Raw genomic sequence first — 129,187 nt, 5'->3', positions numbered from 1 at the left:
TAGTACAACCAAGGTATGTAGATGAATGCACAACACATTAAACTTTGAAGTAGATGGGCTCCAGCAAAACACTACGCAAGAACAGGAAACACTTACATGGTTCCACCAAAACTGGTGAAATAAAATATTGGAAAGAAGTTTTTCCAGCAACATTTAGAAGGTGGTGTCAGAATTTCAGATAGAGAAGAAGAAGGTATGGATCCATCGTGCCTTGCATCAACGTTTCAGCCTGCAGGCGCCTTACTGCCACCAGAGCATCGTTCAAATGCTGCAGCATACCTGAGAGTTGCTTTCGACCATCCCTTTATAACCACAGTTTAACAGTCTTCTGATGGCTTCTGATAATGGACAATGTCACAAAACTGTCTGTCTTTTCTCAAATCATCTCAAATAATTAGTGCAATACTTATTTACTTGGTATCAGTTTGATACCAAGTAAATACAGTGATGCTGATACCATTACTTTTACAGATAGTTTTAACTTATAAAAGCAGCATATGTAGGGAAGAGCACTGTGTTGTGATTTATGAGTTGAATCATCATCAATTGGCAACTTCCTTACACATTTTAATGACCTCTACATCACTGTGATTTTTACTTTCCACAATATTAGGTGAATCCAAGTGGAGAAAAGAGCAGAATAAAGACAGTATTCATCTTCTGAGGTAAGTCATTAGGATATCCTCAATCTTTCAGCTTTTCATGTACTTTGAAACTGAGTTTTATGGAGACCTGAAATGGAAATGTTCCTGCCTCTAAAGCACTTTAGAGGCAGCCTTAATGTGACAAAGACTAGAAATAAAATTGACTTCACAGTCAACATAAAGAGGTTCAGGCATTTTTGTCATTTCCAAAATAATTTATTATCTCAACTGAGTGGGCTACATACTGAACTTAGAGGACAGAAACAAAGTATCAATCGTATTGTTCTAGCATTGAACCAATACCAGCTTTAATACCGAACACCACAGATGTGGTGGAAAGGGAGAGTTGCATTACTGATGTGCAGCTAACAAATCTGCAGCAATAGAGTGATGCTATCATGTCAAAATCTGAGGCATGCTTCCAGCACCTTCTTGAATCTATGCTACAAAGAATTAAGGTTCTGAAGTCAAAAGGAGGCTAGCAAGGCTAAAAACGTGTCCGGTGAGTGCATACTGTTATAGAGACAGACGTTTTTGTCTTACCTCTATACCTTTATGTCATAGTAAGACATTTCAAAACACTGAAAAGCATTTTAAGAAAATACTAAAATGACTTGTTATTTTAAAAAAGAAGACGCTTAACATGCTTTAATCAAAACAATGACAACACGTGCATTTGGACCAATTATGTTGGACAAAGCCATTGTTTCACTCCTTAATAAACATGATTCCTGAGATCAACATAATGTTGTGATGGTAGCTGCACACCGTGGAGAGCCATCTGGTTGAGTGCAGTCTTTTTCCAACCCTTGGTGGATTCCTGTGAAATGAATACAGTAACTGCCACAATGAGAAATTGACCTTCCCTTTAATCTAGACAGAGGCCCCCTTAACAAGTTGAAATAGTGCAAACCCAATTAGGGAATTGATTGCTTGCTTTCATTTCCCTCATTTGCATCAGGGTCATATAGGGAAGATAAATTAATGCCTGGTCTTTTGTCCACACTGTCGTTGCTGCTTGAGAACTATTTATTGCTAAGAAATGAGCAGGGGGGAAAGTCTTTTGTCTCCCCTTGACAAACTCATCGGTGATAATCTTCAGTTAAACACCAAAAGAAGGAAAGACCTGCTGAAGCCTGAAGGTCCTCACAAGTTTTAATGTTGGGACAATTTGATGGATCATTTAAAGGACAATATGAGCCTTTGTGATTGTTTTAAAAGCTTATCCACAACCATTAATCACAAGACTATTCAAAAGAGGTTTATAAGTAGCAGAGGCTTAAAGAGAACCCTTTCTTTCTGCCACAAAAACAACACATTCGTCCATTTTTTCCACTCTCTTCTACTTCTTTTGTCTGTCTTTTGCACTCGGCTTCTAGCCCATTAGCTCCCATAAATTATGTAAACCTTTGGACAAGGCTTTAATTTAAAAAAGGCAGCTATTTCCTAAAGCAGCAGGGCCACTGTAGATTTTACACTTGCACACACAAAAGGAAAGAATGCATTTGTTTGTTTTGCTGTGGCTCAATGCACATTGAGTACCCTGTTAGTATTAATAGCTACAGCAGGTAAGTCTATGTTGGACTGAATCAAAATAAACTATAGAGCTTTGCCCTGTGGTAGGTTACTGTTGTAGTAAAGGTGGCTGACTCTTTAGGTTTTGGACACCAGTGGAGCTGAATGTTATAGAGACAACTGTTGCTTTTTGGCTTTTTCATGGGAACTCTTCACCATAAGAGAAATTTAAACCTTATCTGACATCATGTGCATATTATCTGTAGGCTTGTTTGTGGTTCCCAGAGGTTCAAAAAGTTGAATAGGAGACAGACCCTTTAGCACCTTTTTTACTTTTAAAGTGAGACTTCAAACCTTTTTGATACAGTTAGAGATGAATCGGGGAATTGTAACAATCCCTCAGTTATGCTATGACACGCTCAGGATCCTGGGAGTCTCCCCATGATACACTGACGACTTCCCCTCTTCCTCTTTTCACTCTCAATGTGTTTATATCTTACTAACCTTTGTCTTCTCTCCCTCCCATACTTTGTTTTGTCCATCTTTGGTTTCCTTTTTTCTCTTCTTTTTCCCCTCACCACCCCACCCAAGTCTGGTGCTACCGGAGGGCTCTTGATAGAGGGGTGCCAAGCGCTCACTTATGGGGGGGAACATGTGATTCTGGAGGTTTTCTCTCTAATACTGTAGTCTTTACCTTCCAATGTAAAACACCTTGATGTGACTGTCGTTGTGAGCCCTTCTTGCTATGAGGCAACAGTGCTAAGCACGTTGTAATGAGTTTGTTCTATCTGAATAAAAACTAATTGGAATTCCTTTTTTTCAGGAATTGCCTGGATTGTTAGAAAAAGCCTCTAACAGTGTCTTTAATGTCTCTAAATGATATCCAGTAATATAGAGCTTCTAACGCATGCTGATAATGGGTAATATAAAAAAAAAAAAACTGTGACATGGCTTTTATAGCACCCAAGTTTTTATGTTTCTGCATTCACATCTGTAATGCCCACTCCTGTTTTATTCATCTAAATAAATTATTCAAGTGTGCAGGCTTCTTTGTGTATATGTGCATAATCTGTATGTTTACACACACACACACACACATGCAGACTACAGGCTGCCGGGGAGGATAATGCCACTGACTTCCTTTGTTGTCCCCTGCTGATAAATGACAGTTTAAAGGTTGAATCTCACATCTCTCTCATCCCTTCCAGACGTGCGCAGGCACAAATTCTGAGCTCGTCACTGTGTTTTGGTCTTTGTCGATGTGATCGATTGAGAGATGGCAGGTATGGGGAGCGGGGCGGCATTAATACGATTAGAGGCTTGTAAACAAAGAAGGCCGCCGGGTTTTTCAAGGCCCCGCCGCTCACAGCGTGATGTAAAGCCGGGCATGCCTTCACCTGCGTTCCCTTCAAGTATTTACGTGACTTAACAGGGGCAGAAATATGTGGCTTCTGTGGAATCATTCAAACATGCAGTCGGGTTGTATTTCATCCAGCAATCGACCTGCATATCCGGAGGTAGCATGTTCAAGGCCATGAAAAATGTCACGGCCTGTAAATCCTCCCATTGTGGCCTGAAGGAGTTTGACTGCCAATAATTGATGCCCACTTCCATACATCACCAGTTCTCAGACCTGTAAAACACGAACGCTTCAAGTCTCACACGGACCTCGTCCAGTGGCTGTCTCCTGTTTTTTGTCAAAAACCAGAGATTAACGTGTACAACGGCGAGCAAAATAACGTCACCATTCATTTGCGGGTTATTCCTTGGATAGTGATTTATAACAGGAGACACTTGTAATAAAATGTAGCCCTCCAGGTTCCTATTTTTTCTTTTTTTTTAACCAAACTGCATGCATCCTGTGCAAATGAAACCTGTTTCCTTTAATATAGATAATCCTGAGTGGCATGTCAGATCAGTTAAAGGCTTTCATTAACGAGAGCTGGTGTTTATAAAACCTGCACAGAACAGTAATTTCCTTCTGATGTTTTTCTCACTCATTCCTCTAAGACATCAATCTAGCCAAACCTATCCCGCCACCACACTAAGCTTTATTGTTTAAACACCTTGTGCGAGCAAGAAAAGTCAAACAAGGCAATTTGCTGTGTAATGTTTACCGCCCAGTTAAGAAGCACTGAGGAGGCTTGTTTATCTCTCTTTTGGTTGTAGAGCCTGTGTAGCAACCAGGATGTCTGGGACGATTTAAGACTTCCTCCTGCCCGCCTGCTCGCTTTGCCTGGTTGAAAATGCTGCAGAGGTTCCATCTATTTCTCCCGTTGTAATGAACCTCCCTGGGGGCCCCGGGCACACCATGTGAAGACGTCTTAGTACCAGAGCGATTCATTACCTTGGAAATGTGAGCTTTTGTTCCGTTTTCAGCAGAGCCCCATTAATCTTGGGCTGCCTCCTGGCATGCAGGCCAGGTACTGCTTAGGTAATTACAGTTAATCATCATTCAGACGTGCACATGGACCATGGGATCCTCAGCGGACTCAGCGAAGGAGCACGTGTCACCCTCCCCCTCGCTCCGTTGTTTACCTCTAACTGTAACCCTGCATCTCAGCTCCTTCTGTAACCAAATCGCCAGAGTTTTGATAATTGTGTCCAGTAAGATTTGGCTTTGCGCAACACTAAACATCCCAATCTCCGCTTTCCCACCCCCCACCTCAAACATATACGCTACCCAGCTGTCACTGCTGCACGAAGCCTACTGTTCACCTGCCGTTTGTGATTGTGATTAATGGACAGATTACAAGAAGGATGATTTTTCAGGAGCAACAAGCAGAAAGAGGCCATCTGTATTTTGGCTTCCTGCAGCCGAAGGACGTGCAGACGACTTCATCACTCAACATTATCGCTGTCTCTGAAAACTGCAAGAACCGTGGTAGATAAAATGTGCTTTTATGTAGGGTGGGAGGCTGATATGTATATTACTCAAAAAGCTGATTTGCACATAATCCAGCTGGCCATTGGATTCAAACCCAGGATATGTTATCAGTTTCTCTGATGACTATGATGATCATCACATCAAAATTTGTCCAACACTTTGGTATTTGATCATACACTTGGCCATTATTAGAAACATCTTTGGGTCATGGTCTAATTGTTTGGTTGCTTAAATGTTTTCACTTCCAACCTGAAATATCGTGGTTGAAATTTAAATCATTAATCCTGTTTATGCGACTTGATCTTGATGATGAAAGATTCATTCATCACATCACAAAACAACATAATAGGTTTCCTGTGCTGCTGTGAGTCATTTTCTACAAGTAAGTGTTGCACTTTTACAAAAGGTTACTATTTTATTATTTTACAACAACAAAAAAACACTTCATATGGTGCTCATTCCCAAAAGAATATCCATTCAAAGGCTTAAAAAAACCCTCTGAAGAATCTTTATCAACTCACTGTCACATATTCCTCTAAAGAGCAGCCACAAACTCTCAGGGTATTGATTAACATTTTAGATGTGAGCTAAGAAGAGAAGCAGTGTGTGCTGTTCTGCCAGTAAAACATGCCCCAAATGGTTTGTTGTTTGAAATTTGAATGAAGATAAACTTGGCGATTAAAAGGCTTCAGCAGCAGAATGAGATTGTTCTATAGACTGGCTGACCTCCTTCAAGGGAACAAAAACAAGCCTAGACTAATTCAAAGAAGACGGTGATGTTGTTTGCTTTGCTTGATTGAAAATGTTTTTAAAAAGTAAACAAACATATGAGCAAAAAAATAAAACCCCAAAGAAACAACAAGCAAAAATACCAACCCCACCTGTTCAAGATTACAATGATCACAAAGTAGGCTGAGGACATTCAGGTCCCGTCTGCTGGAAATGAGAAATGAAAGAGGGCAGGGTCCCGTTATAAGATGTCAAAGGAGACGGGGGAAAAAAGCTTTTGTCAGGGCTGTTTCACACCTGTTGGGTTCTGTGTAGCGTATGCAAAGGAGGAAGACGCTGAAGATTTCCTAACAGTGTGTGTCTCTCCCATAGAGCCAAAAACCTTGTTGGATCCGTGTCAGATCAGATAACGCAGAAGGACAACAATTTGGCAGACAATGCCATTGAAAGGTAAGTATTCTAAACATCTTTTTTGCCTAGGTGCTGAGTCCAAACTCTGTTTGATATCAGCCACTGTCCCTTTAAACCTTCTTGTTCATAACATTAAAAAGCCAAAGAAATGGCTCTTAGCCAGGTACAAAGATACTGATACTCGAGATGCACCGATTATATCAGAATAACAATTTGGCTTAAACATTTCCCCCCTTGTGCTTGCAAACAAAAGTCTTTATGAAGTCTTTCAGCTATTCAGCATTTAGTCATAGCCAGATTAATGTGTCAGACTATGAATGCTAGCGGTATCCAACTACCCACTGCACTAAATGACATGCTCTTTCATTTCCTCTCCACCAGGGATGTCAAACACATTTTTGATCTAAAGTGTGCCGGACCAGTGAAACTACATGATATCCATCCATGATAACCATTCACACTCTTCTTCACAAATGAGAATTACTGTGTGTCTGTGTAGTGAACTCACTGCAAAATCTAATTTCTATAGGTCGATAGTGTCATTTAATTGTTTAACTATTACTTAATTACTGTGGTAATTAGTGGTATGTCTTTATCAATAGGAAAACATGCAACACTTTTGAAAATAAAATGAGAAGTTTAAAATCTATGCACTCCAAATCTGTCTATGTGAGCAGGATTGGAGTCTTTGCTGGGCTAATTCCAGCCCCCGGGCCTTTTGTTTGACACCCTGCTCTCCACCCTTATGAGCTTACTAAATTCATTATAAGTCACTATTCCAGAGTTTCAAAATGTTCCCAATAAAGTGTTTAATTCTGTATGAGCAACACAGTAAATAACTGGACACCATATTTGTGCCCCATTCCTAAACTTGGTTTAAAAAACTCTTATGGGGCTTCCTGCTTTTGGATGTTTTGTGGGATTTATTCAGCGGGAATGATAAGGAATAACACGAGCCCATATCAGTAAAAATGTGAAGTATATAGAATAAGAATAACATAGAATAAAGACATTATCTTTGCTATTAGTTAGAGCGATGATTATGTAACGCTGTTTCAGCTTCTTTGACAGATTTCAGGGTTGAACGTTACAGGAAGGACAAGTTAAGATAACACCTTTCTCAGTGAGGCCTCGCCGGCTGTTTACTTTTGTGTCCTCGCCCCTGCCGCCTACAACCGCGAGACACCTGTCCCTTTGTGTGGCACTTTACACACACACACACGGTGTGCACACATATCCACTGAAACCTATGGGGGTTTCTGCCCAGTCATTTGGCACATTTTTGATGTTGAATCAAAAAAAAAAAAAAGACAAAATGAGCGAACGAGTAGGGAGAGGGAGCAATCTAGGCTTTCCACTCCAGTGAAAGGCACTCTTTGTTGAGCACCCCCACGCACACACACACTCACACAACCATCCCTCCATTTCCACCCTTCAACCCCTCCCCTCTCTCCCCTCCAAAGCCTGGGTGGATTTTTCATTAAATGCTATCAGAAATGTGACTGGTCCTATTCATGGGCAGATGGAGGGCTGGCTGTGCGGCTGGAGACCAATGCCTTCACTGGAGAATGACAGGAATCTGGCCTGTAGGTGAAGATCCGGGCAGACTTTAAAGGACCTGATAAAGGAAGAATAAACAGCAGGAAGCTGCTCTTGTTTGCTTTTTATTTCCTCCTCACATTGCTATTTCCACTGTTATTTTTCTCTGTGTACGCAAGAGGTCCTTTTCCCAGTGCTTAATATGTTTGAAATATTCCTTCAGACTGACGTGTTCTCTCTCCGATTTTCTCCACTAAGTCCTCTTTTGTTTGCAGAGACAAGACAAACAACCTCACCTCTTTTACATTAAGTGGCAGGTCAGTGTTTTACTTGGCTCCTCCAAGTAAGACCTCCTCGTCCTCGTCCTCGCTTTCTTTTTTTCTCCTTTTAACGCTACTTAAGATTTAAGAGCACTCTCCCTAAACAAAACAACATATTGTCCCACTGTCGGCTCAGACAAACAAGGTGACTCGATCCATCCGCTGTTCATTTCTCACCAGAGGAAGCAGATGAACCTCTCATTATTGTTAGAGAGCGCTCGATTATGTCACATGACAATGGGAGGCAGCGGGTTGGAAGAAAACACAAACAATGATTTCCGCAACAGCAATTTAATCCTCCGCCGTTAAAACCTGACACAAAGTGGACAAAGGCGAAGAGGCTGGCACGAATAAACCCCAAATCTGAAGATTAAGAGGGGAAAAAAGGGGGGAATCTTTTGTGTAAAAAGGCCCTTTATCTGCTTTTGAAGTCGGTGAGACCTGCCAGCCCGTCCTCAGCTCCTCTTTGTAACCGGCCCCCATGTCCCACAGCAAACCACCGCCTCGCTTTCATCTGCCCGTCATCTTAGGGGGCAATTAATGCCATTCAGGTCTACACGCAGAGGGAGAGAGAGAGCGAGGAAGAGGGTGGGAAAGCTCATCTACTTGTTGAAGCAGGAACTTGACAACAGTTTAGCCTAGCCTAATTCGCTGCATACGAAGGAAGGCAAGGGAAGTTTCATGATCTGATCGAATTCCGCTCCCCTCTCCTCTCTCCTGTTTTTATTTATATTTGATTGGGGCTTCTGTTTACAGTGAAGCAGCGTGGAAGTCAGCCAGGCTGTTGCTTAATGAATATTTCACTGCCTCCACACAATAAGCCTCCCATGATAGCCCCGTGAATAAGGTCCCGCTCGGCTCTGCAATTCTGCCATGCAGTGTGCAATAACTCCGACTCGCGCTTGATGAAGCTGCGCTTGAGGAGAAGCCTCGGGTTTTACTGTTGACCTTTCTCGCTCTCTGCTGTAGTTCCTTTACTCTGGGGACTCCCACTGTTTCTCCTTTTGCTGCTCTAATGCAGTGGCCTGGGCCCCGGCGTCTCCGAGAGGCAGGGGAAATAAAGCCTCCATTTGCATTACGTAATTTCATGCATTATTCAGAGCTTCAGAGAATCATTTCACCTAGACAACTCCTCAGAGGGCAGTGAGGAGATAACTGTTAGTGACAGGACTGGCTCATGAAATGCAGTGGCTTAACCATGCAATCTGCAGATATTACCCTGGCCTCGATTGGAAATAGACACCGACACGCTTGCACAGATGCGCTCTTAGAGAAATACACACTGGCTCAGTTTCTCTTTCTTTCTTTGTTTTTTTTTTAATCGCCGAGGAGGAACAAGTGATATCAGATGCACATTTTCCTGCTATAGCTGTTTTATGGTGTTGTTGATGTTTCAAGGGGATTTCAAAAACCATGGAAAACTACAAAAGAGATAAGCAGTGCTATCTTTTTCTTCTTCTTCATGAAAAGAAAGCACAAAAGAGGGAAGGATTTTGAATACTGTTAGATAATGATGTTCTATTTCTGCTCGGTGCAGCTCTTCTGCAGCCTATTATGCGGTAGCCTTGTCAAAACGGGGTGCATGTAAAGATTTTATTGTCGTAATCTGTCTTTTTTTAATAGGCCGCATTAGTTTGAAAGTGAAGCTCACAGCAGCAGTGAGTCCATCACGAGGCAAAAAAGAGTGGAGACAAGCCAATTAGTGCAATCAAACAGCCACTGGAGCTCGCAGAGCAGGCTGGATAGCGGAGCTGCTCAGAGAAACTGGACATAGTTTCTTTATTGTGCGTCGCTCACAACAGCACTGAACAGAGCCGCAGAAAGAGCTCGTAGCTCCAGTAGCTCTGCAGTTATCACAGGCAGAAAACAGTGCAGCACAACGCTGCTGAGACATAAAGCCTTCCCCTTCTAATCATAGACAATAGAGTGTATTTCATTAAGCCAGATAATGGTGTGTGCATTTCATTACCATAGATAACTAGGAATATTTAGATGAGGGATGAGGTGCTCATAAAGCGCCAGTTGGTAGCCATGGTAACCTGGATCTTGGCAAACAAAAGAGTCGGGTAGAAATGTTTGCTAGGGGAAGGAAAGAAAAGGGGAGAAAAGAGGGAAGGAGGCAGACAGCGAGGAACCTCGGAGCTAAACACGGTCCCAGGCCAAAGCAACCAAGCCGAACACTTCCATGTTGTTTTTCCTTCCTCCTCTCTGAAAGAGACTCAGGTGACCGCCGTGATCCTCCCTTTGTTCTCAAAAGTTAAATATTCTTCTCTCTGTAGGATACCCTGGATAATTACATGCTAATGTAGCCGCAGGCCAAATAATAAACTTAATCACCCAAATGTGGAAATCAATGTGCGGTAAGAAAACCTACCCATCCATCGAGCTCCGCTTCTGTGGTTATTACAACCCCCACGTGCCCCGTTCGCACTGCCAGTCAAACCTGACTTTATTTCGAGTGAATTTCAAATGGAGATGCTTTCAGACAATAAGAAGGGCCTTGGAGCCTAAATCAGTCCAAACCATGACCTTGACCTTGGGAGATGGTTTTTCATTCATCCTGTTTCAGGGCTGTCAGCTTGAGAACAAAAACCAGGATGGTTTATATTACTGTGGATGATGCTAAGGCAATAGAAATTCATTTCTTTTTGGCAGCGTGCAACATTAAGCTCTGCTCCACAGATGCGAGTCTATCATTGTTAATGTAGAAACATCATTTGGCAGCTCGAAAATTAAAGGTTGGAGTAAATGACAGCTCAATGCAGCTGATTTGGCACCGGCAAAATAAAACATTGATTACAGCCGCTCACATTTTTCATCATAAATTGCCCAGTCGAGCTTCTATACACTATAATTACAAGCTAAGTCACCACTGTTTCGAATAATTGAACAGATTAAAACATTCATTTTACGCCATCCTCTCACATATTCCTAAATGAACATTTTTTTTAAATGTGGCATCAGAAAACACGTACAGGAAAACTGCTTTAGTTCTAGTTGTTTTGCCATTTTTAGTTACTGCTTTCATTTACAGTACTGTGCAAAAGTCTTGAGCCAAATCTCATTTCAATATTTCTTCCAATTAAATGTAAAAACAAACAATCTTGAGCAGCAGTTCTCCAGGTTCTCTGCACAAACAAAAGAAGTCGTCTCAGCTCTCAGCTCCAAAAAGCAATCTACAGCAGATGAACAGCATCTGAAAGTCATGCACTTAAGAAACAGGAAAACATCCAGTAAAAACCAAGAGATTCATCTGAACTGCCTGCTACATCAAAGCCTCATTGCAAATTGTCATACCACAGGACTTACACTGATACACTGTGATATTTTAGCACTTCTTCTCCACTCACCACTTTTCACTCCCCATGTATTTATACAGCATTTTGTATGGGACTAAAGTCACTAAAAGTCCAGGTCTAAGAAATACTGACTGTATATCAGTCTGAACCTGACACTCCTGTGACCAGAAACACTACAACAGATGATGCAGAAAAGAGAAAATAACTACACACCAGCTACACATGGAGTTCAGCCATTAGGTGAAAGCAGATAGGACTCCATATGGTGGGCGATCATTTTCTTGTTACCCCAGCACTCCACATTGGCAGGAATGTAGCACCGCTGTCAGACCTAAAAAAAAATCAGCTTTTTAAACATTTATTTATCCTGGGAGATCTTTTGGAGAGCATACTGAGTATGATTTCTCTAACACCCTGCCTCACATTCAGCTGCACTCATCCATATTTGGGGAGCCTGACTGCAACCTTGATCTGAAAAGCTTGAAGAGCAAATTCAGTTTTTGAGCTGCTATCTCTATTAACGTTTTAAGATCTCATAAAAAAAGGATTTGCATTCTAAGTAGCCTCATCAGGATTATGCATGATTTTAAATTGTATTTAATATAAGACTGGAAATTAGTTTAGACTGAATATGAGTTTCCAGATATGACGCTATGTCATCAAAACTCACTTTATAAATAATATTCACTACTAGCCTTGAAAAACACATCTGAAAATATGGGCTGTATGATGCACCAACTTGCACAGGGAGTATTCGCCCATTGTGAAAAAGCAGGGAGGAACCATTGTCCTGAAATGAGAAAACGATTTTCTCAGATAAACATGGGAAACCAACATGAAGTCTGATATTTCCAGTTAAAACAGGAATGAAACCACAGGTGAAAACACACACACAAACCACAATGAAGCCAGCCTGTGATAGTCAGTCATGATAATGTCGATTCCCCTGATGAAGTATGTGTGGGTGTGTTTGCAGCACCACACTCCAGTCTTGGCCCAGAGTAATAAGATCAGCCTGTTTGGGCCTGACAGGCTGAGCCTCTCTCAGGGTGGCCCATCTGGCCAGCGCCCAAGCCTCGGCGCCAGCCACCGGCTCTACTGTGCAGGGACCCATCTGTGGTCCTGTGTGGTATCGACCACAACACCACCAGGCCTGTTCTCATCTGCACATGGGTCCACCAGTCTGCATATACATGTGAGCTGCAGATGGGATCGTAGGTAAACTAACAACAGCAAATTGCTCTTAGTGATTGTTTTAACCTGAGGTTTGATAAGTACAGCAGAAGAAGAAGAGGAAAAGAACAGCGAAATGAAATGGGTAAATTTGAACCTCGAACTAGCATTAAGGTCACTAAAACATTTAAAGGTACATGCAGAAAGTCCAGCCTGCCATAGGTTTGAAGAACACGAGAAAGTATTCAAGATTACAAATTACAAGCTCCCACAACCCAAAGAACCCTAAAATGTCTGTGTACCTGACACCACAACAACACCACGCCCGGATGGATGATTCTGTAGATGTACCTACAGACAGGTGGATTTAATGTTGTGGTATATTTCCATACCATGAATAACTGTTTTCACATTTTATTTGAGTTGAGTTAAACAAGGGGTTTGTACCTCTTTAACTACTGAGATAAGCAAACTTTAGTAAAGTCCCAAACCTCCACCTCAATATAAAAGCTAGATCAAATGTGACTATGAAGTATCACATGATAGATGTACAAACCGAGAATGACTTTCCCATTCAGCTATTTAAGCCACAAACCCAAATGAACCCAAAGCTGTTCCCTTTAAGTTTACAGTTTCTTTGTAATTCAGTTTCAGGAAACCAAATGCAAGATGAGAGAGAGAGAGAGCACTGACATGACAGCAGCTGCATAGCTGAAAGATCACAAGAGACAGCCGAGCGTGTGCTGATAGGGCCAAGACACATCTGCCTCAGAGATCTAATGGTCTGGAGGTAGGAGGGATTGAGTTCACTGCATTTTAGAGCTAAACTAAAGGGTTTAAGCACGGAGCAAACAAAGGACAACACTTAACTTGCAATAAGCAGATAATCTCACAACTTCATACACAGTGCACTGAACTCACTTTTACTTTACACTGTAGATGCATGCATATGGCATTGTTAGCGGTGTAACCAAATTTATGTGCTTAATCAGTTAGCTTCCAGATGTAATGGGAATATCACCAAAATACTGGACTAGCTAAACAGAATGATAGCGCTAAATGCCTGAAATAGTTTTGTATATCACCCCCCAGCTGTCAGTTCACTACACTGAGTGGGCAGCTTGAAACAGTCTGTGTTCACCATATGTCAAGATTTTGAAACTGGTAAAGGAAAACTCTGACCTGCTAGTTGTCCTAGGTAGGGAAATTGCTATCATATTAACAGCAATACGCTGCAGACTATGATGAAAGTTTGTATGAAATTTCACGTTAAGCTATGCAAAAGCTCCTGAGGGTTTCTAGCCTGAACCAAAATGATAGACTTGGCTAACCAACTGCTTTTGCCACTGGCCAGTACACCAATTCAATTCAATTTTTCAGTTTAATTTATATAACACCACCCACAACATGAGTTACCTCAAGTGCTTTGTACTGTAAGGTAAAGACCCTTGAAAACCTCAACAATCAGACCACCCCTTGTGACCAAGCACTTGGCGACAGTGGGGAAAAAACAGGGGGCAGTTATCTGTTATCTCTGTGACCGGTTGGGGGTGAGGTGAGGGAAACAGGGCAAAACACATGCCATGGAAGAGAGACAGAGATTAATAATAATTAATGATTAAATGCAGATTGGTGTGTAAACACTTAGGTGTCAACCATCATCAGCAAGGAAAGTGCAACACAGACAAGACTTATTATTGACTCTAGTTCAACTCTTTCTGAGGCATCAGTTATTCATTTTTTTATTATCATGACTGTTTTAAAAGCTTTTTCTGAAAATTAATCTATGAGAAAAGTGTGAAACCAATATCTGTGCAGCTACTTTTTAAGTTTTAGGTCAATTGCGCTGACAATTTCTCTGCAGATCACCTCTGCAACTGAGAAATTCATTACTAAGACTTCAATCTCCACAGCACTGGAACCACAGGATATTAAACCTTTTACCTTTACAGTCTCACCATCTTATAGTGCTTTGTTACAAACCATTAAACTCAAGACGGCTGCATTTATTTAAAGCATCGGTGGCCACAATGGCAATTAAAGCCCAGGCATTATGCTCCAACCATAAAATAGATGTAAATATCAGCATTGTTTTAGCAGAGGCTCTTTCTAGCCTGGCTAAAACGCTACAAACGGACTTCAATCACCACGCAGCCCACTCGCCTGGCTGCACAGTTTAAAAGCTTGACACGATGTGTGGGACAATGGTGGCTCTCGAATGCATTGTGAAAATCAGGGCCAATGGAATTTTCCCTGCATCATTAAAAAGGGATTGGCCTGCTCACTGCGTCCATGGAAGTGCCGTTAGTTAACCCAACAAAGGTGCTCTGGCTGGACCCTCAGAGATGAAGGGCATCGCAGGGGCTCAGTGAATCCACTTCTAATCCCCTCTGCCCCATTGTACCGATACACTCTAAGCCCTTTGACCACTTCCCGCTCTAATCTGCAGATTTGGGTGAGTTAAACAAGTTTCTGATCCATGCCCCACAACGTCCCTTCTTCTCTTCCTCTGCTCTCCTTGTGGTGTCATGTTTAGTTACAGCCAGTGACCTCAGCAATGGTCCCTTATTTATTTATTTATTTTTATATATATATATATTTAGGCAACTTTAAAATGGTAAATGGCCTGTGTTTGTATAGCACTTTACTTAGTCCCTATGGACCCCAAAGCACTTTACACTACATTCACATACAGGTGATGGCAAACACAGCTGCCCTGGGGCACACCGACAGAGGCTGCCAGACACTGGCGCCACCTTGCCCTCTGACCACCACCAGTAAGCAACTGGTGAAGTGTCTTGCCCAAGGACACAACAACCGAGACTGTCCAAGCCAGGGCTCGAACTGGCAACCTTCTGATTACAAGACAAACTGCCAACTCTTGAGCCACCATCGCCCCATCATGGAAGGTACTTTGCAAAGCAGGCACAAAATGAAAAAGCTTCATCTGCCATTTTATATCATATTGTTGTTTTTACTTCATCTGCCTTTGTTTTTTATGTGGTGACATAGTAACACACTTTTGGCTTTTGGTCAGACAAAATTAGCCAACTGTAGGCTACACAATAGGGTTAAGCAAGCTATGATTTGTTGCCAAACAAACCCTTAATTTCAATTCAATTTCAATTCAGTTTCATTTATACACCGTCAAATCCCAACAACAAGGTGCTTTATATTGTAAGGTAGACCCAACAATGATACATACAGAGAAAAACCTAACAATCATATGACCCCCCCCCCCCCCCCCCCTATGAGCAAGCACTTTGGCGTCAGTGGGAAGGAAAAAGTCCCCTTTAATAGGAAGAAAACTCCAGCAGAACCAGGCTCAGAAAGAGGCGGCCATCTACAGAAATGACCTGGAATTAGCAATAATCCCAGCCTTTCTTTGAAGATGTGTAAAGTAAAAAAAGAAGAAAATTTGCTGATCTGCTGACTGTTTTATAATTTATCAATGAATCATTTTGCAATATCTGTATATAAAACAAAGAAACTGCCAAACTCCATTGGGATAAGGTGGAACCGTCGTAGGTTTGAGGTGTATGCCAGAGATATCGTTAATTTTAAAACACAATACATGGAACTGCTGATTAATTAGTCCAGCTCTCAATTTTAAGGAATGGATTTTAAAAAGTGTATCGTGGAATCAGCTTTAAATAAAAAAAAAAAATGTCCACCAATCTCAAGGTGTACATGCAGATGAACAGTGCTTTCAGTCATACCACTTCAGCCATGTTGAGAGGGTATTAAGTACATGTGTGTGAATGCGTGAATGCGTGCTGTTGAGGGGAATGGGTGGAGTCTTGGGGTAAGTAATAGCAGGCGGCATTCAGCGAGTTGGTGGTCGTGACAAAGCACTTGACAGGGCGAAAGACACCCCCTAATTTCAGGCTGACCTTGGCTTGTTTAGCGCTCCCTATTGCTGCTGGTGACATTGACACGTGTCTGGGGTTGGGCTGAATCTAGGAGCTGGGGGTCTTGGGGGTGTGTGCAGATGGATGACCGTTAGGGGCGCAGGCTTATATTCCCACGAGAGGAGGCAGAGGTCAGGGATCAAAGCCCCAACTGATTCCCTACCCTAGTCTGTGTCTGGGGACAGACAGAGATTGGGAATGAAATGAAGCTCAGGCTGGCCACATTATGCAGTTTATGTAATTAATGCAGCGGCAGGAATGGCAGGGGTCGGCAGGAGCGGTGGGTGTTTGTGTGCATGTGTATGTTAGCATTGAAGGGAGTGTTGTGTGTGTCTCTTGTGCCAGGCTGCTGTAGCTTGCACAATGAAGCAGTGCAGCTGGCACAAGATTCACACACACACACACACAAACACACTAGAGTCTAGAGAGGTCTTTTAATTAACGGATTTGTTAATTTTCTATTCAACTTGACAGTGATGAATGGGGATGCAGCGGCTGCCCATCTCTGCCTCGGCTGTAGAGCAGACAGAGCTGCCTGGGAGGCCTCTGGGTACCATCATCTCACTCTGGAGCCGTATTTATGCATGAAGATTTTTTTTTAACCCATTGCAAGCCTGAGTCCCTGTATTTATTGTAGCTTTATCTGTGTAAAACAAAGAAGAAAAAACACTAGCTGTGGCTCGCACTCCGCAATGAGCCTGTGTGGAGGCCAGACAGGGCTGTGAAGTAAACACAGTTAAACAATGGCCACATTTTATGTGAACAAAGCAACATTTGTTACTGCTGGTTGGCTACAATGGAAGTAGTGATTACTTATTGTTATCTTGGCCAGTTACCAGTTTAAGCTTATCATTCATTGTTTTCAAGTGACTCTTATTGCTTAAAATGTAAATGACACATTGAAACCTAGTAATTTACCACAGCATATTTCTTATCAATGACGTCCATTTAAACGCAAAATATAGCAGTAACAAAGGCAACGCCCCTTTGTGTTTTCCTTAGGAGCATATTGAATGTAAGAAAATCACATGTGCACAATGTTCGTTAATACGATAGGATATATCAGAGGTGACGATAGCGTTTGATCGTATTACTTCTGCTCTGACGTTACACTTTACACTCACGTTCCAAAAAACATAAATCAAGTACCGTAGGTTTATTCCATCTTTCAGAGAGCAGACCAGCACTGGGCTGCAACTATATTAAAGCTGCAGTAGATGACTACCAGTGATTTAAAATATGTTAGCTTCTCTTAAAGACGTAACATTTAAATCCACAATAAGAGCCACCTTGTTTTCTTTTGTCTTGCTGTGTGGGGTTTGCATGGCTTCACTGTGCCTGCTAGTGAAGCTGCTTCCTCCCACAGTAAAAGACATGCTCTGTGGTTAATTGGTGATTTCAAACTGGCCGTAGGTTTGGATGTGAGTGTGTGTGCTTGTCTCACTTTCTGTGTTGGCCCCATGACAGCTGGGATAGATTCTGGCAGCCCCGTAAGCTTAAGCTAAGAAAATGGATGCAGTTAACTGCACCATGACTTACTAACTAATCAAACATTTCTCTTCTTTACTGCTTTATTGTGTGAAGCACCTGTGAGCTGACCTGTCTTTTAAAAGGCTTTTTATAAATGAACTTGCCTATTCTCCTCTCATGCCAGAAACCTTTCTGCTGTTGCCCTGCTATAGTGTGAGTCTGAAATGAAATCTTCTAATGTAAAAATAAATAAATTTCATATTCATTATCAATACTTCCTTTGTTGCTGCCAAACACGTTTTGCATTAAGAATAATAAAGGGTAGGCCCAAAGCAGCAGAGCCACATGTCATATTGGCCCCCGCGCAATTTATCCATTGTGATATGGCAGCCATTCATCTTTTAAATGCTCTCTCATGATTTCCTTTGTGCATGCAGAGCTGGAGGTGACCTTGAAAAGAGACCATGTGGTGTATTCTGATGATAATTTATTCTCACATACAAGAAACTGTCTCGCTAACATGATTTTCTTCATGCTTTTGCGCCGTCTTACACTCACTGGAAACTTTTGCAGCAGCAGCGAATGTAATCGCTTTTAAAAGAAGCCTTCCCAGGATTTATAGGCCCGTGCAAATTTTGGATGCACGCATATTTTCTTGAAGATTTTGGCATGATTTAGAATGAAACTCACCCCCCCCCCCCCTTTTGTGACCCAAATACAGGTCTTATTCCACAATATATATACCCAGCGGCTGAACATGAACCTATAAACAAGCACATTTATAAGGCGCACCAAAGTGGCTTACAAAACGACGCCGTTTCTGTTTTCCTGTAAACGAATCGCAGAATCATATCCACAGACTAAGTCTTAATCTGCAGCAGACCGTTACGGGTTTTATTTCATCAATGAAAACCACAGTCAGAAAATTAATCTGAGCTCCAATTTGAAAATATAAGACATGCAAATGACTTCTGTCTCAATTTTCACTGTCCTTAATATTTCACTTGAGGGTGTGACAAAAATAGTAACACTGTCATTGTCCCAGCAGTCGGGCCAGTTATCAAGCTCTTTTTTTGGGCGCCCTCCTTACAGGGCTTTGACTGACACACACACACACGCGTGCACACACACACACACACACACACACACACAGATGTGGCACACTCCTTTTTAATGCATATTAATGAAGTTAAACGGCCTGCTACAGGGACGAGACAATGGAGCAGAGGAGGACTGGTTGTGAGCACCAAGCCGTGGGCTCAGGGGAAGCAGAACATGTGCAGCTTCATGCAGAAGTGACAGGTTCATCATCGGTGAAGGATGGAATCTGCTACAGTGGTCAAGCACAAGATGTTTTTTGTGTGTGCGCACTTAAAGGTCACTGCTTCTTGAGGCGTTACATGACTATGTCCTACACTTTTTGAATTTTCCTAGTTCCACTATGTGGCACTCTTTGATTTTTTGTCTCTTCAGCTACTGATGTATCCCCAACTCATTCAAACTAGAAAGTTATTGTCATTAAAGTTGTATAAGGCATTGCAAAAAACAAACTTTTGGGACTTTTAGTCTAAGGAACAAGCATTAGATCAATTCCCATATGCCCATATGCACAAAAGAGGTTTTGGTTGCTGTAGCGATTCCTCTATCCATATTGGTTATAAGACTCATTCATAATGTGGTTCCAGTATGAGATATGGTAGGACAAAGTCTAATATGACCTATTCTTTAAGACACATCATAATCTATTGTTCAGGGCTTGTGACCTCCCTCCCTCCCTAAATCAAAGAGTTCCTACTTGTGACACCTTGTGACAGTTTTGGCATCTTTGTGACTTTTGCTTTTCAGGCTATGTTATATTGATATTAACAAGCCTCGATTCACAAGATGAAGATTAAAAAAGAAGCTAAACAAATATCTTATTTAATGTCATCAAAAGTGCAATAGAGCGCAGATGGAAAATTCAACCCTCCTGCCACGATTCTGTGGCTGTGGAGACAAATCTGAGAAAATAAGTCAAGTCTGCTGTGCTGAATTGAGTCTTTAAGAATGAAAATATAAGCATGTATCATTCAAATGTAAGGCGGTTTGTCGATTGGTGTGACACAAACAAGGCGAGATTATTCTTATGACTCTTGTGTTGCCCTCGGGATTCCCATATATTTGTTTGCCATTCACCTAGGGGTCATTTCTGACCCGAGGACAACACAAGGGTTAAATATGATGCTGGTCTGAGCAGCACTGTTATTAAAAACCAACCAACTACACAAATCCAGTTTGACAAATATCACAATATCTGCATGGATAACAACTTCACCAGGCTGCACTGTAAATCTTTGGTCAGAAAGATCATTCACACTGTTTAGAACCACAATCTGTACTCTCGGTGTGAACTGTTACCATCGGGAGGATGATACAGAATTCTGCAGAGCAGAATGACTTTTTAAGAACTCCTTTGACCCTCTATCACGTAAAATTTTAAAAAGCAGCTTAGAAAAAGTTGTGGAAACAAAAAATACACTGGAAGACAGGTCAAATCCACTCTGATCTATCTATCTATCTATCTATCTATCTATCTATCTATCTATCTATCTATCTATCTATCTATCTATCTATCTATACTAAAAAGCAAAAGGGGGAAAGTAAATTGACAATATGTCATAAAACCAGTCACATCTTGAGTTCAACAGAGTAACAGCTGATTTCTTTCAAACCCAACCAACAGGGTAGCTTACTTTCTTTTAACACAAAGAGATTTCGGTGCTAATCGTCATATTATGGGAGGGGAAATGATTTCCTAGCTCAGTCACTCCCTGCTCTGTAGACCCTCCTATGGGGCCACAGAGAAAATCAACTTGAACCAAACCACGCCCCCGTGTTTTATTCTGGGCAACTTAACAGCGCCTGCATGCTCAATGTTCTGCAAAGTAAACCCAGCAGGAGCAGAGAGAGGAACCCTCCACTGGATCCTCATGCTGACAGCCATCCAATCCAAAACGCCTATTCACTAGTGTGGACGTTAAACTGTGCGGCTCTGACAGGATGGATTTCTTAGACCGCGGTTACCTGGACGCGCGGTCTCCTTATGATTACACCTTTAATTTTTGGAACGACTACCTCGGGCTGTCGACACTTGTCGCCAAAAATAAGATCAACAGTCCGCCCTTCAGCCCTAACTCTATAACCGAGTCTCTTAAAGCGACTTTGGGACTGGAGGACGATTCCCCGGTTTGCTCCTGCGTAATTGGGCACGGCAGGGACACCAACGACGGACCCTTGGACTGCTACTGCGCGGCCCCGAGCTCCCCGCCAATCTCTATCTATGATCTCAAAGAGCGCATCTCGCTTCTCAGGCCATACGAACACCTTGCTAGTGATTCGCAGCTGGGGGACAGAGATACCCCCTCGTACAAGGGAAGCTTCTCTGGCTTCGACCTGCTCGCCATGGACCGAAGACGCAAACAGGCTCAGAGGGGCAAACCGGAGCCCAAAGTGTGCGTCTTCTGTCGGAATAACGGCGCACCAGAGGAAGTTTACGGCACCCATATCCTGAAGACAGTGGACGGCAGAGTGCTTTGCCCCATCCTCCGGGCGTACACCTGCCCCCTCTGCAGTGCCAACGGTGACAATGCGCACACCATCAAGTACTGCCCGCTTTCTAAAGACCAGCCGAGCCAGAGAGTGGCAAAGGGGGGCAGAGCGATTGGCAAACGGCTGAAAATCTTCTGAGCGAGCAGATGAAGTTAATGACGTTTGAGTGGCACTGTCTGAAATTACTAATGTCTGTGGCAGTAAAATCGCTCCATTTGACGCACAAGACAAGTCTGGAAAAAGAAAGAAACGATCTGAAGAAATACGATTTCTATTCTTTTTTTTTTCTTTTTGTACATGTAACAGCTTCATTTCCAATGTTTCTGTCTATACTGTAACTGTGGGCACATAGTTTACACTTGGACGCACTGCGCGTAATATAACCCCCAGCACTCTTTAAAGACTTGGTGATTAAAAAAATGAACCAAAGTACTGTACAGATCGACCTGTGAATGATCGCCTTCATGCTATAATCAGAAGTTGCTGTGTTTCAAGTAACGCAGTGCCAGTGCAAACAGCCCAGCAGTCAGCGGGCTGCTCTTGCCAACATAAATGAATATGCAGCACTCCTGATATGAGGTGAATGTTTAGTCCCACAACCCATTGGCCCCATGGATGTAAGAAGTGTGACAGGCCGTGCAAGAGATGCAAGATCTACTTCTTTATGTCCTGCACATGTTTTTTCTCCCTTCCTTGAGATCTATGTTTTCTACCAAAGGAATACACTTTTTGTATTGCAACTTAGCCTAAAGGTAAATTTCTGTAGTTTATACGTCGCTCATGTCTGATATTCTTTATGTGATTTCGTGTAAATAGGTATCTTACACATTTCAAGTGAATGTAAAACACTGGAGGTGAGATCTGACTTTCATTTCTGTCATATAGTTCAAGTACACACACTGACTTGTTTTTGTTTTGTTTCTTTAAACGTGGAAATGTGCACCTGCAATTCTTGTAAACGTACAAACGATTTTAGCAATGAAAAGCCTGACATTCCAAAGTCTATCTGTCAACTAAAATGTTTTATGTACTTATTTTTACCTTATGTACCACTGGGAAATATATTCGCTGTAAATGACCTCTGAATAAACATGGGATTTGCAGATTTCTTTGACTGTACGAGACTCGCTGACACGATCATGATTATGGTAGCTGTAGGCAGAGCCTGCAGCAGGTGATGACAGCATCTTAAGTTGAGCGTATGCTGTCAAAGGTAAGTGGGGAAATACATTTATTCACAAAACTATTTCATCTGGAACCATCTACAGCTGCCACACTGACATGCAGTGCAACTGCGCCACCTAGTGCTCAAAGCCTTGAACGCTTGAATGCAGATATCACTAAAAACGTCTTTAGACAAAACTTTAAGTCATTCTTTCTCTTTTTATTTTTTAAATTTAGGGTCTATGTGTCTCTTTTAAAGTCCGCTCTGGTTGATAACATTTTTTAAGCGCTGATCTTATTACAGAAACCCCCTAAAATCTTCATTCAGATGAGTATGTTATTGTTTTCACATCCGCCAAGTAGGTCATGTGACCGGCTCAGTTTTCTGCCTAAGCATCTTTTTATTCATAGAATTTGTAAAAGAAACAAAAAACAAAATAATAAAATAAAAAATAAAATCGGAGTTTCAAGTTTTGATCCAGGAATTTTTTAAGGGATTTATTATCGTCATGAGATGAGGTAAAATCATATATTATCTTATATGTACATGTAATATCGTCACAAATACATTAAATTAAAAAAACCCAAAAAACTGAAAGACGTTGTCTTGATGTTCTCAAGAAAATATTCCCAGCTCATCTGGATCCAGATATCCTACTGAATAAGGACTGGATCTAAGTTCATGTGTGGTGTGGAGGAATGCACTCTAGGACTGGTCTTTATTGCTTAAGTGAATATGGTACTTTAAATATGGAATTCACCCTTCCACACCTGAACCATGAAAGATTTCCCAAAAAATCTTTCAGGGGGGCGCATGTGATATCATGTCATGGTTGAGGAAGCAGATAATATCACTTCACCCTCCACTGGTCACGGCAGATGGTTGGACGTCCCTGAGCCTGGTTCTGCTTGAGGTGTCTTCCTGTTAAATAAGAGATTTTCCTTCCCACTGTCGCCAGGTGCTTGCTCGTTTGATTATTATGTTTTCTTCTTTCTAGCTCTTTAACTTACAAAAACACTTAGAGGCGACTGTTGTTGTGACAACTGAATTATATAATATCATTAATGGCTGTGTTCAAACATCTCAGTGAGACATGACAGGACACGGAAACAAAAGCAGCATAAGGAGTCTGTTATTAAATGGTTTACACTTTAAAGCCTTATGTTTTCTTCTAAATCAAGACTATATTTTGTTCAGGATTATTCACAGACCCTTTTAGCCAAGAGCATTTTCATTGCAAAGAATTACAGCTGGTATTTGGCAGAAACTCCTAAATAAAACTTGTGCAGTAAAAGTCTATAGATTTCTGTAATAACTGTCACATATTTTATGAAAGATATTGGCAGTAACATTTTTGATATATAATGTTGTTTTTACAAATCAATTTGAATTGAGCTAACGCACTGACCACAGCAGAGACTTAGAAATTTAACACATTTTGCTTCTCTCTAATATAATAACACTTATGCATTTCACACAGAAATATGTAAAACAACAATCCAATAGCCTCTATTGGGGACTACAGTAAACTACAACGTTACCAATAATGTTACTTCCATGCGGTATAAAGGCCGAATGCTGCCACCTAGTGGCACCGTGTAGCTTATCAGTGTTTTTTAAGGTTTAAGTTAAAATGTGACGTTTAAAATACTCATAAAAGCACCAAAAAAAAAAAATAGTTTTCCCGCCTAATAAAAAAAACCCTTTAATATAAGCAATAAAGCATGGCACTTCATTCTCAAAATGTTTTGTGAGTATCTTGCCTTTCACAGGATGCTGGATGGATTCTCAAAGTTGTAACAGAGTTGTCTTTTTTTAAATGTTTTGCAGACCTTGCTGACATCTGTAGAAACATTTGCTGTGAAAAACAGAGTAAAGTGTTTTCTTTAATGGCCAATAAACATGAGCAGGAATTGTAACCATTCGCTAGATCAGCCTGATGCCTCTTTTTAAGTAAATACTAAGGCTGATTAGGCATAAAGTCTGACTCATCTCTGAGTGTTAAACAGCCGGAGGGTTTCTGTGTGTCAGCACATACAGATACTGTAGCACTTTCTTCTTCAGTGGTGTCTCCCACACACACTGTCAGAGTCAGGACAGCTGAAGAACATCCCTGACTCATCAGTTTGCATTAATTAGATCAAACAGATATGTCTACAGACACTCTGGAAATAAAAGTAGTATAAGGGTAATTGTAGGAGGGTGTATATCTACAAAGATCTTTCACAGCAACAGCACAGATGGCAGTTAAGAAAGACGACAATCTAGAGGAAACGTGAATAAGTAATTGTTTGTTAAATATCTCAAAAAGCAATAACCAACAATGAACCATGTGTTCAGTTCCTATTATTATTATTTTTTTAAATGTAGTACACGTCCACCACAAATCCATCTGATGTCATCTATGTATTCATCTCTGTAGTAATTATTAAATATTGTTCCCTGGAGCATTAAATGCTTTAAATAACTGTCTGTTCCTTATGGTATATGCCCTTATTCTCTCTATTACTAGTACTATTGATTTTCTCTGACTGGGTTGGGGAGAAGTCTTTGTTTCAAGTCATTTTCATATGTTCTATCCCAGGTTTCTTTTATATTTAATCTAAGCAAGTACCCTGCTTGATAATGCAATTGAGCCTGTGCTGAGCGTATAAAGTAAAATACCACCTTTGGGAATTTATAGAGGGATAACAATGATTGATTTCAATGCTATTTTGGAGCACATTAAATAAAAATCTGCCCTACTGCACATTCACTGCCTGCTGTGGCTGAAAGTGAATCTCCAAACCAAGCTGCTCTCGCTTCACTGCAGCAGCCTGCTATTGGCCTGGTGAATGCTGACAGCGCTGATGTTTCTCTGTGTTGGAGGGGGGGAGCAACGTGACTCTATAAAAGCTCAGGATCTGCAGCATCACTGAACTGGTGCAGTGCAAAAGCGCTCACTCATCCACACCGATGGTGTGCAGAACAAGGGGGACATAAAAAAAAAAAACCTTCTGAAACATACATTTCCTTTTCTTAAACAAACAAACAAAAAAATCCACAACAAAACTTCATCATGAGCTACGATTCCTTCTTCTCCACCCGCCGCCCTTGGGACAGCTACAAAGGCTCCCGAACCACCACCAAATCCTCCGTGTCTTCATCTCTCTACCCTTCTTCACGAGCTCCTCCATCTGGTAAGAGGATCCTAAGGACCTCCTCCTCTTCCTTTCCAGATGGATCTCAGAGGATGAACCTGGCTCAAGCCAGCTCTCTAAACACAGAGCTGCTGGGCCTGCGCTCCCAGGAGAGGGCACAGCTTGTGGACCTGAATGATCGATTCGCCACCTACATTGAGAAGGTGAGGCACCTCGAGCTGCAGAACCGAGCCCTACTGGCTGAACTAGATGCGCTGAAGAGGCGGCAGAACGATCCGTCCCGTCTGCAGGCGCTCTATGAAGGTGAGGCACGGAGTTTGAGGGCCATGATTGACTCAGAGAATGGGGAGAAGATGAGGATGGAGGCAGAGAAGGACTACCTGCGCGATGTGTATGAGCAGATGAAGGAGCGCTATGAGGAGGAGGCACAGCGGCGCATGGATGCCGAGGAGGCCCTGCAGAGGGCCAAAGAGGAGGCGAGCAGGGCCGTGGTCTACAACTGTGATGCAGAAGCCACTGTGGCCTCCCTGTGCGATGAGATGGTGTTCCTGAAGAAAGTCTTTGCAGAGGAGCAAGCAGAGCTGCAGGCCCAGCTGCAGGTGGCCAACATCAGCATAGACATGGAGGTGTCCCGGCCTGATCTGTCCACCGCGCTGCGAGACATCAGGGCTCAGTACGAGCGGCTGGCGCACAAGAACATGCAGGCCGCCGAGGAGTGGTACCAGAGCAAGTTTGCAAGCGTGGCAGAGATGGCCAGCAAAAACAACGAGGCCGTGCACGCCATCCGGGAGGAGACCATGGAGTACCGGAGACTGCTCCAGTCCCGCTCCTCGGAGATCGAGGCACTCCGGAATGTCATCGACTCCCTGAATAAGCAACTGGAAGATCTGGAAGAAACACAGGCGAAGGAGGTGGAAAAGTACCAGGTGAGGCAAAGAACCAGGGAAATTAGAGCCTGCATAGGGAGAATGGAGCTCAGCCTTATTCTCCAACATGCATTTTATTTTCAGACTTACAGCCTTCTTCCTTTGGCTATTTTTAGAGTCTTTCTTCTGAAATAGTGCTGCAGAGAACTGAAAAGGTGGTGTTTACATGGTTAACCAGCACAGCTAAAAAGGAAGCTCAGAAAGCAGCAAGAAGAAATGATGTTTCTTTCATCTACAGGATGACATGTAGATATATTCTCTGCAGCAGCTAACCCTCCCTGTGCTCTACTGCACAGCAGGAAATAATGACAGGCTCACAGTGCAGGTGAACGTCTGCAAAGTTAAAGTCGAAACAAACTGGGAGAGCACACCAAAGCAGCTACTCTCGCTTACCATTGCCCTGCTTGAAGCAGACTGTTGCTAACTGTGACACTTAAACTGAGCTGAAGTGGTTTTTTACTTTTACAGATGAGGATAAGTGAGCTGGAGCGCAATATTGCTGAAGCTAAGCAGGAGATGGCGCGCTACCTGAGAGAGTACCAAGACCTTCTCAATGTGAAGATGGCCCTTGACATTGAAATAGCAGCATACAGGTGACACACACCCTTCTTCCTGCTCATCTACACCGACAGTGTTTGTTTTCAGTAAAGTTTCATGATCTTTTTTCTTACTTTATCTTAATTTGTCTTACTTCAGCTATATATAAAGACATAAACAGCAAACAATCTGTTTTCCTTTACTTTCACAGGAAACTCCTGGAGGGGGAGGAGATTCGTCTGGCGTACCCTTCCCTTCCTGCTCTAAATTAAAACCCTAAATGCCACCGACCCTGGCATAAATCGAGTATATCTTCTTACCCGTTCATCTTTAAGCTGAACATCCTGAGAATTCCTCCCTAACATGACCTCTCTCCCTCTTTCATGCTCTTCCCTTCGCTTTCCCTGCAAAATTTATTTCATCTTTACCCAAAAAATCCCAAACTACAAATCAAAGCTCACCTTTCTCAAGACCGCTGTGCCCTTGTGCTAAACAAGAGGTCCACCAGAAGTCCCCCTTCTTCTACACACATTCTGACACTACACATCAAGTAGAAGGCAAACTGCGAAGGGCAGAGTGGCTGCACTGCATTAGTTACACGTCTGCGTTGGACAGCAGCGTTGTTTTGGTGGAGTTCCTCTCAGTCAGACACGTATGACATTCAAGACAACAGTAGAGTAAACCATCTGACCTTTCCGAACCCTCGTTGTGCAAACACCTGACCAATTGTTTGTTAACGAGGATGTAAAAAACCCAACCTATAACTCTCAGTGCTTGGATTTTATATGTGTTTGAGCTGATTTTCCTCAAGGAACTCTTCCAATCAATGAATGTCCTGCATCCCTGGTTTTGTAGTAGTAGTAGTTGTATTAGTAGTCAGTGAACCAGTAACCTTAAAATTTTCTTTTCATTATGTTATCGAGTCATTTGTGTCCTTTTTAGTTTGTCTTCCTCTGCATTGACGTCTACACAAAAGCTGTAAGCAACAAATCAGAGTGAATTTGGGCCTTCCTACTTTTCAGCAAAAACCAATCTGGACATTTAAATGCTGCAGAAGACTAATTGTTACTGGTTCCACCTTATGATCACGTACTGTGTCTTTGAGTCTAACTACACTAGATTTGTTTTGTCCTGTAAGTTCATTCCCAGCTAACCAGTGAAGCCGAAAGATAACTGCAGGAGCTCCTTGTTGTTTGTCTGCTGATCGTAGATCTATGTGGTGCTTTACATCTGTGAAAGTAATACAAAGTCTGCACCTGTAACTGGTGTACCTGTAACAGCCGGCAACAAGCTGAATAAACATATAACTCACCTGCAGCATGTGTCATATTTTTTAGTTTCATTTCACACCTTTAAAGATGTTTAGGAGACAAAAAGCTAAAGCACACACCCTGACATCAATGCAGCCTAATTTTAGCTCCAGATGCAAGTTAATAAACTTACCTGTTAGGCATTAGCAGTTGAATGACACCTTCTAATGTCCAAAATACATATTAAAGGTAAAAAAACTTTTAATCACCAATTTACAAAGCTCAACATCATTCCTTAGTAACACAAATGTGTCCAAAATAATGTCTCATTCAATCATATTTGGGGTTTTGTCAAATATTAAAGACATTCTGGGAAATTAGAAAATAAAATGTGCAGGAATGATAAAATAATTGCAACTACCATTTGATACCTGAGACCAGGTTTGTTTTTTTTATTTGTGTTTAAGGCTGCTGTAAATATCCTACTTGAAAATCCCATATAACAGTAACAATGGTGCCATTTTGCTGTTTAAGATTGCATTCCCACACAGTTTCTTTTTACTTACAGCGCTCAATGTCACCGACCGACACACAGCGGCACTGCACCATTTCCCATCATTCCATGCTGCTGGTAAGGCGTCTCTACCTGTAATGTGTTGATATATTGCCTCAGCAGGATCATCAGTCACCGGTCTGACATCAGGCGTCAAGCTGCTCAACCTTGAAAGAAAGAAGAAGAATCACGAAGACAACAAATGTATACATACAGCTATATTTCCTCTTAAGTGGGCTGAACTAATGAAGCTATTGCCTAAAAAGCTTTCAAAATACACATCAAAATTTGTTTCTTTCAATGTAAAGAAGCTTAACTACACATTTAATCTCTCAGATCTTTTTAAAGGTGTAATTTCAATAATACTTCCTGCAGTAAATTAAAGGAACATGTCAGCTGGGTTCACACTTTAAAGGAAATAAAGAAATGTAGGACAATTATTTGTGAATTCACAGAAACAATTCCATTACTTTTTAACAACTAGGAATTTTTATTGTAAATAGTGAACAGGAAGGAACGTTTCTGTTATTAAAATGAATACCACGAACAGAAAAACTAATTTTCCTGTAATTAACCTTCATCCAGAAGTCTACTTACTCTGGTGTATGACCAGAGATGGGCAGTAACGCGTTACTTGTAACGCGTTACTGTAATCTGATTACTTTTTTCGAGTAACGAGTAAAGTAAGGGATTACTATTGCAAAATCGGTAATTAGATTACCGTTACTTTCCCGTAGGAACGCTGCGTTACTGCGTTACTAAAACCGTGATTTTTTGCGAGAATGTCTCACGACAGTGACGTAAGCGAGTGCGCCGTTAGTGACAACAGCTGTGTGCAAATCAACAATGGATCACATATCGAGTGCGGGAGAGAGTATGAGCATGCAGCGTTTAAAGCGTGGAAGTACTGACCTTACTTTGAGTTTGATTCCATAAAAAGTGACAAAAACATTAGCGTCCATCGTGCGTGGGAAGAAAACTTCTTTTTACAGCGAAAAAAAAACCTAAACTTCCAAGGAAGCACCAAGAGTGCGCTACGACGTAATGGGAAACTCACAGAGACACTGCCGTATCCTTCCACTGACCGCTGCACACCTGCACCAGGGTAAACCTCCGCCTACTGCAGTCCTGCTTTACAGGTGAAAATAGAGCAACAGGACCGCTGAGTCTTTGACTTTATTTATGTTCTGCTGTGTTTTACTTGCATCTATTTGAAAGAGTGAGTGAAAACACAAAAAATTATTTTATTTTATGTGCTGGAATGTGCAGAAAATAGGTTTAAATGTTAAACTCATTTATTCAACTCAGAGAATGTTGCATATAATTAAATGTTTTGCTTGATGCATAAAGTTAAAAGATTAAAACTGATAAAACAAGTTAAAAAAAAGAGACTTTTCCATTTGATTACATTTTGTATGATGGATTATGTAGAAAAAGTAGAATTGGGCTGAAAGATCTATCGCTTTATCACCTCTTCAGGTTGTAAATCGTGTTTTTAAAAAGTAACTAAGTAACTAAGTAACTAAGTAATTAATTACTTTTGAAAATGACAGGTCATAAGTTATCTCTTCTTCAGTAAAAACACTAAAACCAAAAATTTAAAATACAGTTTAAGGTTCACCATAAATGGCCTCCTCCTCTGAAAGTTCCACATTTTCCACAAAGCTATCCACGGGCCGGACTGGACCCTTTTTGTCCATTTGACACCCCCTCTGACTTATAATTATTCACAATTCTTAATTGAAATACTCCACAAACGTGAAATTATTATCCCACTGAAAATGTCAATCCGAGAGATATCAATAAAATAATATAAAATATTTTTCGTAGAAATGGCTTTACTCTTGTGTCTCACGTTTAATATATTTAGAAAACAGCGTGTATTACGCTGTTTAACCTAGTTTGTTATCTTGATAACTATTGATAGCTTATTCTGTACCTAACTAACCTTTGCTAACCTCCAGGAGGCAGTCAAGCATGCGCAGCTCGTTCGTTGCTAATCACTTCCGCTGGTCAGAGGGCAGCAAAATGGCTGCCGTGTTAGGTCGATAACATTTGTGCCCTAATGTTAACCTAGACCGCAGATTTCAAACTCAAATGCTCTCATTAAGCGTTACATTTAGCATCTAGGAATCGGCACCTGTTCCCATATTTAGACGCTGACATGTTCCAGGTAATCGGCGGGAGGAGCGTGCAGGTGGCGCGGCTCTTAGCGCCCAGGAGTGCCGTGCTCGTGGAAGCTGTCCGGGGCCGAAAGTCTCGCACCGACCCGGTAGCCAAGTCCAAAGAAGGGCGAATCAAAGTGCCTCCCCCCGTCGATCCGGTGGAGATGGTAGTTCTCAAAGAGAGATACACGGAATACAAGCTGATCATGAGGGCGCTCCGGTACGTTTAAACGACAGTATGTCAAAATCAGTTTCCCGTGACAAATAGTCACTCCAACTTAGTGAGCTCCCCGTCAGTCTTAAAGATATTCTGTGTTGCTTTAAAAAAGCTGAACACGACTTCGTAAACAATTTCTCGAACCTCTTACACACAAATCTGTGACTAAGAGTGTCTCAGAAACATGAAACGATACATGCTTGGTGTACTTTAAGATTTGGAGTAAAGACAGTGTGATTGGAGTATTTAGTTTTCTTTATGTGTGTCAGTTTGGAGTTTAAGGAGGAGGTGCTACGAAAGAAGTACGAGGAGGAGACGGGCTCCCAGGCGGAGGAGAGGGCGAGGCAGGAGGCGGAGGAGCACCGAGCCCTGATGGGCTGGAACAACGAGGAGAACCTGCGCATGCTGAAAGCCAGGTGAGCAGAAAAGATGATGACATGAATACACTCTTTGTGTCTTTCTTCCACTTGCAGAATGGAAACTGTCTCATTCTAAAAGTGATGTTTTTTTGGGGGGGAAATCATTTCAGAATTCTGAGGGTCCAGAAAGAAGCAGAGGAAGCTGAGCGCAAGAAGATTGAAGCTGCCATTCAGCGGGAACAGGAACAGCAAGAATTCATCAAAGAAAAAGAGAGGGAGATTTTGCAGCTGCAGGTAGGGGTTGTTTCTGCATTCAAACTATGCAAGTAGAGCAAAGGGAACATAGTGATAAACTGACAAAACTTTCATTTTCTTTCAGGAGGAAGTAAAGAACTTCATCACCACGGAGAACTTGGATCAACGAATCGAGGAGGCACTGGACAATCCAAAGAATTACAACTTTGCCGTTAACAAAGAAGGGAAAGTCATCAAACAGACAGTCCTGCAGTGAAACGACTGGATGCACAGACATGACTCTGTTGTGGTCCGGACTAATCCGGCAGTTCAGTGATCCAACTCCCTCTGGAGGAGCATTTCAACACCTTTAAGCTGGAAAAAAAATCTTCTTTTAAAAAACATTTCCGGCGTGGCATCATCCGCTCACAGCTGGACCTAGTAGTTTCACCTCAAGGTCACACAGCCTTTATTTTCCCCATGTGTCTGCTTCATATGGTCCCTTATTTAAGTCATGCGTCACCACAACATGTAATCATTGCTGGCATTTGTCATGAGTTTTAGGGTAAATTAATGTAAACAGCATTGAAACGGCTGCTGAAGAACGGGACTTCATTTTTCTGCTTCATTTTGGAGGCTAAGGACCATTACACACCTACATGGTCAGGATCTGTTTATATTGACTTCATGATGATAACTGGTCTTTATGTTGAACCATGGTATTAAAATGCATTTTCTTACCTTGATTGCACATGAAATTTAATCTGATTTCAATATGCACAAAACTTAGGCGGGTCTCTCCCTAAAGGTTCAAAACCCCGATCTGTGCAAGTACAATCTGAGGTTCAATGTTAGCTCTACATTTCCTGTGTCAGGGATTATAGTCCAGTGAAATAATTAGCACGACTCAACAATGGTGCATTCTGCATGCTGAGTAGGATATTGAGTCGTATTATATACATGCATGCATCCTCTGGTAACACTGAGCAAGAGGTCTCATCCCATGTACCGCCATTCTGAGATAATGTTACCTGAGAGAACTTAGATTAAATCGGCTCAAAAGTAAAGCTCAGTCGCACAAGTAAAAATAGGACAGCAGCTTCCATGTAGCTACACAAACTATAAATGAATACATTAGTGGCTTGCGGTGACTAAATGTTTGTTCACGATCCGACTGAGCCTCTGTCAGTGACAGCAACTCCAGGGGTTTCGACTCAACTGGCTACCAGCTGATTGTATTCTGGTTATGTTCCTATACAAGAGGAAGGTTGCTGAGTGGAAAAGTAATCGTTACATGTGAATTTCTGTCTATGCAGACATCAAAAATATTGGATTTTCGATAATTTTTCACAGTTATTTGCTTTACTATCACAAACAGATTGCATGTAATTGCCAAATTGTTTGCCAATAGAAGCTTGATTCCATCTTACAACAACATTCATGGCAGTTTTGGTGACAATCTTATTTGCCATCCAAAATAAACCCCCCAAAACTGAAGTGAGATAACGTTATGTCACTGGATAAAACAGATTCTGACTAAATTTAACCGAGGACATAATTTAAAGTTGAAATTAAGGTGATAAATCATAATATATTTATTGCAATACTCAGCATATTGCAAAATGTTGAAATTTGCAATAATATAATGTGAGGTATCTGGCGAGTCCCACCTCTAAATGTTAAATCTGAACAAATTTTCAGATGGGGAGGTGTGTAAAAGTATCCCCAGTGACGCTCAGGCTTCAGGCTGCTTTTTAAAGGCTCCCTTTCAGCTTTTCAGCTTCCTTTTTCCTGCTTTTGGCTCCTTGTGATGTCAGTGAGAGTCCATATCCTCTCTTCTCAAACACAGCAGCCTCACCTACCTGCTGTTTACCCTTAAAGAGAGAGATGAGCTAGTATGGCTTGTTTCAGATAGATGACAGACCGAGGGGCTGCTCCAAAAGGATTAGTTTGAACTGTGAATGATGTAGAGCTACCCTAGTAAACCTTAGAGGGGGGAAAGAGATTGAGGCGTCCACTTGGAGTGGATGCACTTTTAGCTGCAGCCCTCTGGGTGGCGCCCATCTCTCTGCATGGGCCTGTCTGATTACTCAGTAGAACATTAGCCAGCTTATGTGTGTGACACCGCTCTGCTGAAGCGGCGTAATCCTCTTCTGTTAGGCCAGGTGTGCAGGCTGATGAGATGATGATGACAGGCAAAAACCTCAAGAGAAACCCAAGCAGCCAGCAGCAGCTGAAGCAAGAAAAGGCCACCAATAACATTACATATAAACACAGAGTGTTCCTTTATTGTTTAGTAAACCTGGAGGATTTTCCTTGTTATTTCTTTTCATTTTTGGTCCTCATGCTGCATTGACAGAGTGCACAAAATGATTAGGAAATTCTGCATTTATCCTGTTATTCCCAAATAGCTTCATTTTTAAACCACGTTTCCATGATATCATACATATTAACCTGCTCTAATATGTAAGCAGAAACTTTCTATGGTTCCACCTTCTTCAGTGGATCCCGTACATTTTTGTTTCATATATTATGTATCACTGTACATTAAACATTTCTGTTATTAAGCAATTTCAAAGTGTTAGGAAGCTGCGATGGCCTTTTTTTTGTGTGTTTTCTTACACTATAGACACAATTAAGTGATTAATAATCACATTCAGATCTTACAAACAGGTGCATACCAGCTCTGCTGCTGAGCCGCTGCAATGTTGCGCACACGGTTGATGTGATTAGTAAGGGAGGTTAACGGGATTGTTCCACCGCGGGCAGTGAAGACTGAGATTAACAGTGGATTGATTTGAACTCTGGGCTTAGAAGCACACAGCTGACAACTGGTTTGAGAGCTCTGTCTTAGTCAGCCCACCTGATTTTCTTTTAATTTAACTGAGCAATCAGCCCTGCAGACCTCTTTGTCTATCTGCCAGATGGGTTGGAGGATTCCTGCCTGTCTTTATAAAATAGGCTTAGGTTAACAGATCATCTTTTGAAAAACTCATATATCTATCATACTTTAAATCAAAATGATCTTTGACCATAATCTGACTCTTTACTGCTGCAGTAGGTCATTGTTGGATTTGTGCAGTCAGCTGCTGGCTCAGTTCGAGGAACCAAAACAAAAGTGCTATTGTTCTGTTGGAGCATACCGTTGGAGCAGTGGTCCACATGACCACAAAATAATTGCGGGAAAAGTAAAATACCAGCATGATACAATACCAGAGACCATTTTTTTTGTAACACCAAAGTATGCTGCTTTTTTTCCACCGGTGTGGCTGGTATATCTGTAGCAGACTGTGTTTACAGGCACTGAAAACAGCTGCTTTACAGCTTCAGTATTGTTGCAGTGAATCATTCCCGGTCAAACGAGTCTCAGGAGGTTTTTCTCTGTTTTATTTGGTGCAGCAGATGTGATTACATCAGAGTAAATACAACAAATCTAACTGTAACTGTAGCTTTCTTTGGCCTTTGCCCATTAATCTCTCAAAGATTATTAAAGTACGTGTGTGCACTAAAGCTAACGATGGCTTCAAACTGGTCCAAATACTGCTGTTGACCCAGAATGATTCTTTAGTGCCTCCATGTTGGCAATAAATACATTCACAAAATACTGTAAACACAAAGGCAGATGTTATTACTTAAACAAGCGGTTTAAAAGCATCTCTGTATATATATATATATCTGCAAAACATTGAAGCTTTTCTCTTTATGGTGATTTAAAAAAATGTAAAAAACCCAGTCATAACTCATAAACAGAACAGAATATAAAAGGTCGATCATACACAGGAGACTGTCTCACTGACTTTATAAAATTTTAATTTGCAGTAAAAATATAGCACGCACTCACCTCAGACTACACGAAAAATTACCACTTGAATATTCAAGTAAAATAATTCACACGTAGAGCACACGCTCGCTGCTTCAGTGACTACAAATCTAGAGATATGTGGCGGGGATCCGTTTTAGCACCTGAAGACAAAAGGTTTGTGTCTTTCTTTCTGAGTTAGTGAGGTGTATCTTTATTCCCGCTTTGGTTTCTAAGTTGCTGGGAAGTTACTGGCGATTAAGAAATCTTGTTATTCAGCTGTCCGGGATATTTCTCAAATCTCCTCTCTGCCTCCTCGCTCAATGCATCCCCTGCAGGGAGATCAAATAATCAGTAAAGGTGGTCAGAGATGCCAATAAGAGTACATTTTATTATCATTATCATTATCTGGTAGTCTCACTGCTTTCCACTGCTTACCAATGTGGCAGTTGTGGAACCAGATCCGATGTCCGTCGTACTTGCAGTTGCACTTCATGGCGTTGTTGGTGAAGTCGCTCTCAGCCACTTCATAGTTTGGATTGATTACAACCTGAACAGAGGAGAAGTATTAGATAAACTATTCTTACTCTGTTGGTTTTATGGTCAGACAAGCTGTGTGACCCAAAACTAAGTATACTAAGCACACGAAAATGCAGAATATATGCAGAATTGAGTATAAGAGAAGTTAAAGAGAAGAGTTCCCCATAGAAAAAGAGCGATGAAGCTGTACTTTATTCCCTGGACCTGAAAACAGGACTTTCAAAGAAATAAAAAAAGAAAACTATGGAGATCAACTTTCTTAATCTGCCCTGTAGGTGTTATTATGTGTGGAGCTCTTTAAAAAATTAAGTACTTTTTTTATTTCCTGCAGAGAAACACTGAGATTCAGTCCTGCGAAAAACAAAGGTAAGAAGCTAAGTATACCCCATGATTCAGTAGCTTGTAGAAACCATTTAGCAACAATAACATGAAGCAATAATCTGTGACTTTATCAGCCTCTCACGTCGTCGTGGAGGAATTTTGGCCCAATCTTCTCTGCAGCATTGTTTCGGTTTATTGAATCGCATGCACAGCACTCTTAAGGTGACACCACAGCATCTCAGTCAGGTTGAAGTGTTGACTTCTTTTCTTTGTCAACCATTCTGCTGTAGATTTGCTGCTGTGCTTGCGATCATTGTTCCATGACTCAGTTTTGGCCAAGTGTTAAGTTGTTGAACAGATGGCCTCACATTTGGCTCAAGATAGGCAAAGAGTCAAAACATCTCCATTTATAGAGATTGTCACACTTTGTTCAATCAACTCTTTGTACTACAATTAAATTCTGAAGACGACATAGCCGTGTTGCCATGGCAATGTTTTGTTGTTGATTATGGCAATTTGTTTCTAACAGGTATAAGTGCAGTGGTAATAGATCTGCTGGCTTACTGAAGCTCCAGTATTAGCACGATAAACTGAAAGACGGCAGCTGAAGTACAATCAATCAAAGCATCATCTATCCTTGTTTGCCTTTACTAGCACTGAAATATATATATGAATCTGCCAAAGAGCTCTGAAACTGGCCTCATGTGGGTAAAACCAATCTGAACGTCACCATTTTTGCGGTTCTGTGCTTTGAATTTCCATTATAACTCTCTCAAATAGGTTTCTACACACTGAGTCCCACAGTCTCACCTGCATAATGTAATTTCCAGGTTTGATGTCTGTGATGTCAATCCACTGGCAGTCAATGTCATGACGGTACAAATCCCAGCAGCCCACGGTGATGCCCTGATCGCCAAAATTGGCGCACTCGTATCGTTTAGAAATGCCTTAATGTCCCAGAAGAAGAGACAGATTCAGTGAGATATGTTTGAAAGACTAGCAGCAATGCAAAAAGGTCGTTAGGGAATTTTCTGGTCATGTTTATTTGATAATAAATTCATTAAAAGGAAATCATCATTCTGACCTTCTTGACAGTCTGTGTCCTCCAGACAGAAACTGGCTTTGTGTCCCTCTGCCACTTTGGTACCGTTGGCATTCAGCAAATCATAGTGGGTAAATATATCCATACTGTGGTAGTGGCTGTATTTAATATAAAAAGAAGTAAATGTTATCTTTTATATCCTGTATTTCTCTTTTGATGACTGACCACACACTGATGTCCGTTATGGTATTTGCTTATATCTGGAATCTACATGGTGATAACAGGATGACTTTACAGGAATTTCTGACATGTTGTATATTTGGCAAAATGATAAAAACCAAAGATAACACAGGAAGTGCATTAGGTTGATGCTCATTCTAACAATGCAATACTAGGAGATGTTTTTAATAGATATACTAACGCCTCAAATATATGACCTGTGAACACTTATCCCCAAAGTCTAAACACTCAGTCAGTTCATACCAGTCATGTTACTGGATAAACACAATTGGTCCTCTGCTGTTATCTGAATAGCAGACATAAGCACCCTTCCTACCTTCTTTCCGCCAGTCTGAGCACATTTTTTGTTTCTCACAGACTAAACAAAAACACATAGACTGGAGTTATACTAGACTCTAGTCCTTTTTAAATGAAATAATAATAAACATAGTTATCTCCTATGTTCATTTGGTCAGTTTATTCATACCTACTTTTCTGCTTCAATGGTGAATTTTGTTTTAACACGATTTTGGGAACAGGAAGATACTCCCAAAACTGATTTACCAGTATGTGCGGATCACCTAACGTGTTATAAATATTTTTCTTTTCCTTTTTCAAATAAATCGAGATCAACTTAAGCAATTTGACTTTAATCCCAGACCTTAAAACAAGTAGGGAAAACCCCAACAACACATGATCTCATATGAGTGAGAAATTGGCGACTGTGAGGAGGAAGAACTCCCTTTTAACAGGATGAGACCTTAACAACGTGAACCTAAACAAAAGTTTCTTCCTTTGTCTTTCCACTGAGACTTTGAGAGTCAGAGACCTTCTGAAATTTTTGCTATAATAAAAAAAATTAAACTTCCACAAACTTATTTTGATTGAAATGCAAATCACTATTCGGGGTTTAACCTTTAATTCTTTAATCACATATTGAGGTTATTGTTTTCATAATAGACCTGGTTTCTTACCCGTGACAGGCGTGCCACACCCACGAGTGCCGTCCAGCTTTTGGCTTGAAGTCAGCGCGGCCGATGTTGTGGATCTGAGAGGAGAAGCGGAGCAAGCGGCGGTGTCCGTATGGCCAGTTGGCCTTCGCAGCTGATTTAGACAGGCAGTCCTCCTCTGCAGCGCAGTAGAGCATGTGCAGAGGGCGATCCTCGATATAAACTGTCTGCTCAACCAGAGAGGCATTCAGGACGAGGTCAGAGGCCGCTGGATAGAGAAGGAGGGTTAGGATTGAGATATGGTCCTCATTCTTTTTGTGGTAATACACGTGGTCTTTAAAGCACATCAAAGTCTTTCTCTTAATTTTAAAGAGTTATTCTTTCTTTTCTCTGCAGTTTGATGATTGCATTAAGGCTACTGAGTTTCATGAGGTCAGCAGAAGTTTAATCTTGCTGCAGATTTACATAAATATGAACAATCAAAGCTTTTGTTTGTCTCCGTGTCACTCACTCTCTGAGCAGATTACTCCCGCTGCAAACTTTGCTGCCGCTCTCTGGCAGCTGACAGTTTTGTGGTACTGGCACTGACTCAGAGCCATCTCATTTCCCATGCACTTCACACCGCTCATCACCATGTCTGTCACATTACTGCTGTCCCAATACCAGGTTTCCTTAAAGAGATATAACAAAACAGGCACACGTGCAAAGACAAAAAAAACACGGTGCGTCGATCAGGACAAAATCATTCGCAGACTGCTGCAGAGTTCAGTGCGCTATTACGTTCTGAAAAACAGATGTTCATGACTCATTTTTGGCCCCTGAATGAGGACACAGTGTAATGCTGACTTTATGACCACTTTGTTCAGATGCTAAGAGACTCAATAGTCTTTCTGCAAGGCTTCTCAACCTCACGCAACAATAGCCTAATCGAACCTTTAAATATAACGTGCAACAGTCACTCTCTAGTGATCAAAGTAGAAATCTGCCTCATTAGCTGTAGTGGAAAATTCAATAGCACATCCTTGTAATTGTGCACATCCTTGTCCGTTCTACCCATTTTTTATACTTTAGCCAGTGAAGTTGCACATCTGCACATTTTGCTTGGTTTTCTGCTTGGCTTCAAAATATCAGCAGTGAACTGGGATTCAAATTCTGTTGCACCAATAACTATGATCTACCTAGAATAACATTTTTAAGCAATATTGTTTACAAAAATTGGATTCTGCAAAGTTCAATTTTGAACTTCTACATATTTCTTACAAATAGCTTTTTGTAGGTTTGAATTGTTCACTTTATATCAGTCACTGTGACAAATATGAGGGTCTGAAGAGCTTCACTAGCTTTTAGAATTTTCTAAATGCTGTCAGTTAAATTCAGCAATTTGGGGGGGTTTTGGTCAGTTTTCCTGTGAGCTTTCCTCAGTTTTTACAGAAAGAAAGACAAAAGTTTATAGTAAGAAATGTAAAACACAACATACTTGTAATTCAAATCTATGTTTCTTCAACTTCATAGTGCTTCTACTGCAATCCTGAATATCACATCAGCAATATCACAGTCTGTGCTATCATTACTTGTGTGCATGTTTTGTTCATGTGTGATTTAAGTCTTCATTCCTACTTACAGTGATGGCATGCATGGAGTAGCCGAGCCCTAGCTGCCTGCAAACCACCATGGCTTCCTTTGTGGTCCAGCCTGTGCTGCACACTGTGCCCCACTTGGACCCAACCTGAACCTCCACCCGGCCCTCATAACTGCTCCGGCCGCCCACTATCCGGATCTGCAGAGTTTTCCTGCTGGGAGTCAGTGAGGGGACACACTTCCTGTCCTGTCTCTGAACTGTCTAAGCTAAACCTGTCAATGTTCATATCCAGTCCTCCCACAGTAGAAAGTGTGTTGTCGAAGCAGCAGTTTGGTTAGTCTTTTCTAGGCGATGAAAACATCGACATGGTTTCCACATGAGGTCACCACATCACTTTGGTGGCGAGCGGTTTTGGGTCAGATTAGAAGCTTCACTTGCACGAAAGTGTTTGTTTTGTTTTTTTCCCCAGACAGAGAAAGAAACATCTACCCATATGTAAATTATAATATGCTGTCACATGTTCATGAATGCATGCTCAAATATATTCTTAAAACATATACTGCAACAATTTAAGTCTACGTTAGTCATTACTACAAATGTTATATATTTGAGCATTTATGCACCAAAAGAAAAAAAAGCTGCACACTCAGTGGCCGTTTCATTTATTGCACTCTGTGGTGCGTGTGCCTGTGATGAGCTGAGTGCTTCATGATTACGTGCCGGTAAACATGCCCCTGCAGCTACTGCCAGAGAAGCTGGATTCAGCATCTCAGAAACAGAAAAACAGCTGCAACTTTTTTGAGGATGTCGGCATCTGGAGTTTACTACACTACTGTCTTTAAGGCGACAGAGTATTGGTGCCCGGAAGAAAATGGAAAGTCTCCTGTCCTCTTAGGCAACATGACCTACACAGCTAAAACTTCGAGTTTCATCAGAACGTAAGAAGGCAATGGAAAACTACCACATGAGAAGAAACAGGATTTTTTCTAATGTATCCATCCTGACTGATTCAAGCAGTTAAGGATGATTTTGGTGATACAATTACAAAAATAATGGACTAGTACTTAAATGACAGCAACCATAGATCAGTAGTCCATTAGAAGACTGATTGTATGATTTCAAATCTAAATCTGCTACCACAGAATCCACCATTGCAGACCACATTTTAAATGCACCAGGCTCATGTGAGGCAAAATCTATGGCGTGAACACTCCCCAGTCTTAGATTCTGTCTATTTGAGTACACTGTTGCCTTGAATACAGTCAACTGCAGATACAGTCGTCTAAACAAGGAGTTTCTTCACTTTTAACAACACTGAAGCCTTAAAAACAAACTAAAATGAAAGGCCATTGGGTGTACATGACAGTATATTATATTTCCATATGATTTATATGTACCAAAAAAGACAACAGTTTACTCTGTTGCAGAATGTTGTCCTTGGCGGTGTTAATAACCTACTTGCAGGCCCTGGTTAGCGTAGCCCAAGCCCAGTTGCCTACAGGCCACCATGGCCTCCTTGGTGCTCCAGTTTTCACCACAGATCAGACCCCAGCTCTGTGTCCCATTAGGGTCCGAGGTCAGCACCTCGACACGGCCCTCATAGCGGGTTCGTCCTCCTGTGATTCGGATCTGTGCGGGACCAAAGGGTTAGGAACCACAAAGCAAAGTGTAGATGCACAAAGAGACGGGTTTTCTCTTGTGAACAACCTCTAATTATGTCTAAAATATTACAGGCTACTTCATGAAAAATCAATACATGTTTTACTACAGATGATAATTAATGAGATTACATTTTCTGAAGGTTTATTTTGATGATAGTATCTAATTTCAGGAGGTTTTAGCCCGCCGTCTGTGTGTATCTACACAAGGAGAAGTGTAACCAGAAATACTCGGGTTTCAGAAGAGGTCACTGCTGTCAGAAAAAGCTTTAGATTTTTTTAAAACATTTTGATTTGCTTTTTCAGCAACTCAACAAGGAAACTCATTCAAAGCAGACAAATGTGAAACTCAAACTGAGGATTTGGCCAGTGAGCTTTTTTGTGACAACAGTACCGAAGGATTATTGGTTGAGAACAGATGTGAGATTGTTCTTACTGTTAGCTCTAAATCTCACATTTTTGTGCACAAAGACGACAAAAGCAGCTTCTACTGAAGGCCAGAAAAGATATTAAAATAAACAGTGTGAAATAAGACAATATTTAACTTCTTTCCTATCCCCCCTGTAGAAGATAGAAACAATCTAAACATTCGAATCATTCAGCCTGTTTAGAAAAGTAAGTCTATTTGCTATGAATTCCATATAAAACAACAAGAATTTCTCAAATTAACAACTTTTAAATGAAACATTTTAGTGAGAAAGTTCAGGTCTGACCGAGGTCTCGAGGCCCATGTAAGGCACGTTGCAGCGAACAGCAGCGTCCTCTGAGTGCTGGCAGTTCTCTGATGTGATGTTTTTAACGGGGCAGTCCCAGATGGACCTCTCCTGCCCGAGGCACTTCACCTCATTCATGTAGATCGGACCCATTCCTGGACAAGCAGACAGACAGATGCACTGACAACTTTGAAGTTACTTTTGATAGTCTTTCAAGGCAAAATGATGAGACACATCCTACAGTATTTAAGAGCTTGGAAACACAACACATTTAGAGCTTCTGACATAACAGATTTCAGTTATGGATGTTGTAGTTAATTATGGGGAAACCTTATCTGAAAACATTTTTTGACAAAAACTGAGGGTTTCACAAAAGTTTTAAATGGTACAAGATCTTTAAGTTGTATGTGGCGGCAACTGCAGTAATCACTGAGCCCCAAGGCAGTTAATTAGGAGTTTAAACCGATTTAGTACAATCCAGGTCACGACTGCTTTTTGGACCTTTCAAAAGGCTCAATCTGGTTTTGAGAAGCTCAGCCAATAAAGATGAAGAAGCACCCCAAACTAGCAGTACTGAAATTGTAGTCTTTGGATTTTATGGTGGTTATTATAATATACTTGATATGCTACAATATGCAGAATTAAAAGGTCTCTTTTTGCATGGCCTCCAAACTGTATGCAGTACTGAAACGAATACCGAGCTCACTTTTTAACATCGGTCAGCACCACCCTGCTTCATATTTACTCTCTAAACTCTCAGTCTGTCTCTGCAAGTCATGGCACCATGAGGTGATTGTGATGCGTAATTTCTGTGAAAGGAATTCCTTCGGCCGCACTCGTTTCCGACTTCAGTGACGTTCAGGAATGTTTCTTGGACTCGCTGAGCCAGGTGGTGGTCGGACAGGAGTCTGAACACACAGCAGAGGTCTGTTCCAGGAAGCATGACTGACAATGTCCGAGTGTAATCCCGCTCTGGATCCACAGCAGCTGATCGGAATGAATTTAATGAAAGAAGTGGCATAAAATATATTTGGAAGGTGCTTATCCCACAGCAGTTTTGCCATTTGAAGCCTCTATATAGACCCCAAGTAGGCCAGCCTGTGTTTGACCCATCACAATTTTGCCTTTTTGCTAAGAGGGAATTTTGCGAGGACCCCACAGTGGCCAGGCCACTGCTGAGGGTTGTGTGGGTCTGCCTATAAAGGCCTCAAACTTGAGTGACATTCCATTCTTAATCCATAGGGTTAAATATGATGTTGGCCGACCCTTTGCAGCTATAACAGCTTTGACTCTTTTGGGGAGGCTTTCCACAAGGTTCAGGAGTATGTTTATGGGAATTTCTGAACATTTTTTCAGAAGTGCATTTGTGAGGCCAGACACTGATCTTGGATGAGAAGGGCTTGCTGCTGTAGTTTATCCCAAAGGTGTTCTGTTGGGTTGAGAACAGGACTGTGCAAGCCAGTCAGGTTCTTCCATAAATTCTCCCATCCATGTCTTTATGGACCTTGCTTTGTGCACTGGTGTGCAGTTATGTTGGAACAGGAAGGGGCAATCCCCAAACTGTTCCCACAAAGTTGGCAGCATGAAAGTGTCCAAAATGTCTTGGTATGGTGAAGCATTAAGAGTTCCTTTCACTGGAGCTAAGGGACTGAGCCCAACTCCTGAAAAACAACCCCACACCATAACCCCCCTCCACCAAACTTTATATTTGGTACAGTGCAGTCAGACAAGTATGGTTCTCCTGGCAACCACCAAACACAGACTCGTACATTGAGTTGCCAGATGGAGAAGCATGATTCGTCCAGAAACATGTCTCCGCTGCTCTAGAATCCAGTGGCAACAGGCTTTACACCACTGCATCTGATGCTTTGAATTCTGCTTGCTGATATAAGGCTTGATGCAGCCATGGAAACCCATTCTATAAAGCTCTCCATCTTCTGTTCTTAAGGTAATCTGAAGGCCACATGAAGTTTGGAGGTCTGTAGTGATTGACTCTGCAGAAAGTTGGTGATCTCTGCACTCTATGCACCTCAGCATCTGCTGAATCCGCTCTTTGATTGTACCTGAGTTGCTGTTGTTCCCAATCGCTTCCACTTTGTTACAATACTACCAACAGCTGACTGTGGAATATTTAGTAGCAAAGCTGCACGTCTACATGCTTGATTTTACATACCTGTGGCCATGGAAGTGTTTGAAACAACTGAATTCAATGATTTGGATGGGTAAGTGAATACTTTTGATAATATAGGCTTTAAAATATTCCAGAGCCGGTGCTACCAACATCACCTCCAACAGAGGCAGACTGAGAAAACGTCTGCTGCATGTAATATTTTACAGGTAGAGTGCTGTTCAGATAAAAATAGTTATTTAAACAAATCAATTTGTCTTCACATTCATATGACAGATAACTGGTTTTTATCGGTTTTCAGCGTTATTTTGTTATCGTTTTTATCGTTAACTTGGTTTTCCTGGGTCTTTTCATGTGTGTTATGAATAAATCTTCTTTTTTTCGGTACCGGTACTAGTTTTATTTTGTTGTATTTTTCCGTGACACCTTAAAGGCCGGTCCGTGGCGCAAAAAAGGTTGGGGACCGCTGATCTAGAGTACTGATCAATCATTTGGTCAGCAGCTAATAAGACAGATCTGAACAGACTTCAGTTAGTCCAGAACAAGGTGGCCAGATTAGTGTTAAGGTGTTCATACTATACAAATATTGATAAAATGCATGATAAACAAGCTAAATTATACTATGGCTTACTTGTATTTTTAAAGAAAGCAATACTGGTAAACACACCATATTTTTTTTCTGCTCAGTTGCAATATCCAGATGAAATACATAACCGTAGTACACGATTTTCAACAAACCGCAATTTAGTAACTCCTCGAGTTAAAAGCAACTTTTTGAAAAACTCTGTTATATTTAGAGCAACTTTTTTATGCAATTAGAGAATTGGCTTCTATTCATAATTTTAAAAATCGCTTAAAAGCCCAATTAGGCAGCTTTTAATTCATTGTAAATACTGTAAGAGGGCAATGCCATTTGTAATGGAAATTTGTGTATTTTGTTTTGGTGTTATTGATATTTATATGCTTATATTTTCACAATTGTAAAACCTTACTGTGGATGTAAGAGCCAAATTATGTGGATATTTGGTATCCACTTTATTGTGTAATATTTTATTTGATTGTATTTGATGGTTTGGGCCCCATGAAGACTAGCAACCAATGTTGTGGAAGCTAATGTGGTTCCTTATAAATAAACAAATAAACAAATAAACATTGATCATGTAAAGGACACCCTGTGTCTTAAAAGCTGAAAACTAAACTCAAGGCATGCTAAGGAACACGTGCCAGTGAGAAGCGCAAGATTTCAGAAATGAACCCAGAGTTTGTGTTGCTTTTCTGTCTGGAATGGAAAATCCAGAGTTTATCGCAGCTCAGGGTTAATGAATTCAATGTTTTGACTAAACCTGCTTTCTGGAAGACAGCCCAGGCCAACTTCTTCTGTGGTAGATATCATAATGTACACAAACTACAGCAGACATCCCCACCCAGCATTTCTGAGAGCGGGTGTGACGGGTGTGTTCTTTATGAAGCTGCAAGAAACTAATTGTATTATCTATGTGCAGCTGTTGTGTGTGTGTGGATTGGTTTTAGAAAATTCTTCGAAATTCAGCACCTTAAACGACCTAACAAAGGCGCAATTTGTTCACAAGGACATGCATTTCTTCACACATATACACAAAAAACTGCTTCATTCAGGATTCCCAACCTGCCTGCTCTAAGCCTTCAGTGAGGCTTTTGGAAGTAGATCAGCTTTTCAGCCAAATTTCAACAACTTTAATATTTTTCCTACAAGCCAAGGAAATGGACAAAGTGCAGACCAGGGAGTTTAGCTACAAAAATTATTACAATTGTTATTTAACAACACAACTCACCATAATCTATGCATATATTGTCATAGATTACATTTCTATATGTCTTCAGTGTACACACATCTTTGACTCTATGCAATGTCTTCTACACCTTGGCAGAAAAAGTCATTCTTGTTGCTCATGTGGAGCCCAGGTGGCCCAGACACATGCTGGCCTTATAAAACTGACTGCCTCGTCGTCACATGAAATGATCCATAGCCCAGCTGGAAAAAAAAATACTTTTCTGCTCTAAAAGTGCCTGACCACCACTTAGGAATCACAAACACATAAAAAAAAGCTATTTAATGAATGGGGCACTCAGTCGGAGAATTAATGGATAAAACACACTATGAAAGGCCCATTATTGTAATGACTTCATCAGAAAATGCACAATACATTTACAGCTCTGTCTCTCATGTCCTCCATTCCTTCATTTTTATCTTTCTACAAGTGTAGCATTCCTTTACTTTTTCAAAAAGCTTTTTCAAAAAGCTTCAAATGAGGATCCGTGTAGGAATGTTAAAGGCAGATTATCAGTTCTGCAGGTTGAAGCGATGATCTGAGAGATTAGAAGGCCAGAGACGGACAGCTGGCGACTGAAGTCCTCTCTGAAGACAGTTATAAACACATCCTGGCTTCAAAGAGATTTAATGCAAAAAAAAAAACTCAAACAGAATCCACTCAATGATCAAAGTCTTATAAAATAATTTTTTTGAATCTGTACAAACATTTCTCTATAAATAACCTCTTCAGTTGAGTTAGATATCTACAATGGGGCAAAAAAGTATTTAGTCAGCCACCGATTGTGCAAGTTCCCCCACCTAAAATGATGACAGAGGTCAGTAATTTGCACCAGAGGTACACTTCAACTGTGAGAGACAGAATGTGAAAAAAAAATCCATCAATCCACATGGTAGGATTTGTAAAGAATTTATTCATAAATTAGGGTGGAAAATAAGTATTTGGTCACCTCAAACAAGGAAAACCTCTGGCTCTCACAGACCTGTAACGTCTTCTGTAAGAAGCTTTTCTGTCCCCCACTCGTTACCTGTATGAATGGCACCTGTTTGAACTCATCATCTGTATAAAAGACACCTGTCCACAGCCTCAAACAGTCAGACTCCAAACTCCGCCATGGCCAAGACCAAAGAGCTTTCGAAGGACACCAGGAAAAGTATTGTAGACCTGCACCAGACTGGGAAGAGTGAATCTACAATAGGCAAGCAGCTTGGTGTGAAAAAATCAACTGTGGGAGCAATCATCAGAAAATGGAAGACATACAAGACCACTGATAATCTCCCTCGATCTGGGGCTCCACGCAAGATCTCATCCCGTGGGGTCAAAATGATCATGAGAACGGTGAGCAAAGATCCCAGAACCACACGGGGGGACCTGGTGAATGACCTGCAGAGAGCTGGGACCAAAGTAACAAAGGTCACCATCAGTAACACACTACAACGGCAGGGAATCAAATCCCGCAGTGCCAGACGTGTTCCGCTGCTGAAGCCAGTGCATGTCCAGGCCCGTCTGAAGTTTGCCAGAGAGCACATGGATGATACAGCAGAGGATTGGGAGAATGTCATGTGGTCAGATGAAACCAAAGTAGAACTTTTTGGTATAAACTCAACTCGTCGTGTTTGGAGGAAGAAGAATACTGAGTTGCATCCCAAGAACACCATACCTACTGTGAAGCATGGGGGTGGAAACATCATGCTATGGGGCTGTTTTTCTGCCGAGGGGACAGGACGACTGATCCGTGTTAAGGACAGAATGAATGGGGCCATGTATCGTGAGATTTCGAGCCAAAACCTCCTTCCATCAGTGAGAACTTTGAAGATGAAACGAGGCTGGGTCTTCCAACATGACAATGATCCAAAACACACCGCCCGGGCAACAAAGGATTGGCTCCGTAAGAAGCATTTGAAAGTCCTGGAGTGGCCTAGCCAGTCTCCAGACCTCAACCCCATAGAAAATCTGTGGCGGGAGTTGAAAGTCCGTGTTGCTCGGCGACAGCCCCAAAACATCACTGCTCTCGAGAAGATCTGCATGGAGGAATGGGCCAAAATACCAGCTACTGTGTGTGCAAACCTGGTAAAGACCTATAGTAAATGTTTGTCCTCTGTTATTGCCAACAAAGGTTATGTTACAAAGTATTGAGTTGTATTTTTGTTATTGACCAAATACTTATTTTCCACCCTGATTTACGAATAAATTCTTTACAAATCCTACCATGTGGATTCATGGATTTTTTTTTCACATTCTGTCTCTCACAGTTGAAGTGTACCTCTGGTGCAAATTACTGACCTCTGTCATCATTTTAGGTGGGGGAACTTGCACAATCGGTGGCTGACTAAATACTTTTTTGCCCCACTGTATATGTGGAACCAGATCAGGTAACTTTTAGATATGCACTGGTACTTTTCTATTAAATTTGAGCCCTCTGAAGCACTTTCTTACTACAAGCCTCATTCACCCAGTCACACACACAGGCACTTTTTACTATGCCAAAGTACTTGAAACCTAACATTCACACACTCACACTGATGAATGCATAGGGGGCAGCTTGGGTCTCAGTATCCCACTCAAGGATACTCTGACATGCAGATTGGAGGAGCCAAAGATCACCATTGTACAAACTTTTTAATCATTCCTGACCTTGACCCATGCGGGCACCGGTGAGAGCCTCCTTGGCGCTGCCAAAGCCGAGCTCCCTGCAGACAACGCTGGCCGACAGCAGATTCCAGCGGTCGTCGCACACAGTCCCCCACACGTTGTCTTTCAGCACCTCGACCCGACCCTCGCCTACCTTGGCACCTCCTTTCAGCCTCACATTGGACTAAAGAACAAAGAGACACTTCACGTTATTCAACTATGCCAGCACATATCTGTGACCACTTCACAAAAAAATACTTTACCGAAATTTTCAGTTTCTTTTTCAAACCGCTGTTTTGCATGAACAGTGGCCCCGGCATGCAGCTAATGACAGCCGGCATGCCCCCTGCGCAGGAGGATGTGGCGTTTGGCTTGTTGAATTCCAGCGGACAGGCGGCCAGATGGACCTCTGTACCCGTACATGCCACAGAGTGAAGATGGAAGTTGTTCTTCTGACGTTCCAAATACAACCTGGAGGGAGCAGAAGCACGGGCAGGGACTGTGGTGAGTGAAATACTGAGCAAATCAATACCCTGATTGTATTTATGGTACACAGAAAAAAAATTATATATATATATATATATATATATATATATATATATATATATATATATATATATATATATATATATATATATCACACACACACACACACACACGCAATAATAAGAAATGTTGGTGTGGTTTGTTTTAAACACAAATAAAGATTATGATTATCACTTGGGTTAACAAAGATGTCACATTTTGGAAAATATTCATTACTCTGTCCTGCTGAACATTTTACAAGAGGATGTATAATCCATATACAATATATAGCTGTAGTTGGTTAGTGTAGCAACAAAGGCCGCCAACAGGAAACTTATACGTGCACAAACTTAAATAAAATCTTGGCAAAGGTCTCTGCTTGGCTGAGAAAAAAAGTCAGGTAACCTTTTATAAAATAGCAAATGGTTTTTACATTTGCATTTTGCTACTGATTCACTCGATTCAGAGCACAGAGAACAGATCAGAGCCTGCTATTTTTTAGTCTTTGTGCTAAGCTACGCAGACTACCTGACTCTATGTGACAAAAGCTATTTCATCAGTTTTTCAACACTAAAATGCTCTTTATAATAACAAATCTTTGGACATTCAACAACACAATCACATATACGGTACGCACACACATCTATGACAATTTCAATATTCAAAATTTTGTTGATTCTACTTTATTTTTTTTTCATGTCAGTATGTCAGAGTTATTCTCTATAAGTATTCACATGCATGGGACAGGTTGTCATACTGGAGAGAATGAATCTGGTTTAGACAGTTTTTCTATTTTTGAAGAGGGGAAAATTCAATATTTTGGCTGCTTTTAGGCTAATCTTGCTGACTTCATTAGCATGTGTGTTGGTCTTTGCAGACAGGTTGAATTTCCCCACTTCGTTGTTCATTCTCAGATTACCTTTTGCCAGGGCTGCTCTGTTTAGACTTATTGATAGCTTTAGCTTTGGGTGTCTGCCTGCAAGGTAAAGATGGGTTAGAGTGCACAGTTAGGTGAAGAAAGTGATGTGACAAAGTGAAAAATCATTGTAACAAAGACTGCGTAATACATTATAGGGTGTTAGTACAGATACACTCTTCAAAAGGATGTGCCATATTCAACATAGAGGCTAAGCAACTGTCGTTACACAGTTATAAAACACTGTTTTACTGATGTAATGCAGAGTAAAAATGCACAAAAAGCCCACAGGCTAGTTGAACCAAGCACATCCTTCTTAGGTGAATTACAACAAAATTTCAACAAAAATAGACTGAAAACAAAACACAACAACATACAATGTTGGCCATTAGGGCAGAGACCCGACAGGTTTAATTAGCATTGACATAAGTAGATACACTTTATGGACAAAAGCATACTCAGATTTCGCCTTTCCTTTGTATACAGTTGGTGTGACGATGGTGGCCAGGAACAGAATAAATTGTGATACAGTTGGTATGTCCATATGCTTTGGGCCATAAAGTGTATCACATGTTTAACACGATCACTGACACATGGTTAGTACAAACTAAGCTACTGTGATTGATGTACTTTTATGTCAGTGTGAACTTTAAGGGTTTTTTTTTTTATATATGGTATGGCATTGCTTTATGTGTGGATGGGCTGCAAACAAAAAGCAGATGTGTCAGTTTCCTGCAGGTCTAATGGTTAAAGGTCACATGACAGTCCATACAGGGTCTGTGGGTAAGGGTGATCTGTGCTTTGTGTTGATGGATTTTTCTTTTAAATGTCAAAGAGTTTCTTACTTATCCCAAAAACTTCAAATGTCAAGAACTGAATCAAATAGAATCTGCAAATTGTAAATGTATTGTTTTAACCAGAAAAAAAGAGTATTTCAATGTTGCTCGATTGCCAAACTAATAAGAGCACCTTCACTGCTTCAATGTGAAATAAGAGTACGCAGCTTCCAGGTGGTGCTAATCAAAGGTACTTGATTAACTGATAGTCAGCGAGTATAAAAGTCTCTATAAAAGCAGAAGCTGGGGCAGGTTGCTAGTCCTTTGGACAGATCAGACCACAGTGGAAATGTCTGGCCACGATGCGCCATGTTTGGCAAAAACCAACCACAGCATATCAGCACAAGCGTCTCATACCTACTGTCAAGCACAGTGGTGAAGGTGATGATTTGGACTTTTTTGCAGCCACAGGACCCGAGCAGTCATTAGGTTCATGAGATCCTCTGTATACCAACGTATTATAAAGTCAGTTAAAGGTTGGCCAAAACGGGGTCATGTGTTGGGACAACAATCCCAAAAAATCTACAACACAATGACTGGAAAAAAAAAAACTATTTCAAGCTTTGGCATTGAAAACCACAAACTGGAAAAGGACAAATTTATTTATTCTGATCGTTTTGAGGGATTAGCTGACTTGAAGAAAAAAACCAGCATGGTCATTTAAGGTCCCCAACGCCCGGGCCACGGAGTTGTTTGGTTCCGGGCCACGAGAGTTGAGGCTCGGGTGTGAAATTTATGGTTTCGAGGGTTTTTAATCAGTTTTTCGTGTTATTTTTTTATTGTTTTTATCATTAACTCGGTTTTCCTGGGTCTTTTCCCGTGTGTTATGAGTAAATCTTCTTTTTTTTGGTACCGGTACCGGTTTTATTTTGTTGTATTTATCTGCGACACCTTAAAGGTTGGGGACTGCTGATTTAAGGTATATTCCTTCACACCACATTTATCTGTTAAGCTTAGCTATTCACTGTAATAATTCATTTTCCTCAGGAGCAAAAGTTTAACCTCAGGACACCAAAAAGTATCATGTAACACATCCAAAAACATCTGTGGTGCGACTTCCTAATACTCACATACCAGGATGAAACAGGATGAACTGGATAAAACAAACACTGTCAATTATTTGCAGATTCTACCAGATGCAGGTCACTTTCGGTTATATGAACTCTGCAGTCAAATGTCTGCGACTGCTTCAGTGTAAGAACCCAGGATGAAAAGTTGCTGACCTCCTCCAAAAAGCAGGCCATAATGAAGAATGGGATTTCCAGCTGTTGCATTAGATTAGGAGGACTAATGCATTAAAACAAACAGGCCTCTGACACTGCACAGATTGACAACATCTGTATCATCAAAAGATTCATTATGTGTTTTGTTATTAATACTGTGGAATGCTAAGAATTTTAGTAAGAATGGGTTTGTGCTGATGATATAAATATATAAAATTTAAGTAATATGCTTTGACTTAGGTATCATTCTCAATCTGTGCTGTCAGCAGACATGTTAAAAGACAGAAATGGGAAGAAAAGTACCTTAGCACAATGTACCACAACCCCTTCATATGCTCCACACAACATAATAATATGAGATTAGAGAGGGGAAGGGACAACTAGCTAAAAAGCAGGCACTGAGTGGTTATTTTCTACTCCAACTGGAAACCCACTACCAAAACTACAGTAAACAAGAGTGCAGACAGACATGGACAGCGGATTTTCCCATGACAGTGTACCTTCCACCGGCTGAAACATTAACCTTTGGCCTGGAGACCTTCTCAGCTGCTCGCTTTTTCAGACGTCTGTAACAGTGAGACAGCCAAATTCCATCACATGCAGGAGAGAAACGACATCCAAGCACACAATTCACACTAACACATACACAGGCTGTCTTTGGTCAATACACACATTTAGTTAAGCTAGTGAAGAGACAGTGGTGAGTAACAGTTCTAGCATTCTGTAAGTACACATACATACACAATGCGCACATGTGTGATAACAGCTGAAAGCAACTCTAACCGTTGAGAATTCATTAGTGCAATGGACATCCTCAGTAAGCATTTATCAACACAGTATTGGTTATTGACTAATATAGCGCAGTTATATTTCATAGCTTGAGTGATAAAACAGCCTTGGCATGTCACAGATGTGTTACTCTACATGTGACCGTACGAAAAGATAATGCAGGGAAAAAAAGCTCGAGGTTGTGGTTATTTAGCTTGTCCAGCAGAGCGTTGCTGACTGCACTTTTTGCAATACTTAGCACCATGTGCAGCACATGTGGCAGAGCATGCATCCCAGCTGTGTGGCTGCTGTAACGCAGAGGCTTTACAATAAGTAATAAAATGAGTTTGTGAATTGCATAATGTAATTTATGTTTGTTTTTTTAGGGTTTTTTTACTCCCTATAAATCAAAATCAGCGCCGGCTCCAAAAATCCATTTTAGTAAGGATTACCACTGAGAAAGGAATTTATTAGTTACTAGTGATTGCAGTTATTTATATTTGATGGTAATCTCCTGTATTTTGACTTCCACACGCTTCCACACTCATGGCCAGGAACCAACCAGTGCAGAGGCTTTGGAGATGTCCTTGCATGCAGGGCCTCAAAACAGCGCGTAGGCTGATGTGGCAAGTCTAATACTAATCAGTTTAAAATTTGGCTTAAACAGGAAATGGAGTCACAGCAAAGTTCACCACAAGGGGAAGAGCAGGGTTTGTTTTTTTACAGTTACAGCTGCAACATATAGAGACTGGTTTGCAAAGCTCTGCACAGCATATAAAGACTACTGGGTACTTGAATAGCTTGCAGACTGCCTGAGCAAAACAGATCAGGTATCAGTGACATCACACGTAGCACTGATTAGGTCAGCGTGAAAGGAGGAGTTTGAGATTTTCCAATTGGAAATGTAGAAAGGTGGTAGCTAAGCCAACAGTTAATGTGAGTTGGACCAGCTGTTATTAGCTTGGACCGGAGGCTGAGTTTTACTTTGCTGATCTAATCTAACGCTCACTTATCGCCTCAGCTTCGTTGCCACATTGTTTATAACTACACACAACTCAAGGTATTTTTAAGTAGTGAAGTATGACTACTGGAAGCTCTTTGTTCCATAAAATATCACCAAAAAGATGAACATTGTGACTCATTTCATGTCCTGGTAGTCTGTTCATTATCTTACCCAGACCCCCTTTCTATGACTCCAAACCTCCCCCCAAAGCCTCAGCCTTCACACGTGTCTGAGAGAAAACACACATTTCCCCTCGTACTACTGTGAACCGTCTGCAGGGGACGAATAAAACGTCCTTGAATGGAGTGCAGCCAGGAATGTCTGCAGTCGCTCTGGAGGGAATCACTGTTCTCATATAACACAGCAGGGTCTGCTCTATCCAGTCTACATAGTTTTAAAACAAAAAGAAAGGCCTGAAATTTGGCTTGATATATGACGTTGGAAGCAAAACATAAAAATCACAAGATAGGTTATGTTTTTTATTGCAATCATAAGACATCAACACTCCAGGTAAAATCTTAACTGGTAATTGTTGTGATAACACAAATCGGACTGTGGTTTCCATTCATGCACACAGTTAACAGTCACGTCAACTTCCTTTGCAAAGTACTGAGTACAGCCCAAGAAGTTTTTCAGCTTTGCAGTCTATCCAAAGAACAACAAAAACATCCTCTGAATGAAGAAATAGGAACCAGAAGAGAACAATCAGACGCTCGTACAAAATGCTGAAGCTTTCCTCACACGAGCTGTGCTGCAGACAGCACATGCAGCGTTGGCAGGCGAAGTCTACACGCATTCCCTGTCACAGCCACAGTAAACAGCAGTCACTATAATGTCTGCTCTTTACTGTACACAGATTAAGATCTCGCTTGAGGTTTGGTCAAACTGTTGCCACTTTGGTTTACACACTAAAAGTGTGGGAATAATGTCAGAGAGGCTGCAGCAAATATCCCAAGTGAATGAGGGAAAGAGCAAGTTAGAGCCGCTGTTTACAAGCAGCCGGATTCCCACTGCTGGCACTGAGAAATAAACTTGGAAAAAGAAAGTCCGCTATAACTGAATTAGGGCTGCCACAAACGATTATTTTGATAGTCGACTAGTCACCGATTATTTTTGCGATTAGTCGACTAATCAGATCATGCATCCATTAGATGTAAAACTACAGCTTATTGCACCAGCAGCATCTGCTCTTATATAACTATCATTAGCTTACAGCTTTAAGTGTTTAAGGTCTGTGCTAACTAAAAATAAAGACAAGATGATAGTTTATTAAATTTTAATGAAACTTGCAGATTGTTTCGGTGAAGTTTAATAAACTCCTTGCTATCTAAAATATAACAGGACACTGGAGTATATTCTGGAGCATCTCACACTTCTGATAATCAGCTATCAACTATAACTTTAATCTCAGACAAACTGATTTACTCAGGAACAAATAAAATACTAAAAAAAAAAGCCAAACAATAACATTTTAAGTTATCTAAGTGACTCATATATATTTAACCTGAGTAGCGAAAGACGGCGGTGGGTTTGAAAACGATTTGCGGGGAGTCCGGTGTTCTCACGGCGCTAGTGAGCCTTGCCCCCGGCTCGCTAACGAGCTAGTGGGTAACAGATGTCTCCGAAAACGTCGGAGCGCTTTTGAAAATATGTGGTGTCCTGATAAACTGAGCAGATATTTGAGGTTTACACAGCTACATTCTCTCCTGAAAATATGTTAAACGTTTATTTTGTGACCCAGAAAGAATAATAAGAGTAACATTAAAACTAACTAGCTGCCGCCATTGTTGGAAACTGCGCTGGGCCGCGCTATGAATTCTGGGACACAGCTGCTTCTTCTTCTTCTTCTTCTTCTTCTTCTTCGGGGTTTAACGGTAGCTGACATCCTTGTACATGCAATGCTGCCATCTTCTGTTTCAGTCCGTTATTACACTCTTAAATCCTGCCACTTATTCCTGCGTCTTTTGTGATCGTACAAAGTTTCAAACGACGCGTCGACTATTAAATCAGTCGTCGACGATTTTGATAGTCGACGTAATCGTGACTAGTCGACAAATCGTGGCAGCCCTAAACTGAATACATTTTTATAGGCTGTGCAATTGGTTTCTCTTTCCTATCAATTTAAAAGAAGAGTTTGGTATTTTAAGAAGTATACATCTTCTTATTTTAGGGGGTTTGAGATTCATACAGTGGGGGAAATAATTTTTTGATCCCCTGTTGAATTTGTGACATTGTTCACTTGAAAATGAGCAATTTCTCATTTTTATGGTAGTTTCCTTTTAATGGAGAGAGGCAGAATATCAACCAAAAGTCCAGAAAAAACACATTAAATAAAGGTCGTAAAATGATTTGAAACAAGAATTAGATTCCCAAGCAAAACATCACTTAGTACATGGTGGGGTAGCCTTTGTTGGTAAGAACAGCAATCTCATGAGGGATTTTGTCCCAGTCCTTTTCACAGAAACCCTCTAAATCCTTTAGGTTTCATGACTCCACAGATTTTCTATAGGACTGAGGTCTTGAGACATTCTATGACCTTAATGTGGTTCTTCTTTATCCACTCCTTTGTTCACTTAGTGATACTTTTTGGGTCACCGTCATGCTGGAAAACCCATCCGCTACCTATCTTTAGGGTTCTGGCTGAGGGAAGGAGGTTCTCATCCAAGATATTACAGTACATATCTCCATCCACTGATCCCTCAATGCACTGAAGTAATCCTGAATCAACCCCAAAAGCATGTTTGCACCTCCGTGCTTGACTGTGAGGATGGTGTTCTTTGGGTTATACTCGGCATTTCTCTTCCTCCAAACATGGAAGGCTGATTTGTTGCCCAAGGGATCAGTTTTGTTTTCTTCTGTTAGCAGCACTTTCTCCCAAGCCTTGTCTGAATCATTTAGATGTTCTCTGGCAAGCTTAAGATAGGCCTCTGCATGTGCCTTCTTGAGCAGGTGAACCTTGCGGTCAGGCCAAGATTTCAATTATTACAGCACAGCGTGTTACCAATGGTGTTCTCAGTGACTGTGAGAACACCAATGCCTCCTCTCTTGGTGGTGAAGAGGTTGGAATTGAAGGAACTGATGGACAGGTGCTTCATACATATGCCAAGTTCAGATCTGTAATTCAATGATTGATTGATTGAAATCTATGTGCTGCATGGGCACAAAGACAATCTATGAGAGAAAGAATTTTGGCTGCTTGAAGAGGATCAAATACTTATTTCTCTCATTAACCTAAACATGTATGACTTTTATGTAATGTATTTTTTCTGGATTTGTGGTTGATATCCTGCCTCTCTCTGTTAAAATGAAAATACCATCAAAATAGAGCCTGTTCATTTCATTGGTAGTGAGCAAACTTACAAATTCAGCAGAAAATCAAACAATTATTTCCCCTACTCTGTCTTGGTCTTAAACATGAAGCTACTGCCAGCAGCCTTTAACATAAAGACCGAAAGTAGATGAAAGTAACAAAGGTGGAAGAACTGAAACAAGCGTCTAGGTCAAGCTTCACATTTACTATACAGACATGTGATCGTCTCATCTGAGTCTTGGCAACAAAACAAATGTCTTTCTCGAGATTAGTTGAAGATTATTATCAATAAATGGGGGATTTGCTTGTGTTTTCGCTGGTTTTTCTCAGGATCTTGGGTTTTTCCCACTATTAAAAAACATGCTAGTTTAAAATGGCCTATCTTGGCCTAAGACTCTCTCTCTCAAAAGACACCCTTTGTCTCCAGAGTTTCACTTTCTTGCTAAATAAAGGTTCCAAAAGCAACCAAAAGAAAAACACAAACATGCTTTCCCTTTTAAAGTAGTGTGGGGTCTCTCTTGCTGAAACGATATACACAAACAGCCTCATAACCTGATGCAATTCACTTACCTGTAGAAGTTTTTGTTGACCTTCCTCTCATGAGGGAACCCCAGCATGCCACAGACCACGCGGGTGTTTTTGGCTGTCCAGCCTACATCGCAGATCTGTGCCCAGCCATCTTTGTATTTCACCTCTACCACACCTTCCGTGATGGGCAGCTTCTTTTTGGCCACGCCAACCACTGGCCTGAGTCGCACCTCCTCGACTTTGTTCTCATCAACTTGTGCCTTGCAGAACAGGAATAAATAACAAATATATTTATTTATACAGGATCACAAGTTGCTCTTGGAGCTAAATTATATGGATGAAAGCTAAACTATTTATGAAACTTGTCCTGCATGAGAGGACCAGACTACACACTGACTCACGTCTGTACCGGACAGTATTTTTCAGGTCTCGTGCGCTCACTAACAGCTCACGAGTGGTAAACGTGACTCCGATTGCCAGCGATGCACTGACTCACTTCCGCTGCTGTTTATTTGGAAAAGAAAAATCTGGCTCTGGTCGTAGATTAAAGTCTGGATGCCACATTTAAGCAACCCTCACTCACAGCAACAAAGAAAAAGAGGGAAGATGGTCATGTATCTGAAAATCCACTCACTTATTCCTATGAAGCTTTTTGTATTTAATGCAATCTTCCTGTGTCATCTGCTCATTCAGTCTGTGAAGACGAGTCACCAGAATAACCTTGTTCACCTGGGACCATTCAGTTATGCAAACAACATCAAAGACAGAGACCGACTGGAAAAAAATCTCAGCCAGCAACCCACCTATGTGTGTGTCCTGAGAGGCTCTGAGTTGCACATCTTTATTTATTAAATGAGGGCATGGTTTAACTTTGAGCTTGACATTCATGTATTCTGCATAACGTAAGCCGAGGTGTTAGACGCAGAAGTCCTGCCTCAAGTACAGAAACTCATAAATGAACTGGTGACATCCATTTTTTCAAAATGCACATGAGTTTCACTGGCAATTGGTACAAAACACTTTTAAAACTACAAAACTACAGAGACCTAGATGAATGGTCAAATTAAACTACTTTACCTTCAAGCCTACGAAAGCATCATAGCCAGGAATTTACTGGATCAACAACAAAACAAGTGTTTTGCCCGGCTATAACTGACTGTAGCTGCTAAGTTTATTACAATTTTACCTCAGGAGTTTACACTTGGAGAAGCTTTTGCTTTCAGCAGGTTAGACACGTTATAGAAAAAGAGCTAATCAGCACCATGTGCACTAGCCACAGGTGGAGCTGCACAGAGGCGTTAGATTTCTTCCATGTGTGTAGTCCTTATATATCAAGTCTATAAACTGTGAAGAAAAAGGATTGTTTATAAACAAGTGACGGCTTCTTAATCGGCTCTAACTTAATCTCTCTTAAATATGTTTCGGCAACTTACATCAATAACATTCGAGTCCACGAAGCCGGGTATCCTCTCATCTTTGCAGACAACTCCGGCATCTTCATCGTGAGTGCAGTCGCTGTTGCCCCAGCCACGGGACTTGCAGAATTCGATGCTCTTCTCACCTCCGTGACACTGCACGTTGTCCAGCCAGATTTTTCCTACGCAGGCGACAGACTGTTAGGGAAACTCCACCACACTCCCAGGAGGGAGAAAGCAATAAACCCAAACCTGGAAGTAGCACTTGTTTGCAACACTGGTGGCTAGGAAAAAACATTTGCAGCTGCACTTACGATTTCGGTGGTTATAGTTTTATTAAAATCACTACAAGACTCTACAAGACTTTTTAAGGCTAGACACGGCGGCTTTCTAAGGTCGATCTAAATGCTAACATTGACGTCGTTACTTACACACAAAGGCAATGCTAACATGTTCATGGAATGTTAGCATGGCAACTTAATTAGTTCCAAAAACCTAAGTACAGCTAGAGGTGATGGGAATGTTATTATTTTACAAATATTTATTCATAAACATCTGGAAACATACTGTTTTTTTATTGTGTAGGACCACAAAAAATTGTCCTAATGCACTTCCTAAAAAGTAAAGGCGTTTCACAGTTACTACAATTTAGGTAGTATACTGAGGTGAACAAAAATACAGCCCCAATTCAAAAAAAGTTGGGAAGCCGTGCAAATGGTAATAAAAACGATTCTACTCAATCATTTTCAACACATTACACACTGGGGAGTCTAGACAAACTAGATTTTATGTTGGCACATAATGTTGTTGGAAACAACTACTTTTCTGAACACCCTTATGTGTGTTACATCATGTAAAACACAAATGGATGATCACACTGTATATTTAACTGAATGCTGAAATTAGACACACTCATGGCTGAAGCCACCCTTACCTTGGCCTTTGCCATATTTAGCACTGTGGGTCCATCCTGTGGCTGAGACGAAGCCCAGATGGTGGCAAAGTACGTGGGCGTTAGCTATCGTGAAGTCGTCATCACAGATGGTTCCCCACTCTCCCTTGTAGAACAGCTCTATCCGGCCCTCGTTGTGTTTTCGAGGATATCCAGACAGTCTGACCTTTAGTCTTTCGGGCCGGGGGGATGGGGATGGTGTCGGTGTCGTTGTGGGCTTTGACGTGGCGGTGTTTGACGGTGTAGTTTGAGTTAAACAGTGAGGCAACCACAACCCAAGCAGGAGGCTGAACGCTAACTGCTGCTTGCATCTTGATTTATCCATTATTTCAGCTGCATATAAAGGAAGGTGCAAGAAAGTTATTATATACTTCACATTTAAGAAAACACAGAGAGAAAACACAACACAGATATCAGAGTTGTACTGATTTCTACAACTCGTTTTTCACTGGGAAAAAAGTCTGTGCTGTAATTACCAAATATTCCTTTACGTCAATTCAGACAGAGATTTAACTCTTTCTAGTATTTTTTTGAAAAAGTCGACCCCTCTTTCTTAGTTAGATCAGCTCCCACTCTAATATGGTTTCATTGACTGGTATAAAAAGGTGACCCCAGAATTTTAACCCTGATTCCTTGAAGAGTCTCTGGGTGCCCCAATGCAGTGTAATGAAAAAGTACTAACCCTCTCCAGGATTTCTTAGTTCTTTTTCCATATTTCTCACATTTTCACCCCTTTTTAAATCATGATTTAACTGAGAGTAACCACTATCCTCACACTGGTCTCTTTACCAGACCTGATGAATCCAAAACTCCCTGAAAAGAACTTGTCTGACAAAGTGATGTAGCTTAAAAGATCTCAAAAAAAGCAAAACATTATGCCACGAACTGAAGAAACAGCTGAGAAACCGAGTCATTGACATCTGTTAATCAGTGGAAAGGGTTACAAAACAATTTCAAATCCTTTGAGAAACCACAGTGAGAGTCCTTATTTACAAATTGAGAAAACTTGGAAAAGTGGTGAACCTCCCCAGGAGTGGCTGGCCTTACAACTTTACTCCAAAAGCACATCAACGACTCTTTCAGGAGAAGTTCACAAAAGAACCCAGAACGACATCTAAAGAACTGCAGGCCTTTACTCCGTTAAGATCAGTGCTCATGGTTCAACAATATGAAAGAAACTGGGCGAAAATGGCGTCCAATACAAAAACCACTGCTGACCAAAAAGAACACAAAGGCTCGTCTCACATTTCCCCAAAAAACATCTTGATGATCTCAAAGACTTTTGGGGAGGTATTCTGTGGACTGATGAAAAAGAAGTTGATCATTTTGGAAGGTTTGAGTCCTGCTACATCTGACATAAAACGAACGCAGTATTTCATAAAAACAGCCAAACATGGTGGTGGTAGTGTGATGGTCTGGGGCTGCTTTGCTGCTCTGTTGCTTCAGGACGTGGACTTGCTGTAATTGATGGGACAATGAATTCTACTGTCAAACAGAAAATAATGAAGGAGAATTTTTGGCAATGACTTCCTGCCCTGAAGCTCAAGCACACTTGATACCAGCAAGTCCACCTCTGATTGGCTCAAAAAACAAAACAAAATGAAGGTTTTGGAAAAGTCCAGATTAAACCAGATTGAGATTCTAGCTTGTGTGACCTTACACGGGCCGTTCATGCTCGAAAACCAAATATTCCCCCATAGCAACTTAAAAGATCGTGACTAGATATAAGAAATGCATGATTGCACTTCTTGCTGGAAAAAGTGACACAACGAGCTATTATGGTTAATGGTCATTTACCCCTTTTGCATAGGGCCACATAGGTCATATATATAACTTTTAAATAACTTTAAAATAAATGAAATCCTGATTTTCACAACTATATTCTGTATTTACTCAGGTTATTTCTGTCTAACATTAAATTTGTTTGATGAGCTGAAACGCGCAAGTTTGACAAACATGCAAAAAAATTAGGAAATCAGAAGGGGCGCAAATACAGTAACTGCAACAGTATTTTCAGCACATCGCGCACAACACACAAACTGCTCGCCCTCAGTGTATTTTCTAAATAGCTGCAACTGCTGCTGAAAAAAGCGCCTCAAATATGCTCAACACATGGAAGGATTGATGTTAAGAGTGTAGAGTTGCTCCAGCAGTCTGATTCAAACCAGCTGGTTAATACTTGATTCTGATGTGTGTGGGGGTGGGAGGAGATCTTTTAAAAAGCACAGGCTTTAATGACCCCATGATCTGGCTGAATTTAAAGGCCACATGAATGTTTATATCTATTAAATTAATTAAAGTGTCCTTGTAGCTTTCTGTTCAACCTTTTTCAATTTGTGCGTGCTAATGTTTCACAATGCCGAACAGACAGTACTCTGGGTTAATAATTAATAATAAATTATTAATAAATGTTTTTTTCTATGAAATACCAAAAGTCTGATTTTTCTCAGAAAACCTCATTCTGCTCTTTTCGGCATAGGCCTGCTATTGATAACCTGACAGCCACGCTCCTTTTGAGCTTTCAGCGAGTGGACGTCTGTCCCTCCAGAGACACAAATGCAGCAGTGTGGTGTGTTTGTACAGAAACCACAAACTTAAGTTAACCTTTCCAAAACATGATCTAAGGCTGAGTACATCGTCTGAGTCCAATTTCACGCCGAATGGAAGGACACACACATTCACAGTTGGTCAGAAGAGGCTTTTAACGGCATAGCCAGCACGTCTGAAGCTGCTTATTTGTGTGTTCTGTGTCTTGAATCGTTCTCAAAAATATTTTTTAAGAAGAAAATCAAATGAAAACACTGTTTCCTTACATTCGGGTAGTTAGCAGAGCATATAGCTGCAAATGTTTCCCTTACAGAATAATAAACTGACGTTTACACACTTCCTTGCAGACATTTGTTGTTTTAGAATTTGTCTTCTTATTCTGTCAGACACACAACTTGAAAGTTGTTTCGCTTCTTGACTATGGTCTGTGAGACCCAGTGAGGCTTGTAAGGATGTGTGTGCTGAGCAGATGGAAGCTGGAAACTAAGAAGGACTGAACGAGTTTGATTCATGAGTTTGGCTACAATGAATGAGTTTGATGAGACACATCAAAGCCAGAAGAGTTACTGACTCTTTGCATATTTTCATTAAATATTTTTAGTGGGTGACAAACTTGGACTACATAATTGTCTCCTTTACTGCAGAATGATGCTGTTATAATATGTGCATATAGGTTGAGCATGGCCTTCCTTGGAATGGATGCTATTTAGGTGGAAGTATTTGTTTATATTATATGTCCTTTAGCATTAATGATGTCTTCACAGATGCACAAGTTATTCACGCCTTGTGAGGTAATGAACTGTTAAAGGTTCATGGATGCTGGCTTTTGAAATATGAGGTGCTAACAAGCCAGATGCTCTTCAGCACCAGAGGATGTGGTATCAACTATTTACAGATTTTCATTTTCTTATCATAGAGCAGACATGAGAGCTGAGAATCTTTTGCCCATGTCAGTTGTATACAGGAAGCCCTAAATTCTCTGTAATTTCAAGCTAAGAAATATTTTTGAACCATTTTCCCATCCTGACTATGACTTTGGAGAACTCAGGATCTCTGGAATGCTTCCCCCCCTCTCCCCAACCATTTTACTGGCCTGATTCTAATCAACTTCATTGTTAGCGTGTTAGTTTCTTTAGTTAGCATCACACAGTTTCACATAGTTTCAACATAGGACACATTTTTGAACTACTTTTTGCATTTTGCATTAAATGATTTGCTTCATTGTATTTTGTTCCCCGTTTTTTTGGGGTTTCTTTTGTAGATTATTATAGAGTAAAGGTTGTAAACAAGGTAAGTTTTGCTAAAATATGTGGCAGACCAACACTAACATTTTAACTCTGTTGTAAACATCCATCAGAGTTTACAGACAGCTTCCTGTTTTTAGACATACACATAATTTTTGTGTGTAAAGACCTATTATTATCACCATTTCAAATGTGCTAACTTTTGTCAGTAGTTTAAACCATTTACAACCCGCTGTGTGTCTTTGCCTTTACTATTGCAAAAATCACCATGTTTTCAGATGTCAGGCAGTACTTTGGTCAGTATAGAGTTATCATAATTGACAGACATGACACCCAACAAAAATAATGACCTCCAGGTTACGTGACATAGAATCATCCCCATATGGAAGCAAGGATACAGAACCATGCAAAGGTATTAGGCCACCCTTAATTTCTTTATGTCTTTGAAGGAAAATGAGAACTAGGTGCTGGGACTTATTAAAAGCTGTGTAAAGATAAATACAAACATAATATATAAGGCAAACAAAGACTTTGTACAATTATAACAAGCCTGAAAAGCAATATTTGTCTGTCTACAACTTAGCCTGAACTCTCTTAGACAGGCTTTCCTTAAGTAGTCTCCAGGAATAGTTCTCCGGGCTTCTCAAAGGCCATTCAAAGCACTTTGGATGTTGGCTGCCTTTTGTTGTGTTCCCTGTCAAAGATGATCCCACACTGCTTCAGTAACGCTGAGGTCTGCACTCGGGGGAAGCCAATCTTTTTCTATTCAGGTATGTTTTAGTGGGTTGACAGTGTCTTTGGGATCATTGTCATGGAGATAAATTAAGCAGTTGCCAATCAGATGCTTTCCAGATTTTACCACATGGAAGATCAGATCTGATGATGTTTTTCTGTTTATAATTCCATCAGTTTCGATGAGACCTCCAACTCCACTGGCTGAATTCCAGCCCCAAACCATGACAGAGCCTCCACTGTGTTTTACAGATGGCTGTAAAACACTGTTGTACTTCTTTCCTGATCACCTCTGTACATGTTGACAGTGGTTTGAACCAAACATTTCCAACTTGGATTCCTGACTTCATATTACTGATTTGTCTCTGATTTTCAGTGTAGTTTTCGTATAATTTGGTATACCTTAACCTTTTCTGTTATTGATTAAGGATGCAAAACGTAGCTACTGGTCATCTACTCTAGATAGCTTTATTTTAGGCCACTTTTGCGTTTGTCCTCCACTTTCCTCAATTTTTTAAAGAACACACTGCACACCATGCCACGTTTTCAGCCAACAGCTATTTGGGAAGTACCCAGACTGTGCAAAGATACTATTTTATGCCAGCCAAACTGTGTTATCTTTGAGAAATAAACAAATTATGTGTTTTTGCAACAGCAAGAAAATATCTAAAGATACCATTTAAAACCAGTTATTTGGTAAACTGTCTGTCATGTATAGACACAAAATAGATTCATCCATTGAGCTGGGTGGAAGACCTCCAGAAAGCCTGAAGAACTAGTGGAGTACAAACAATAACTAGTTATTTTCTGGTTTCTGTAGCCTTTGTTAAAAAAGAACCTCGATACAAAGTCTGAATCTGATGTTTCTGATCCAATCACCCATTTTCTCATCCTAATGTTTCTATTTCTATCATCAAAGCAGCCACTCTCCATACCAATGTGCTCATGGATCATGTCTTGTGAAAGGCTCAAATCAACCGGGCAGCAGTTCACCAAATCAGCACAGTTCTGACTCACCCACATACACAACACTCTTGGCCATTATAAAGTCTTACCCTGCACAACATCATGCCCACATTCCCACCAAAAGCCACACATATCTCATTCTTAATCTCTAAATACTTGCAGAAATCTGTACTGTGCTGTACTTTCACAGACTGAAAATAAACTAGCATTTTGAGCTCTATGGGCTAAAAAAAAAGATTTCCCTGCCTTTTTGCAACATGCTATTGACTTTTGGGGTACTTTGTGAAACTTTATACTAAGAATAGTCCAGATGAGCCACAAGGAGTTGGATGGATGGAGGACAAAACTGACCCATAAGCCCGTTTCAATAAAGCAGCACAACATGGAAATCTGTGGTGGCTAAACATTTCCTGGACATTTTGACACAGTGCAGTTTAAGTATGTTGGCATTCTGGTTCATCTAAGTGCTAAGCAAGGAGTTGGACTATTTAATCTGGATGATTAACTGGCTGTTAAAAGCATCTGAGCACAAATCAATTTATCAATATCTTAATATAAAAAGGATTTACAGTATTATTATTATTATTATTATTATTTTTAAATCTCAGTAAATGGTTCTTCAAATCCAGATCCACATCAGCACCTCACACCACGCAGGAAGTTTCTTGTGAATGGACAGACGGATTTTTCCGAAGTCACTGTTTGTCTTTCCTGTCGCAACATTCCTCACATGTTTGATTCTGCATCCCAAAAAACTGCTCAGAGAAACAGCCTGTTTTACCACTCTGCGTACTGGGAGACCATACCTACGGCGCAGACGGTAAGGCAGCTTCACGGCTTTCAAATAATACAGTATAGTTTTTGTTTTAAATCCAGACTATGACTTGTGTAAAAAATTGCATCAAATAATCTGACTAATCATGAAGTAGTCTTACCTTATAATGCCACGGCGGAAAGGTTACAGCGGGTCTATTGGAGAGAGGGAGATGTGTCCTGAAGTTTATTAACTGAACCCAAAGTCAGAGGAAGCATAAAATCCCAGTTCTTGTGCTAAATCGCCCCCTCCATCAGACACAGGTTTCATTTGTAGGGCAGTGGTCCACCTTCTTCAAACGTTGTTGTCCGTAAATTGGCAGCTGCCCTCACCCGAGGAGGAGGAGGAGGAGGAGGAGGAGGAGGGTACGGGACTGAAGGGGGCTGGATTTTTTTTTTTCCCCTGGAAAGACACAGACTCTTTCATGGATGGTTCTGTAACAGACTGTCTTGCCTTTCGTAACTTCAAAAAAAAGAAAAGAAAAAAAAATCACTTCGCCAATTTCACTCAGAGCCTACGTGTCTGTTAAAGCGCACAACGTGTCAGCTGCAGATTTACAACCGGGGTTAAAAATGTGCGACCACATCGACAGTTCCAGCTGTAATGCCTCTGCTAATGGTTTTTGCAATCCACTTGATGTTACCAGTAGTGCTGGCCAAGTAGTACTTGGTACATTAAATCCTCCTCCGATTATATCTTGAAAAGAAACTGACCAAACTGCATAGACTGTCTGTGCCAAATGGAATAAAGATACACTTTAAGATTTTATATCAACCAAGATGAGACAGACATTTCTGTCAAGTTAAAGGAGGCGGGTGCGTTTTGGTAGGTTTAAACCAGCCAAGACAAAAATAAATAAATAAACAAAATAAAAGCGGGAATTATGTATTAAATATTTTCAGTGGTAAATCACTAAAATACTGGAATTTGTTCTGTTGGAAATTTTGGTATCGATCCCCACCAATAGTTTTAACCTTTAAAAACAGCGTATGTAGTAGAGATTAGTAAGTCATGATTTATATGATGAATCAGCATAAATTCACACATTTTGGACACATTTTAATGACCACAAAATTATCACTGTGATTCTTTTTATTTTTTACACAGCTTTCAGCTTTTCATGTATTTTGAACCTGGCATCTTTGGAGACCTGGAAAGTTGGTTAAATGTGCTATAAGATATACAAAAAATAGCCGTGACAGTCAAGACAACAAATGTTCAGACATTTTTCAAAGTGCTTGTTTGAGGTGCATTTTTATTAGCAATCCCATACCAATAACATCACTGGTATTGATTCTATCAATATTTTTGATCGATCTGCCCAGCTCTATAAAACATGCATTCACTTACCTGAGGCGAAGTTGTTCCTTAGTGCCACGCCAGTGACTCTTTAAAATTTTCTACACTTATTGTATCCCACTATTTGGCACTTGTCAGGTTAAGTAATAGAAAAACAAAACGTCCCACAAACGCAACTTATGCAAAGTCCCAGAAACAGCTAGAAGACCAACTAGCTTATAGAGCAACTAGATGTAGCTTATTGTTAGCTTAGCATGAACAGTAGAAAGCAAAAACCTGGCTATGGCCAAGCATGAAATTTACCCACAACCTCATTAGTTTTTAAGCTGTGCAACACACTATAGCATAATATACTGCAGTATAACAAGTGCCATTTTAAAGAGTAGCTGTTTAGTAGCCAAGCTAATCTGAATCTGTAAGCACATAATTTCCTTAAAGTAACCTGATTTTCATTATTCTGAAGTGGCTGGTTGAACCTTTTAGCTTAGCTACAAACTCAGCCATCTCCAAGTAAAAATACATTTTAAAAACGAACAACTTGTCATTTAAATATCCCCAAATGATATGTCCACGTGTAGTTAGAAACATGAAGAGTTTGCCAAGTTGGTATTTAATTAGGGAAATTCAATAAGAAACGTGACATTATTCTATTACAAAAAAAGTACAAAGTTTTCTTTGTATAAGCAAAAGGAGAGAGAGCTTGAAAAACACAAGTTTTAATTTTAAAAATCGCATGGCTGAATACTGTACTGTATTTGGTACAAAAACATGTGAGGCACTTCATTTAAAATCAGCTTAGTGTATCTACAACTTGCTCATAGATCTCTAATAACTGACACCTGAAAAACCGTGTCTGCAGCTATTTACCAAGTCGTCTCTTCACTGCTTAGATTAATTTTATTGACCCATAATCGATGGATGGACTCGTTACTAAACAGAAAACAATAAAACCGGACAGATAATGAAATTCTAACAGTGTTTCAGTTTTCTCAGTTCAACTTTGATATAACCTTAATAATGAACGATCTTCACAGCAAGTAGTACATTCACTCAATATTTGAGTGCTTACTGAATAGGAAAAACCTAAACTGGGATCACAGCGTTTAAACACCTCTGTTGTTGGGAATCAATCAAGTTTCTGCTTTAAAATGCCCGTTTTATTTATGTGAATGATGCCACGACTATTACCTGTACTTCACATGCTCATTCATCAATATTTGTCTAATCAATTGCTCTGATTTCTCTGTAGGAATAGACTGGTTCAAGAACAGTTGACACCCAGCAGTGCAGATATCCTAATACACAACACCGTTTTTGATTACCAGCACTGAAATCTCAACTGGGAAGAGCATTTTAAGAGTGCTATATCACTCTTCACTGAGGCAGAAATCATATAGAAATGTTATATAATCTATAACAGTAACAGATCTGCTTAAAATAGTGGCCTGAAATGTATTTTTCTTTTCTGTTAAATATTTTCATTTCAAATCCAACAGTGACATTGAAATGTTACATAATAAAACAGACAGAGAAGAAAAAACAAAAAGTAAATGGTTGTAATTTTTTGCAGTGTTAAAGCTTATCAAGGCCACCAGGTGGATGGGAGTTCCATCAGGTTAATAACAGAAACACTAAACTCAATTCATTATGAATTCATCATTTATTACATTACAGTTTTAGAGAGCAGTTACTAACTCCTAAGGTAAAGCTGATACTTTCTTTTTCTAAGAATAACCAGCAGTTGTTTCCATTCAAAACTGTAAAAAAGCTCAATTTTTCTAATGCCAGAGAAAGCATTTAAAATACATTGTGTCTGAAATTAAGTTGGTGATTTTATAGTCATTTTCTAAAATTTAAGCCACATCACACTGACGAATTATACTTTCATTACTTCTTCCATCCACCTGGTCCCACCTTGGGTAACATACAGTTAAAAATGATAGCAAATATTTGGACAAGAACCTGATACCCACTGAGGGGTAAAGAAAGTCAACATGACAGGACTGCCTGCTGAAAAGTACTTTTTAAATGAAGTGTTTCAGGCAACCCCGGTGAATTTCTTTGAGGTGCTTCAGACTAAACGTGGCTCATTTCTGCAGAGTCCTGCATACAATAACTGTCAGCTTTGCTGTGTACAACTTCATGGCAGGAAACCGGTTTATTTCATCTACTGACCAAAATAGCAGATGTGTAGAAAAACCTAGAAGTGAATTTCACCACTTAACAAACTTTACAAGATTTACCAGCAACTGGTTGGTGGCTGGAATAACATCTCACACTGGAACTAACTGGTAACAGTCTAAAGTGCTAATGGTCTTTGCAGCAGATTGACAGGTACTTCTTTGGGTGGATTAGGACGGATGCAGAAGCTCTAACAGGGCTCCAACTGCACCAAAGTAACCCTAAAAACAGCAACAAATGGCACAAGGTGGCAGTTAGAAGTTAGAAGATACTATACATGTGGTCTTTGATGGGAGTAAGGGGTAAACTTACTAACCTCATGGCGAAGGAAGAGTGCCTTGAGCTGACCTTTAGACCAGTAGTCCATGGCATAAGCCAACAGCTTCATAGAGAGGGTGTTCACTCTTAGGAAGTTCCCAACAAACAACACAGTCTCGATGTTCTTTACAAAAAAAAAAAAAAAACAAGAATAGGAATGTAAACTATTAGTGCCTAAACAACTGATGAGAGACACCAGAGTTTTAGAATAACTGATATCACACTAGAAAAACAAGGGAAATAATGTAACTCATTCATAGCTCAAGGAAAGAAGATCCACAATGCAGTTTACCTCCTCTACGCCTTCATAGCCCTGTACAATGCTGCTTGATCAAGACGGCACAAGGCAGCACCGTAAAGAGGCTGAACGCAAAGAGGAAACAGACAGTAGGAACTGCAGGGGGCAGACTGTTCAACAGAGGAAGACAAAAAAACCTCCTCAAACCTTTTTATAGTTGTGCAACTGGGAACACAAATCCTAATTCCTTGCAGTCTCTGAATGAACAATGAGGTAGATGGTAGCATATATAGTCTGTAAGTGTAGCTGATTTGATCATTTAGAGGCTACACAGCATCCTCCATCCATCTAGGTGGCTCACCTGACAGTTTTACATCATATATATCTGCAATCGCGGCATTAAGACTCACAGTGCAACAAATGCACACTTAAGGTGTGGCTGTTACATTGTCATCACTACTAACCTCATTCAGAGCACACATTCTGGTGATGGAGCCGATGTTATTGGTGATGGTGACCAGTGTTGCCCTGGCCAGGTCCTCTTTAGAAACAGACTCCCTCTTATCTTTAGACATCATGTTGCCGAAACTGCCAAAGCAAGGCAAGATTTATGTTTGGAAGGTCGCTCAATTTTAGAAGCTGAGCAATTATAATTCTGCCTTTGACGTACAGCAATACTGAACATCTTATAAACAACACCAAAGCGGACAGAATACGTCAAAGTACATTCGTTTTTAAGACAGATATAGCTAAACATTGAAAGCTGCAGTGATGGATCTGTAATTTAGAGCTTACTTTTTTACTAAATTTCAATTGTGAGATTCAAAATTAAGTAAACTTAGCACAGTCCTGGTTCCTTGAATCATCTACTTATGCTGGAACATATCACAAACAGGGTTGTGATATAAAGAATGAACAAAGGCAGCAGCTTTAAAACGCACCTTGAGGCCACAGCCCAGCCTGGCAGCCCAAACCTCTCATAGTCCCCTCCATAGATGTCTCGCACCAGCTTGTCCACACGCGTGCTCTCCCCCTGAGAAGCCATTTCTAAGGCTTCCTCAAATGTAGAGCAGCCGGTCAGCAGGCAACACAGGCCAAGGAAGGTCCCACCACCAAGGCTGTGAACACATGCAAAGTGACATGTAAGGCGTATGTAAATCAAGACATCTTAGAGTAAAATAAAGTGTTTAGGTTCTGAAATTACAGGGGAAAGACACGTCTATGCATTAGAGACTGCTCATTCAAATACATGAGTTCTTTCCCAGTACAGAGGACAGAGGGCCATTATGTGGAGAAAGAAACAAGCATTCATGAGTCCCTTTCAAAGCCAGCAGACAGAAAAACCACATGTGAAAACAAACTAGAGGGCAGACAGACTACAAAGGATTTTTTTCTCCCTCTACCTAAAGAAAAAAAAAAAAGACTATAATTGACCATTTTAAATGTACGGACTAAATCCAGAACAAATGAATTATTTTTTGTCAAGAAAGCAGTTTGTAATGAAAGTGGAAGGTAACGGGAACGTCACACAAAGGCACCGACTCGACTGGACTGCACCTTCCTGAATCACATTAGTCTGGTGTCACGTAGTTTACCCTTTGCTAGTGTCACAATGCTCTTCTCTAATTCATCTTCCTCTCTTAGGACCAAGGGCTGAAACTAAAAAAAAAGAAGGATGAAACGTAGGAAAACCCAGCCGGTGCCCATGCTAGTCATGGCCTTTTAGACCTCAAAAGTTGCACTTCACCTAACCTGTAATATCCAAACGTAACCCAAGATTATCAAATTACATTTAATACACAAGTTCGCTTTAAGGTTACTAAATGTAGGCGAATGCTATTTTCCACTTCACTCCTACTCACTTCCCAATAGCACAGAACCTGTTAAGCATCTCATCTGCCATCCAGCTCATCATTACCTGGTCCCAGTGACTCGTTTGTAGTTGTTCTCAGAGTAGACTGCCAGGATACTGACCCCAGACCCTATATTGACCAGCAGCAGAGGATAAGGATTCTCCAGTGTACATGGCTTCTGGACACAGTGGTCTGGGTCTGCAGGATTTTCAAAGTAGTAACACTCTGAGGGACCGCTAGACATCACCGAGTCGAGGTACAGCACCCCCCGAATCAAACAGTCCAGCTCATCCAGCTTGTGAAGCTCCAGGTCAGCCATCTTAGTTTTTCCCCCGAAAGGAGAGAGGGAAAAAAAAGAAGTGGGAGAAGGAGCAGAGATAACATCAGAAAAGTGATGTGGTCTGGAGAATACAGAAGCAGGAAAGTGGATGATGGGGAGGGGATAGGGACAAAGATCAGTGAGCAGGCATTTTTATTATAATATAATAAAAATAATTTAATTTGTCCAATTAAATCAGTTCATTGGAAAGTGAGTATGTGTGTGTGTACATGTTTGCTCAACTTCCAACACATTTGTGCTTAGATGAAGCCAAAAACAGTGCTACAGTTCATGGCTCATCTCATGATCTTTACTGACCCTAGACTGCCAGCCCACCCAGCAGAAGTAGCATGTTCTCGGTCTCACCAATCTCTCCAGTGTTTCCAATGGATATTGTTTGCGCCGTCTCTATGCTCATCTCATTTGCCTGCCCCCCACCCCTCCTGATCGACCAAGGCAAATAGCTTTTATTCCAATCTATACCCAACGCCCTACAAGATAACCCCCCACCCCCCAAAACAGAGCACAACAGCAGACCCACCATACGGAAATCAGACTCAAACTTGTACGCCCCCCCTCCGGTGGCGCACAGGGTGGTGTGAAGGCTGGAGAAGTGCTTGTCGCGGCCCATCTGCAGGAAGGCTGGGAGGTCGTGCGTGGGAAAGCGAATAAAGTGCAGGTTGCCCTTCCTGCCGCACAGCGTCAGGTCCTGCAGCTCCAGGTGAACGTCCCTGATGCCAGTCTTGCCATAGGCGGTGTTGGAGGTCAGGTAGCGCCGGATGCTCTTCAGATTCTCCACCTCTTCTTGCTCCTCTTCCGCTGTGATGTCTTTGGGCTCAAAGTAAACGAGCTTCACCAGAGTGCCTCCGATGTCCATCCCAAACCAGGGGAATGCTACATTATGTGAGATAACACATGCAAAACTGATGTTCACCCTCGTTTTTGTAAATAAAAATATTTTGCACATTGATGAAAAATACATACATCTACAAATATAAAATATTTATGGTAAATGGCACATATAAAGCTGAGTTTTCAGCGTTCACCCAGATGATGGCAAAGCTGCTTCATCCATAGATGCAACAGTACAGTGTGTACCGCTAACGCCATCTTGTTGCAAAAAGGAAAAAAAAAAAGATTCTGGCTATGTGCTGCCACTACAGCCCACCAATAATAAATACATCGGATGCCAAATTAGTCACACATTTGCTATAAACCAAGTACAGTGGAAGGCCAGTGCAAATATACATTTTTTAAATTTATGTGACCAACTGCGGGGTTTTCTTGCCAAACCTATATTATCAACAGCGACTGTCTTTAATGGGGAACGCCTCTGATTTTTTTTTAATTTTTTATTGTAGACATACAGCAGCCCCCTTTTCCCAGTAAATACACCAAGCCCACGCTGCCAACATTAACACATACGCGGCCTCGTTTTCTTCACAGAGTCGTGTCGATGCCTCGTCGCCGACTGGGAAGTCCGCCGGTCGGATGTGGCCCTTCCTGCGGTAGTGGCACTCTCACTGTTGGGCTCGTTTCTGAAATGAACGGGCATCTCCTTGTCGGACCGCGGCTGCTTCGAGGGCGTTTCGTTTTCGTCAATAATATCATCGTCGTCTCGCTGGTGGCCATTGAACGCCATTGAAATGACTAATTAGCTACATATAGGCTGACTGCTCGGTCAAATGAAACCAAATGATTTATGAGGACAATGAATTTTGAAGCTCAACGAGGTAGCTAATTAGGTAGCTAAGTGGCTAACAGTCCTTTGAAAAGGCTGGGCTACATGTCCTTTTTGTGTTCGCTGTCAAGACAGAGGTGGGCGGGGCTAACGTGTTAGTGAAGGACGCAACGACCAATCAAACGGCGACATTGACAGTAGGGGAAAACGGTTTATAAAAAGAGGCTGATGTCACTTTTTTTCTTCATAGTATGAAAAACGTGATGTCTGGGAGTAGAAAATAGGTTAAATATACACAAGTCAAACTTTGTATTGTTCTGTCGTCTCTTATTCAAAACTCTTATTTAAATAGCGCAAATAAAAAAAATAGGAAAAAATAAACTTGAACTTTGAAAACTAAAGTAATATATAGAACAAATAACCGTAGTTTTAGTATTCAGTTATATTCTAAAATATAAAATATAAAACTAAGACGAAACTAATAAAAAATAAACTAAAACATTTAAACAACAGACTGAAAAAAAGCAAACCAACTGAAACTAAGATGAAATAAAAACAAAGTCAAAACGAAAGGGAAAAAATTACAAATTACATAACTATCTTATATTACAGACACATTGACAGATAGACAGAAGCATAGTTTTAGAGGCATTACTAGTAACACAATTTCATGAAATACAGTAAATATAATGAGACAATCTGAATTTTATTTCATGGCCTATTATGCCTGATTATATGCAACTATTTCCTAAAGGAATTCAGTGGTTACAGTTTAAAAAACAAAAAATAAAACAAAACAAAAACATACATCTTTTCAGAAATTCAAGTTTATTGATGTGAATGATGAAGTGCAAAGCCAAATCAGTGCATATAAATTTTAGGAACTTTTACATTTTTACAGATTACATAACCACATGAACTGTAATTATGTCATCACCTCAGCAGCTCAAAAAGGCTCTTAAAAAGTGCAAAAGATTTTCCTTAAAATTTCATTATTGACATAACTATGTACAATAAAACCTCTCAACTTACAGAACAAACCTAAACAGGTTTTTATTTAAAGGAGAAAAATCATCTATTGACGACTTAAATGTTGAATCAAACATTTGCACCATATAAGACAACCTTAGGCTTAAATTGTGCCAATTGTTGCGAAAGTAGGTGCCAGTTGCAAAATATAGTTATTGACATTTTCTAACCGTAAAATAACATCGATTAAATTTAAACACACATTTAGATACATGAAAGCAGAAGAGGACACGTGTCAAACGCCATAGACAAACACCCAGGTTATGATACAACTATCACTGCCATGATACGAAAACACCTGCTGTTTAAAAAAAAATAAAAAAATTATGCAGGGATTAGCTGACTGACTGCTTGATTGCTGAGTGTTTTTTTTTTTTATGTTAACAGCACATCAATCTTTCTTAAAATAAGTAATTAGGTATCTATATAGGACTTGGAGAAGGCATTCGACCGTGTCCCTCGGGGTGTCCTGTGGGAGGTGCTGCGGGAGTATGGGGTGTCTGGCCCATTGCTACGGGCCATTCGATCCCTGTACAACCGTTGCAGGAGCTTGGTTCGCAATGCCAGCAGTAAGTCTGACTCGTTCCCGGTGGGTGATGGGCTCCGCCAGGGCTGCCCTTTGTCACCGATTTTGTTCATCATTTTTATGGACAGGATTTCTAGGCGCAGCCAAGTGGCGGAGGGCTTTCACCTTGGTGGCCTCAGAATCTCATCTCTGCTCTTCGCAGATGATGTGGTTCTGTTGGCTTCATCGGGTGAGGGCCTACAGCTCGCACTGGAACGGTTCGCAGCAGAGCGTGAAGCAGCGGGAATGAGGATCAGCACCTCCAAATCTGAGGCCATGGTTCTCAGCCGGAAAAGGGTGGAGTGCCCACTCCGGGTCGGGGACGAGTTCCTGCCCCAAGTGGAGGAGTTCAAGTATCTCGGGGTCTTGTTCGCGAGTGATGGGAGAAGGGAACCGGAGATCGACAGACGGATTGGTGCTGCGGCTGCAGTGATGCGGGCGCTGCACCGGTCCGTCGTGGTGAAGAGGGAGCTGAGTGTAAAAGCGAAGCTCTCAATTTACCGGTCAATCTACGTCCCTACCCTCACCTATGGCCACGAGCTGTGGGTAGTGACCGAAAGAACGAGATCGCGGATACAAGCGGCAGAAATGAGCTTCCTCCGAAGGGTGGCTGGCCTCTCCCTTAGAGATAGGGTGAGAAGTTCGGCCATCCGGGAGGGGCTCAGAGTAGAGCCGCTGCTCCTCCACATCGAAAGGAGCCAGCTGAGGTGGTTCGGGCATCTGACAAGGATGCCCCCTGGGTGAGGTGTTCCAGGCATGTCCCACCGGGAGGAGGCCCCGGGGCAGACCCAGGACACACTGGAGAGATTATATCTCTCGGCTGGCCTGGGAACGCCTTGGTGTTCCCCCGGATAAACTGGAGGAGGTGGCTGGGGAGAGGGAGGTCTGGGCCTCTCTGCTTAGGCTGCTGCCCCCGCGACCCGGCCTCAGATAAAGCGGATGAAGATGGATGGTATCTATATAGCACATATATATATAAATATTTACAAATAAATACATTTAAAGCCATATTTCCCCACTATGAATAGGGGAAAACAAAGAATTTACACTGTGGTGAACTACTGGTACTCCTGCCTCCACAGTCCCCAGCAAGCCAAACTCAGGTCCTTGATTCATTAACTCATGCTGGATGACAGCCAACAGTCTTATCTAGCTTGTCAGAGAACATGCAAACAATGATTAATACACGCCTTTAAAAAAAAACACACATTTGCATCGCACAAGTGCATAAATAACCTGAGATTGTAACCCAGTTCTATGAAGTGACCCGACTAGAATAGTAAGGGTAGACTTAGTTTTTGTTCCCTATAGTCAACCTCACTCAATAATAAAGACATAAAATGTCAAACTTAAGAGCAGAATGGTCATTAGTGACGTGATCAAAGGTCTGCAGAGCCAGCTGTAATTACTGTAGGTAATTATTAAACTGCTGCCTCATGCCAACCCATGGCAGTGATTTCATTAAGGCACCTAAAATCCTTTTCAAAAGCCTTAAAGTCTAATCTTCTCTTTCATTCCAGGTATTATATCCCCTTATTTGTTAAACCTCCACACCATCAGCATTGCACAGGCACCCACTCCTGCAGCGGCCAGAATGTACTTTGCGTTAGGTGATTGGCTGAGACAGGTCCACGGAGCTGAAGTATCTGCTAGCTCTTCTCCTGCTTTGAAGGTGGTGTTTAAACTCCCAGAATCAGCAGCAGCATGTGGGAATGACGGTGGTGCCGAGGAGATTTCTTTGGCCGTTTCACTATTGACGTCTAGGTTAGGGATAGATGGCTCACCGGACGCATGTATCACCAGCTCCTGTGTTTCAAAGCTTTGACACGGCGACTCAAACTGGTTCTCCTCAGGTTCGTTATGGTTGAGATTAGCGAAGCCGGTCTCCTGGCATGGCAGTGGCGTGACTGTAGTAACTGTGGAGTCGAAAGAGGACACGTCATCCGGTGGAGCTTCACTTATTTCCAGACGCTCAGTGTTGCCCGAGTAGGGCTGCGGCTCTGAGCTGGACGCGAGGATGGTAGGACTGGGTTGATTTTGCGGTTGGATGCTGACGAGTTGCCCTGGCTTGCTCAGACAAACATCATCATTAAGAGAGGCCTCCATCACTGGAGTACCAGGCCTGGGGGAGGCTTCAGCTGCAGTTTCAACAATCTGGGGGGGAAATTCATAACAGAGGTCAATTTTATTGCCAAACTGCAATTTTTCAATGTCCTAACTTTCAGGTATGTGTAAAAGCTTATAGGTTCGTTAAAAGCACCTATATGGAGGTCTGGTAATAACACTAATACATACTACTGTCAAAAATGCTAACTTAAGTTTCCATTAAATATATTACATGTCATACAGGAGAACTTTTATACCGGATTTTCTCACTTGTACACGTTTAATTGTATTCTAGAATATTTTCCTCTCTGACATTTTGAATGAACTCATCATTACCAAAAGTTTACAAATAAATGTGCAGGATGGGTTTTATGAAAAGATGCCTTGTGAAAGATTAGGCCTATAAGACTGCTAGAAATTGTTTTTGTGTGTGTGCCTTCCAGTTTTTTTGTATACCCTGCAGTAATGTGAGCATGTGGCTTAATGGCACACGTCCAGTGGTGTTATGCCCTTCCAGTGACTGTCAGCTGGAGACTTTTACTCGCCAGAAAATACAGTAATGTCCCAACAAAGGTCGAACTAGCAAGGCCCTTTAAAAAATTACACATTTTTCAACATACTTTTTAGGGTTCAAGGATATACACAATATACAGTAGTTGGATCATTAAAAAAAGTTACTTACAAAAAGAAGAAAAGGCTACAATCGTACTACAATACTATTAGCAAAGGTTATTTTTGTATGTATTTGGAAACAATTGTAGCAACCCTTTGCATGTTCTCTGTCCACAGATTACTGTTCTTAGTATAATTAATTTAATGTAACTTTATATTTATAGAAATGAAATTTCTCTAGAAAAGAGAGAAAAAAAATGCCGAGTATACCACCCAAAGAAACCACAGAGGTAAAGCTTCTCATTTTGAACGAAATGCTGCCTAAGGTGGTTTAAGCACCAAGCTAAGTGAATATCAGACAGCACTGTTGCAGGAGGTGTCATTATTCAAGTCTTAAAATGAATCATATTTTAGTATTCACCTGTGTAGAAGGAGGCCCAGAAATCTCTTCAGGCTGTGAGACAGCATCAGGATTTTTGTTCAATGGAGGAGTGCTGTCCTGGACCGGAGGCTTCTCTGGGGTCCTTGTGTAGAAAGAGGGTCCATCAGTCACATCAGAGTTGATCTGGGCTTCAGGTGGACTCTCTGGCTCCTTGTTCTTTTTGGTAATCCTGCTTCTGAGAGGATCGGCTTCATGGTGTTCAGTTGGATGTGGTGGTGGAGGAGTGGTTTCCCTGTTGACAGTAATGGCACCATCTCCAGAGCCCACCTGAGCTCCAGCAGCAATATTTTGGATATCTGATTCAGAGTTTTCCTCTGGCTCCTTGCGAAAATTAATTCCTCTCTCTTCGGATGTCACCCGAATGTGTGTGGTCTTGGGGGAAGCAGGAGGTGTTGATGGAGGATGTGCCACTTCAATCTGTGTTGACTTTGGAGGCTCAGGGACAGGCTCAGGTGGGGAAACAACTTTGGGACCTGGGTCTGCAGCACTCTGGGGGGTTTGTGGCAGTGTTGGAATTTTCGGAGAGGGTGGGGCCTGGATAGCTGGCTCTGGGGGAGCTGGAGGAGCTGAAGGAGCTGCAGGAGCTACAGCTGGCAGAGCTAGAGCATCCCGACTGTTATCACCACTCTCTGGAATGGGCAGATGACCGGCAGATGGTGCCGGGTGGACGTGTGCCGTGACAACAGACGTTGGAGAGGAGCTGGGGTTGGAATCTAGGGCAAAGGAAACAGTTCTGCTATTTAAATCTCTCATGACATCCTATCAGTAAATCTCTGTGAAATCCTGAAGGACTACCTAAATGTGAAACTATACAGAAATGAATTTGTCATGAACTCTGCGATGCTGCATATACACATATATATACACATTTTCATTTTAAAAATGAAAATGTATATATTTATTCTATATGCAACACGCTCTGCATAGTGTTCTTCAAAAAGGAATCCATTTAAATTGTAACAGTTTTCCAAGCAGTGTTTACAAATGATGAATCCAATATACTTTAGTCTTGGATCTAAACAAACAGAGTAATGTTTGTTGTATAATAATGTATATATAATCACTTTTCTGAGCGACTGTAAACATGTTTGGGTTGAAACATATTTGCATTATCTGCACAAGCTGTTTATGTTTCGGAGAAGGTTGAGTTCAAACTGTCATTTCCAGCACGCTGAGTAATCCAACAAACCAGGACATAAAAAAAAAATAATAATCTGGTCTAGATTAGCAAAAACACAGGATGTATTACAGCATGTCATTACTTATTTGATAAAAATGGTGCCAACAATGGAGAAATTGCTTGTGAAAACATTTTGCAGAAATAACTTCTATTACTTTCTGTATGACTATCAGTCTCTCACATTGTTCTTCCACCCTTCTTCACAGCGTCACTTCAGTTTACTGCGGTTTGCAGGCATTCAACTTTTCAGTTTTCTACTTGTCAATAGGTGTTTTCACTGAAGACTGAAGAACTTCAGAAATGACTTTGAACCGTTCCCATACTGTTGGACAGGAACAGGATCATTGCTGATGTCTTTCCTCTGGGGAACTGGTTACATACCTGAATGCTTCAGATTTAAAAATGGCCTTTATCAACTGCTTTTGTAGAGGTTTTCACACTTGCTACTTAGTAATTCACACATTACCTCTGCTCTATAGCTTAGTTTTTGTTATATAAATACTGACAAGTGTGCTTTGTCATGTCAAAAGTGTGTACCAAGACTGTATCCGGTACTGCTTGCATAAACTTCAACACTATCATGTACGGTGCTGGGTAAATTATTTGGCAACTTACTGTTAACATCTGTTAGAGCGTTGTATTCTGCTCTGATGTCCGCTGCAATGGTTCTCTTCTCACATGCCTCAAGCGCCTCAATGAACTGCTCGGGCCAGTTTTCTCTTCTTTTCAGGCAGTCCAAAAGAAGCATCATGCCTTGATAATTCCCACTTGTCTCAGTTTTTGCCTCAATGACGTCCTAAGATTTGTTAAAAAAATAGATCAAGTGAGAAAACAAACTCAGTTTAATAGATAACAGACAAATCATCAGTAGTTTAGTCTTTAAAATATGCCTTTACCAGTGCTAATGCCCTTTACTGTTCGGTTATCAATAAACAACCAACCAATCAACCACAAAGCTAATTTAATCAGTGACACTAGTGTGTTTACCAAAACAACAAATGTAATTTTTACAGTGAGAGTCGTGCAAGGAATAGCAAAATAGTTTGAGGCCTTTTTTGGGGTTGCCTAACTAACAAGGCTTGTACTGCTCGATGTGTTTCCATAGGAGCATTAAATAGTCATTAAAGACAGCAAATAATAGGTTGGTTTAAATGAACACTTTCTGATTTAAATAAAGAAATGCAGGCTACTGTATTTAAACACAGTTCACATGTAGCTATACAACATGGTAATATACAGAAAAGAAGGTATCAGACTGAGTATACTTGGGGTGCATCTAAACAGAACAACAAAATTCTTAGTCTGAGAGCTTTCTGAAACATACCCTGTCGTAAGCAGTCAGGCAAGGCAGATGCATCATTATTTCTCTCGGTTTCACATTGGAAACGATGATTGCCATATTCCGCCGTATGTATCCATCGTACAGTTTGTCACTGGCGAACGACATCTGGAAAAGTCAAAGGGCAAAAATATTACAAATGTTTACTTTTGTTATCAACTCTCAGATTCTACAGCTGCACACCCAGATAAACACTTTACTACATTTCAAAATGTCAGATAACACCATTTTATATTTTATTTTTTTAGCCTCACTACAAATGATGTGTGAAAGTACCCTAAAAGTGAAACCATGAAACCGGATTGAAAAGCACAGTGAGGGGATTCTTTTCCAATGAAAGTGAAAGTGAAAGAGAAAATGCAAGCAAAGGGCAGCAAAGGAGGGAAATTGCTTTTCTTTCATTTAGAAACCTCTTTTTTCCTTTTAGTCTTGACAAAGCCAAAAATCACCTCCCAAAGGGAATAATACACTCGTAGTATCAAGGTTGCAGCCGCCTGGAGTAAGAAGAAAGAAAGCAGGCTCCACTAATCACTGATTAATCATCTGCAGGATTTAATACCTGACTTTCCAATGTGCAGTATTAAGCCCCTGTTCTAAAACACGGTTGCATATTTTTAGGGTCAAATGAAGGCTTGGGATCACTTATTTGTGTTGAATACACTTTAAGCCCTTTCATTTGTTTTTACCTAAACAGCTAGATTAGCATCTGCTATGAGGGGGGAGTCATTTTCACAGAATATCAGTGTCACTGCCAGAGATGGGCAGTAACGCATTACTGTAATCTGATTACTTTTTTCGAGTAACGAGTAAAGTAAGGGATTACTATTGCAAAAACGGTAATTAGATTACCGTTACTTTCCCGTAGGAACGCTGCGTTACTGCGTTACTAAAACCGTGATTTTTTGCGAGAATGTCTCATGACAGTGACGTAAGCGAGTGCGCCGTTAGTGACAGCAGCTGTGTGCAGATCAACAATGGATCACATATCGATTGTGGGAGAGAGTATGAGCGTGCAGCATTTAAAGCGTGGAAGTACTGACCTTACTTTGAGTTTGATTCCATAAAAAGTGACAAAAAACATTAGCGTCCATCGTGCGTAGGAAGAAAACTTCTTTTTACAGCGAAAAAAACCCCTAAACTTCCAAGCAAGCACCGAGTGCGCAACTACGTAATGGGAAACTCACAGAGAAACTCGCAGATTCTTCAACTGACCGCGGCACACCTGCACCAGGGTAAACCTCCGCCTACCGCAGTCCTGCTTTGCAGGTGAAAATAGAGCAACGGGACCGCTAGTCTTTGACTTTATTTATTTTCTGCTGTGTTTTACTTGCATCTATTTGAAAGAGTGAGTGTAAACACAAGAAATATTTTATTTTATGTGCTGGAATGTGCAGAAAATAGGTTTACATGTTAAACTAATTTATTCAAGTCAGAGAATGTTGCATATAATTAAATTTTTGCTTGATGCATAAAGTTAAAAGATTAAAACTGATAAAACAAGTTTTAAAAAGAGATTTTTCTATTTGATTACATTTTGTATGATGGATTATGTAGAAAAAGTAGAATTGGGCTGAAAGATCTATCGCTTTATCAGCTATTCAGGTTGTAAATCGTGTTTTTAAAAAGTAACTAAGTAATTAATTACTTTTGAAAATAAGTAATCAGTAAAGTAACGGGATTACTTTTTGTGGAAGTAATCAGTAATTAGTTACTGATTACTTTTTTCAAGTAACTTGACCAACACTGGTCACTGCTAGCTTTAAAAAAAAAAAAAAAAGATATGGGACTCTAAAGTTCTGAATAAATGTGGGACATCAGCAAAAGCAGTCTGCCTGTGGCTCAAAACGGAAGTGATGTCAGGGGGAGCAAACAAAGAGCAAAGTCTTCCTGGCTGTCTTAATAGCCCACAGAGGACATAGTTTACCTGACAGGTAGACAAAGTGTTGAACCTTAAGATTAAACAGGAAGAAGTTTTGAGAGTGTGCATTATTTCCAAGCTGGCGTCTAAGTATAAAGCGAGGAAAGATTGTAGATTAACAAGACAAGGAAGGACACAAAAATGCACCTTGACACAAGGACAGATTCTGAACAGCTGAGCCCAATGAATGACCTCTAATGTGGCAGGTCATTTCTTGCCAATATCCAAGTCTCAGGATCAAGTTTCATAGACAGTTCTGGTCCAGTAAGATATTACCACCGCAGCTATTTTAGTCCAATAAAAACTCTCAAGACAAAAAGAGGTCACAAGAAAGAAAGAAAGACATTGAGACGTTTGTTGGGTAATAACTGCTCCAACCCGTTTTGGAGGAAAACACCCAAAGAAGGTCAGGAAGGAGGAAATAGGGTGCACACAAACTACACGTACGACCGCGTGTCAGCTACTGCAATATCACGTTAAACTTTCAAATCTACTTTGGGGGTCAAACAATTCGCGACACGAAGTTTGCAAATAAATTTAAAAAGGCTACACAGCCACATCACACAGAAAGGACTGACACCTGCCTGTAAATGATCGAAACCTGTCTGAAATAACCGAGTATGTGCTAACTAAATGGAAATAACAGTCAACTGCTGCCAACAAGAAATTAGATAGACACGACACTCTCCAGCTAAAATGAATTGCTAACATTAGAGCTAAAACATCGTGTTGAGCAGCACGATTAATTTAGCTTCATAAATCGTAATGTTACATAATGTAGTGCTCACCTTTACTTTTTCGTGTCCCTGCAGCTCGTCACTCCCTTTCTACAGCAATTCCTGCACTCAGTAAAAACCTGCGTCCTCTTCGTCTTCTCACACACACATCTGCTCAGCGGTTTCCCCCCACGAGGGCTCCCTCCTGCTCTCCTATTGGAAAACAGCGCCATCAATCAAATATTGGGCCAATAGAAACTGCAATGAAGATGTAATGAAGGCGTGGCTTGCTTATACTTGACCCTAACCCTGACCTTTCTTCTGCTGTGATGGACGGCAGCCGTATTACATTGGATCTCGATTTCTGGTTTACATCTGTCCCTAATCCTTGATCCTAATCTGTGCACTCACTCACACACACACGCTGCTGTTTTCAATAGCATTTTAAAGCTGCTGCTGAATAGGGTCCAGTGTGTGGCAAGGAGAAAGCCATTGTTAACAGAAAACCATAAGAAGCCCCGTTTGCAGTATGCCATAAGCCATGTGGAAGAAGCTGCTCTGGTCAGACGAGACCAAAATGGAACTTTTTGGCCATAATGCAAATGCTATGTGTGGCAGAAAACTAACACTGCACATGACTCTGAACACACCATCCCCACTGTCAAATATGGTGGTGGCAGCATCATGCTCTCGGGGTGCTTCTCTTCAGCAGGGACAGGGAAGCTGGTCAGAGTTGATGGGAAGATGGATGGAGCCAAATACAGGGCAGTCTTGGAAGAAAACCTCTTGGAGTCTGCAAAAGACTTGAGACTGGGGCGGAGGTTCACCTTCCAGCAGGACAACGACCCTAAACATAAAGCCAGGGCAACAATGGAATGGTTTAAAACAAAACATATCCATGTGTTAGACTGGCCCAGTCAAAGTCCAGATCTAAATCCAATCGAGAATCTGTGGAAAGATCTGAAAACTGCTGTTCACAAACGCTGTCCATCTAATCTGACTGAGCTGGAGCTGTTTTGCAAAGAAGAATGGGCAAGGATTTCAGTCTCTAGATGTGCAAAGCTGGTAGAGACATACACTAAAAGACTGGCAGCTGTAACTGCAGCAAAAGGTGGTTCTACAAAGTATTGACTAAGGGGGCTGAATAATTACGCACACCCCACTTTGCAGTTATTTATTTGTAAAAAAAAAGTTTGGGATCATGTATGATTTTCGTTCCACTTCTCACGTGTGCACCACTTTGTGTTGGTCTTTCACGTGGAATTCCAATAACATTGATTCATGTTTGTGGCTGTAATGTGACAAAATGTGGAAAAGCTCAAGGGGGCCGAATACTTTTGCAAGCCACTGTACATATCAGAAATGGTCTCAGTGGAAGGGTGGCCTTCAAAAAGCCATTTTAAGGTAAGAAAACAGGGAGAGGCAGAGTTATTACAAATTACACAAGAACTGGACTGAAATTCAGTGGCAACAGATTTATGGAATGAATCAATATTGGATTTTTTAAAATTCAAATCATTGTCAGTGTGTATGCAGGAGGTTGGAGAGTGGTACAACAGTCAGCGTTGTACCATGTAAAACATGCTGGCGACTCTGTTATAGTTTGGGGCGGTATTTTAGTCAGTGGTGTTGGGGATCTTGCCAAAATTAATGGCATTTAATTACCACTGGATTTGGATCCACATACAATACTATCTTGAAAACATCCAACTGGCAACAATTTAATAAAAGCATACGATACAATAAAAACACAAGAGCATGAACCTCAGCATTACTGAAGCAGTGTGGGATCCTCTTGATAGAGAACAGAACAAAAGCAGCCAAAATCCAATGAAGAGCTTTGAATGCCCTTTAAGAAGCCCGGAGAAACATTTCTAAACACTCAAGCTCGTTAGAATTGCACAAACTCTGCTTTTGTCCTATTTTTCTAGAGGCTAAAGCTAAAGCGGAGAGAAAGCTTTCACTTGTTTTGCTACATGCAGGGCAATGAACTGCTGAAAGAGCTGCAGTTGCAATAATCCATTTTCTTGAGTGAGTTTGAAGTCCATTGTTGCACCTATACCTGCACTTTTATAGTTATATCTCAGCTAAATAAACTGTAGTTCTCACACTATTTTCACACCAAACTTAAGTTTGTCAAAGGATAATAAGAAAGTGAAAGCAGCAAACAGGTTTGTTAGAGTCATAAAAAATAAAACAGTTTTAGCACAGAAGAAGCAAAATCAAAGCAAGTCAAACTTAAATCTTGGCATATGCTTATTTTAAACCAGAAGGTGGAGCTAGTTGCTCACTCTCAGAGGCTTACTGCTTATTTAAGGTCCCGAGGGATGTGTTTAAAGATAAGGTCGCCCTTAGCGTGACAGTATCGTGTCATGAACATGTTTCTCTGTGTTAAAAACATTAAAAGTGATACAAATTACCGGAGGAATTTGAACATTTGTAACATTAACTAGTTTATAAGACACTTACTGCACTACAACAAAGGTTTTATAGTATAAATGTTTTAAAACTGCAGTAAGTGAAAGTACATTCCACAGATGATGCTTCATTGTAACTGCGCTCGCAGCTTTGAGTTGATATCTCTCAAAGTACGTGAGGAAAAAAAACGTTTCGTTGTCTTGGCACATTCATTTCCTGCAAATATATATTAACTTTTTTTCAGTTTTCCTTATTAAACTGCAACTACAGGAACTCCAGCTTTCTAATTTCACACATTACGATTAGTTTTCTCTCCACAGGGGGAATCATTACTCTGCCAGTGAAACACTATTCTATTGTCTTCCACTACTCTCAGGGGAACTTTGTCAAGTCTGGAGTCACAAATGTAATTTCTCTCAGCATGGGGTCGGAGGTCACACATTTATTTTAAAACCTGGAATAACAGTTTTTTGTTGTTGTTTTTGTATCCACTCGGGGGCAGTCGAAATAAACTGTGAACACGAGACAAGAAAAAGACTGAAAATATCTGCTTGTTACAATCAGAAGAATGAGAAATGTGTGTATAAAGAACCTTGAAGCTGCAATGACACATTTCACATTATCATTAGAAAATGGATTTCCTTCTGTTGTTTCTTCCTCCTCATTTACACTATATATAACCCAGGGTTATGGGTGGAAATATTCAATAAGTCAAATCCAAGTCAAATGTACAGATCATTCATTCCAAGCAGAAAATATAAAATTACAGTTTTGGAAAGTCCAGCTGAGAAAGCAATTATTATTTTTCTTTTGCAGAAACATTTGCAGATGTTCGTGGGATCACTGTCCTGTTGCATGGCCTCACATTTGACTCCAGAAGATGAGATTCTTACTTTGTACTAATCACTGTATGATTTGTGTAGCATCAGTGGGTGGAGCCAGCCTGTGATGTCTTTCAGTACATTCCTTTTAGATGTTTCTGCAAATGTGGTGGCGCTCTTTGTCTGTTCATCGCTATTTAAAGTGTTCGTTTTGAACTACTGGACTGTGAATGAAAAAACAGGTCACAGCCAGGCAATCCCAGGAGAGACAAAGAGAGGCTGAAACACAGTTGTGTTCAATCAGCTGGAGCATGAAGAAATCCAGATGTGTTGTATGAAATTGAGACAGGTTATTATTATAATTAGACAATACTCTTCCTCACTTTGGGCCTAGAGAGCATGGTTTAGCATGAAAAATATCTATGAAAGCAAATTGGATGTTTCATTCCTTTGTAATCCTTTTAATCCTCTGTTAATGACTCACAAATAATCTAAAGTAGTGAAAATCACCTCCTTAAAAGCCTAACTGTTTGGTAACATGTAGGATTATAATTGTGAAAAATCTGGTATTTACTGTAAGAAATTTACTGTTTTATTGGACAAACCCTCCGTAGCAGGAGGAGGACACAGAAAGGCAAATAAAGCCACAGTATGAGCCCAAGGCAACATCACCAGCCCATCACAGTTGAATAGGGGGGCAGCATGTACATCTAAATAAAAGAGAAGGACTGTACTCTTGTCACAGCCCCTTGGCTGTTAAAAAAAAACAAACACAAAGTACAGCATCTTGCATGACAGGCATGTTGAAAAGAATGGCTATGTCAGACTTCAGTCATTGAGACTGAAAAATGAAGCTAAAGCGAATGAAGCTGCAAATGACAACTTACTGCTCCAGCATGTCAACAATGAAGGTTCAAAATGTGTCATCAGAGACCAGAGGGTGAAATCACAGTGGCTCTGTCCATTTTACATGAAATATATGATTCCATGTAAAAAAAAATAAAAAAAAATGGGGGCAATATACCCCCCCACAAAAAAGCCCAAGAAGACAAAAATTCAAGTCATAACGTTAAAGGTTTCACAGAATTAACCTTTAAGGACCATTCCTGACTTCCTAAGCCTTGGAGATGATGAACCTGGGGTGAACCCTTGTGGCTCTGTGGAGCCATAATTAGACAACTGCAGGATTAGCCCCACATGGAAAAGAGCCAAGAAATCTGTGAACCAGGTTAATGACTACGGTTTCTTTTTTGTTCAAATACAGCTGCATCCTTCAGAGGGGACAAGGAAACAGGAAGGAGGCAGACGTGGCTTTTTGCTGAGAACTCCAACCTGATTATCCACTAAGTGGTTAGAGATTATGAATGCCTTAACCGTATGTGCTTCTGATCTGCATCCTGAAAAGCTCAGACATGCACTTACATCACCAGGGTCATAAGTTGGATCTCTGCTATAAAAGAGAGACATAAAGGCAAATTGTTACATAAACAAAAATGGTTATGCAGTTAGTTGGGGCAGAAAATGCCCCGGTGAAAAACTGATCCCCCTTAATAAAGCCACATGGACATTAAATCCTAGCCAAATCAACAATAGGAAAAAAAGGAGCATAATGCGATCAGCAGATTTGTAAGCATTAGATAAATGTAATGTTGTAAAGGCCAAACTGTGGCCCTGCATGAAATGATTGGCTATGAGTCAGCGGACTAAAATCGTCATTACCTGGATCGTTAGGCTGAGTTCTGCTGACTGTAGGGAGCGCTGCAATCACAACTGAAATGTTTACTCAAACAAGCATGAAGGAATATAAAAGTAAATGTAAAAACTGTCAAATAAACTCTAATTTTCATGTTCTTCTTTTTTGTCCCTTTACAAACTGTTTTCTAAATTACTCCTGTTGGCCCAAATAATGAGCCATAAATCGTAGCTGTAATGAAAAAAATTGTTGTTGTTTTTTCATTTCTTAGGGTCTGGGGAGCATTACAGTGAACTTTACCACCCTGCTGCTTGTTTACTAAAATATAAATGTCCTGGGCAGTGTTTTTATTCTAGGATTAAATGAAAATCTGCTATTACCCTCAGAGATGTTGGAACTGCCTGCCAGATGTGATGCAACACTAGCCTCGTTTTAAAAGAGTTCTGTAAAGCCACTGATAAGGCTGATAAGGCTCTCTCTCCTTCTCTTTTTCAGATCGATAGATAGATCAAGGGTGTCAAACCTAAGGCCCGGGGGCCGGAACTGGTTCGGCAAATACTCCAATCCAGCCCAACTGGTTCAAAATATGATAAGGGGACTTTGGACTTTCAACTGTATTTTCATAGGTTTTGCAGCTTTTCCTACTAAAAAAGACCTGTCCAATCATATTCATATGAATTTAGTAATAAATAATTGGTTAAATGATAAAAAAAACATAGGTCAAAAAAAAAAAAAAGGAAAAAGAAAAGAAGGAAAGCAAGCAAGAAACTTTCTGTGAATTAGAAAAGAAGTTTCTGGCCAGTAAGAAATCACATGTTTTTCTGTAATCATACACATTTATTACTTACAATTTCAATTCTTTATCATGTAGGAAAACTGTAATGAACAGTGCATCCTGTAACTATTCACAGCATTGTACTTGTTCCATATTTTGTCATGTCACAGCCTTTTTGTATTAAATTCATTTTTCACCTAAACATTCTATACACAGTACCCCATAATAACAAAGTGCAAAATGTTTACTTGAAATTCTCAAAAATGTATTAAAATTAAACTGACTAGAGTGATTGGACATGATTTGCAAAAGCACTCACATGTCTATATAAGGCACCATAGTTGACAGTGCGTGTTAGAGCACAAACCCAGCCATGAGGTCCAAGGAATGCTCTTTAAACCTCAGAGACAGGAATGCACTGAGAAACAGATCTGGGGGAAAACTTCTGCTGCACTGAGGATCCCAATAATGACCTCGTTGGCCTCCATGATCTGCAAATGGAAGACATTTACAACCACCTGGACTCTTACGTGGCAGCCTGGGCAACCTGAGGAATCAGGGTAGAATCAGGCTTCAATCAATCCACCAATCGGGCTTGTTTGGTATAGTGGCCAGTCCTCAATAAAAGGCATACGACAGCCAGCCACATGTTTGACAAAGGAACCCGCTTTGAATTTCTGCTAATAATGCCCTTTGTATGGATTGATAACATCTGAAGCGGGTGGGCAAAGGACACCTGAAAGCCTCTGAGACTACGGGAAACAAAATTCTCTGGGGTGATGAAACAAAGATTTACGTTTTTTTGCTTGAATGCCAAGTGTCACATCTGGAGTAAACCAGCCAGTGCTCATAACCTGGCATCACTACAGTGAAGCATGGTGAGGGCAGCATTATACTGGGGGGAAAAGTAATGCAGCAATGTACAGAGACATCCTATATGATAACGTGCTCCAGGACTTCAACGGGACAACAACCCCAAGCACACAGTCAAGATAACAAAAGAGTGGTTTGGGGAGCACTCTGTGAGCGCCCCGCCAGAGCCCAGACTTACATCTCATTTGTAACACTCAAGCATGAACAACATTTACTCTATGAAAAGGTCCCATATTTTACAATAATGATTACTTTGAGTGCATTAGATTAAGTAGTTTACATAGGTTTAAGCAGTAGTTAATTAGTAAAATCTTATAAAACATACACCCTTTAATTAACACAGGAGAAAAAAGAATTTACATAAAATGAGGGAATAATGCTGCACATATCTCTATCAAAACTGACTGACTGACAAAAAAGGTCTGTTATTTGGTTTAGTATCCTAGGATGTTGAAAACCCCTAAAAATAAAGTGAATATAAAACCAAATGACCCAGGGGCAGACATTAGGAGACATGGTCTACTGCCAATGAATAAATTATGTGCAAGAGCACAAGCATACTGAAGAGCTTTAGAGGCTCATTTTTTTCCTCTTCAACCTGTAACCTTTCTTTTCACTCAGGCAGACTAAAATGTCAAATTTGCCGGGGCGTTGGAGCCACAGGCGGCCTCTGCTTTACTGGTAAACACACAGATGACTAAAAGCAGGTTTCTTTTCACAACCACTCAAAGGTTAGACTGTTGACGCAACTGATGTGGGTTAATGGTGGTGCTGGTGACCACCTGACTATCCACATCCATCTCTACTAAGCTGTAATAATCTGTCAAGAAATTATAATTATTATTTAAATATAAAAAGCATATATATACATCCTTGCATTTGAGTTTTGAAACTGTTTTTATTGTGCCACATTTTTATTTATTTGTTCTTTATCTTTTGCATTTCTCTATTTAGTCTTATTTAGTTTTGGCACAAGGGTTTAAATTTTTGTGTTGGACAGCTGCAAGCCCAGACTGTCTTCTTTCCCTTCAGATGCTCATATGGCTCAGCATCAGTGGCAGATGGTAGGATGGTAGCAAAATGGGGAGAGAGAGGGAGCTCTGGCATCAGGCAGTACCAACTCTTGGTCTAAGAGCTTGAACTGATACAGCTCAGGTCCATGATACTCCTCCGCTACCATAATTACTGCTTCAGGGGATACTACAGGAGAAGAGCAGAGACCTCAAAAGATGTGACAGAAGTTCCGTCTGATTATTTCTCTGGCCTGACGATTGCTGAGTAATTTGTGCCTCTACATTTAGATCTCTTCTCATACCCCCTAATAGTCACCATTTCATTGAATAACCAGAAACTACTTTGTAGCCAAAAGGATTTACACCCTAATGAACTTGACCGACCCTCCGTTTTTAATCCATAGGGTTTAATGTGATGTTGGTCAAACATTTGCAGCTATAAAGGCTTCAGCTCTTTTGGAAAGGCTTTCCACAAGGCTAAGGAGCGTTTATGTTTGACCGTTCTTCCAGAAATGCATTTGTGAGGACAGAGACTGATATTGGATGAGAAGACGTGATTCACAGTCTCCACTATAATCCATTCTAAATGTGTTCTACAGCTCTCTCCACAACAGCACAGATACAGGTCGGTTCTTTGAAGCAGGTGTTTATTGCTCGAGTCTTTCTCTGATACTTCTGTACTACAAAACACATTAGGAACATCACACAGTTCTCAGCATGTATGCACATGAAATAAAGCACAAGACAATTGTACCCAAAAAATAGCAAAATGCTTCATTCCCGCTTGATTTGCAAAGAGGCCATTAAACTTTGTCTGACTGAAAATGTAAACCTTTAATACAACATAGCAGAGCTGACCTGCAGTCCATGAGGGAGTGTCACGGTCTGCGGAGACCGAGTGAAGGTGTGTGTGGACCCAGGCGTGGACACAGGCAAGGAGACGGAAATAACTTTAAACAAGGGCGAGCCTTTTATTATGGCTGAATAACAGAAAAGAAAGCAAGGCAGTAAGGACAGGGGCGAAACTTAAACTGGAACCTAAACTGGGGAAACTAAAAACTGTGACGACTATGAACAAGACTGTGCTAGAACATGAAAGAACTATGAAACACATACAAGAACAAGCAACATGAACATTACATGAAGGGTGGAACACAGACGACGCAACACTGACAAAGAGAAACACGGGACTTAAATACACTGAGGGATAACGGGGGGAATGAGACAGAAGGAGAGCACACCTGAGAGTAATCTGACAAGACCAAGAGGAAGCAAAACTTACAATTTTTTACTACTGATAGGACACAGACTTTCAAAGTAAAACAGGAAACAGAACAGAGGCAGACTTGACTAGGGGATACAGCTGACAGGGGAGACAGCGACCATGGAACAGAAACAGAAACCAAAAGACTAGAAAAGATAAACTGTGACAAAATCAAATTCAATAATGATACAAAACTCAAAACACTGCCAGTTCATTCTTGTGAGAAATATTAACCTACTTCTTAAAATTCCTTAATGGTGACAGAACTGTAACACATGAGTTTACAGTATATTCGTACAGCTTTTTGGGATGAGAGAAGAAAATGTCATTCCTGCATCGCTGTTCGCTGCATCATTGTTTACAGATGCTTTGCCTAAGACTTTCTGCATGATCCTGAGATGATAGTATTAGGTAAGCACATGGTTTGCTGTTTTTTAAGACATAATGTAGTATTTGATGATGAGTCTAAATCTGACGTCGGTCATATGGTCTAGATGTCATGGTGCCTGGGTCATTAACCCAGTGCATTGAGTTTGTATGGGTTTATGATGTATTTCTGACATTTTAACCTGGTATTATTTCCCTGTGCGCCTTAGTTTAGTTATCCATGTCTCTAGCTCTTAGTTCTTTGTCTGATTTAGTTAGTTCCCTTTCATGTCCAGTCTGTCCCTGTCTCATCTGTGTCTATGTGTGTATGTTGTAGTGTTCGTGTTTGTCGCTTCTGTTTTGTTAGTCTCAGTCTCGTCTGCATTAAGCTCAATTTTGCTTCGTCTTTCTTGTCAAGCCTAATTTGTGCCTTCTGTGTTCCCCAGCTGTTTCCACTCTTATCACCCTACAGTGTATATATGTCTCAGTCTCCTATTGTCCATTGTCGTGATCTCCCTCTGTGTCTCCTGTTGGTTTGGAAGTTTCTGCTTTATTTTCTTGGTTAGTGTTTCCAACAATCTTCTCAGTACAGTCTTTGTATTTCAGTTCTTTGTGTTTTAAGGTTAGTCTTGTCTCAGAGTCCTGCACCTTGGGTCCTCACTCTGCTTGCCTCACACAACTTACTATGACACTAGAATTAATTTCCATCAAGAACAATTAAGCTATCTATAAATAAATCAGTGGCCTGTAACACTTAGCCCCATTTTGAGACGTGGTTTCACCCTTTGGTTTACTTCACCATTTAAAAGCTGATTACTCATAATGCATCTTCAATGAAGAAAGTAAGAAAAGTGTTGTCGTGACCACTGGTGGTTGACCAGGTTTTGTAAAGAAAATAAAAAGATCCATTAGCTGTTTGCCCACCTGCTCCTAAACAAGACAAACCTGTGGTTAGTCATCTATGCCAAACAGTTCCAGAGGAAACCATTTAGGACGAGTAAAATGGAAATTTTTGGTTAATGCACTTTAGAAGAAGTGGCAAATGCTAAGAAACAGCTGCTCTAACCAACTTATTTTTTTATAGAGGGGCTTTTTATCTTCAGTTTATACTCAAAAGATAAGAGAGGAAGCTCAATACAAGTGTCTTCTTCAGGAGGTGTCCTTTATGTTCCCAGCTGGAGGGCTGGAACCATGCCTTTTCTGTACTGGAGGATTTAATCTGTATCTTCACCTTACTCAAGGCTTTCATTTACGAAATACCAAAGCCTGGTATCCAAGGTTGGCAGACCTGTACAGCCATTTCCAAGACTTCCATTTTTATTTTTTTTTAAATGCACAAAATATGATGGCATGTTATTGTGTCTGCAGCGTTTCTCTGATTGAACTCATTTAGAAGCAGCTGTTGGATAAAAATGGGACACTTTCAGAGAAAAATGTCTAACATTCTGCTTATGCTGTGAGTCTGCAGCAGGAAGCGGCAGATGAGTGGGAAACAAGAGGAGGAAGGCTTTGCCCTTTAAAGAAATAAACAGGACAAACAGAACTTAATGATAGATCTATGGTCGCCATGGTGTCGTGGCGCTCATAGCAGGTAGTTAATTGGTGGCTGTTCTGTGTTGGCTGGGAGCTCGTGTCTTGGCTGTGGAAGCAGAGTTGGACAAAGCTCAGAAGGACACTGCACAGCTGGAAGACAGGAATATCCATCTGCTTTCTGATCTCAGGCAGAAAGTGAAAATCAGCTTGTGGACTCTTTAATGAATTTATCTCATTAAAATGTGTTCAGACAACAAATTAAAAATACAATCATATCATTAAACAAGGCTGTACACATATTTTTTCTCCAAACAATAAGGATAGAGGAGAAATGCAAACAAAGTATATTCTAGCCCGGAACAAACCATCAAAGGTATGTAAAGAATTTGCTTCAAACTGATTCCTAAACCCACCTAAACTGAGAATGAGTGGGTTTTACTTCAAAGGTAAAACTTCCCAGTTAACCTTGATGTTACATCAGGTATATAGAAGCTACTTCCAGATCCTCCTTTACTCACAAAGGGTTGCCATTGCTGGTAGCGCTGCATATTTGATTTAGCAGGTTATCTTGACCTTCCTGATACAAGCACACAGGGATTTATATCTCCTCCTGATCTCTATCCAGGGACCTTTTGCATGTGTAAACCACTACAATATGGAGCCAAATGTTCAAGTCAATTGACTATGGAGCCACTGCAGTAGTGACAGAAACCAAAGCCTGCGAAGAATCGCTATGAGACACGCTCAAAAGAAGCGAAGGATTCATCTAAGAGAAAAAAAGATGCAAGGTAATGTGTGTTTTAATCCAATGACTCTTATAAAACTGTAGATTTGTGTTAGCTATTAGCCATTTACAGTTAGCTTGTTGCTTTGCTGGTGGTTCGTCATGTTATTGTGTTTTATGAGGCATTTTTTGAGCTTTTGCAGTTTTTTTATTTTTCTGTTCTATTGTTATTAAACTTCCACTGTGTTTTGTGTGCTGTTGAAGCATTTGTCTATTTGCTAGCATTTCCAAAGTTGCAGTGCACTTGATGTCTCAGGGTCACCTGTTACAAATGGAGACTTTTCACCCAGGAAGCCATTCCCTGGGCATAACAGCAAAGGGAAATCTACACCTTGTTGTGTGTCTTTCCAAAGTGGAAATGCTCCATCAGAAACAAAGATGTTAAGCTAGGTTCCTTGGTAGTTAGAAGAAGCTCATGGTATGGAAGATGAGCAAGCAATTGTACTGAGGTTGACTGAAAGGCTAAAAGCTGAATTGCTATTCTGGATTTGACCATCATTACCAGGAGAACTAAAGTGAAAAAGTCCTTGTTAATGTAGAATCACTGTGGAAACCAGAGTATAGGAGCTTTGAGAACAATATGTGTACTATCCATGGACTATCCTACAGTCGCCTTGAGAGGTCAAAACACCAGTCATTAGGAAATTTGTATTGTGTACTTTCTACATCCTTTGTGTTTTATTCAACTTCTCTTGTGTTTTGTGTGCTTTTGCACTGTTTTTTTCTTTTTTATTTGCTGGTGTTTTCTTAGGTGGCAGAGCATTTGAGCTCTCAGATAATGAAAAAAAAGTAAAGCAAAAAGCATAAATACAATAAAATGACAGTTTTTTAAATAATTAAATATGACAAATTTTCTTTGAGACACATAACATTGTTGAACATTTCATCATCTTGTTACCAAGAGGATTTTTACGGATGTGTCTGTTTGTGACAGGCACCCTAATCACACTTGACACAACAATTATGAAACTGACACTTGCCAGAGACAGATGGACAGGTGCTCTGCAGCTGAGACTGTAGTTGCTGTCTAACCGTGAAATTCTGCCACAGATCTTAGCCAACAGGTCATCAGAGCGGGGCCTCAAGTAACGCTCTCTCATGACAGTCATGTCGACACAGTTGCTGCAGAAACATCGTGTGCCTCTGGATGATACTATAAAGCCACACACAGCAGTGCTTCCAGCATAACTGGAACTTTCACAACAGGTGCCAGGCAGCAACTCTGTAAACAAATTTCTGGACATGATCCTGTACAAAAGGAAAATTAGACTTCAGTCATTTAGATGCATTTTGCCAAGATGCTGCTAAACAGTGTGCACATTCAAAACACATCACATCAGGTCTAGTTTGGTATTTTTGGAATTAATGTACATTTCAAATGTCACTAAAGCTACATTACCTTAAGAATATTTAGCAAAGTAGCAAGCAACACTTTATTATTACTTTATTATTATGTCAATTAATCCTTCTTTTATAAAACTCATTCAGTCTCTTATATACAAATTCTTATTTTTTACTTTTTGTAATTTGTCAGAAGTTTCAATAAATACTACACTTTAAAACAAATGTATTTCAATTATTTCATAGTTCAGGCTTTAAAGCAGGGGTGGGCAACTCCAGGCCTCGAGAGCCGGTGTCCCTGCAGGTTTTAGATGTGTCCTTGAACCAACACAGCTGATTTAAATGGCTAAATTAGCTCCTCAACATGTCCTGAAGTTCACCAGAGGCCTGGTAAAGAACTAATCATGTGATTCAGGTGTGTTGACCCAAGGTGAGCTCTAAAACCTGCAGGACACCGGCCCTCGAGACCTGGAATTGCCCACCCCTGCTTTAAAGGGATATTCCAACTTGTTATACTAAGAAAATAGTCTGTTTTGTGTTAGACTGCTCCCTCTTACTATTGCTTCTCTGTGCAGTGTTCACCTGCTGCATCACTGAGTGTGCTTGGTCCTCTGTATCAGCCCATCATAGCAGCTGTGCCATCAGTTGCAAGCCAATAGCACAAAAACAATAACATTTTTTTCCTGAGATGTCCTGCATAACCATGCTTTCTCACAGCATCACAACTCTGAAGCATGATGCTAAAAAAACATTTAGTGGAGCGAATAATTTTCCCCCCACTGGGGATATAAAAATAATTCAGCAGAGGCAAAGATATCTAGATCAGAGGGCAGGAAAAAGGTTTGATGTTGGTTTGTTTAGTCTCATCTTGAGTGGGCACTCCACTCAGGTTATCCTGTTCTAGGTGTTCAAACAAGCAGCAACTGATGGTGTCTGCAGTTAAGACCTAGCAGAGCATCTCAAGATACTGTGTTACTTTGTCCAGTTATTTTTTAACATCTGAAAATGGGGCACTATGTATCAATTCCAAATGCAATACTGTGGTTAAACCCCTTAAATAAAAGCACAAAGTCTGCCCTTCAATCCCATCTTGAATAATATAAAATCATTGAAGATGGGATTGAAGTGCAGAGGCAAAATGACAAATAATGCACCCAATTGTATTTTAAACTGGGTTGAAAATAATTGTTAATGACACTAATGACACTGTCTGTGTCATTGCTGTTTACTCCCAGATTGTTATGTTTGCTGTTCAAGCCTATAATTTTCAACCAAATAGAATTGGACATATGAATAGCGTATCAGGCACGGGTGCTGACATCCATGCTTTCCTGTGACAGATTGGCTAGTTCACTGAGCCACAGGGAAAAAATAAAACATGCACAATGGCCCCGGAGCTGCAGGTGAATTATTCATCCTATGCATGTGTCACACTTGTCAGTACTTTTACAATATTTTCAGGCCACTTATGCAAAAAGTTGCAAATTAGAACAAAAGAATTAAATAGGTCCATAGTGACCGATGTCAGGAATCGTATTTCAGAGGTTAAAAAAAATCTGATAATAATCAACCTACCAATATTTATTTAGTCACCTTTTAGATGTAAACACATAACCTGTAAATGACTTATTAAAGCAGGATTCAAGAAGTGTAATGACTATGTGTGGTAGTTTCTTTGTGATAACCAAGAATCAGAGCTGCAAAAATGGAGTAGAAATCAGTGTGAAAAAGTGTTTCTGATTTCCTGGGGTTTTTTTGTATGTTTGTCACACTAGAATGTTTCAAATGATCAAACAAATTTAAATAACACAAGTAAACATAAAATGCAGTTTCTACATGTAGATGTTTATTATCAAGGGGGAAAATACATGGCCCTGTGTGAAAAAGTGATTGTCCCTAAACCTAATAACATGTTGGTCCACACTTAGCTGCAACAACTGCAATCAAGCTTTTGTGATAACTGGCAATGAAGTTTTTTCAACTGTGTGGAGGAATTTTGTCACCCTCATCTTTGCAGAATTGTTGTAATTCATCCACATCGGAGAGTACTGCTGTATTGAGGTCATGCCACAGCATCTCAATCAGATTCAGGTCAGGAGCCTTTGACTAAGCCACTCCAAAGTCTTCATTTTGTTTTTCTTAAGCCATTCAGAGGTGGACTTGCTCGTATGTTTTGGATCATTGTCCTGCTGCAGAACCCAAGTGTGCTTTAGCTTGAGGCCGCGCAAATTCTCCTTCATGTTTTAGTAGATGCAGAATTCATGGTTCCATGTGCCACAGCAAGTCTATCAGGTCCTGAGGCAGTAAAACAAACAAAGAGTATCACACTACCACCATCATATTTTACTGTTAGTATGATGCTCCTTTCCTAAAATGCTGTGGTACTTTCAAACACACCTTACAAAAAGTTCAACTTTAACAGGCTCATCAAAACACAAAATGAGGGAACATATTTTGTAAGAATGGTGCTTCGTTCCCACTGTAGAGTTCCAGAGACTTGGAGTATCACTACCAAAGTACACTGAACCTGTTCTGGTATGTAGTGCCAGAAGACCTTACAGAGATGCTTCATGTTGGCTTTCCTTTCATTTAAAATGTGCTTGTTTGATTTTTTTCCCTTTTAGAATAAATGTAAAAAAAAAAAAAAAGGAGTTGGGTATAATTTTGACATATATTTATTTATGTGATCAGCCATTTTTAGCTACTTTACACTCAAACGGGGGATTATTGCATTTTTTCTTTATCACTTTGTTGATTCATAAAGATGAGAAAAGGGTCATTGAGTGTCCAGCTTATGCACTACTACTTTCTAAAAGTGAATGCTGCTTTCAGTGAAATATCATTATTCACTTGACCCAAATTATGCAGCTGGATTAGTTGTGAATTTAATATGGAGGAATGATCTATTTGTACAGAGCATGGCATGTCAAAACCTTTTGAATTAAATGGAGCGATTTGATGGTCGAATTGTATTTTATCAGTGATTAAGGTCGGGTGGGTGTTTCAGGGGGAAAAACGAAACAGAGCGATTCGTATTTGAGAAGGTTTTAATATCGATGATATGCATCACATGTACACAATCACAATTTGAATGTTCTGAGTATTTACACTGGCTTCATGTCTGTACAAATATCTGCTACATATTAAACATGTCCTAAGTGACAGCGTATCAAAACTGCGGGCAAATAAAATAAATATTCAGATCAAAAGAACAGAAATATGCGTAACACCGAAACATACTGTTTGAGTTTATTTTACATCTAGTCAAGCTTACGATAGCAAACAGGCCACTACAGACTTTCAGCCAGGGTCTGCGTTGTGGGTCAAAAAACTAGCAACCAGTCCAGAACAAGCAGAAATATTCTGCTAAAAGGAAAAAAAAAGATACTTCTGATTACAACATTTTCTCTTCTCTCTCCCATGGAACCGGGTCCTGGTCCTCTTCCACGTGTGTGTTTCTGCGCCCTGTCCAAAAGTGCTCCACATCTGGGAACGTCTTCTCGTTCCCTGGCGAGATCGCGTTGGTGACGGCGTTTGCCCCGACCTCTGCTCCGTTCCCCTCCGTTTTTGGACATTTTTTTCGGGGCACGCGCTTCTTGCTTCTGCAGGTCCCGATGAACCAGATGCTGATCAGTCCCTGACGCACATCGTCGTACATGGTCATCAAGATGACCGGGGACAAAGAGCTGCATGCGTAAAGGAGGACTTGCGCGAACATCATTAAACCCACGGGAGGCCTGGAGTAGCCGAGTCTGATCCAGGTGAATGTCCCCCACTCCGGCAGCAGCATGAGCCCGAGGGCGCCGCTCAGACACAACAAAACCAGGATAACTTTGCTCTGGTGCTGCGGTCTCGGTGCGTGGTTCACCGCAGTGTGCAGCGTTTTAGTGTAGTAGGCCACTGTGTAGATGACTGGCACAACAAAGGTTGCAGTCGGATAAATTTTGTAGAACAAACTCATGAAGTCAGACGCGCACGCTGGCATTTCGGAGACGCAAATATTGTCGCGGCCATACGGCAGCATGGAGGCAAACAGCATCTGAGGGATGGGAAACATCATGGACACTATCCAAATGAACGCCAGGGCTCCGTGAATCCACGTCGGGTTGTGCAGACCCCCCGTGGCGTTGCTGGGAATCAAAGTGTGTTTGGCTCTGGTGGTGAATGCGAGGATTAAAGTTTTTGCAACCACACACGAGTGCTGGAACCAGTCTGTGGTGCTGCACACAAAACTCCCCAAGGTCCAGGTCTGCTTATAGTAGGTGATGGCGCGCACGGGCGCGCACAATAACAGGATCACCAAATCCGTAGAAGCTAAAGAAGCGAGAAGTGCTTTTACCTCAGAGCCCTTTCCGTTCCTGAAGTCACGGATGAAAATGAGCAAAACGAGCAAATTCCCAACCGCTCCGGACACGCAGACACCGATCAAGAGGACAGGCATGGCTGTCCGGGTGTTCTCGCCTTGAAGAAGTTGAACTCCTCCAATGAAATCAAAAAAGGAGACATTTGATGGTCTTTCAGTATTCATCTCTCCCACCGTGACTTGAAAGTTTGCCTTCGTTAAAGTAACAAAACGTATTCAGCAAACTGTCCCGCAGACGCAAATCCTGGAAGCAGAGCAGTCGGAGGAGCTGTCCGGGGCAACGCAGTGCTGAAGCGCTTCTGACGGGGTCGTGAGCGCATCAGCGAGTGGGTGAGCGGGCAGGCAGGTAGGCTATTTCAAATGCTTCCATTTGGTATCGTCAAGCACTCACGTCACTTTAACAGTGTCGCTCCAGGCTGCAGCCAACCCAAAATGTGAGCGCAGCGGGACATGGTTTACATCCACAACCTCACAAACGTAGTCATGCAAGAGTAATCGTGCCATAATAAGCCTGCGCTACCGTAAATCCACCAATATATGCCTCAAATTTTCGAATTTTGCCAAGTGATATAAATATAGTTCAGTTTTAGGGGAGGGAAACTTGGGTCAACGTGGGGACCAAATTCGCAATTTTAGGACTTTAAAATTATATATAGTGTCACATTTTAATGTTATAGTTTATTTAGTGTAAAGGTAAGATTACAATAATAATAAAAATAAGTAAAAGCAAGATTGTGTGACTTTTGACATCAAATCACATAGTGAAGGCAGGGCTAAGGCATCTGTGAACCGTTGCTCATAGTGACCAAAAATGCCAACTTTAAAATTGTAAATTCTTCTTCCACTAATGCATTTATAATGTATGAACCCTATCTATCTATCTATCTATCTATCTATCTATCTATCTATCTATCTATCTATCTATCTATCTATCTATCTATCTATCTATCTATCTATCTATCTATCTATCTATCTATCTATCTATCTATCTATCTAAGAAGTATTTAAGAAAAACAGCATGAAATCAAAGAAAGAAAGTTTTTACATTCTGACATCCCATCACAACAGCTTGGAGGCAAACAGCTTCTGAGAGATGGGAAACATCATGGACACTATCCAAATGAACGCCAGGGCTCTGTGAATCCACCAACCCATCTTGGTTCATGGTGATTCATGATGGTAGCAGAGTTCACTGTCTAACATAACAGCCCAAAAGCTCTTGTGCGGATCCAACTGAGTTTTGGCTCATATTGTTCTCATACCCATCAAATACCCACTTCACTGTCGTCCCTCACAGCATAATAAATCCACCTTTAGGTAAAAGATTTTGCCAACCTAAAAGATGGCTAGTTTTATTGTCATCACACTGTTCAAACTTTAAAATATCAATAATTGTCTAAATCTCTGCGGTGTAGCTGGCACATCATGGAAAGTCCATCTGCATTATTGTCACTTTAGATCTGTTTAGTTCACATAAACGCAGCGTTCTCCAATCAGCTGTTTCTACATGCAAAGTCCATAACATCAACTTTTAACACAGTAGAGTTTGAACATTTGTACATTTGCTTGGTGAATCATTTGAAAGTAAGAATCCAGTAAGAATCTCTTATTTAATTAGCTGTTCCTGAAACCAATCACATGTCACTCTTTCTAACTTAAATCCCTCCTTATAACTGAGCAGTTTTATTGATGTCCTTAGTTATGCTAAAAACTCCTATCAGTGACTGTGTGACATTTACTGTATTTAATGATCATCATGGCCCATACGCTTGCCTAACTCATTAGATAAGGTTAGTGTCAGGCCCACTTATAGTCTAGCCTGTGATATTTAAGCATCCCTAAAAGAAAGGGTAAACATCACACCTGATTTATTTTTTTGTAACCCATTCAAGTGTTAATAAATCATTCAAGAAGTATTAATAAGTTATTAAGTAGCAGTCTACTGTATATATAGATAAAAACACAACCGCCTTTAAAGCAAATAGAGTCAAATATATTATGTCCTGTTTAACCAGAGGCACCCATGTGGTGGTTCAATGATCCAACTATGAATGGAAGTGTAGCATTGAACTCATTATTCAGTGATGTTATCATTCTAATACGGTGAACTTCATGCACAAGTGCACTCGGCACACTGCGCCACAGAGTGAGGTCTGTTTACTTGACTTGAAGAGCATCCGGTTGGTGGAGAGAAGGGAGAGGGTGTTGGAGGTGTTGGAGGGGAGGAGCGGGGGGTGAATGTGTAGAGGTGAGGGTGCCCACTCAAATGCTGTCACCTCCTCTGAGAGGACCGGTTGCTAGGAGACCGGCACCACCATCACAGTATGGGGTTAGGAAGATGTAAGGCATCACGAAGTAGTGCGAGATGGATAGAGAGGCTTTAAAGCCACTCTGGAGCTTCAGATCTAATGAATGAATAGGTACAGCGGTGTAATTGCAGTGGGGGAAAAGGCTCCTGTGGTATTTAAAGGGATTATATAATAGCATGAGCAGGGGTGCAGCCCTCAAGGTGTGCAGTAATCAGGGATAATTGATATGTTATGGTGTGTGCAAGGCTGTGAATGCAAACAGATTTCAGCGCCCACTTGTTTCACCTCTGACAAACTGGAGCGGAACCACAGATAGTAGCACTGAGAAAAATAAATAGCAACAGTAACAATAAAATGGGAAAATAATACAGTTAGCACGCCAATGTTTGCAGTGGATATGACCTCAATTTTATTTCATATGCATGCTAAAATGAGCAACTTTGCACAAGTTTGTCAGAGGTTGACGGGAAAGTCAGCAGTTTTGAAGTTTCATTGTATTTGTTCATAAAGTGAGGAAGTACAGAATGTATTCAAAGGCAGAGAAAAAGTGGAATAAGTAGAAAGATAACAAAAGCAGACAAGAGTACTTTGCGGCTTGGTGCACGAGAGAGGTGGAAAAGGGAACGGTAAAGACATGAAGCTGGACACTAAGTTAAAAAGACTTGTGCTGATCGGCTGAAGAGAGATTGAGCTGGAGATGTGCAGCAGGTTACGGTGATTAAGAACAGAGCCTGTAATTTACTAACAAGTGAAGAGAGTGCAGGGAACATAGATGGAGTATTTTGAGGAGCTGATGAATGAAGAAAGTAAGAGGATGAATGGAGGACAGTTAGTGAATCATGAAGGTCAGGAGGATGTGAGAGCATCTACAAAGAGTGGAAAGACAGCTGGTCAGGATGCCATAGGGAGATGTCCATGAGAGAGGGTAGTAGACTTTTTGACCAGATTGTTTAACAGGATACCTGAGGAATGGAGACGAAGTGTACTGTTACTGATTTTCAACAAAGCTGATGTGCAGAGTTGTAGTACAGAGTGATAAAGTTTGATGAGCCATGCAATGAAGATATGGCAGGATTGACGCTGGCTTCATGCTGAGAAAGTGCACTTGAGATGGGATGCTTGCTTTGAAAGAGTTGATGGAGGAGTAAGTAGAAAGAATATATGGAACGAGTTGCACTGTGTCTTTGTGTATCTATAAAAAATATATGATAGTGGTGCTGTACGAGGAAGTCAGGAGAGGCAGAGAAGCATGTGAGGTTGTTGCAGGAGGACAGTGGTTGACTCACATCAGGGTTGAACTTATGACCTTCTTTCTGTGAGGCAACAGTACTACCAACTGCACCACCGTACATAGCAAACAACTGCATTTACTTACATGGAAGTCAGCTCAAGTGTTATTATCAGCTGGATTATTGTCTGACTATCTCACTCCTGTCTGACTAGGCACTCACTTCTTTCATGGGTCTGCCATCAAAGGCACAAAGCCTGTCCCACGGTACACTTTGAATACATCTGTTTACATGATAAAGAAGTGAATGCAGAAATACTAAGTAAAGAAGAAGAAAAGAAGTAAATCCATTTATAAATTATGAAATCATAATTCATCATCTTAATGAAACTAAAAATTAAATAGCAAAGTCTGAAGTATTAATCTGTGTCCTACTTTTATAATGACTTAATGCCCCTTTCTCTTATTATTTTTGATGCATTTAGTCCCATAGTCATTTATGTCGTTTATTTTGGCAGTGTTGGTCCTCCAAAATTAAAAAAGGTGATGAATGTAAACATTGTAGCCTCTGGACCTTGGGCTCTAATTATGATCACTTTGAGCCAATAGTATTACTCTGACTGACTATAGACTCAGACAATGGCAAAAATAAGTCATCATTGCTGTTGTTCGTTTAGAATATTAATTTCATTTTTTCTTTCTTTCTGTTTTTCTGCTGAGGTCATAAAATAGGATACAATTTTATCCTATTTTATGGACAGGGATCATCTCAGAGATGAAAGACTCTTTTTTCCCAGTTGTTTTATGCCTTCATGAATTACCATAATTGTAAACCTTTCTTTTATTTCTTTTTTTTTGGGGAAGGGTGGAAACCAGCTGAAGCTGAGATGCAAACAGAAAATTCCCAGTTTGCACCCACGACTCAGCCTAAATAGAATGTATTGTGTGAGGCTCAGATCTCTCAGCGTCCCCATGGATGAGCCGGAGACGGGCAGAATAAGAGTAAAAGGGAAAAGGAAAGAGAGGAGGGGGTGTACCTGAACAAAAACCCAGAGCCTAAATGAGCTCCAGTAATGTTCCCTTTGGAGATATTCCCGAGAAAAAACAAACGTGAAGTACTTTTTTGACCGCAGGGATAATCTTTTCTAAAAAGCAGACCTTTCAATGACAACTGTCGGTTCGCAGATCCCTTGATGCAGAAAAGCTTTTACAGTATAAAAGAGAGCAAGTGCAGGTTTTTGTTATTGGTGTCATTCAGAAAGATCAAGGGTCTCCCTGGCAACGTAATTGATGTTATTACTCAGAAGTGGAGAAGCGAGTCGCAATTTGTTGTTAATCTTGCAACTGTTTTACATGAAAACTGACTCCTTTCAAGTCCCCCTCTTCCACCCCCCTCGCCCCCCCCAGCCATCAAACGGAGCGGATGGCTGCTGGCATCAGGTTGCTACTATATGGTGCCAAAATGGGGAGTTACCACGACAACCTGTAGATGGAAACCCCTTGACTTGCAAAGGTGAGAGTTGTCACGCTCTTTATCACTTTTAATTTGTCTGTATTAGCTGTATTAGCACAGGAAACAGCATCACCTTCATTACAGTTTTGTTCATTTGAAATCAGGTATAATTCCAAAGGGGGGTAAATGACTCCCTTTAGCAAAAGGGCAGCCTCCTGCCTGCAAAACAGCAAATAATTAATGTCAGGCTTTTTTATAGTGTGTGTGAGAGGGCGGGGAAGCGGATGGAGATGCAACCCACCCCCCGCACTCATAACCCCGCACTGCTTTGCTTTTCTTTTTCTTTTCTCTTTAATCACAAGCACATTTTAAAAAAGCCAAAACACTGCTACATAAATGCCTTGGAAACATGGCATTAACAGGTGCTGTGTACATTATGGGTTTGGTTGTTTGCATCAATTACCAACTTATGAAATATGTATCGTCTTCTTTTTTTAGTGCTTTTTAACCACCTGCTGTGGTTTCCTGCTGTCTGCTGCTACAACCGTTCGAGTGGCAGCTTATTAGAAAGCTCCACCGAACATAGGTAAACCAATATATATATATCTATATATATCTATATATATATATATATCTATATATATCTATATATATATCTATATCTATATATATCTATATATCTCTCTATATCTATATATACATATATATGTATATATCTCTCTATATCTATATATACATATATATATATATATCTCTCTATATCTATATATACATATATATATATATCTCTCTCTATCTATCTATCTATCTATCTATCTATCTATATATATATATATATATATATACATATATATATATATACACATATATATACACATATATATATATACACATATATATATACACATATATATATACACATATATATATACACATATATATATATATATATATAAATATAAACACCCAGCACGCCCCTGCGGGCGGTTTATCCTTCAAGCTCGGGTCCTCTACCAGAGGCCTGGGAGCTTGAGGGTCCTGCGCAGTATCTTAGCTGTTCCCAGGACTGCGCTCTTCTGGACAGAGATCGCCGATGTTGTTCCCGGGATCTGCTGGAGCCACTCGCCTTTTTATATATATATTTATATTGTTTTCTAAATTTATGAATGAGTAGAGTGCAAACCTTTGTTTATTTGTGCCTATTTTCACCGCTCTTTTATGTTTATTTGTAATCATTTTGGGCTATAAGAGTTCCCATAATTGTCAAATTACTGTAAACGATGCCTTCTTAGTTCCAGTTACGTGAATCAGGAATTCTATGATAATGCACTTATCATAGAATTCCTTAGCTTCACCAGCCTCAGCATCCTTCAACAACCCATAATAGAAGCTCAAACACTTGTTGTGCCTCACGACAATCTACTGTTGTGATACTAATGGGTTTAATAGGCTTCTTAGTGATAAATAAGATACCAGGAGAAATACTGATGGGAGAATGCCACCATGTGGCAGAGGGAGGAAAACATTTTAAACATAGAATCAATGCCAGATATGTTGTTCAAGAAGTTATTTATTTTCAGTACATTGTAAGTTTTATTATTTGGTGTCTTGAAAGAATTGCAAAGATAAGGAATGTCTTCATGTGTAATTCTTCTTCTTCTTCTGTAACATTTTTAATAAAAGCAACACTTTAATTTAAATTGTTCACACGCTTTGTGCTTATTTAAAGATCTTGTTTCAGTCTCAAACTGCCAGTACCTGATATCAACGATAGATGGCAGCAGAGGATATTGTTTAAAAATCCACAGAAAAGCATTAAAGCCTCTGAGCCAATAGATGGAGGCTTCAGTGTGTAGGTTTTTTAAAGAGGGGCCGTGATTCAATTCCATCTGTTTCAATAGTCTCCAGGTGCTGCTTGTTGAATTAATTTAATGAATTCATCATGAGTAAGTGCACCGCCCCTAAAAATACAGAAGCTTTGGCAATTTGCTGGTCCGGGCCATTCAGGTGTGTATTACAGTTTTTCTCGATTGGTTTGGCTCATTTCTTGAAACCGAGATGACATTCTCAAAATAACATGGACAAATCTCCAAACCACCTTGCAATTGTTCACAACAGAATGTCATTTTTCATTGGTTTTATCAAATTGCAAATGCTTTAGTACATGTCTCAAGTGACTCTGTGCTTCTTTTCAAATGATTATGTACAAGTAGCTACAGTTAGCACAATGAGCCCACATTTAGCACATTTTCCAAATAAATAGATCTTGGCGATCTAAACTGATTAGTTGATTTTTCAGTGAAATGGTTACTCACTCCAAAACATATCAGCATGGTTTCATTGTGTAAGTCATCATATGCACAATTATCTGTTCAACTGTCAAAATTAGTCAAACATATAATACCATGAAAGAATATCTTGGAACACTTGATAAAGTTATGACAGTACTTGACAATCAATCAGGTGAAATTAGAACTAACGAAGGAGCAGTTTCCCACATCTCAGATGACCAATCAAACAGGTTGTTTAGATACCTGACAGGTGTTGTCTATGATTATGACTGCTGCCAAAAGTATATAGACAGAGCTTGGCCCGGGGCCAGTTTCATTTGCAGTGTGAACATGGAAGCACCTCGCCAAGTACAACAGCAACTTCCTGCTCGAGGAAGAGGAGGAAGAAGAAGAGGAGGAGTGAGAATGCGTGGAGGAATAGGGGGAAGAGGCCGAGGAGCACGGAGGCACCATGATGTCCCAGATGAAATCCGGGCCACCCTTATTGACCACGTTATAAACCATCGCCTCACAATGGCAGAGGCAGGTCGCCAAGTGCAGCCTAATGTGCCTCGGTCTACAGTCTCCTCCATCATCCTAACCTTTCGCAGGGAAAACAGGTACAGAACTATGCTATTGAACTATTCAGTGTTGGTGTGTGTGTAGGCCTAGAGTACTGTAATATCTTCGTGTGCTGTTATATGATACTATAAAAATGACAAAGAAAAAAAAAATGGAGAAAATACTGTGAATAGTATTCCAGTCACTGTGCAGTGCATCACACTTTTAGTACCATACAACAGTAGTACAATTACATTGGTAACTCATTTCGTAACAAATTTACAGTGTTGACCTTTGACTTGTATGTCTAGGATTGGACGACAGCCTCAAGTGGGTGGCAGAAGAAAACTTCTAAATGAACAACAAGAACGAGAAATATGCAACGTGGTCATTGCAAATACTGCCATCACACTGAGACAGATTCGTAATGCAATCCTGCTAGACAATGTAATGTTCCAAAATATAAACTCTATCAGCATCTCCACAATAGACCGGGTATTGAAGAAACATCAGATGACCATGAAACAGATTTACAGGGTACCATTTGAGAGAAACTCTGACAGAGTGAAAGGGCTGCCGTACCAGTATGTGCATGTAAGTCAACTACTGGTTGTCTATCATTGTAACACTATTACAGTAAGACGTGGTTACCACTGTTTTTTTGTTTTGCGTTATCCTTTTTACCTTCAGAATCCAGCTTTGTGTGACTAGAGCATTTTGCCTAGAAATTGTCTTCAGTTTTCCACTCCCTGTTTTTACAGTACTTTAGATCCTCCCTGCAGTATCTGTCTCTACTTCACTGATTTGATTTATTTCTATTCTATTGTAGAGAATAATGGCATTAGAAGGCAATGAAACCCCTCACATCCTAGTGTTCGTTGATGAAGCTGGCTTCAACCTGGCCAAAGGTCGAAGGCGTGGCCGTAACATCATTGGCCACCGAGCCACTGTGGATGTCCCAGGCCAGCGAGGAGCAAATATAACAATGTGTGCCGCTATATCAGAAAGAGGTGTGGCCACACACATTCCCAGTTTAGGGCCCTACAATACACAAAAGCTCCTCAATTTTTTGGACCACCTTTATACTGATCTGATCCCAGAAAATGAGAGAGGTGAAGAAGGACCTCAGCTACCACATTATGTCATTGTGTGGGATAATGTGAACTTCCACCGCGGCCCATGCATCAGAACCTGGTTCACCACCCATCCCCAGATGCTGATGGAGTTTCTTCCACCTTACTCTCCTTTTCTAAATCCAATTGAGGAGTTTTTTTCAGCTTGGAGGTGGAGGGTGTATGAGCATCAGGCTCAAGACCAGAGGGCCCTGCTGCATGCAATGGATGCTGCATGTGAGGACATCACAGGGGATCAATGTAGGGGATGGTTGAGACATTCACGCCGTTTCTTCCCTCGCTGCATCGCAAGAGAAAATATCCGTTGCGATGTGGATGAGAATTTATGGCCTGACAGAGAGCAGCGCGGCGATGGCCAGGGGGATGAGGATGGTGGCCAGGAAGGAGAGGGTGACAATGGCGACCACTGAAAATATTACTGTACTATAGTTCTGAAACTTTATTTACAGTATGGTAGGCTACAGTTTTTTTTGTTTTTTGTTTGTGTTTATAACTGTTCACATTTACAGAATCCTGTATATGTTTTCTTTTCACAGTATGTTCTCTAATGTTAACATTTCTTTGTACGAATAAAAATGTTTACAGTTTCCTTGAGTATGAGTGGTTTATTGGAGGCTGATTTTACTGTAAAATCTTTTAGTTTTATTCATAGTGGTATTCTGTTGCTAGACCTGTGCCTCAGTGACAAAACGTCTAAGCATTTTGACTTGCAGTGCTTAAACAATGCCAAAGGTATAATGCATTTTGGGGGCATTGACTATTTATATGAGAAGGATATTTAGTTTTGACACATGGATAAACTCTTCAGGGAGAGATATGAGCTTTTGCAGGGGATCCATGGTGTTGTGCTAAACCATCCAGGTTATTTTGACAAAAGCACTAAATGAATGCACATGTGCTGTCATGGTCCTGGGCCATGTGGGCCCAGTATTCTTAGTTTTCATGTATTTTTGTATTTTGTTCTTTATTTAGGCCATGCTTCCTGGGTTGATCTGTTACGTTGTTCCTTATGTGTTTTCCCTTCGTGACTCTTACCCCCTGTGTGCCCCTCTGTGTATTTATGAGCCCTCGTCTCTCTTTGTGCTTTATTCTATGTTTTCCCCAGCCCGTTATGTCTGCGTTCTTCCCGTGCTCTCTCTCCTCCTGTCTGAACCTCTGTGCCTGTACCCGTCAGCGTTATGTTCACCCCGCCCTGTCTCGTTATGGTTATCTGTGTCACCTGTGTTCCCCGTGTGTTCCCACTTTCCTCGTTAACCCTCTGTGTATTTCTGTCTGCGTCTTCCTCTGTTCGGCGTCGCGTTCTCCCTCATGTTGTGTGGATCTTCCTGTGTCTCCCTGCGAGTGTTAGTTTACTTTTCCCAGTTAGTTCTGTATGTCCTGTATTCTACCGTGCCAGCATTAAAGCTGTGTTCTTTAAGTTTATCCCCGTGTCTGTGAGTCTGCATCTTGGGTCCTTCTCCTGCCTGCCACACAACGAACCATGACATGTGCCAAGGCAATTGAGAAGGATCTGTGCTATTTTGACTGTACTGATCTTTTATATGGGAAAGGAATCTGCTTTTGAAGCATGGACGAAGAGTTTGGAGAAAGATGTTTGATTTTGCTAGTGAGCTATAATGTTGGGCAGAACTGTAAGACTGTTTGGCCAAATGACCTTATGGTTTTGAGAATGTCATCTTGGTTTCAAGAAATGAGCCAAACCAATCGAGTGAAACTGTAACACAATGAATAGGAGGAACGAGATTACCAGTGAACTCAGAGAACCAATCAGTGCTCTGTTTTAATCTGGGAAGATTTCCATTTCAAAACAATCTGAAGTCCATCATTCTACAGTAAGAAAGATTATTCACGAGTGAAAACATTTAAGAGAGTTGTTTGAGGGTGACTGCAAATTCTGTTGGTCAAAGTTCAGCTCATGTAGTGCTTAAAGAATCTGCAATAATAATAATAATAATAATAATAATAATAGGAGTAGTAGTAGTAATAAAAGACTGGTTAACATGCAAAATGTTAAAGTTCATGTCAGTACAACAAGAAAAAGACTGCACAAGTAGTCAAAGTCAAAGTAAACTTTATTGTCATCTCTGCTACATAGAGTAAAGTACATAGAGAGACAAGACGACGAGGCTCCAGTTACATTCAGTGCAAAAGCAACAATAAATATAAGAAGAGTAACAAATAAATATACACTTTGAGACTAAGGTAAAAGGAATAAATGTACACTCAAGGTAAAAAGGATCAATAACAGCATGAGTGTTTTGGAAGAAACAGCTTAGGTTTGCAAAGTCCCACCTGAACAACAACAAAAAGACTTCTGGAACAATGAACAGATGAGACCTAAGTGGAGAAATTTGGCCATAATGACCAGTACCACATTTGATGAAAACCAAACGACACATCAACACAAACACTCAATAACAACTGTCAAGCACAGTGCTGAGTTGATTGTGAATTATTATTTTTAGGGTCAAATATGAGGCCATCTGGGTATGCAACAGGAAGATGACCCTAAGCACACCAGCAAATCTACAGCAGACGGTCTGAGAAACATACGCACATGAAGTGTTCACACTGTTTTGCTGGGCAAGATGTTCTCTGGTTTATTTGGACTCAAACCCTCAAACATAACTCTATTTTTAGAAATACTAAAACACCAAATATATATTAATCTGCACTGTAGAGTTTATTTGTAGACAGGCAAAAACAAGAGCACACTGCTGTCAGTGCATTGCATTTCCTCTTGGTGAGAAGAGCCACAAAGAAGACTTACAATTTTACTTACAGTAACACCAAAATACACCCAGGCAGACTTTTATGTACATAACTAGAGACAATCTTGCAGCTGGGATTGCTGTTAATGTGCTGATGTTCTGACCCGTGAAAACTCAGTAGTACTAGATTATTACCAGGTGGAGAAACTGTAGCTGGTACTGCTTTCACTTTGTCACTTACCGACACCTTGGAACTCATTGGTGTTACTATCTTGAGTATTCGTCTACTTGATTGGTTTACATTCAGATTACACTAAGCACATTTTCCTTAATAATTAATTATTTGAATTAAAAAAAAACTTTTATACATTTTAATTACATATTAGTCAAAATTGTTGCTTCATATTTATAGGGACCAAGAATCTTTTTTTTTAGCGCAGAAACACATACACACCTGCTTCCATTACATCTGTTTCATGTGTTGGCTGATTAATAATTGGTTTCAATGTGTAATTTCAGCATGTTTTATGAAACATTTTAAAAAGAACGAAGGCCTGCATGTCAGAAAGTCATTGATATTAACATGCAGACGAAAACACACACACAGTCAGTCTGTTTAAAGTTAAAGTTTTTAATGCACGCAATAAGAAACCAAATGTGTTTTGCTTTTGGATCTCTGCTCGCTTTATTTAATCTAGATGACTTGTATGTTCTCGCCTTTATGCACACAAGGCCCCGCTAATCGTGTTCTCCATCGGCCCCTGTGCATAATGAAAAGGGGCTTATCGTGATGCTGGCCTCGGGGTGACGTCGACTTTCTCCATTTCCGCCACGAATAAGGTGAATGCCACTTAAACCACGTGACTGGCGGAAATCTCCCAGGACCCATAGGTGCCATTGCGGGCTGGAATGGGAACAATAACTCAGAGAGAATAAAATGAAGAGTTCAATTGGGAAGCGATTAAAATGAATAGAAGCTCTGACTAGATAAGACACATACCATTTCCTCATCTATTTAACATTCATTGAATTGAATAATCCGGTCTTATTATCGTAAATAGTCTGCATATTTACCCTGAATATGCTAATTTATGTTTGCTGCAAGCGCTCAGCGACTTAATAATTTTTTCATCAATATATGCATATCTCTGTCTTTCTCCTATAGCTATTTCTAAAGAGGAGTGGAGAGAGAAAGAGAGGGAGAGAGTCAGAGAGACCTAGAGACACAGCTCTATAGTGCTTGTTGTTTCTGTAACTTTTTTTTTTTTGCTCTTTGCCCAGGGCCAACCCAGTTACATTTCAATCAAAAGATTCATTGTAAAGTCATTATCCCAAACTAGGCCCCAATAATTGGCTGTCATTTTGCATAGTGGTGGCACTCTGGCTTTAGGGCGAATGAGTGCAGTCTTATCTTTCACTTTTAAGGAAAAATAATAGACAATTTATCATTAATCTTTTCCCGGAAATAATAACAAGTTAAATGTCATTCCCTGTGTCATGCCTTACAAATAAAATTATGTTGCTCTGGGCCTGGGCTGATCACTGACTGACCTATCCCCTTCACTGTGAAGGCAGCATTGAAGTTCAGCATATGCACAGAAAACATCACCACAAATCCTCTGCAGGTAAATATATGCGCAATGTTGACAATAAACGGCATTTTTCTTGTTTTAGGCACCAAAGTGGGAACATGGCACTTACATATTAGCTGTTTTGAAGTTGCTTTCTTCTTAAAGGTACCATATTTAAATAAAACATCAATTTCTCTCACAGTCAGTTGTTGACTGAATGCTTTTTTTACCACCTCACTCATGACATGGGTGAAAACGTGTAAGTATCTACACTATATTTAAAAAAGACTACATATCAAGTGTTGCACTGCCAATTGGGAAATTTCTTTTGACTTTTGAAAACTGTCTGTGCATTCAGTCACCTCAAAGCGCTTTACATGGTAATGTAGACTCTACAATGATACATACAGAGAGAAACCCAACAATCATATGGCCTCCTATGAGCAAGCACTTTGGCGACAGTGGGAAGGAAAAACTCCCTTTTTAACAGGAAGAAACCTCCAGCAGAACCAGGCTCAGGGAGGGGCGGGGCCATCTGCTACACTGGGACTCTTTTACTACAAACATGTGGAACGTGCAGAATGTGGTTTAGCATTTAAAGCATTCATAAAAACTCACAGCATCTGTGTGGAAGCATATGTTGTTTCAAGGCCTGTATTCAACATCCAGCATCAATGGTGCCTTCACAGATGTGCGAGCTATCCCCGGCATGTGCGCTAATGAACCCACCCATGCATCATTAATGCTGGCCTTTCAGCCATGCATCAGTAATAAGCTGGCCTGTCCCTCCCGTCTTTAGCTTTAAAAATGCACATTTTGCTCAATCATACTGTTTTTGTTTTCCCATTGTGCCTCAGTCCATCTCAAATGAACTCAAGCCCAGAGAAGGAGGTGGCATGTTTTATATGTATATAACCAAAGTTCAAAGCAAAAAGGGTGGATTAACAGACACTGGTGATTAAATATGTTTCTGTATCATCAGCAGTGATATAACATTTGAAAGATTTGTAATGACAGGACTCAGAGGATCATGTTATGCATTTGCCTTAATGGATCATGTAATGGAATGAGTTTTGAGATCAGATTACTTAATCATGATTTGTATTCACTGCTGTTTTGATTATTGTGCTTAGTAAAGGCTCAAAGCTGCAGGCCTCTGTGAGTGACCCTGTCCTCGGTCACCATCACCGGGGCCTCATCAGCAAACAATCTGAGATAAATGGCAGAGTGAAAGGTTGACATCAGCAGAGGACGTCACTCATTCCCATTCGTTTATCAGATTAGGCTGCTGTGGGAGGACGGGGGAGAATGACTCGTTTGGCATTCAGAGGCAACTGTGGCCCAAAGAAAGGCTGTTTGAACAGAGATCAATTATCAATCAGTCTACCGTCGAGGACCGGAGATTACCAGAGCTACACGAGCCATGTTGACAAATAACCTCGGAGATCTTGTCAATGAATGCAAACGGACAAACGTCTTTGGCTTTGACACTGGCCACTGCTGAAATTCAGATTAGAGTCCATCTCATCAGCAGATTGGAGCTCGTTATGTCTGCCCGATCCTCACGCATTATTTCGATTGTCGTGCAGCATTAACGCCGCGACTGGATCCTGCACAGGCAATCATGTCCTCGAAAGCTTACGGGTAACTTTCGCTTTGTCAGTAAATCACATTTTAAGTTAAAAACCATTAAGTGCATCCATATTTTTTCTAATTGTGTCATCATCGCACTAAAATAAGGAAAACAATCTCACTTAAAATGTGGCTTCTGCAGTAGTTGTACACTAAACTAGGCTAAAATAAACATGTTTTTGTGGTTCAGAGTGTGAGAGACTGGGAGTCAGATAACATAAATCAGATAATGCGAGTAATAACTAAACTCGTATATTAGTGTTTGTTTTGCACTTATGGAAATATAAATCATTTATTAGCTACAGATAGTGTGACGGAATTTGGTTTGTACAGATTTTTATTGTTTGTTTATTGAACGGTTCGGTGAACAGAGCCATCCCGCCTTAACATCAACCCAATTTTTTCCCCCAGTGCAATTAGTGCTCACCTAAGTATAATTCAGCAAGAGCCAGAAACAGAATCTACAGTTGTGCACACTGTGAACACAAAGTAAGGAGCAGCGGTTGCTACGGCATTGGTATCGTTACTGTCACTTTTACCTGGATACTCTTTATAATGATACACCAATGAGGCCTAACATTATGAGCACCTGACAAAACAGCCCTGACTCACTGAGGCATGGACTCCACTCGATCCCTCAAGGTTTGCTGTGGTATTTGGTGCCAAGATGTTATCAACAGATCCTTTGACTCCATGTTGAGCCTCCATGGTTCGTCCATCACGTCCCGCAGATGCTTGATTCAACTGAGATGTGGGGAATGTGGAGGTCAAGTCAACAGCTCAAAGTCGTTGTTGTGCTTCTCAAACCGTTCCTGAACCATTTTTGCTTTGTGGCAGGGAACGTTATCCTGGTGGAGGCCACAGACACCATAAAATGGTGTACATGGTCTGCAACAATGCTCATCTAGGTCGTACGTGTCAAAGTAACATCCACATGGATAGCAGGGCCCAAAACATCACACTGCGTACCCCAACTAGCCATTGTACATCTTGGTGCCAGGTGTTCCACAGGTAAGTGACACACATGCACCCGGCCATACACATGATGTAAAAGAAAATGTGATTCAACAGATCAGGTCACCTTCTTTTATTGTTCCATGATCCAGGGAGTGGACAGCGGTTAGCATGGGAACCCTGAGTGATCTGTGGCTTTCCTGCCCCTTGAGCAGCAAACTGTGATGCATTGTATAATCTGACGTTTTTCTATTAACGTCAGATTATAACCATTAGAACCACCTAGAGCTGGGCGATATGAGATTTTTTCATATCACGATATGTTTTTTTCATTTCAGGCGATAACGATATCTATCACGATATAACCCAAATAACTATATTTGTAAGATTTAAATGTGCAGTTGCTCACAAGTAAAATGTGAAATAATCAGCAGCTTGTTTTTATTTAAATATTTATTTCCCATAATAAGTTCAACAGGGTAGATGTACTTAAGGAACATGAGACTTTTTCAGATAAATAAAGGCAAATATTACAAACTACACAAAAGGCAGCCGCTAAAGCGTTTAAGTTTCAAAATAGAACAAACGAAACAGACTAAATTGTCAATTCCACTTAGAAACAAAATATTAATTCTAAAAATAAATCTTAGTTTGTTTTACAGAAGAACAGACAAAACTGACTAACTTTTGTCAATATCAAATAAACTGAGAACTAAAAGGAAATTCTCAATCTCTCCTTGTTGTATAGCTTAGCTTTTCAAACAGTTTTAACAGTTACTTTAGTCTGACAAAAGCCGAATGACGAATTAGCGCTTCCAGTCAGAGACTGAGGCTACGTCCACACGTACACGGGTATTTTTGAAAACTGAGATTTTCCGTTTTCGTTTTAAAAAATAATCCCGTCCACACATAAAGGCAGAAATGAAGGAAAACGCTGCTATGAATATGCCAAAGCAGCAGGTGGCGCTAGATTCCTAACCGTGCAGAAATGTTGGCCAATCAGAAGTCTAGAAGCCTCGGTGGGAAAAAGTAAACAAAGCTGGGGCATAGAAGCAGAACCGAGTCGTATGTGTGGAGGGACAGTAACTGTGTGTATATGTAAGCATTTAAACACTGCAGAGAGTAGAATTAACAGTAACAGTATTGTAGAAATTCATTTCACCGAAACAATAACGTGGCGCACAGTGTGACGCATGCACCAGTTTATTGTATTTCCAGACTTGCTTTCGGCACAATTTACAGTGCACGCTACTCTGTTTTTTGTCAGACTTGAAATAGCCGAAATACCTTCACACTACGGAACTTCTATGGCTCTTCCGTTCGACAATCTCTCCGGCGTTGGAACCATCATCTGTTTTCTCTTCGGTCACGCTCGGTTGATTTTTCTAGTCGGCACACTCATTTCCTCCATTATGCCCTGGCTCCATTACCCGCTGGCTGCTTCCCAAACAAACACACGTGCGGCTTGGCACTTGTGCTGTACGTAACAAGTCACGCGACGTGACGCTGCGGCTGTGATTGGTTCGGCTCTGCGCTACTTAATTTGGATTGGCTGACCTTTTTTTTTTTTTTTTTTTAAGAGGACAAGAGCGGCGAGGTCTATCGCGATAGCTTAATTTCTCTATCGAGTAAAAGTTATATCGCGATACATATCGTTATCATTCTATGCCCAGCTCTAGAACCACCATTAACATTTTCACAATGCATGCTAGAGGAGCTTGCGTGTTAGGTTCAAATACATGAATTTCAACAACTGCAGGAAGTAAACATCAATAACAAAGAACATGCTTCACTTTTAGATTCATCAGATGCACGTCTGAAGCAGCCAATGTTTCATTTTCTCCTCTTTAACTATGAATGAGAACCTTCCTCAGCTTTATTGTGAAAAAATTCATCAGATTAGGTTAATTTGACCAAATGCTGCTGTTTGCTGATGCTAATGCTAATACCACGAATCAACTTCTCCGGCCCTTCTATGATGAAAGAGGGATTTGACATTGCTCCGAGTGCTGCTGTGCTTCACGGCTGCATCAATACCAGCAGTCAGTGTGTCTGTTTGGAGGGCAGGTTGAAGGTTACATGGGGCCCCAGAGAGCAAACAGGCCCCTGTAATCCTGACCTTCCTTGTCTCCCACAGCAGTCAGGAGTTGACCGTGACAGCTAAGAACCACGATGACTCCACGGGCACGTCTGGACGCCCTCAGAGACAAACTGCAGGACACAGGGAGGGCTCGCTCAAGCTCACAGACTTGTTGTGAATGAAACTGAATGTATACCAGTCGAATAGATTTTGACCAGTTTCTGTTACATATATGTTTTAAATGATCCTTATTTAACAGAATTACATGAAAATTTGACATCTAATTATATTAGTTAAAGTCAGTATTTTGGGCACAATTTGTTTTTAAGTGGTGCAAGTGGACCCAGTAAAGTCAAGATGTAGACTATTTTAAGGTCTGTACTGAGAAGTTGAGGAAACAGGAAAGAATAGGATTTATAACCTAAATATGAAGTTCCCTCCAACTTACAAACAATATTTAATTACATAAAATTACTCACTATACCTGCCCAGAAATAGGCACAGCTTCTGTGACAAATCTTCTTTACTCAGGATTCCATGAATGAAGGAGTCAGTGGAGTATGTTAGTGAAAGTACACCTCATGATTCAACAGCTCATAGAACCTTTCACAGACATGTAATTATCTTTATCAGTCTCTCATATCACTGTGGAGGAATTTTGTCTATTCATCTTTAAAGCCTTGCTTCAGTTCATTCAGCTGGACATTTATTTATGCACAGCTCTCTTGAGGTCTTAAGGTTGGATTCTTTTCTTTGTGACCCATTCTGCTGAACTGTTGGACCTGTGCCTGGGTCCTGTGGCTAGAAAACAAGACCAAATCATTACCTCTCCACCACCATGCTTGACATTTAATATAAGGTTTGTGCTGTTATGCTGTGCTTGGTTTTTGGTCAAATGTGGCACTGTGCATTACAACAAAACATCTTCACTTTGGACCTGACCAAGAGGCGTTGTTCCAGAAGTCTTGTGGTTTCTTTAGATACAGTATTGCAAATCTAAGCTGTGCTGGCATGTTTTTTTTTAGAGTGGAGAGGCTTTTTCCTGACAATCCTTCGATACTACTTTCTAATTGCATTTCCCAAAATGTAACATTTAGCATACTAACTGAGGCTTGTAGAGTCTGAGATGTGACCATTGTGTTAAAAGACACCTGAATGCTGTAGACCAGCAAACTGCCAAAATCTCTCATGTAATAGAGCTGCTCACACGTGTTGATGATCAGTTAATCATGTGCATTTTGTTAAGAGCACCTGGCTGCTCCATACCCTCTTAACTCTTAAGATGCACTGCATCTGGACTCCAGTTTGTTGAGTAAGAATTGAAGCATCCTGGGCCAAGGCAGTATTACCTTAGCATGTTTTAGATGAAAAAAGAAACCAGTGCTTCCAGAAAAAAAACAATGGAAAACTTAAAAACATGCAAACTTCTGAACATCGACCCCTACGGACCTGTGGTAAGTGCCATATCTGGGTTTCAGTTCATGAAGTTCTGTCCTCTTGTGGCCAAAATAAAAAATAAAAATTATTTATAAATTTTAAATTATTTATAAATAAATAAATACACCATATTTTTTTCTTACCTGATTCAGGTTTGATACATTTTTCCTGAAAAATAAAGCAAGTAAAGCTAATTGCTTTGTGTAGCTGTTTTTAACCTGAGGAAAAACCACCAAGATAAAAACCATTTCTTCACATTTTATGGCTCCAAGATGAGAAAGCCAAAGATTTTTCTTTTAAACGTTCCTAAAGCAATCATTATTCCATAATCACAAAGAGTTCCCCGAAATCATCCTCTCTCTCCAAACATTTATCTCATACATACACACGTTCATGTTAAGTCCTCAGGAGGGTCACGCTGCTCTTCAGCCATCGTGACCTGCGGGGGGTCAACAAGAGCAGCTTTACAAATCGTGACTTCATAACAACACTGGGAGAAGGTCCTCATGGGAATTAACCCTACCCGGGCAACCCCAAACAGTAAATTACAGGGGGCTTACATGATTTCTGCATTCCCCGGGGACATCAAACAGTGAAACGGACTCCATTAAAATAACCCTGCTCACTCCACTTTAGATCTGCTCCTCTCTTTTGTTCCACTGTATTAGTTCAGTGTCTTAAAGACTGCAGGGAGGCTGCTCTGTGTCTGCTCCCTTTCTTTACACTCTCCTTCCTTCTTCTCTTTAGAAAACTCTTGCAAAGATCTTGCCTGACTCGCTTGATAGGAAAGGTTAAAAACTGCATCACTCGCAAACAAGGCTTTGTTTAGTTGTTTATGTGATTCACAAGCAATTTTCCGACAAAATGACAGAACAAAAGGTCCAATAGCTGCATATCTGAGCCTCCTGTAGCTTTGTTTTCATTTTTGTAATGTCTAAACTTCATATTTCCACCACGCAAACCGCTTGTTTGGTAAATTAGAGAGAACTCCCCCGTGCAATATAGGCTTAAATTTCGAATGATTAAAAATGGTATAGCCTCTCAGTAATTGTTTTGCCTGTGAACAATCAAGAAAGACTAGCATGGAAATATCAACTCCAAATTGGAAACTCGGTGAAACAAAAACAAAACAAGAAGAAGAAAAAAACCAGGTCTGATTATGAGACTTCATAAAAATGGAAAAGAGAGAGGACCGGAAGATCAGTGACCGTGACAGTTGCAGTAGCAATCAGGAGGAACAGGACGGGTTATAATATTACTAATATGAGGCACAGTGATATACTTCTAAAATGACAGTGTGCTACTCGCACAGTGAACAGCAGATGGGTAAGTGCTTTAGATTTGGCAGAGGAACTGTCAGTAGTTCCTGTGACAGATCAGGCAGTGTGACGCATTGTATAACATCAACATCTATGGATGGCATCCAACAATGAAAAAGCCATTTGTACTCTCACCAAACTGTAAGATTAAACTAAAGAATATGACCAAGAAGACTAGTTGATCTCAGGATCAACTAGTCTTTGAGAGGCTATACCATTTTTAATCATTCGAAATTTAAGCCTATATTGCACGGGGGAGTTCTCTCTAGTTGATCTCAGGATCAACTAGTCTTTGGTTAGATGAGACCAGGATATCTGTTTGGCTCGAGTCCACATTAAAACACCTCTGAGATGTTTTAAAGAGAAAGAAAAAACTGTCTGCTCACTGATCTCTGCAGAGATTGGTACAACACAACACAAATCCTCCACAGGTTTGACTCTGTCTTTAAATTATAAAATCAAAAAATTAAGCTAGAGGAGTTGGTTGGTACATTTAGATGCTTCTGTATTTCCCAAGGAGTGCGTGAATGTGCATATTTGATTTGGCAGAGTTTTTACAGTGAATCCCTTCCCCGGTGCAACCCTTCGGTTTGTCCAGGCCTGGAAGCAGCACATGGAGCACACTAACCTGTGACTTCATGAGGCTGGGTTTGTCTCCTCCCAGTCTCCAGCAGGGGCCTTTTGCACATAAGGCAAATGTGTTAACCACCAAAGCAGAAAAAGTACTAAAAAATTGGGATCTCAGATTTATTGCATGGGCCCTGCGTTCATCGGGTCCCTCCATTTCAAAAATATTAATCTTAACTGCCTTTCGACTGTCATAATGATTTACTGTGTGATTTGCACTGTTTGTTTCTACTTTTTAAATCCTTTCACAATCACGTAATGTAGCAGCTCTAAAAACTTAAAATGAATTCAAACAGCATGACAATGAAAATGAGCTCTGAAATATAATATTAAAATATAAATGACCAAATAAAATCCAAACTACAAACTAGAATCATACTCTGCACTCTAATGTACACACAGGAGCCCCTGACACAATTACAACAGTGGTTATTGTGCAAGTCTACATATTGTATATAGTGTGTTATTAATATGAGAGGTTTTATTAGAATTTATGTTTTTTAATAGTAACAAGTACCTGTAATTGGATCTGTGCAGCGTCATTAAATAAAGCTCATTACTACATCTACAGATTTTCAGAACATGATGATGAAGTTTATTAAGTAAGATTAAACATGCAGCTCTACGTATATAAGTGGTTACCCACTGCTGACGTAAAAAGGGCGGCTTGCCCGTATTGACTTGGGAACAATAGCTTGTATGTCTGAGCATTTCTTTCTCAGCTCCTCATTGGAAGGAGCCCCCGCTGGGAGCAGATTAGCCCCTTCATGGGGGTTGCGATGCCCAGAGAGGAAGTATCAAAGGAGGACAAACACAAGGGCAAATCGTCCGACCGACACTTAATATTCACCACAGACAAGCAGAAAGCAGGAGAGGGATTCCTTCAAGCTGGAGGCTGAGATTTCCATGTCTGCTCGTCTTTGTTTCCCTCATTTTGAGCTCTGTTAACTGCGACTGAGATGATTACTGCTTGCCTATGGAGGCAGAAATGTATCAAGTAATAGTAAAAAAAGAGGAAAAATAACCATAACTTGTAAAATATGATTTATGTTATGTTACTGATCACACACTTTATGTCTGACTGTGTCTGTGCCTGCCTCTGAAGGAGATATATATATATATATATATATATATATATATATATATATATATATATATATATATATATATATATATATAGATATAGATATATAGATATAGATATATAGATATAGCTTAGCCATAAAAATCATGAGACTTTAATGGCTAAGATATTATATATAGCCATTTCATTAATATAGAGTGAATATAAAACAAAGTTTTACAAAAATGATGTAACCAAATATATTTATTTTTTTAATTTCTAGTTTATTTTAATAGCTTTTAGGGAAAAATATCAGTAACACAGTACTTCTGTATGTATGTATTTCTTTATTTTGCGTGTTGTGGATGGATTTCATCACCAACAGATGGCGTCAAATCCAAACACATTTCGATAGAAGTGAAGTTTCTTCACGTTACATCTACACATTTGACCTTTTTGCGCTGATTTGAACATTGTCTGCATTGAACGCCTCACACGTTTTAAACATATAAACTCTTTTAATTTCATATATCTGTAGATTTATATGAAAAGTATATTTTTAGAAGTATGAAAAACATACATTTAAAAGGGCTGTATTAACATTTATTTCCCTTTGTCAGCACATCCACTTCTATGTGTATAAACACATATAGTATAAATAAGTCCGTGATATGAATAATATGAATATGTGTGTGTGGTTCCTCTGACCTCCTCCTCAGTGCTGGGTGATTGACAGCTGCTGAGGTCAGTCCTCGGTTCTTTCCCACATGGCCCTCAGCCGCAGTTTAGCAGATAATTAAAATATAAATCGGACAAAGACCACTAAGTCTCTGGGTAAGCGTTACAAAGGGAGAGCCCACATCCCCAGAGCTGGTAAACCAACTCCTTATTGCTGAGCCCACAAAGAAAAACACGCCGCTCTCCGCCAGCTGTTCACCGCAAGTGGTGTGCTGTGTTCACGGTCCAATCGTCCACAGGCAGCCGGAACCACGCTGCGTTCAGTCCGATGGGAAATATTACACATACTTCCTAATTTACATGATTTAAGAAAAATAAATCGCTGACAGTGACAGGATTTCTTGTTTTCCGGTTTAATTTAGATTAGATTTTTCTAGTAAATATTGTTGTTTTTGTTTTTAATCTTAATCGTGATTGGTCCAAATCCTGTAATAACAGTACGTAAAATAACATTATATAAAAATGAAAAATAAAAATGTTTTTGCGTGTTATTTGAATGGAGAAAAGGTATTTAAACTGAAATTTAAACTAAAGTCAAATCAGTTCAGCTAAAGATTCACTGGCTATGAATACTATGAACACTATGAATGCCTATGTGTATGCATCTTTACATTGTGTGCATCTGAGACACTAACAGCCCACTGAAATATTTGATTTAGCAACTCAAAGAATTATAAAATCACATCTTTATGCATTTTTTGTGATTCTTAAAAGTAAAAAAAAAAAAAAAAAAAGCAACTTAAAAACTTAATTTTAAACTGCGTGAAAATATACCACATCATTCAAAGTTTTTTTAATTTGAAAATTTTTATCCAAATGTAAGATTTCAATTATGCGTGTGAGAGCGAGCACATGTCTTTTCTAAAAGATAACACTGAAATATGGACATTTAAAATATGAAAATGATGTGTTTTGTTTTTAAAATGAAGCAATTTAAAGTGCTTATTGGTGTATAGTTTTTATCTGCCATAAGGAAAGATTTATATATTTGAACACATCTTGTATTATTACAGTTTTGCTTTACTATATTACTGTTTGTGTATAGCTATGAACTGCTGGCAATATATAAATGTTTTACACTAAGCCTTTCTAGTAGCCTAACAGTCTTTCTAAGGACAGTTAAGATCAAATTTGAGCCTTTCTGCAATAAAAAGATATTTAAATTTAAAAAAAACAAACAGCTAACAGTAAAGTGTGCATAACTCACATGTATGGAAGGTCATTAAAGCTGACCTACTGCTTGTCTAAGGTCCTTTAACAAATTTAATGCATAGCTTCTAACTTTAAAAGGTGGGCTTTCAAACATTGTGCTGTTTCAACTAAGACTTGATGATTTTATGAATTATCAACTAAATTATTGAAAATTAGCATTTATAGAAAAAAAAATGAAAGGACTGATAATATTAAGAGGATTAACACTAAGAGTAGAAATCTTGTATTTAAATGTAAAGTTAAAATGAATTCATTTTTATAAATCTTGCAGGTTTTCTGTTATTTAATGAACTCCTGACTGAGCATAATGCAACGTGATAAGCATTTACAGGCAGTCACAGCTGTTTTGGGCCTTGTGTATATGGGTCAGTTCTAGGGTCACGTATGAGGACAGGAGTGCAGCATTTCATTACGTTTATGAGGGTGAGAAAGTGAGCCCTGATTAGGTTTCTAATTACTCACTTAAACTCTAAGTAGGCCATTTGCACTCTGGTGCTTGAACTGGATCCATCTCAGAGCTCGTCTATCTGTTTCTCTTGGCTCCACAGAAAGTACGTGTGTGTGTGTGTGTGTGTGTGTGTGTGGCAGCTGCTCACACTTATTGTCTTCTAGAGTGTGTGTTTATATGTGTGCGCGCATTCAATCCCAGCATTTTACACATGGATTAGTGGTGGTTATGTAACAGCTGTCGGTGTCAGGATCTGATATGAATCTGTGAGCCTGATCAGGGGATGATTGACAGCTCAGCTCCCAGAATAGATGAAGAATCTCTCTTTGATGAGGCCCTAAACTCAGAGTTGATCTCTTCACGGGGGCTTTTTAGAAAATCTCTGCCTCGTCTATGATTGGCAGGGATAACACCTTAATTAGCCAGATGACTTTGTCAAAACATTTTAGAGACTGTGAAATTCTGACTCATTTCAACATTTTATTTAAAAATAACAGATAATGATGATTTTTGTTGTTCCACAAGGTCTATCTTGTAGATTTTCTGCACTTTTGGATCATATCACAGTATTTTTACGAGCAGATGAAGTATGCACATCTATGCCATGTTTAATATTTAATCTTTATAACTTTGCTTCCATGTAACACGGCCACTGCAAACAGATGAAAGATTTTTTATCATTAACTAGTTGTTCAAGTCATATTTGCAGTGAAAGTGGGACACAGGAGTGCGCATTTGCAATGTGAAACATTGATTTTGTTTCAAATGTTAGCCATTTTATTTTTTATTTTGTTGTAAATCATCAAAAAATAATTATAATTAACATCCATGACATGCAGTGAGGGTCAAACATGGCAGTGGAGTCTCAATGATCAGCCTCGGTCAGCACGTGCAAGTAGGACTCTGATATCCTTCTTCATATATGTGTATTACTGATCAGAACCCTTTGACAACAATGTGTGGGAGTGTCACTATCATGAGATAGACTGGGAATATGTCAAGCTCCAATGTTGGCAGGATCTTAGCTGCTTGGTTTTCCGAAATAAACAATGCCCTGCCTTCTAATGTCCCTTGATTGTGCAGCCATATTGTAGGAAATATAACTTAAAAATGCCTGAACCATTTTAGTAACGCATGAATCTCTGCTTTGTGCATTTTTGTGCATGTCTGAATGATCACATGCATCCCTGGGTGGATGACTTGATGTCCAACTAGGCCCACGTTGCTATAAAACAGGAGCATTAAGTCAAATTTCTTTCCAAATGAAGCCCCATAGAGGGCGCCATAGGATCCTATCTAAAACTCATCCTCACTGTTACCAAAGGTAAAGAGTAGTGTTTAAATATTAGAAAAACTTTAATAGAAAATGAACACTTGCCACTTGAATGAACTTATGTAGCAAAATAGACTGAATAAAATCAAAAGTAAAGTGGCCACAATGCAAACTTATGTTTCCTGCGTGTCATATATTTGGACTATTATTTGTGATTGATAATTCATCATGCATCACATGTAACAAGTTATTTATAGTGGACATATTTGCATATCAAATTTGAATCTGTAACGCATCTACAGCTGTGAAGATACAGCGCAGAGCTGGAGAACACTACTTGAATAAATGTGGAGATGCATTCGCTGAAGTGGGAGTTGAGCAGATGAGGAAGATGGGAAGATAAGATGCTTGAGTTATTAGATTTGTCTTTTCAGTCACATTTCCAAATTGTTCATCAAAAGTTTCAGCCATGTGGGTGAAATTTCAGCGAGCCCTCAGAACTCATGCAAAGCGTGTCAGCCATTTCTGGTCATCCCCCGAGTTTTGATTTGCATGAATACAGGAAAAAGGATTTCACTCTTTTAATAGAGGTCATAGTAAGGTCGGCTGTTTTTGCATGTTAGGAATTTTTAACACCTTAAGTAAAGACCCATTTAAACTACAGCAACCCGAACAGGTTTTAACCCACAGCATTAAGGCTGGTTTTCAGATGATGCTGTTGATTCCGAGTCTGCCCTCATTGGTTGTCGGACACACTAACAGAAATCTGGACTTTTACCAATCAAACCTGCTTTGTTACTCTGCCAGCATCACATCTTTACACAGCCAACAGTCCATTTGGGCAACGCTGAAATAGTTCTGAGACTTCCTCCAGAAAACTGCAATTTGCAAATTGTACCTGTTTTGAAGGAAGGAAGGTTCAGGGCTGA

The 129,187-nt window shown here is 40.4% G+C and overlaps 7 protein-coding genes across 11 annotated transcripts; 3 read left to right on the top strand and 4 right to left on the bottom strand.

Moving 5' to 3' along the window:
• The first annotated feature begins 20,784 nt into the window (after positions 1-20,784).
• On the top strand, positions 20,785-22,616 carry LOC113012765 (nanos homolog 1-like). The gene has a single exon (XM_026153093.1). The coding sequence runs from the start codon at positions 20,938-20,940 to the stop codon at positions 21,622-21,624; it is 687 nt and encodes a 228-aa protein (XP_026008878.1). The 5' UTR covers positions 20,785-20,937; the 3' UTR covers positions 21,625-22,616.
• Positions 22,617-25,545: 2,929 nt separating this feature from the next.
• On the top strand, positions 25,546-28,571 carry neff2 (neuronal intermediate filament family member 2). The gene is made up of 3 exons (XM_026153091.1): positions 25,546-26,717; positions 27,186-27,310; positions 27,466-28,571. The coding sequence occupies exons 1-3, from the start codon at positions 25,710-25,712 to the stop codon at positions 27,524-27,526; spliced, it is 1,194 nt and encodes a 397-aa protein (XP_026008876.1). The 5' UTR covers positions 25,546-25,709; the 3' UTR covers positions 27,527-28,571.
• A 2,454-nt stretch (positions 28,572-31,025) lies between these two features.
• Positions 31,026-32,778, top strand: mrps26 (mitochondrial ribosomal protein S26). The gene is made up of 4 exons (XM_026153094.1): positions 31,026-31,442; positions 31,709-31,855; positions 31,969-32,092; positions 32,178-32,778. The coding sequence occupies exons 1-4, from the start codon at positions 31,222-31,224 to the stop codon at positions 32,307-32,309; spliced, it is 624 nt and encodes a 207-aa protein (XP_026008879.1). The 5' UTR covers positions 31,026-31,221; the 3' UTR covers positions 32,310-32,778.
• Positions 32,779-35,396: 2,618 nt separating this feature from the next.
• Positions 35,397-67,673, bottom strand: loxl3b (lysyl oxidase-like 3b). Of its 5 annotated transcripts, XM_026153089.1 has the most exons (17): positions 67,321-67,673; positions 60,879-61,229; positions 59,963-60,126; positions 58,572-58,789; positions 53,421-53,486; positions 50,865-50,921; positions 49,684-49,891; positions 49,424-49,604; positions 42,854-43,008; positions 41,941-42,111; positions 40,525-40,680; positions 39,415-39,574; positions 38,928-39,171; positions 37,777-37,892; positions 37,503-37,639; positions 36,270-36,381; positions 35,397-36,163 (listed from the first exon to the last, which is right to left on the bottom strand). In XM_026153089.1, the coding sequence occupies exons 2-17, from the start codon at positions 61,219-61,221 to the stop codon at positions 36,090-36,092; spliced, it is 2,562 nt and encodes an 853-aa protein (XP_026008874.1). In that variant the 5' UTR covers positions 61,222-61,229; positions 67,321-67,673; the 3' UTR covers positions 35,397-36,089. The 5 variants fall into 5 exon arrangements, with proteins under 5 accessions (XP_026008874.1, XP_026008871.1, XP_026008870.1 ...); XM_026153086.1 differs by lacking the exon at positions 41,941-42,111 and having other exon boundaries at positions 67,321-67,670; XM_026153085.1 differs by lacking the exon at positions 40,525-40,680 and having other exon boundaries at positions 67,321-67,662.
• Positions 67,674-69,089: 1,416 nt separating this feature from the next.
• On the bottom strand, positions 69,090-75,230 carry pank2 (pantothenate kinase 2). Its single transcript, XM_026153090.1, has 7 exons — positions 74,833-75,230; positions 73,949-74,301; positions 73,154-73,407; positions 72,177-72,353; positions 71,700-71,823; positions 70,996-71,121; positions 69,090-70,900 (listed from the first exon to the last, which is right to left on the bottom strand). The coding sequence occupies exons 1-7, from the start codon at positions 75,047-75,049 to the stop codon at positions 70,850-70,852; spliced, it is 1,302 nt and encodes a 433-aa protein (XP_026008875.1). The 5' UTR covers positions 75,050-75,230; the 3' UTR covers positions 69,090-70,849.
• Positions 75,231-77,637: 2,407 nt separating this feature from the next.
• On the bottom strand, positions 77,638-85,173 carry mavs (mitochondrial antiviral signaling protein). The gene is made up of 5 exons (XM_026152906.1): positions 85,068-85,173; positions 82,347-82,469; positions 81,638-81,818; positions 79,822-80,555; positions 77,638-78,836 (listed from the first exon to the last, which is right to left on the bottom strand). The coding sequence occupies exons 2-5, from the start codon at positions 82,467-82,469 to the stop codon at positions 78,216-78,218; spliced, it is 1,659 nt and encodes a 552-aa protein (XP_026008691.1). The 5' UTR covers positions 85,068-85,173; the 3' UTR covers positions 77,638-78,215.
• Positions 85,174-100,905: 15,732 nt separating this feature from the next.
• Positions 100,906-102,893, bottom strand: LOC113012305 (probable G-protein coupled receptor 151). The gene has a single exon (XM_026152408.1). The coding sequence runs from the start codon at positions 102,402-102,404 to the stop codon at positions 101,271-101,273; it is 1,134 nt and encodes a 377-aa protein (XP_026008193.1). The 5' UTR covers positions 102,405-102,893; the 3' UTR covers positions 100,906-101,270.
• Positions 102,894-129,187: the final 26,294 nt, after the last annotated feature.

Source organism: Astatotilapia calliptera, chromosome 19 (assembly GCF_900246225.1).
Source record: "Astatotilapia calliptera chromosome 19, fAstCal1.2, whole genome shotgun sequence".
NCBI lineage: Eukaryota > Metazoa > Chordata > Actinopteri > Cichliformes > Cichlidae > Astatotilapia > Astatotilapia calliptera.
The sequence above is the reverse complement of the archived record's forward strand: the minus strand, read 5'-3'. Positions and strand labels throughout refer to the sequence as shown.

Coding starts and splice junctions, on each gene's coding strand:
- mrps26 (XM_026153094.1), top strand. CDS start 31,222: ATGTTCCAGGTAATCGGCGGGAGGAGCGTGCAGGTGGCGCGGCTCTTA. Junction 31,443..31,708: donor CTGATCATGAGGGCGCTCCG/GTACGTTTAAAC, acceptor TATGTGTGTCAG/TTTGGAGTTTAAGGAGGAGG. Junction 31,856..31,968: donor CTGCGCATGCTGAAAGCCAG/GTGAGCAGAAAA, acceptor AAATCATTTCAG/AATTCTGAGGGTCCAGAAAG.
- pank2 (XM_026153090.1), bottom strand. CDS start 75,049: ATGGCGTTCAATGGCCACCAGCGAGACGACGATGATATTATTGACGAA. Junction 72,354..73,153: donor AAACGAGTCACTGGGACCAG/GTAATGATGAGC, acceptor ATGTGTTCACAG/CCTTGGTGGTGGGACCTTCC. Junction 70,901..70,995: donor CACTCTTCCTTCGCCATGAG/GTTAGTAAGTTT, acceptor TGCTGTTTTTAG/GGTTACTTTGGTGCAGTTGG.
- LOC113012305 (XM_026152408.1), bottom strand. CDS start 102,404: ATGAATACTGAAAGACCATCAAATGTCTCCTTTTTTGATTTCATTGGA.
- loxl3b (XM_026153089.1), bottom strand. CDS start 61,221: ATGGATAAATCAAGATGCAAGCAGCAGTTAGCGTTCAGCCTCCTGCTT. Junction 39,575..40,524: donor ACTCCATGCATGCCATCACT/GTAAGTAGGAAT, acceptor TATCTCTTTAAG/GAAACCTGGTATTGGGACAG. Junction 37,640..37,776: donor GGACACAGACTGTCAAGAAG/GTCAGAATGATG, acceptor TGGGACATTAAG/GCATTTCTAAACGATACGAG.
- LOC113012765 (XM_026153093.1), top strand. CDS start 20,938: ATGGATTTCTTAGACCGCGGTTACCTGGACGCGCGGTCTCCTTATGAT.
- neff2 (XM_026153091.1), top strand. CDS start 25,710: ATGAGCTACGATTCCTTCTTCTCCACCCGCCGCCCTTGGGACAGCTAC. Junction 26,718..27,185: donor AGGAGGTGGAAAAGTACCAG/GTGAGGCAAAGA, acceptor TTACTTTTACAG/ATGAGGATAAGTGAGCTGGA. Junction 27,311..27,465: donor ATTGAAATAGCAGCATACAG/GTGACACACACC, acceptor TTACTTTCACAG/GAAACTCCTGGAGGGGGAGG.
- mavs (XM_026152906.1), bottom strand. CDS start 82,469: ATGTCGTTCGCCAGTGACAAACTGTACGATGGATACATACGGCGGAAT. Junction 80,556..81,637: donor CGCTCTAACAGATGTTAACA/GTAAGTTGCCAA, acceptor CCTTTGCCCTAG/ATTCCAACCCCAGCTCCTCT. Junction 78,837..79,821: donor CTGGGCCTCCTTCTACACAG/GTGAATACTAAA, acceptor TTTCCCCCCCAG/ATTGTTGAAACTGCAGCTGA.